At 35.4% G+C, this 144,179-nt stretch overlaps 1 protein-coding gene and 1 non-coding gene across 3 annotated transcripts; one reads left to right on the top strand and one right to left on the bottom strand.

The window, feature by feature from the left end:
* The first annotated feature begins 646 nt into the window (after positions 1-646).
* LOC112427851 (U6 spliceosomal RNA) lies at positions 647-753 on the top strand. The gene has a single exon (XR_003019605.1). It is a non-coding gene; the product is annotated as a U6 spliceosomal RNA (small nuclear RNA).
* Positions 754-19,097: 18,344 nt separating this feature from the next.
* LOC105488622 (glycine receptor beta) lies at positions 19,098-114,808 on the bottom strand. 2 transcript variants are annotated; one of them, XM_011752843.2, is made up of 10 exons: positions 114,660-114,808; positions 112,803-112,953; positions 70,006-70,112; positions 68,269-68,336; positions 53,757-53,986; positions 53,572-53,654; positions 51,178-51,318; positions 46,170-46,322; positions 36,777-37,069; positions 19,098-25,506 (listed from the first exon to the last, which is right to left on the bottom strand). In XM_011752843.2, the coding sequence occupies exons 2-10, from the start codon at positions 112,922-112,924 to the stop codon at positions 25,210-25,212; spliced, it is 1,494 nt and encodes a 497-aa protein (XP_011751145.1). In that variant the 5' UTR covers positions 112,925-112,953; positions 114,660-114,808; the 3' UTR covers positions 19,098-25,209. The 2 variants fall into 2 exon arrangements, with proteins under 2 accessions (XP_011751145.1, XP_011751146.1); XM_011752844.2 differs by lacking the exon at positions 114,660-114,808 and adding an exon at positions 114,211-114,429.
* Positions 114,809-144,179: the final 29,371 nt, after the last annotated feature.

The following is a 144,179-nucleotide window of genomic DNA, read 5'->3' on the forward strand; positions in this document are numbered from 1 at the left end:
TGCTGCAAAGAGAGAAATTAATGTTAATATGATAGTTTGCCTTCCCAGAGTTCATGTTCTAGTGAGAGAGACAGACAATTGCATTGAAGGGCTAAAGTTGTGTATAAAGTTACTTCTGTTCTAAAGAGAAGAGGCATGATTCAAATAACACAGAAAACGAATCCCACTTTCCACTGAGACTTATGGAAGAGCAAAATAAGGAAGATGTCAATTGCAGAGCCTTCACCAGGTTTGCGCTACTGAAGGACAGCACTCACCTTGGCTAATCTGTTGTTTAATAGCGCATTTTAAGGAGTCCTTAGAAGTACAAAGGTGGATCTATAGCTAAAAAGAGGCAGAAAGAGCTAAGTTATACTTACTGTTTTTTTAATAAAAGGAGGAGACTGGAATTTGGAGAAGACACCCAGTACAAGCGACCTAGAAAACAGAAGCAAAGAAACACCGCATAGTAGGAAGCTAGATCTCACAGAGGTGGTTGTCAGAAATTCACAGGAAGGAGGGCGTAAACTACTTATTTTAAAAATGGAGGTCTGATATTCAAAGTTGTATTGCTAGGACATAGCCCCCATCCTTGTCTAAACCTTCAGTGCAACTTTGCTTTGTAGGTTGAATTCCACTTCTGCAAGAGTCGAAAGCAGTTACTACCCTGCTCGCTCTGACAGCACACATACTAAAATTGGAACGACACAGAGAAGATTAGCATGGACCCTGTGCAAGGATGACACGCAAATTCATGAACCATTCCATATTTTTGTGAGAATTTAACAATGAGATCACTTGGTCACAAGGCGGGGAATATCACACACCGGGGCCTGTTGTAGGGTGGGGGGCTGGGGGAGGGATAGCATTAGGAGAAATACCTAATGTAAATGATGAGTTGATGGGTGCAGCAAACCAACATGGCACATGTATACCTATGTATCAAACCTGCAGGTTGTGCACATGTACCCTAGAACTTAAAGTATAATTAAAAAGAAAGAAAGAAAGAAAGCACTTACTACCTACATTTTGGATACTCAGGGCAATGCCTACAACCTGTCACATATTTTAGTAAATCTGTTTTCAAAGGGGAAAATAAATAATGGTATAACTATTGCAGAGTGAAGCCTGAGGGAAAATTTAGTCATTTTTATTATGGCAGTACAGAAGTCTTTATACTTGGATAAGGCAGGAAGGAATAAATGTTTCCTTTTCTAAAAAGGATAATTTGGTTGCTAAGTCTGTGAAGTTTTATGCAAATAACAAGAGAAATTGCAGCTCCAATTGCCTTAACAATAACGTAAATGTGTTAACTGATATAACTAGAATTCCAGAGTTATGGCAGAATTTTACTGATCCAATTCACCCCAATCACTCTGACTTTTTAAAATAAGTTTTAATCTAAGGTTAACATTAATTCCTCTTACGGTTGTAGCAACTGGTGTTTACACCAGTTGGAGAGAAAGCACTCTGGCTACAGTATTCCAACTACACGTCCTAAAGTGTATCTAGCTGGCTTGCATAGTTTACGTGGCTAGTCCTAACCCAATACTTACAACAGGGCAAAAAAAGTGCAGTGATTATATGTGGAACCTACCACTACAGCTAGGAGTTAGTGAAATGTGTCAGTATTGTTTCAAAATTAGGAGGAAGAAGAAAGAGATGCTAAACAGAAAAACAAGTATGTCCATTAGAGTAGATAAAAAAGGGGGGTGAGGATAAGGCTAAATGTAATAAAGAAGAAATTCTATGACTTCATACAGCAACACCTTTTCTCTAGACTGAGAAGACTTTAAATGGATTTGATCACTTATTATCGTTTGCTATGAATATAGCATTCATAAACTATTTACTTTTAAAATGGAGGTCTGATATTCAAGGTTGTATTACTAGGACATAAACCTCTCCCTTGTCCAAACCTTCAGTGTAACTTTGCTATGTAGATTGAATATAGCATTCATAGCAAATTATATTGAGTAATCCAATACATTGAAAGGTTTCTCAGTCACATTTCAAAGGTGTTGCACATTGTATAAACTCTGTGAACTCACATGGGATAGCATCCTTTGCTACCACACAGACAACCTGGGAGAATTTCAAGGTCATAAAAGTAGTTTGAGGTCCAAATAAACCCTGAACTATACAGAATGTCTTCTTTTTCCAGCAGTTTTATAACATCATAAATATTTTTGTGTCTGATACTGCTAATGAGTTCCATAAAAGAATTTCATCCCACAAACATCATTGTTCAGCATTCTCCTTTTGGCAACAGTAATTAGGTTTTTTTGTGCAACTATGCTAAAATATATCATGGTTAGATAGCTACTTTTTAAAAAATCAGAATGAGCAAAATTTTATTATATTATCACAAAATGACCACAAAGTTTGTTTTTCTTGTCCTGCTGTTTTTCGTTTGCCTACTTTTTTCAGAACTTAAATAGCAGTGTACTGACTGGTATGCTACCAATAAAATATTGTTGCACTTTATATCATGTATGAGGAATGTGTTAAAGTTGCAACCAAAAGATATTTTTCAGATGGTAATATGAAAGCAAAAATTCTAGTTAGAGTACATTGTACTGCATGCAAGGATCAAAGCTACTTACAGAAATAAAAAAAAGAAACCTGAAATAAGTCTCACCAACTACCCAAGGTTTTGAAAAATTAATTATAAATGTATACAATCTTACAACTCATTATTAATTTTAGAACAATACCCCTGTCTGACTATACACACAAGTCTAAATCGGGTGCACTATAAACACTGCTTTCCACTGGAATGCATTACAGAGCATATTTTTAGTGGCGAGAAGTCCTGGTACCATTAGTGGTTAGAAAATTTATAGATTCAAATAATATGTTTTGATCCTGCTCTTATAAATAATTTTAAAGAATGAGAACTATTTTCCTTCTTACGTTGAGCCCTTTTGAAATGTTTTGCTGGGCTTTGAGTCCTAGAGGCAGAAGGATTCTCTTTTTCTAGGGTCAGATATAAGAGGCTTTAAATTAAATGGTCGTAAATGAAAGGGTGTGGTTCTGAAGTTAACAGAATGTTAAAACTAAAGGAGCTTCAACTTCTGGAAAATTTCTTTGAGGTGAAGAATAGAGATGGGTGTTTTGTTTACTTTGGTTTTGATTTGTTCTTTTTCCTTCAGAGTAGTGGGGGATGTGGTTCTTCATAAGACATGGAGAAATATGGACTTGAGAGCCACTGGGACCTAAGATGGGGCGGCACGTGGATGCTTGGAGAGATGGAGAATGCCAACAACCATGGTATGGTTAGGATTCTGCTCATGTTTCTCATGGAAGGACTGAGCTGTTCACATCTGGATAATCACATGGCTCAGAAAATGAGCATCTTGTCAAGAACTTGATGCCCTGCAGAATGTAGTTCTTCTTCCTGTATTCTAGGCATTACAAAGTTCTCTAGTTTGTCATGTGACCCTAAGAAGGGGAATAATCCCTCAAAATATGACCAAATTGAATTTCTCTCCACCCTGAGAAAGTGAGGGCATAGAGTCAGATTGAATTTCACTTAGCAAAATAAGGGTACCGTGACCTTCCTTACAATTGAGGGTGGAAATCATATTCTCTATTTGTTATTATACCTTCAATCAATATTACAATCCAGCTGACACCAATAATTAAAATTCCCCCGCAGTTGGCATATTTCAAAACACTAAAATAATATCCTTCTTTCAATTCCAAATAGTAAAGACAGAGAACAAAACCTTACTTAGTCAAAATGCTCTGTAAAAACACTAAAGCCTTCTTTAATGTAGAAACAAATAAGAGGAAAAAAATAAATGTTGTTATATGAGGATGAAAACAATCCTGGACTCAAGCAAAGGCAATCTTTAAGAACACCTGGCTTTTGTCCAGGTGCAGTGGTTCACACCTATAATCCAAGCACTTTGAGAGGCCCAGGTGGGTGGATCACCTGAGGCCGGGAGTTTGAGACCAGCCTGGCCAACATGGTGAAAACCCGTTTCTACTAAAACTGCAAAAATTAGCCGGGCTGGAACCTGGGAGGCAGAGGTTGCAGTGGGCCGAGATCGTGCCACTGCACTCCAGCCTGAGTGACAGAGCCAGGCTCTGTCTCAAAAACAAAAAACAAACAAACAAAAAACAAAACAAACAATCAAAAAGAAAACACCTGGCTTTTAAGCAATCTTTAGAGTTAATGAAAAAGCAAATAGATAGGGAATTAATGAAAGGCCAAATAGGTAAGGGTAATACTAAAAAGTCCAAACTTCTCAAACAGCATTTTCTGCAATGCAGACATAGTTTAAAAAACAGTTATACTACCTATTTTCCAATCATGATCCAGGCAAGACATGAAGAGAAGGCCAAGATTAGCTGGAATAACATGTATAGAGCTCAGTTTCTCCATAGATTAGCAAAAGAATTTGAGTTTGAAGGAGTTACTCACATCACAGGGCATCCCACCTCTGACGTTCTTTAAATGGTATTTTCCATTTATCATCTATTTACGTTTGACCATTAAAATTTTAAAGCAGCTTTTCAAATTCAGTATGTTTTAAAATTATTGTACAGGAAAGGAGTCTAAGGAATATGAACAGCAAGTCTTGATCATCAGTCTTGAAATTGTCTAGGAGAATGATGGACAAGAAGCTATCCAATTTTAATGTCTCATATTAGAGCCAAAATTTCATTCTTCATATAAGCTATGTGTTCCCATAAGTGAGTATAATTGTGTTATATATGTGAGTAATAATACTTTCCTCCATTTGTCCTTATAATATATAAAGGAAAACATATTGCATTTTGAAAGTTCTGGAATACTGTCTCTGCTGAATACCTACTATGTTCCAGACGCTGGAGGTTTTAAAAATTCACCTCCTTTTATCTTCATGGCAACTCTCTTAGGCATAACATTGTTTTAGACATTAACAAACTTGAGTCCTGATATTTTAAGCAACTCTGAACTAGTAGGTGATAGACGAGGATATAAAAGTAAATTGCATCTAACTCCTAAAACCATATGTGATCCACTGTTCTAGAATATAAATGCATAATAAAATCATAGTAATGAGAAAGAAGATGTGATCCTCAATTTCTGACTCACATGTACCATCTACCTCGCAGATCATCCCTCATACAGGCCTCTTTCTATTCTTTGATTCATTGTTAAATTGTTCATCACATGTTTATTGAATTCTTCCTCTTAGCAAGGCAAGGGACTGTTGGAGATACAGTGTTAAACAAGTCAGACTGTGGTCCTTGTTTTTATGAAACTATTATTTAATATATTTTACATTATAACTAGAGACACTGATAATAAGTTAATTTATAACCTAACAAAATAGTTACAAACTGTGATAAGAAACAAGAACAATTAAACAGAGACATGACGACAAAAAGGGAAAGAGAACTGTCCTTTAAAGAATTGTTGTCAGAGAAACCAATTTGAAGCTGTTATTGTTTCTGGGAACAGAAGGAAAAAAATCCACATCTTTTAATACACTCACTTTCAGACTCGAGCGATAGACACACTTCAAGTAAACCCACGACTATTCCAAGATAACTCCAATATGATCCATACAACAAAATATTATGCTCTTAGTCTCTGACTACATGGCTGGAGCATTCCTTTAAAACTCATTACTGGGGAATAAAATGTCGGTGTATACTCACTTTTAAGTAAGAATATAACATAGATTTAATCTGATTTATACATGAAATTCTGTAGATCACTAAGAGTGGGAGATTGAGTGATTAAAAGTGCTATTACTATTTGTTGTTATTGTTTTTACATTGAGGTTTAGAAGTTAAAACATTTAAGGATGATCTGTAACTTTTTGGAGAACATTGTAGAGAACTCTGAAGCCATGTGTGAGCTCAGCAGGAACAGTGCCAGCATATGTGCAATGCACCTAACAAGGGGCAGCAGTGGGAGTGGGGGAAGCCTGATAGCGAAATGTCACCTATTTGCCATTTCTCTTCTAAGACATAAACTTTACTCAGAAAGATGACAGCAGTTGGAGATTACTAACCAGGTATCCTAAGCCAGACTTTCCTACAAGCAGAACTTGAGCCAAAGATTCAAATGCAAATGATTTATAAAGTACCCCTGGCAGAAACCAGTTAAGGAGTGACAGAAGCTGGCTACAGAAGGGGAGTGATCCCAGGAAGGGTGTTACTTCAGGGGAAGTCCCAGATTCAACCTGATCCCTGTGGAGCACAAGCTGAAGCTTCCCTGCTCAAAACAGTTAGACTTACTGGGGACCAGGATGGTCCTCTGTAAGTCCCAAGGTTGAAAATGGGAGTATACGGAGACTCTTAGTGAAGGAAAACAAGGTATGGATGAAACTACAAACTAGAAATTGAGGCTGGACAGATTCTTCTTTGGCCTTCTTGTCTTTAACTACATGCATAACTGGAAGAGATATTATGTGTGAATGAGAAAAAGGTATGTTTTTCACAAGGAGTATAAACTAAGCCTACCGTCGGCCCAATTTAAATTGGCCACAGTAAATGTGAACTTTGGAATTGCCTGAGCTCTCCCCAGTAAAAAACATTAAGCAATATAAAAATCCAGAAGGGTGATGAGATATCAGTGTTCTGATTAAGGAAATGAGAGAAGTGATTCCCACTAACTCATCTTTTATTGATCCTGTCTAGATAGTATATTAGGCAGATAGTTCCTGAAGGTTAACAGTAGACAATTTAGAATTACATATAGTGAACCTTTTGATTCATTCAGTATACCTGATATGCCAAGGCTATGCAGGAAGTACAACAGGAAAAGGGAGGCTCATATGCTCCCATGTACCTGGCCAGAACCTAATTTTCCAATCTCAATTTTGAAGTCCAGCCAGAATAGTTTGCATTCTCCTGGAACAGAGTATACACTTTCAGTTTTGCTATAGGAATATTTTAATTTACCAGCACAATACAATAGTGTAAAGAAGGATCTGAAAACCTTCACAAATAAGTTAAACTACTAAACTAAACTCCTAAACTATAATTGTTTCCTCAGATGAGAAATCTCAGGAGAAACTAAGGGCTAAACCAATAGAGGCTGGCTGATGAATTCAGATTTAGCCTGGTCTGTGGAATTTTGGGGGATTTCTAAAACCACAAGAAATCTGTTTTCTAAGAAATTATTTCTCACAGATCCTGCCAATAAACAAGAAGCTCAGTGATTAGCAGGACTATTTGAGTTTTAGCAAAATCAACCTCATCTAATAATCCTGTGGGCTCCTAGTCACAAAATCACCAGGAAGAAATCTAAATGGGAATTGACCTCTGAGCAGAAACAATGATGAAAAGAGTTGCAGAGAGTGGTGTGACAAGCAGCCCTACTGAGCTCTGAAGACCTAACTGCTCAAATTACATTAGAAATGTCTGTAACCAGAATACACACAGACTGAACAAGTTAGAAAATTTGAATACATCTACCCAACAAAAGTTTCTTAGGTTCTGGATCTGAGAGCAGCCTAAGACAGCTGTTAATTCTAGTCTACTTGAAAGACAATTGTTGGCTTGTTATTGGATGTTAATCAAAATGTCACTCACCACAAAAGGGGTCAGATAACGCTAAGGCCAGAAATACCGATTAGGACTCAGGTGATGTCACAGAAGTATTCTAACAGAGAAAGAGCTGTACAGCAAAGATTACTCCTAAAATGGAAGTGATATATTTAAGAACAGCAAGAAGACAAGGAGTGGGTGAGAGAGTTCAATGGGGTATATCACATGTACCTGAATAGATAGCTTCACTGCACATAGACCTTGTGACCTCAGAGGAACTCTTTGCTTCCAATGCTATGTAGGCAGAACCTCATACTCTCCCAGCTGAGGAAAAGCGGGCTTTCTGGTCACTTGGTGGGAGTTCCCAATCTTAGAGCCATGTTGCTATTTGGAAAGCAGCCACAATATGCCCAGTGGGTGGTAAAACTTTGATGAAAGAAAGGAAGGGCAAGTTCACAAGGGAAAATTGCTGAGAGCAGTTAATTAAAAGTGGAAGAGGAATTAGGCTGAGACCCTCTAAAGGGTGTTTGCATATTTATACACTTGAGCTGTAGCCAAAGGGCTTGCTATACAATCAGGCAAATGGGCTATAGATGACTGCATGATAAAAAAAAAATAATAAATACTACGTACACAGCATTCGGATATGGAATTCTCTACAGGAATTTAGAGGAAGAATTAAACTGGTTCATATAGATGCCCACCAATAAAATGCTGTTGTCAGATAAGAGAGGGATTGGAAAATAAAAGTAGATGCCTAGTTAGCTCATGAGTTCATAAATAAGTGGACATGCGTGTGTTCAGGACATGTACTCACAGCCTGAGAGAGGTCATGTGCCTCTCTTCTAGGACCTGATGAAATGGCTATTGAGATAAAAACTGCCTACTGTCGATAGGAATGGAATCAATACCTCCAAAGCTGATTACACTAGACTTCAACCAATGGCCCCAAGAGCATAAACAGGTTTAACTGGGATTGACACAGATTTCATTCTAGGCTTTTCTTATTCTACATGAAAAACAACCTTAGAGAAAACAACTAAAATTTGGGAACAACAAATTTTCTACCATTTCAGGCCACCAGGATATATTTCTTTTGAAAAAAAATTATGTACTTTCCTGCTGCCGATAACCAAGAAATGGGAAAGAAACATAATAGTATATGGACCTACAACATCTCAAAATTTTCTTGGAAATAGGCAATATGAATATTTATTATTCAATATAGGCAATGGGGACATCTTGAACAAATGGCTTGGATGTGTAAATGATTTGGTCCTCACATTGTCTGTGAAAAGAAGTAAGGCAAGAACCCTACTGGAGAGACTTCTCAGATCAAGAGATGGGAGTGTGTGAGGTGGTGAAGAATTAGGGCTAGCTATGAATGTACTATCATTACCACATGGCAGCAACAATGCCATCATCCTTTATCTGTCATTTTCTGCAAGATCTGCTTACAGATAGGGTAAATGGGGAAATTAGCAAGGCTGCTACTATGTCCAGCCCTATAGGTGAATAGCACATTCGGGTCAGAAAGTCCACCAGGAGGCACAATAAATGAAAACAAGGAGAAATGATAGTAAGTGGAATAGGAACTCGTAAGTGATTCACAATCCCAGAAAGGAGCGCAATCATAGTATTTCCACAAGAGTAACTAAAAACAAGAGAATAATATCTTACCAAATGCTCTCATATCTGGCACTGACAAATGGCTGATTTTGTGGACAATGGGGGAGACCCTGAACTTACTTTCCCTAGAGAAGTAGAATTGAATGCTTGTTGATACATGAGCTCTGCTTGACAACTCCACCAGTGCGATATGGGAAAAGGAGCATCCTGACTACTCAAAATACCTGTAGGTTGCTCCAACTATTATTCAGTTTATTGTGTTTAGATTATAATAGCATGAATAATTGAATAATTACTCTAATGAAACTCCGTACCTCTCAACAGTGATGACAAAGAACTGATACCATCACCCAGGAAAGACTTTTAATTACAATGGAATTTGATGTATTTAAAGTTTAGTTCTAGAAGAAGTGATTGAGGGCTAGGGTAAGTTATGCTGAAATGTTACAGGACTGTTGGCCCTTATTGTTCTCTAATGGTCCAGTTCTGTGAATTAAAAGAGACATTGGCATTGCTATGATGCAGTTAGTTAGGATTGAAGAGATAAATAAACAGTACAATACACTATGACCCTTGGCATCAGGCTCTGTGAAAATCTGTACTGTAACATGTGAACATGGTTATGTCCACAGACCAGAGAGAATCCACAATTTACTGAATAAAGGCCTCTAAATACTACCCCAGTTGCTCTGAGTGTATGCGCTATATAAAACATGGTTTCTGTTAGGAATGGATGGAGACTGATACCATCATTTTACTGATGGCTAGTGTGCGATATATCCCTTTTATTTATCTGCAACAGCACTACAGGTAAGACAGTATGTGTAGGTCTATAGGTAGAATTAAGTACATAATGATGATCTCCAGGATGAGAGAAACATTTGAGAGGCAAATTCAAAAGGCCACGTGATATAAAAACTTTTATAACAGGTTTTCTAGAAAAATAATTGTAAGTTTACCCCTAAAACATTTGAAATGCCTTCACCAACACGTGCTTTTAAAAATGTTTAAATAACTCCTGATGCTGGAGTTAAAAGGGTGAGTTAGAAAAAAAAATCAAAGAACCGTGAAAGGATATGGTTACAGTTAGCATGCTTTATAGAGCAAATTCCTTCTACACACTAAATTGTTCAAATTCTGGTTGTTAAGGGGCTTAGGAGCTTTATTATTTAATATAAAATAGTCCATAAAATTAAAAAAGAAAAATTATAAAGAGTTCCTGATAAGTATGCATCAAAGAGATGTCAAATGAGGGCAGAAGGTGGACTGGTAAGGAAAAGGTTAGTAGCAAGCCTACAGTAGATTACATCCCTTTATGGTGAATGTGCAGGAAAAAAAAAGGAGATAAAATCTTCTGGTAAACATGCTAGTGGAAGATTTGCTGGCAAACACTTTAGCAGCAAGTGTCCTTATCTTTAGAATGTTGTTAGGAGGATACACCTAGTCTGTCTAGAATTCATCATCATAAACAAACATGAAGTATATGAATTTCATGACTCCCTGGAAAATGTAATGCAAGCCATGCAACTGTTATAATATAAAAAGAAAATGTTTCATGACCAAGTAAGCTTCTGTCTGGTAAATTATAAGATCATGTACTTCATTTAGAGGTCTGATACGTAAAAGTGAGTCCACTATACACCCTAATGCATCAAGAAAGGAATACTGCTGGCAGTTCTGAACCTCTGCTTCTGTGTGCTTTGTCATTATTGGTATCATGGAAATTATTACTAAAGATTGATACTGGATAATTTTTAAAAGTGAAGAGATTAAGAGGATTGTAGGAGTTTCAGAAAGAGAGGATAGATAAAATGATGGTGAGGTTATAATTTAAAAGACAATAACTAAAAATATTCCCCGATCTAAGAAAGACAAAATCCTTCAGGTTTAAAAATCTAAAGAGTGTTGACATGGGCTGACTAAAATAAATCTATCTAATCAAAGTTTAGCCTATCATGTAAAAAGATTTTCCTAAAAGCTACTGAGAGAAAAGGCAGATTGCCTACACAAAAATAAGACCTAGACTGATATCATACATTTCATCTGAAACAAGAAGGAGAATAACTTTAAATTTAAAATACTATGCTCAGTTAAACAGTCATTTAAGAGAGAAACAGACATTTCCAGATGTGCATGAACTCATAAAATTTACCCGAGTACATAGTGCCCTACTGAACAAAACAACTTCTAAGCTGGAGAAATAAGTCAAGAGAAAGAAGTAAAAGGCATCCAAATTGGAAAGGAAGAAGTTAAATTGTCCCTGTTTGTAGATGACATCTGTAATATAGAAAACCCTAAAGACTCCACCAAAAAGTGTTAAAACTAACAACTTTACTGAATTTGCAGTATACACAATTGACATACAAGTATCAATAGTATTTCTATACACTAACAAGCAGTGATCTAAAAAAGAAATCAATAAAACATCTCATTAATTCTAGCTATCAAAATATAAAAATAAAATAAAATATGTAGAAATATATTCAGTTAAGGAGGTGAAAGACTTGTATATTGAAAATGATAAAACATTGATGAAAGAAATTGAAGAAGACACAAATAAATGGAAAAAATATTCTGTGTTCATGAATTAGATGAATTAATATTGTTAAAATGTCCATACCAGCCAAAACTATTTACAAGTTCAATACAATCCTTATCAAAATTCCAATGACATTTTTCACAGAAATAGAAAAGAGAATTCTAAATGAAACTACAAAAAACCCTGAATAACCAAAGCAATCTTGAGCAAAATACACCACAAAACTATCAATCAAAACATCATGGTACTACATAAAAACAGACACAGACACCAAAGGGAAACAACAGAGATCCCAGAAATAAACCCACACGTTATGGCAAATTGACTTCTTACAGCAATGTCAAGGTCACACACGATAAAGGACAGTCTCTTCAATAAGTGGTGTTGGGAAAACTGGGTATCTACATGCAGAAGAATAAAATTAAACCCTTATTTCATATCATATTTAAAAAACAGAAAATTCATTCAAAACTTAAATGTAAGAACTGAAACTGTAAAACTACTAGAAGAAAACATAGAAGAAAAACTCTACTACAGTGAATTGGGAAATAATTTTGTGGATATTACCTTCAAAACACAAGGAACAAAAGCAAAAATAGACAAATGGGAGTATATCAAACGAAAAATCTCTGCACAGCAAAAGAAAACATCAACAGGGCTAGGAAAAGGTTAGTAGCAAGTCTACCGTAGATTATTTCCCTTTATGGTGAATGTGCAGGAAAAAAAGGAGATCAAATAAGATCAAAGGAGACATCTGCAGAAATAGAAAACATATTTACAATGTATCTGATAAGTGATTAAGATCCAAAATATAAGAAACTCAATAGAAAGAAAAAAAAAAGCCCAATTTACAAATGGGTCCGAATAGACATTTCTCAAAAAAATATATACAAATGGCCAAAGGTATGCAATAAGTGCTCAACATCACTAATCAGAGAAATACAAACTAAAACCTCAATCAGATATAATCTCATGTCTGTTAGAATGGTTATTATCACAAAGATTAAATATAACAAGTGCTGGTGAAGATGTGGAAGAAAGAGAACCTTTGTTCACTGTTGGTGGGAATATAAATTAGTACAGTCATTGTGTATAGCAGTCTCATTACAATGTGTCATGGCAAAGTTCTTTTTGTTTTGTGTTTTCTTCAGGATCTCCTAGGCTCCTGTATCTGAATGTCTATATCTCTTGCTTGACTTGAAAAGGTTTCAGCCAAGCATGGTGGCTCACACCAGTAATCCCAGCACTTTGGGAGGCTGAGGAGGGCAGATTACCTGAGGTCAGGAGTTTGAGACCAGATGGCCAACATGGTGAAACCCCATCTCTACTAAAAATACAAAAATTAGCCAGATGTGGTGGTAAACGCCTGTAGTCCCAGTTACTAGGGAGGCTGAGGCAGGAGAATCACTTGAATCAGGGAGACGGAGGTTGCAGTGAGCCAATACTGCACCACTGAACTCCAGACTGGGTGACAGAGCAAGACTCTGTCTCAAAAAAAGACGGTGGGTGGGGGGCTTCATCTATTATTTCATCAAATACATTTTCTAAACCTTTTGTTCTCACTTCACCTTCTGGGACATCGGTAATTTGAACATTTGGTTGCATTTTTGTGTCCTCTATATCAAAGAGGCTTTGCTTATTCTCTTTTTATTATTTTTTCTTTATTTTTGTCTGTCTGTGTTACTTCAAAAGATCTGTCTTCAAGATCTGATTTTCTGTCTTCTCCTTGATCTAGTCTATTGTTGAAACATTCAAATATATTTTATATTTCATTCCATAAATTCTTTAGTTCCAGAATTTCTCTTTGATAAATTGTTCATTTCTATCCTGAATTGTTTTCCTCACTGGTTTTTGTTTTTGTTTTCAAAATTCTCTTATATCTCACTGAGCTTCTTTAGTATCAACATTTTGAATTTTTTTTTTTTTTAGGATTTCATGAATTTCTTTTTAATTGGGATCTGTTGCCAAGAAATTGTTGTGTTTCTTTTTCGTGTTCCTTGTATCTTTACACTGATATTTACGCATCTCGTGTAAATGTTGCTTCTTCCAATTTTTTGAATTTGCTTTTGGAAGGAGGGACATTTTCCTGAAGATGTTCCTATGGTGTTGGTTGAGCAGGGCACTTTGGATAGTGTCATCTTTGACTATAAACAGCGTCAGTTGTGTCTGTGGTTTTTTTTTTTTTTTTTTTTTTTTTTTTTTTTTTTTTTTTTTTGGTGGCTTAGGGTGCAGTTGTTAGTGGAGACTGTGGTGAAGTTTTATTGGGGACTGAGAGGCTGGATGGGCCTGTCTTCAGTCCTCGGTGATGGTAGTAGTGGACTGAAGGTGCCTGTTCTTGTGCCCTGGGGTGGTATATGCTGGCACCAGTATTAGCATGTCCGAGCAGGCTAAGTCTTGAACCTTCTGATGGCTTGCTCAGGTACTGGGAACATTAGCAGTGGCCACATCAAAGGAAACCACCAACAGAGTGAAGAGACAAACTACAGAATGGGAAAAAATATTACAAACACTGTATCTGATAAGTGGTAAATATCCAAAATATATAAGAAACTTCATAACAAGAAAACAAACAACCCAATTTAAAATATGGGCACAGGACCTGAATAGATATTTTTCAAAACAAGGCATAGAAATAGCCAAATATATGCAAATACCACTAGCTGTGGTATGCAGGGGCCAAGCTGCTGGTGGAAGGCTCAGGTGCAGATGGCAGCAGCTGCAATGTAACAATGTTACTGGGAAGGGTGGGTTTGCTTTCTTTAGGATCAACCTTAGGTAGGCAGTGGGGTAGGATGCGACATGGGCTTCACTTGCACCTTAGCCCACAGTATTCTGCAGCTCTGGCAGTTGCAGGCAGTGAAATTGGTCCTCAGGATGCATGAAAATTCAAGGTCACCTCTCTTCATGGAGGACTGGGTTTGCTGCCTGTGGCTGTCCCCTCAGCCTTGGTTGCAGAGTCGGATGCAGTCCACTGTGGTCTGGGCTTTTAAAATAGTGTCATGCTACTGCTGTTTAGGATTTGGGGTTTGTGAAATCCAATGTGAGCTCTAGCTCTGGAGCAATGCCTTCAGGCAGTTTCTGGGAAGCTCTCTATGTTAGACTCAAGGCCCCATGATTGTCCAAGGTCAAGGAGCTCTCCTGTGGCTAGGATTGTAGAAGTCCAAGGCAAGGCGAGAATGTAGACCTCTGGGAGTCTCTCACTCACCCTTTCCCTGTACTGGGAAGCCTCTCCTGGCTGCCAGCCAGTCTTGGCCTATGAGGCTGCCTGGCTTCCCTCTTCTTCCTTGCTTTGGAGTTTCCTCACACCTCTCTGTTGAATTCCAGTGTTCTTTCTTGGATGATCTATTTGAAGTGTGACTATTGACTCACTATTTTGGTTTTTCTTAGTGGAGGAGGCAAGTAGAAAATACTTCTACACAGCCATCTCGAAGCCCTTTCCAGGTCCTTTTTTCTTAAACTTTTTAAAAATTGCTGATGTGTGTGTCTTTTGATAGAGGGATTCTAATTGTAGTTACTACATAAAATCACTCAGACATAAATACTAGGAGATAGACACAAAGCTGTTTATTGAAGCTTTGTTTAAAATAATGAAAAATGTTTGAACAAGGTAAAGATTCTTAATTAAATAAAATGATACATGCATATGAGAGAATAGAGTACATATATACACGACTAGTTGTAAGAACACTGTGAGTACTACATATAGTTTATCATTTATGTAAATTTAAAAATGCTAATATTTATATATTTTTTTTCTTTCAAATATTTTAATTTTTTTAAAATACAAGCAAACTAATCATGGATGACTCTAGGTGTGATTGAAGAGGACCAAGATAAATGATTGCAGGTGATCACAGCCTCAGATATACCTGAGACAACATATATATTTTCAATTGCTTATTGAAAAAAATAAGCAAAGTTTAAATTAAATATAACAAAAATTTAAAGTGATTTGATTCTCATTGTTTAAATATGGGTAATTCTTATCTTTACAATTTTTCTTATTTCACTCTCACCTCTTCCTAGCTCTCTTTATTTCTCTTTCATACACACCGGTACTTACACAGAATGTTTACAAGTGTAATAAAAAGGTAGATCAATCATCAAAAGAAAGGAGTTTGCATAAGTAGAGAAATAACCTGGGAACATTATTAAGTAGCAGGAAAAATGTGAATTTAAGACCCATATCCCACATATGGTGAGAGAAAATAAACAGGGACTGCTTGAAATAGACACAGTTTAATATCTATTTCACAGTTTGATATCTAACTTGAACAGTTCTTTGGAGAGTTCTGATTAAGTACAGGCCAGGCAAAGGAAAGAATGGAATACATAAAGCTTAGGGATGTGAAGATTTATACTGACATAGGCATTCCAGAGGAAAACATACAGATACACAGGAACTAGAGAAGAAGTGGGCCACAAACGTGAAAAAAGAGTTGTGATTTGGACTGTAATCAAAGGTGGCAACTCATGAATATTTGCCAGGATAGGACATCCTAACAAGACAGGATATTCTGCATGTCCCCAAGCCTCCTGGAGAACAGGAGTAATGTGGTCTATGCGGAAGGAGTTAGGCTTTAGCCTGAATTTTGTATAAATCTAAAAGAACTAGACTAGGTGAGTAGGGAGGTAACAGGGTACGCTTCCTTCCAGAACCATTTGGCACATAGCAAACAGGAATTGTTCTCGATGTATGAAATGAAGGGGAATGTGGGGGAGGGTGTAGGTCATTTTATGAGGTGGAGAAGAATGAGCCTGGGATATATACAAGAATGAGAGTGTTTTTAAATGCATAAACACACAAATAAATAAATGGAACAATCTGTTGAGACTAAGATTTTTTCTGCATGGGCCATCTGGTTCATATCAATTAGCACACTCTTATTTTATTTGATCTTTAACTAGGCATTCTCTCAAAGAGCTCCTAATGTAACCTTAATGTGAAACTGTTCCATATATACATTAAATAGATACCCTGCAAGACTTCAAAAAGGGCAAAAACATAGTATGCCTTAGTTGCAAATAGAATACCAATCAATGATGTTGTGCTATGTGTATATATACATCTATATAACATATAAATATATACACACATGAACATATATGTTCACCTACATCACTCTAATCTAACTTGTTATTTTGTAGGTAGAATACACACCAAAGCAGGAAAATAAATGTATTCTAATTATATGTTAAAAAAATACTCACTGACTTCTCCCTAAAATTTAAGAGGTTAACATACTTTAGGTCAAATTTCAATGACATTTTCTATAGCACAGGTCAAATGATCTGTCTTGGTTAATTTTTGATGCTCTTTACATAAAGTAATTAAATTACACCTAACAAATGTGTGTGTGTGTGTGTGTGTGTGTGTGTTTCTGTGACAGGGTCTTGCTCCACCTCCCAGCCTCAAATGATCCTCTTGCCTCAGCCTCCTGAGTGACTGGGACCACAGGTGTGCACCACCACACCCAGCTAACTTTTGCAATTTTTTGTAGAGATGGGGGTCTCCCTATGTTGCCCAGGATGATCTCAAACTCCTAGGCTCAAGCCCTCCTCCAGCCTCCCAAAGTGTAGCAAATATGTTTTTAATGAAATCCTTCATTAACAATTCTTCCATATCTTTTGGGGCTTGTCTCAGTTTTGATTAATTGTCTTATACAGGACATACAAACCTTCCCTTTCCCTTTGATTAGAAAATGAAGTTTCCCTTTAATTAAAAAAAAAAAAATCAGTGGCTTCAGAAGGCCTTGTAAAGACCCTAAATATTCTAGTAATGGGACAAAGTTTTGCAGTATTTTCAAGCTACTCATTCCTCTTCTCTTTTAGAAGTTATGATACCCTCTTTCCATGTCTCCTCTATCAAAATGTATCTGTAGTTGAAACTTCCTAATTTAGTAGTTTAATTTTACTTTAGTGTCTATTCAGCATTATACTTGTAAAGTGTTTAACAACTGTTTCTTCAATAAATAGATAAATATTGTGGCTATAATATAAAATATATTGCTTTAAGGAGAATTAAACATGATTCTATCAGTTAGAATTTAACCTCATCATTTTAAGTATGAGTTCAGAATGTAACACATTATCGTTTATACTAAATGGTGTTAATTGGATAGTTTGATTAATTGGGAATGCCATTAAGTTTAGTAGTTAGATTATCAAACTTCAAAGAATTAGAATACAATAAAGTATATTAACACCTCAATTCTGTTTAATATAACAAAATATTCCCACTATGTTTTAGAAAAAAATCAGAATCATGGAGTTTTTAGGCTAATTATTATGGGCATTAATTATTTTTATTAGTGTCATACATGCATTAATTAATGAGATTAAGCTCCATTTTTACTGCATGGTTAACATATCCAGGAAATTTTTCTTATTTTTATTCTTTCTTTCAAAAGTTCAGAAATGTTCTCATTTATTTTTATTTTTCTAACATGTAAAATATGACCCTTGAATATGTGGAGTCTGAATTTCTATGTTATTATATTGCATTACCCACATTGCATTACTAACATTTAATTGTAGACTCTAAGTAAATATTTCAATGGCTCCTTTACTCAACCAAGAATATCTTCACATGTATTTTCTAGTTCCTTCTACTGTACCCATCCTTAAGTTATTTTATATTCTAAATTGATATCAATGATTATGCATGCTAAAATGCCTTATGAGTAGAGGTAATATGCATCTGTTGTCAAAATGTCAGCATGTTTTATAGCCTAACACTCATTATTTTAATAAATAAATTTTAGAATAAAAAAGAAGTATCATTAGTAGCAGATTTGGTGCTAGAAATGACAGTAGCAGTAAGAGGTAAAACTAGGTAATAAACATACTGGGAACTCTGTTGTACACTTTACATATGATAATATATTAAATTCTCACAATCATGTGATCAGGTAGTCATCATTACATATATTTCATAAGTGAGGAAACTGAGGCTCACAGATCTTAAATAATTTGCCAAGGTTTATAAAAGTAGTGAAGACTTTAGCCTAGGCTGTTTCTAAGTCCTTGCTTTAATCACTATAAAAGACTCACACATTATAATCCATTATTTTTATATTACATTAATAATATATTATTATCAATAATTGTTTATATTATTCCCTTTTTAAAAATAGGGTAACTGAAGATAAGAAATATTCTTTGACAAAGTTTGCAAGGAGGTTTAAATGGCAAACCCCAAACTGTAGCTCGGGTACTATCACTTCCAATCCAAGAGTCTTTCTACTGCCTTCTCCTGCCTCCTTACATGTTTACGTGTAATATTGGCTTTGGGCTTAGCTTAGATCCGTAGTTTATTTTGCAATGGTGCATGTTTCACAAATATTTCTTAGAAAAATTTACATAAATATTTGGATATTTAAATTAATTCATCTAAAAATTTGAAAGCTTCTAAGATGCCAGTGGACAGAGTGGAGCCTAGTTATTTTTGAAAGAAAGAGCTTTTGAGCCTACAAATGAATGAACCAGAAAACTGCAGCTGTGTTTAGAAAGAGGTTTTATAATGGTCCAAGGCAGAATTTATTAGGTATTCCCTCTTAATGAGTTCCATATAATATTCTCTCAGTTAATAAATTAAAGAGCATCTTTGTAGCTGACGAGCCTGCAGATTCTAACTTAGACTTACAAAAAATGCTGGAGATTGTTACTAAAGCAATCAGATATGATGTTGCCATTGTATGCCAAATTCATGTTCCTTAGAACATTAATTTCCAGGAGTTGTACAATGGGAGGTTGTAGTCTTCAAATAGAAACAGATAAGTATTTACTATTGTTAAATGCCATTTTCCTTCTGCCACATTTCCATCTCTAACACCTAAAACTACATCCCATGGGAATATCCAATAAACTGAGTTGAGCTTTTCAAGGACTAAAATCTTTTGCTTCTTTATCTTGTTTACCATTTCACAAAAAGGGGTTTCTGTTATGTGTCATCAATGGGATAGGGTGAGGCAATGCTAATTGACTAATAAAATCTCTATTCAGTGAGGTAATTGTTAAAGGACCTGTAGTTTGACTGCAATTCTTGCTAACCCATTGTGGTTCTACCCTCCTTTTGGCCACATCACTGTCAATGATATTAATTGAACTGCAATTGCTGCAGGCTGCAAATTGGGATTTACTGAAAATTGTTTCAAGTTATAGGATTAAGATCAGATGTGGGTTTTAGTTAAGAAGCAAACATTAGCTAAAGTGCATTACCTCATCAGCTAAGGAAAACTTGCTTTGCTGCTCATTATTTTCTCAACAATGTTAACTAGGAAATAAAATTCAAATAACACTTTAAGATTTTTCATTTGCAATGTTTCTGCATTTTACAATCCATATTTTTATTTACTTTTAGTAAATTTCTAGCTTCAAAATCCTGTGATGGATTGTAAAATTGCCTTTAGACATATTACAATATTTTTGTTCTTTTTTAAAACAGGTTTTGTTCTTTTAGACAAACAGCTTTGTTTCTTCTTATGTTTTTAAAATAATATGTATTATATTCTGATTTACATTACAGCGATTTGTATATTTAGTGTATCTTTCTTCTCACATGATTGACTATATATTATTTAAAAGCAGAAGCTAAGTTCTATTCATCTTTTCAGTTTTTAGCTAACACAAACCTTTAACATATGAAGTAGCCAATAAATATTAACTAATTTACAATTTTCTTGTTTTGTATTCTCTCAGACGATTTAGAAATAACTGCTTTGGTTATGAGTTGAGACATTTGGAATGACATTTTTAGAATACAGAAAATCCAACTGGAATAGAATTCATAAACTTTCTCATTGTTCTTGTTAATTAAGGATGTATTAAAATGATGTAAATGTATATATAATATATATCTGTATACATACGTAGAAAGAATGCAAAGTGTATCAATATATAAAAGATCAAGTTTATGCATATAAGGTACATACACAGAGTATAACCCATTTTAATTATGGCATCCATATTTTCCATTAATGTTAATCACATGAAAGTCTTCAAGCATTACTCCAGTGATGTGGCTGATGCTTTGAAAGAACTTGACCCTAATCTCTTAAATGGCTAAGATTAGCTTCACTAAAAATTGGGAGTGAATGCTAAATTATTAATATATTGCACAAACATATGGAATTATTTAAAAAATAATTTGAATAATCTGCTATTCTAAAGCAAGGTAATAATAGTCTATCAAGTAAGTACTGAGTAAAGGCTGTAAAATATTTCAAACTATTTCTCATTTTAGGCTTTATATTTTAAAATTTTATACCTATTTATAGAAATGGAAATTTTCAGTAGTATAAATAATAACTGAGGTGCTTTTAAAGAAGCTTTATTTGAAGACTGCATATGTAATGGAAAATATTTTCACTTCATTTTTCACTAGAGATGAAACCATAAGATTAAAAAAATCACATATTTTCACTCATATGTTGGAGCCAAAATGGTGGATGTCATGAAGATAGAGAGTAGATTGCTAGTTACCAGAAGCCAGGAAGGGTAGCAGGGAGGAGTGGGTGCAGAGAGGTTAATTAATGGGAACAAACATACAGTTAGAAATAAGACCTGGTATTCAATAGATCAATAGGGTGTCTAGAGTTAACATTAATCTATTTTACATTTCTAAATAGCTGAAAGAGAACAATTCTAATGTTCTTAGCATAAAGAAAAGATAAATATTTAAGGTGATGAATATCCTAATTACCCTGAATTGATTTTATGAAAATGTATCAAATTATCACGTGTCCTTAAAATATGCACATCTATTATGTGTCAATAAAAAAGTAAAAGTACCTAATGTTGAATAAATACATATTAGTTAAAATAAATATCTGAAGACTCTTAACAGCCAAGCCTGGTCCACTTGAAAGAAATCGTGAAATGTAAAATTAACCACTTACTTCAAAGATAAGGAACTGGCTCAACTTAGTACTCCAATCACTACTAAATGTGATATAAAACAGTCAAAATCAGTTTGAGTAGAGTTTAGGATATGAGAAGAGTAGTAGTGTGAGAAACATCTGCAAAGGTAAGCTAAACATTTAATAGGGATAATTTCATACGAGAGAGGATTTTTTTACTTAGTTCGTGTGACAAAAGACACTAAAGACGTTTGAGCAGAATGCCACGATCACAACTCTATTTTACAGAAATTAACATCAGATAATTAAACATGATCCTGTAATGAATCCTGAACAGCAGCCAAAAACAGTGGAACAATTGGGAAATTCAGATTAATTCTCTAGATTCTAGCATTTTACCAATGTTAACTTTCTGATATTGATATCTTGTTCTACAATGGTTATGAAAGAAAATGCTCTTGTATTTTGGGGAACACTAATATGTGTAGAGGTAAAGAAACATTATATCTGCAATTTTAAATATTTCAGAATAAAATATCTCATGCACACAGAGTAGAGGGAGAAACATAAAGCAAGTATGAGAAAGTATTTACATTTGGGAAATTTAGATGAAGAGTACACAGAAATTCTTCACAAGATTTTTTTCCAATATTTTTGAAAGTCCGAGACAATGTCAAAAAAGATTTTTTTAAAAAGAAAAGTAATGCATCCACAACTTTAGACTAAGAGATTACTACTCTGAGAATTTGGGCATATCATGGTGAAAAGCTACATTAGCAGCTTTTTAGAGAGAAAATGACAGAGTCTATCAGAATTTAATAACTATTTATCTTTCAATTTAGCAACTCCACTTTCGGCATCAGCCTCATGGAAATATATGTATTTGTGCACAAAGATATTTATTGCGACTCTGTTTTGTGTTTGGAGGAAAACGAACCAAGTTTTTACTTAAAAAGAAATTAAATTAAGACACATTAATCCTATAGAATAATAGCAGAAGCTCGATGTCCCAGGTGAGGACCTGGAAAAAACTCTAGGACATGTTAAATTAAAAAAATCACAAAACCCTACATAAAGTAAAATCCTATTTAGGTAATATCTTATTATGTTACATTATCTTTTATATTTAAAAATTAGATAGATGTTGAAAATGCGTAGAATGAGTTCTGAATAGATACAAAACAATGATGACCTCTGGGTGAGAGACAGAATAGTTTGAAGGAAAAAGGCAATGGAGAGCAACTTTATGTACTGACTCTAAATACATGTTTGTTTTATAATACTCAACATATTCAGGTATTATCTATGCACTAAAAAGTAAAAATTACAAAGTTAGTTCAAAAATAGAGTTATACTAGAGTGAGACTGTAGACTGCTGAAAGAGCCTGATTACATAGAATGAGAAACTGAATTAGGATGGTGTCAGCTGGAATGGAGAGGAGGTGATAGGTATAAGAGGGAGAATTTATAGGACTTGATACTTAAAGGGACAGACTGTGTGAGAAAGGAAGATGAATTTAACATGGGCAACTGGAATAGCAATGGTTTTAACAGAAATAAAAAATGAAAGAAGCTACTGATTTTTGAAAAGATGATTATTTTTACTTTAAAGACATTGAATCTGAGGTATCAGCAGATGCTCCGGGTAGATATTCTGCAAATCTCCCAGAAATATATAATACTGAAAGTACACAGATCAGAACTACTCTGGAGTTCCGTGACTAAATCTTTCAGAAGAATTATAAAACAACTGTCAGCAGACACTCATTGTACTTCTTTGTTATGATCTTTTTCTAGTGTTTCATTTGTAGTTACACATACACACTTAATCCTGGGATAGCTATTCATATATACTTGGGTATTAAAATTGGTCTTAAGAGGCTACAATATTATATTACAGAAAAGGAATTCACTTATACCATTTTCCACAAATAAATTTTTATATAATTAGATCTGTCTTCAATATGGTACATCTTCCACTTAAAACTCTATATCTACTTCACATTCCCTAATATGAATGAAACTTGCCAAAATAAAGGAAACAGATTAAAAGCAAATATAATTACAGGTAAACATTTTAAGTGATTTAAATCATATTCATATTTTTTTTCTTACCACAGTTCCATTAAAATGCTCTTGTCCTGGGTCTTAGAAGATATTATTAAGTCCATCAACAGGGTTACCTGTAGCACTGTAAAATTATTCGGATGTCACCTTTACAACTAGAGGGTGCTGAAGGACTACAAAGGATTCGATTATATCCCATTAAAAATAATGTCATCAGTGAGAATCTTTTAAAAATTCAAGCCTTCAATAAATTGAATAGCACTGAATCACATATGGCAATTTGTATAAATAATACTTTATTATCGAATTTGCCACACAAACTCATAGCTGCAACAAAACTCTTCAGATAATGTAAATATACTTCTTTAGTCTTATGTTTATCTATGTGAATTAACAGTAGTTCTATTTCAGATATGGCAGAAAGACAAAGGTGCACTGGATGTGATATTAAGAAATGGTGGTCTCATAAAATGAGACTTAGTGCTTACTTTTGGGTTGGAACAAGTTCAAAGTAAGTAAATCTCAGTTGTCTAGACTTTTAACAAGAAAGAAAATACAAGTAGAAGTGAAGTCTAATACAAACAAGGCTATTATTTACTTAATCTCTAAATATTTTGTGACTAATCCCAAAATATTCAAATAAAAAAATAAATTCAGAAAACATTTTTAATTTTACTTAAAATATGCAAACATTTTAATAAAATAAAAAAGTTAAAATCTTATAATAATTATGAATTTCTTTTTCAACTTATTATTTCCATGGCTTCTCAAAAATGATGTAAAATCATATATCTATTACTGCATTCCAACTTAAAATATGTACGACTCATTTTAAGGCACAATGTTTTATGTAATATGTACCAACAAATGAAATCCATGAAAATACATTTATGTTTTAAGGTGGATTAAATAGAATTTTGTTTATGCTAAATATTTCGTCAATAAGGTATCTTTAATTTTTTATTTTGTCAGAATTCATTATACAGTTACATAAATATAGGTTTCCCTTTGTTTAAAAATGCTTACTGTGTATTACTATCTGATATTTTGACAACACAAGCACACTTTAAAATGAGCTGATTTTATAAATTAATATTTTGTGAACTTTATTTCTCCACAGAGTCTGCATAATTATAATTGATACATTCCTACTTACAAAGTTTAAACAATATGTAATACGACTTTTTAAAATCTGTGATAATACCATCTAAAATTTTACAAGAATAAGATGGCTTTCTTTGAAAGTTACAAGGAAGGAAATTTGAAAGACTACATAGGGTAGAATGGTAACCATAGCAGGATTCAGCGTGCATATCATTTTATTATCAGAATTATCTGTAGTATTTGCAGTTTACACTAACTGAAGAGAATTGTTTGGGTTATATTATGTAGTATGCTTGTCCTTCATTTATTACTAAGCAATATGTTCACTATACATATATACATCGTTATTTGAGCACAGACATTACATGATCATGCTGCCATTCAAAATTAAGGTGCCACATTTTTATTACAATCAAATGGCATCCAAAATGCAATGTTGCTATGAAAATTCAAAAGTTCTCACAGATTGGCATTTGTGAATAGAGTAGGTCACAATGAAATTGAATTTTATTTTGTACAAATGGAAAAGATTTATCATAAATATATAGACCAATATATAACATTGAAGAACAAGAAGCAGAAGGGAAACAATGCTCTTGCATAAAGATCAATTCGCTTTGCTGCTGTTGGAATAACAGGTTTTGCAGGGGGAGGCTTCTTGTTGTTCTTAGCCTGAGATTTCCCAAGTCCATTGTTAACTTCAATGGGTTTTCCATAGCAGTCATAATTGGATAATTCAAAATCTCTTGGTAAGCTTCCAACAATGCTGAAGTCATTAGATCTCAGATCAGACTTAGAAGTACAAACTTTTTTGCATCTGGTCTCACCAACCTAAGAATAAATATTGAAGACAATGTATTTAGAATCTTTCTACTTATGAAACACATCTCTTCAAAGGATATTTTTAAAATTGCTAGTTTCCACAAGAGGTATTTGCTTATGTCACAAAGAACTAACAGAGAGAATGGTTATCTGATTAAACAATCAGATAGCCTGAGCATTTAGGGCTCTAAAATGTTGCCTAAATAATGAGGCTTATGTCATGGAATGAACTTTTGATTGGTTACTTTATGCTAAGGAATCAAAGCTCAGATTGATTTTAGGTGCTACCAGGCTTGTGAAAGTTATCAGTTGTAAGACTAATAAATAAAAATCCATCCTTGCTCCAATATTTAACCAGGACAGAGACAATATTCTACAACATATGGATTATAAAAATGCTCTGGTATTACTAGCTTTTGACTTCCCTATAGATCTTGTTTCCAAGTAGAGTGGCTTATAAATGCTAAGGAATTTATCCCTCCAATGAGATAGACTCCAAGTCACATTCACAAACAAGAACTAAAAAATGGTCACAATTACCATGAACCAAATATTTACTAGTGATAGACATTCCCAAATTGTTGGCTGAACTTAACCAAACATGCTCAGACAATACAGAGGAATGATGTGTTCTTCAGATAGACCACATGCTACAGAGATTATTATTTAGTCACTAATTTCTGAATTATGAAATTTGAATAAATTCCCTATAATATACAAAATAATTACAGTTACAACACAGGTTTGGTCCACTTATACATGCGCTTTTTTTTTTTAAAATAAATACAGTTGCCCCTTCGTATCTGCAGGTTCTGAATCTACATCCAAATGCAGATCAAAAATATAGTGTTCACAAAATCTGTGGATATAGAGGGTCAACTTTTTGTATCCACAGGTTCCACAGGGCAGACTGCGGGGACTTGAGTATGCATAGATTTTGATATCTGCAGGGATACTGGAACCAATCCCCTGCAGATACAAAAGGACAATTATATTTTATGCTGAACTCTCTCTAGTAATCAAAATGCTCTTAGATTAGAGAAATAGGCTAACACCAATGTTTGAGAATAGCACTGACATATCACAAAAGTCCACAAAAAGGTAAGTTCTTGGCTAGATTGCTTCATTTTCTCACTGTTCTTACCACTGAGTTTTGCTATTCACCCTTAGAATCTTCACTCTTGACATTTACTCAATTTTTATTGAACATGGAAATCATTTAATTGTATATTATTAGTATATCACAGTTACTCTAGTTATTGCTTTTTAAATACAATTAATACTTTGACTAGTTCTATAGACTAGTTACATTTACTAAATTATAGCTGGGTTAAAAACACTATACCTCATATAATAAGTAAAACAAATATTTCCTCAACAGTACTTTAGGTACCAGGAGACTATCCTTTACCCGAATAAACATATATTTATATATATATTTCCTAGACAAGAGCCAGATGGCAGTGTTCAAAGGTGGATAGCAAAAATGCCGAAGATAAACTGACTGACAAAGCAAGTTAAGTGTATTTATACATCCTTCTGTGATTATACATTTAAGTTATTTCCACTTCTCCTCCAATTATGAGCATATATTGATGTTATATTTTTTAAGCTAGCATACAAATGTTGGCTTTGTTATTATATACTTTATGCCATATGTATATTTGTAAAATGCCAGTGGGTAAGAAACTTTAAAAAAATTTATGTAAATATGTTTGCAGAAAAATACACAAAAAATGTTGATATGGAGGAATAGGGATTGAGGAACTAGAAGTTCACCTTTCTGTACATTTGATATTTGAAAAAAAAGATGTAAACCACCAATATATTGACTTATTTAGAAATTGTTCATTATAAAATAGCGCAAATGGAAACACAGTCCCATCCTGGTTCAATAGGACTTTAATTGAAGTAGTTTTTAATAGCATCATTTTTTATTCTAGACAGTTTCATTATCACACTACCTCATTTTTGTCACCAGTAATTTTTAGAAATGAGAGAAGTTTATATGACGAAAGCAAATAAGACACATATTCACAAGGAACAATTGAGAAATTATTAATTGTAGGTTAATATAGCCAAATTCGCTTTTAAGAATACGTGTCAAGAAGTAGGCCACTGTGAGAAAAGAGGATTCTTGTCCCCACCCCCACTCTACTTGTTTAATGTGCAGTTACAATTTACCAATTGTGAGAGCTCAACTGTGCATGAAAGAGCAGTGCCTACATCTGCATGGCATCAAGAAGTATGGACAGGCTTTAGTCCCTATCAATTTAGACTCTGTGTCTAGCAAAATGTCTGACAAAAAAAAAAAAAAAAAAGATGAAATGTGACTCCCAGTGTTAGCCGTGTGGCCTAGCGGGAGGTGTTTGGGTCACGGGGCCGGATCCCTCATGACTGGCTTGGTGTCCTCCCTGTGGTAATGAATGAGTTGTCTCTCTATTAGTTCAAGTGAAATCTGGCTGTTAAAAAGAGCCTAGCACCTGCCTTCCCTCTCACTCCCCCTCTTGCCATCTGACATGCCGGCTCCCCTGCATCTTCCACCATAATTGTAAGCTTCCTGAGGCCCTCACTGGAAGTAGATTCTGATGCCATGCTTCTAGTACAGCTTGCAGAACCATGAGCCAAATAAACCTATTTTCTTATAAATTATACAGCCTCAGGTATTTCCTTTATAGCAGCACAAAATGGACTATACACTAGTCGAAAGAGTGCAAGAGAGAAAAAGCAGCAACTAAAATCTAAACTCTTTAAATATGACTTCAGGAAATGCACACACACACATAAACACATACAAATACACATCTACTTTTTGCCCCATTTATCTAAATTGAATTTTTAAAAGACTAATTTCATCAATTTGTCCACTGCCTAACCTCCAACAGTATGTGTACAGGCAGGCATGCGTGTGCACACACACATGGACTTGCACACTCACATCTGACCTATTATTGTTCCAGACAGAACATCAGACAGAAGACCACATTTAATCTTCAGTTTTCCAATGCAGTTTGAGGAATGTGTGAGTCTCTGCATGTATCAGTGAACTTTTGTAAAGAGTAACTCACTATCTTGATCGGAATAGAAGTGGAGAACAGACTCTACATATCGAATCTTTGCATTACTCTAAGACTTTCGAGCAATTTTTAAAATCAAGGACTCTGTGGGTATTACAGTTGCTCTTTCTCCCTTTAGAATTCCCCATTCCAAAGGCTTTCGGTGTACTCATTAGGCTTTTGAAGCTACTTATCATAACAAAAGAGTACTCCAGACTCTGCCTATAGACTTAATGGCTTAACACCAAGTATATTTAGAACATACTATAGAAATGCATTTGCTATAAATCATATTTTATATCATTTTAGGTGTGACTGTAGTATCTGTAAATAACTAAACAAATTGCCAAATTTATATAATATTATAACCTAGGCCACAAATAAGTATTTCCAATTTTCTAATCTATTTTATTTATATAACCATATAAATTCTGCCAGCAATTTAAATAATATTAGGATTTGATCCATAGAGTTTATTCAAACTATAGATATAGAATATTATGCTTATTCACAGAGATTACTTAAATATAGTAAACATGTCAGTAAGAGAATTTTTTCAGTGTTGAAGCCATAACATTATAAAGCATTCCAAAAAAGCTGCAAATTGGTTATATTAAGTTTCTAGCCATTTAATTCCTTAAAAAGTCTCTCAGAGATATATTTGAAGATTCTTGTATTCAAGAATAAGTAGAGGTGCACGTGTGGGGTGGACAGAACCTTACTACAGAAGTAATTTTTAATGATAATGACATAACTGAATAAAGAACAAGATTAGGTTCTCTAATAAGAAGTACTCAGAGCTTCTTAAATAGGTCATGATTCATAAAGTAGTTGGCTAGTCTCCTTGCCCCATTCATCACAGATTTTACACGAAGAAAATTTTTTTTTCAGTTAATACTCCCTACACCTTATTATCATATCAAATATATACATGAAAGTACAAAAGAATTTACACTGTAAATACTATTTTAAACAGTTATAACATCACATGAAAAGAGATGAAATAAACTGCTAATAAATAAGGCTTTAGTCCTACTTAACACACATTCTTAAAAGCGAATTTGGCTTTATTAACCTACAATTAATAATTTCTCAATTGCTCCTTATTATGAATATGTGTCTCATCTACTTTCATCATATAAACTTCTGTCACTTCTGAAAATTACTGGTAACAAAAATGAGGTAGTGTGATAATGAAACTGTCAAGAATAAAAAACGATGCTATTAAAAACTTTCTAATGCTTCCAACTTTAGCCTCTAAGATTTTATTTGTGGTTCTTTTAAGTTTCATTCCACACAAATTTAAAAGCAAACAACTTTATGCAGTATTTCTTGACCAGAACACTTAGGCATGATTTCATGTTAATAATGGTATCCTCTACAGACAATAAAATATGTTCAGAGGGAATAATTTGTATATATTTTGCTAAATTTAAGTCCATTAAATCATTATCATTAAAAATCTCCTTTAAATATAAACAGCAGCTTTTATTTTTTAATTTATATAAACTTATAGGCATAGGTACTATTTTCTTTGTCTTTTATTCATAAAACCTTTGTGTATGGCACATACTATGCATTAGAAATAGGGTGACATTAACAACAGTAGGTTCTTAACTGTTTTGTTGAATAAAAATAGTAATACGTGAATGAACAAACAAAAGGAACCAAGACATTGGAATGACTGAAAAAGCACCATTTTTACTGGGAAAAAAAATGCTCCAGATAATTATATAAGCATGGTAACAAATTTTTGCATATAGGACACAAATTATAAAAAATCTTACAGTAAAAACTACAAATTATCATTTTTTTCTACCTTTTAAATCTTTCATTTCCTTAGGAAGCACAATATTATCTTATACATCAGCTTCAAACATTTCCTACAATCCAAATTATATTATGCTTCCATTAATTATTATTGTTATTTTGTTGAATAACAATATTGAAATTATTTGGCAAAAGTTTGCATTTAGAAAAGCAAAGTACATTAGAACAAATGCATTTTGAAACTAAAAGTTTAATTACATTTTTCACTGCAAAACCATTGAATTAAAAGGATAACAATTTATACATTTCTACTTTTATATCTTCTTTCATATGCCAATATGCAACAATCTTACGACTCATCAAGTTACACACTTCATATAAGTTATTTTTAGACTCATGTTATCATTTTGAAGCCTGTCTCAGGAAACAAATATTCCATGGGTACAAAGTCTAGTCTAGAAAGTGCATTTTTGTCCTGTAAAGAATAAGAGTAATTTATATTTATTTCTAAACATTAAAATTTCTGGTCAATTCTTAACTCTCTATGCATCTCTCCTTGTCTTTTGAAGTAAAATGTCATAGTTTCAGAATTCAAACAAGTGTGTTTCTATGAGCAGCTAAAAACATAGAGAATTAAAATATAAAAGTTCTTAAATGTGTTGAATTTTTATTTATTGGGTAATTATTTTAATTACTATTTTTAATTTTACTGCTTTAAAGATAAACTTAAAATAACATAATTGGGTTTACTACTTCATGGATCCTCTCATCCTTGCTATCCATGTTCATAAATAATCTGAATATATTCTACAATGCTCTAGAAAGCTGGCTCTAGTTAGCCTCCTTCCATCAGTGCCCCTACCTGATGGAATATATTAAGGTATCAGGATCATTGCATATTAGTATTCTGTTACTACATTTAATTTAATCTAGTAGCATAATTTAATTGAATCACACATTAGTACTCTGTTACTACCTTTAATTTCTGTGCTTATTGAGGACCTATAATAAGCCAGCCAATGGAGCAGATCATAGGGATTACTAGGAATCAAGCACTTGTTCTATAGAGCATCCTTGCTTTCTGTATCCAAGTCTCTTAACCAAAGGTCAAGTTAGAGGTGATTGGTGGGCTGGAAATGGGAGGAAGTGGTAAAAGGGAGGTATAAATCGAGGAGTACATAGCAAGTGTCAAAAAATCAGGTAGAGAACACTTCCACATAACATAAGGCTCTCAGGTATTCTTCCTTCCATTTTTGACTTGGAGAAATAAGTGTATGCGTTAGAAGGGGAAGCTCAGTTTCTCACAAACAGTATGCTTCCAATACCATTTCTCTGTCATGCCAAAGCATGCCCTTAAGCAATCCCGTAGTTTTTCTAGATATTATGTTACTTCTTACATGGGTGGTAACAGAGAAAAAAATAAAATATTGGTAAAGGGAATAAAAATTACTCCAAATGTTTGTTTTCCTGGTGTAGGACTGCAGTAAGTCTGAAACGACCCAGTAGACAGAACAGCAACAACAATGAAAGTGTTAAGAGTAGCCCACTGACAAATCTATTGAATTATTAGAGTGTGGTAAGCAGGGTGCAGGTATGATGAGGATGCTGAGGGCCTTGAAAAGCATAGAGGACTTCTACATCCAGAAAGATAGAGTAGACATACCTTTCCTATTCCTCCTGCTAAGTTCAACAAAAAATCCTGGACATTACATTAAAACACACACATACACACACCCACAGAGGGAGAGAGAGAGAGACTGTGAAAGGGAGAGAAGAGGAAGCAGATCAACGCGGGGACTTGGGACCCAAGGAACCATGCAATGGTGAGTTCCTGCATTCCCTTTCGGTCTCATATAATCCCGGATTTGGGGCTAAAGAAGCCAGCAAGTGGAAATGCCAACAGGTGCAGACAAGAAAAGCCCCAACGGCCTGGTCTGTTTAGCCAAAGAACAAAGAAAGGGGCAGCCCAGCAACACAGAACACTTTTAGATATTAACCTCTCTATTCTTGGCAAATAGTACAGAAAAAAATGTGCTCCCACCCCACCCCAAAAGACATGCCAGCAACATCCAAGAGGTGAGGGGGCCAAGGCTTGGACTTTAAAAAGGCTGTGATGAGGCAGTCTGATCTCCACTGAAGTAGTGTCAAGTGGTGATCCAGGGCTTCCATCACCGTAGACCAGGAGCAAGGCCCTGATCCCTGCCACAGTGTCTATGGAAACTATGTAGGGAGTATGGACTTACACCTACACCCAGCAGTAACAAGATGCTCCTCCTCTTCAACACTGAGATGATGTCACAGGAGGCCATGGAGGGTCAGGACTTCCACATGAAGGCAAACCCTGCTGCTGTGTTGGTAGAGACAGCATGGGGAACTGGTGACCCCCAATCCCACCCAGCAGTAACAAGGAGCTCTACCCTGACCAAGTGGGACACCTGGACTTGTACCTCTGCTTGGAAGTAATGAGGCAGCACCCATCCTTCCCCTGACAGAACAGAGTCAGAGAAAGCCAGTTAAAACAGAAGGCTTAAACACGATTCAGAGTCTCATAATATAATATCAAAATGTCCAAGTTTCAATACAAAATCACTCATCATACAAAAAACCGGGAAAGATCTCAAACTGTACAACAAAAGACAAAAAAAAAAATTCTGAGAAATCTGAGAAAGATATTACAACATTCATGATAAAAATAATTCAGTGACCAATTATGAACATAGTTGGAACAAATGAAAAAAATACATACATACCAAATGGAAACTATAAAGCTCATAGATTAGATCAACAGGAAAATGTAAAGGGCAGAGGAAAAAAAAATCAGTGTACTGGGAGATTACAGAAGACATTGTCAAAGAAGTTCCAGCCAGGCCAAGCAGGTAAGAGAAAGAAATAAAGGGCGTCCAAATTAGAAAAGATAAAGTCAGACTACTGCTGTTCAACAATTATGTGACTGTGCACTTAGAAAACCCTAGAGACTCCTCCAAAAGACTCCTTGATTTGATAAACAAAATCAGTAAAGTCTCTGGTTACAAAATCAATGTACACAAATCAATAGTATTGCTATACACCAACAACGACCAAGCTGAGAATCAAATTAAGAACTCAATTTCTCTTACAATGCAGCAAAAAACAAACAAACAAAAAAAAAGAAAATAACCTTACACAAACAAATGGAAACACATCCCATACTCATGGATTGGAATAATCAATATCGTGAAAATGACCACACTACCCAAAGCAATCCATAGATTCAATGTAATTCTTATCAAAATACCAATATCATTTTTCACAGAATTAGAGAAAACAATCCTAAAACTTATATGGAGCTAAAAAAGAGCCTGAGTAGCCAAAGCAATCCTAAGCAAAAATAATAAATGTCCAAGTTTCACATTTTATACAAGGGACTTGAGCATTTGCAAACCTTGGTATCTGACAAGAGTCCTAAAACCAGTTCCCTACAGTACCCAGGGACAATTGTATCACAAATCTAGCATTTGTGTTATTGGAGTCTTGAAAAGAGAAGAGAGAGGGCAAGTCAGAAAAAGTACACAAAGAAATAATAGCTGAAAACTTTCCAAATTTGGCAAGAAACATACACCTACATTTTCAACAAGCTAAAAAAATCTCAAACAAGATCAACTCAAAGAAATCCACACAGAGACATGTCATAATTAAACTTCTGATCACTACTCGACCAAAAGACCAAACAATTTTTTTGAAAGCATCCAGAGATAAGTGACACTTTACCTACAGGGGAAAAACAATCAGAACAACTAGTTTTCATCAGAAGCCATGGAGGCCAGAAGAATACTTTTTAGGTGCTAAAAGAAATGCATATAGAATTGTAGCCTCACAATCCTACACCTAGAGAAAATATCCTTCAACAATGAAGGAGAAATCAAGACATTCTCAGATAAAGGGAAAGTAAAAAAATGTGTCACCCACAGACCTATCCAAAAATGGGTAACGGAAATTCCTGAAAAGGCGCGGTGGCTCATGCCTATAATCCCAGCATTTTTGGGAGCCTGAGGCAGGCGGATCACTTGAGGCCAGGAATTTGAGACTAGTCTGGCCAACATGAGGAAACCCTGTCTCTACCAAAATATAAAACTTAGCCAGGTGTGGTGTGGCACATACCTCTGGTCCCAACTACTTGGGAGGCTTAGGTAGGAGGATTGCTTGAACCCAGGAGGCGGAGATTGCATTAGCTGAGATCACGCCACTGCACCCCCCAGCCTGGGCAACAGAGTAAAACTCTGTCTCAAAAAAACAAAACAAAACAAAAACAAAAACAAAAACAAAACAGGAAATTCTCTAAACAGAAAATAATAAAAGAGATATAACCTTGGAATATATGAAGATGAAAGAAAAACACAGTGAGCAAAAATATACAATAAGATTTTCTTCTCCTCGAGTTTTCTAAATTATATTTGATGGTGATGCAAAAACTATAATGTGATTATAAATGTATGCAGAAGTATTTAAGACAATTGTAAACATCAGCTTAAGGGAGAAAAGAGGTAACGTTTTCAAACATCACAAAAACTAGCAAAATAATGACACCAATAGATTGTGATGTTATGCACGCATATCTCATCCAGACCAACCACTAAAGAAGTTAAACAAAGAGATACACTTAAAAACAACACAGAAAGCTCAAAATGAAATTCAAAAAAAATGTTCAAGTAACCTACATTAAAAAAGGTAAAAGAGGGCCAGGCGTGGGGGCTCATGCCTGTAATCCCAGCACTTTGGGAGGCTGAGGTGGGTGGATCAGCTGAGGTCAGGAGTTTAAGACCAGCCTGACCAACATGGAGAAACACTGTATCTACTGAAAACACAAAATTAGCCAGATGTGGTGGTGGATGCCTGTAATCCCAGCTACTCAGGAGGCTGAGGCAAGAGAATCACTTGAACCTAGGAGGCAGAGGTTGTGGTGAGCCGAGATTGCACCATTGCACTCCAGCCTGGGCAACAAGAGTGAAACTCCACCTCAAAAAATAAATAAAAAAAAAAAAAAAAATAAGAAGAGGAAGAAAAAAAAATGAAAAAGAAAATAGAGAAACAAAAACCAAAATAAACAAAACAAAGAAAAATAAAACACAGAGTAAAGCCTTGTTGTATCAATAATTACATTATGGAAATGATCTAAATATACCAATTCAAACATAAGAGAATGGCAGAGCAGTTTAAATACCAAACACCAACTATATGTTCTCTGGAAGAAACTCATTTCAAATATAATGAAATAGAAATATTGGAGGTAGAAGTATGAAAAAGATACATTAAGGACATCTTTAAGGCCAAGATAGCACTAGACTAATGTGAATTTTCTCCTTATTCTTCATGAAAGGCATAAAGGAGTTATAAGGCCTCAAGAAGCCTCCCTGAAGGTTTCAGCTAAGTATTTGCAGAGGGTCTTGGCTTTAGGCTCAGAAAATGAGTATAAATGACTTAAACAGTTGTTTAAAGGCCATAGGCAGCACCATATAAGCATGGTTCCTTTGCTTCTGCACCTAAAACCCACATGTGGTATACTCGTCTAGCATTCTAGGTAGGGTGAGTAGTGGTGATTAACAAACTGATAGAGTAATTGTCTGACCAGAGGAAAAGCATGGAAGGTAAGATTTTCAAGCCTGTAGGATGGAATGGACCTACTGGTCTTCTGTGGAATTTACTGCTCTTAGCTCAATGGAAATGGTCTTCTGGTTGACTGGTCCACCCATCCAGAGGGCATCTATGAAGGGCACATTGGGGTAAATGGACAGCTAACCTCAATCCTTTAGACAGCCTAGTTCTTTGAGATTTATCATCGTCCACTATTCTTAGACCCATAATCAATTGACAAGACAGCGTTATGGGGTAAAATCTTAAATATTCCTTCTCCTGCCACTCACTGCTGGGCAGGATAGATTCCTAACTGAGGGCATCGTTTCCCTGAGACAGACATCCAATAAACAAGTAGCCTTCCTGACATGCTCCAAGTGAAGTTCTCTAACTTAATGGGGAATGGTGGGTAATTTAATCATGAGCATAGGCTTCTCCAAGCCTTTTTATGTAAGGCAGATGATCAGTGATGCCCCACGGTCCTCTGGCCTTTCATTAAGATATATTGAATGAGAAACAATAGGAAGCTCTGTGCTCCAGCAAGGTCTCCATATTCAATGGTGACCATCAAAGCAGAGTTGAATCCTTAAACTCAGTGCAAAGTTCTCAACAAATTTAATAAGGCATTACTTTTTTTCTTAAGTGGTATTTGACCTAAATGTTCTGAATGTTTTCTAAAAAGCACGTTTCCCAAAAAGTGTGTTGTGCTCAGTTTCTTTTCAGCTGTGAGAGAAAAACAAGCAAATGCCAATTTCATCAAAACTTGTCACATACACAAAAGGATCTCTCTCTTGACACTATGAAGAGGTTGGGGGAAATGATTTCATGGGATAATTTTATCCTTACCTGCAAAGTGCTAATATGAACAGGAGTCCCTGTTCCATTCACAGTATTCTTTTTAGCCGCATTTCCACCTTTTCCATCTGCTTGCTCAGCCTTAGCAATTCTGGCTTTTTCTGCTTCAACCCTTTTGGGGTTGTTCAGCATCACCTGGACCACCGCATACTCCACCAGAGAAGCAAACCCAAAGAGAAGGCAAGCAATGAGCCAAACATCAAGAGCCTTCACATAGGAAACTTTGGGAAGCTCAGCAGCAAGGGTTGTACACTCAGAGGCCAAGCTGAGGACTGAGAAGATACCTACAGAAACAGAAAGAGGAATGAAAGTTGCTTTTTATCCCTATGAGACGTTCTGCGGTCATTACTCTTTGACGAAATCCACCTCCAGTACCTTCCAATGAACCATGAACAATTCGTCAGGTCCCCTTAAAGCTCAAAGAGCAGGAGAAATAATAGGTACATGCCTTTTATGTAAGGATTATTGACTATGGTTGAGGATTTTGTAAATACTTAGGATTTTAAAAAATAAATAGAAATTTAAATCAGGGTATAAAAATATAATTTGGACCTGTTTTCCATATTAAAGATGTCTAAAACTACCGTATAGTATGTCTGAGGAAGACACAGAGATCTCTTATTAGACAGATTATGTATGTTATTTTTCAGCTTTGTTTGAGAAAGATTTCAGTTATGGAGCTGAGTTTTGTCCCCATGAGCAACTAAATCAGAGCAAGAATAGAACATACAAAGTAATTTTTTGATAAGGTTCATAATAAGAAAAATTAATAGAAAAGACACAATAGGAAATATTCCTGTTTAGGGAGAACATATGATTCCAGATTTCCAAAGAAAGGAATAAAGGTCTGCTCCATGTAATGGTAACCTTTCAATGAAAGCTAACACATTATATACAAATTTAAGTAAAGTAATTGTCAGACTCCAAAGAAGAATTGCAATAATTTATTGCTCTTTCTCTTCCCAAATGCCACCCTCTCTCCCATTCCGCTCTCTTTTTCTTTTCCTTCGTATTTTCAAGAGAGGAGATGATGAAATGTATTTTGTAGTTATAACCTGTTGACATGGGCTATCAGGAACATGCTGAGTCAGAAAAGAAAACTCATTCAATGTCAAGGGAGACTCACTTTACTTGAAGGAGAAAACAGATCTGACTTGACTCTGTGAGTCCATCTCACATACTGGGTTGAGTATAATTTTTTCTTCTTAGATTTGGCCACTTATGAGAATTAATGTATGTATCACCATAATAATTAAATGTCTGCTTGACTCTCTTTTCCCTTCCCATGAAATTATAAGTACTATATTAGTATTAATAATCAGTTAAACATTGACAAATATACCAATTGCATCATTTCAGAAGCTTCTAAAAAATGTATTTTGCATTCAAGAACCTAAGATACTCTCTATTAGAAAGAAACATGTTAAGCAAATATAATTTCTGTGGATGAAAACAATATTCAATATACAACAACTTGATAAGCTCCTAGGTTACTTTTACCATAATTATCCTTGGCCCTGAGGAAAACTAAGAACTAATTAATAGAACTGTATTTTAAAAGTTAATGTAGGTCTTAATGTTTTCTAGCCTGGAAGTGGAAAGAAACATAAAAATCCAATACCTTATCAACTACTGCCCTAAACTACAGTTGATTATAGCCATGGGAATTAACTTGGCAAACTGTCATTCTAAGTTAATTTTTCTATTCTTTGTCAAATTTTGTGAGTCAAATTACCATTCAAAAACAAGCCTAACTTATTTCCTTGAGATAAACTATTTTGACACTATCTTCTGTGTTTCCATAGCATTTCATGCTGATCAATAACCTAGAAGATATTAAATTGTAGTAAGCTAAGTTGTATACCTGAATATTTATCCTGATATATTAGAAACTTTATAATGAAATAGAGAATAATTTCAGATTATAGAAGACCTTTAGAGTTCTGTAATGGCTTTTTATACCATGTTTGGTAGAGAATATTCAGAAATTTGAAATTAAGGAAAGAGAAATTGCATTATCAAAAGAATGTTTAAGTAGCATTACTTTGGTGTAGATATACAAACTAGACTGAGAAAGAAAAATAGTAGTTGGGGAAACAAAGTATCAGGAAATAAAGACCTAGATTATGGGACAGATGTGAAAGAATTTTAGAGAAAACATTTGAAAAGAGTTACTGATTCAAGGAAGAAGAAAAAAATTGAGACAAAGTTATGAACAGGATGACTGGAAGAGTTTCCATAAAAAGAGGGGAGAGGCCTATAGAAAAGAAGATGACTTTGTCAGGAAAACATTGAAAGATTAGATAAAGGTCAAGAAACAAGAACCGATGATCATGACACAGCACAGTGCACCTGGGAATCTGAAAGAACTTTTTGAAAAGATTAGCCAATATCATTCAGATAGATGTCTGAAAAGAGAGAGGACTTTGTGAGGTAAAGATGCTTTGGTGTCAGAAAAGGGGGACTGACTGAAGAAACAGATAAAAGGGTTGTCTTTAAAAGGAGTGACAGAATATTTATAGATTTTGGAGGGAAAAGGAGAGTATTCATAATTCCACACATTCAGTTAGAAACAATGGTAGTGAATTCAAGATTTTATCATATCAGATTTAAGAAGGAAAACTGAAGAAGTTAAGAAGAAGGTGAACATAAACTATGTGCCTTATCTTGGGAAAATCATATTATAATAGAAACTACCTATTAGCATTTTCTATCCAAAAATAAGAAATCTGAGCAAATAATGCTACTTTGTAAAAATATTTTAGCATTATCATAATATAGCCTTCAAATGGGATTACTTCATTGTTAAATGGTACATGGTGAAATTATCTAAATTTTAATAAATTATAAACAGAAAGAAATGTAAAGCCATTGCCCATAAATGTGTGGAATTTGGTCAGGTGCGGTGGCTCATGCTTGTAATCCTAGCACTCTGGCAGACCGAGGTGGGTGGATCACCTTAGGTCAGGAGCTCCAGGCCAGCCTAACCAATATGGTGAAATCCAGTCTCTACTAAAAATACAAAAAGCAAATCAGCTGGGTGTGGTGGCACATGCCTATAATCTCAGCTACACTGGAGGCTGAGGCAGGAGACTCACTTGAACCCGGGAGGCGAAGTTTGCAGTGAGTTGAAATTGTGCCACTGCACTGCAGTCTGGGCAATAGAGCGAGACTCCATCTCAAAAAAAAAAAAAAATGATTTTTATAGTGTTAATATTATGTCCTTAATAAATTACTCTGATGCTCCTAAAACATGTTTAAATTATATAGACCTTATTTGTCACACTGTTTCCTCCAAAATCAGACCTAGATTTCAAATCGGGGAAAATGTCATGAAATTGATACAAACTCTTACTAATAGATGTAGAGTCTTCATCTATGAAAAGTTAAAGCCAACAAATGATATAAACTAAATTATTAATAAATAAGCTATATAAGGAGGTTGAATTGAACAAAATCTTCCATAAACAAGTCAGGGTTGAAGTTATTTAGCTCATCAAAATGGAGACAGAATAGCATGTTCACAGATTTATTGTCCAGCCAATCACAGAGGAAGAATCTGAAAAATAATTCCCTAACAGCATATATACTAGGAATGTATTGGTGCATAGAGAAAAATTGAAAACTAGAAAAAGAAAAGAGAAGAAAAAATAAGGAAAGAAAAGAGAGGAAGAAAGAAAGGAAAAGAGAGTTTAAAAAAGGAAAAGAAAAGAAATGGAAAGCAGATACAGTATGGCATTTGCTATTCATAACCAATGCCATGAATCAACAGAGCAGGTCAAGGAGCAATTGCAATTGCACACATGCCAACTCCCATCTAAGCTCCAAATAATTTATCTCATACTGTGATAATCACCAAATTTGTACATTTGAAATTGCTGTTAATAAAATGAAAATGCATTTAAAAGTACTACTATTAATACATTATGTTAGCATATTATCATTTCATAATTTTTAGTTAAAGAATACTAAAAGGAAAGGAAACTTTGACCCAAATTATTAATCTTTTTGTATTTATAATTGAAAGTTATTTGTTAAAAAAATGTATTCCCTTTAGCAGCAACTAAAGTATTTTATGTAACAGGAAAAGATATAGTATAGTTTACTTAGTTAAGAGTATTACAAAACATTACTTCAACAGTTCCGTGCATAGTTAGTTCCATACTTGGAGAAATAGCTTAAGACAAAAGTCATTACCTAAAATTCACCAGGGAATCTTTGATGTTTGTTAACAATGGGGAAAGCTAATCACAAAAAGGCTGGGTGAAAAATAAAAGTAGAATACAAAACTAATTTTTTAAAAAAGGAAAATGAATCTAGGGCATTTTAAGTATTACTTTATTCTCTATGTTGTCTGCTAACTTCCAGAAAATAAAAACTACACGCCATAACAAAAGAGACTGGTAAATTTATTTATTTAATCCTTTGGGAGAATGTAGGGGGAAAATAGTAGAGTAAGGAAAGATATGCAGAATCAAAACAGCTATATTAACTGGATATCCTGAAATTTAGTCTGAGTCAGTATTACTTCCTTTTCTTTTTAGATAAAATTATAATTTGGGGTCTAATAACAGACCTTCCAAATACCTGCAGCATAATTCCAAAATTATAATTGGAGATCTTAACATCTCTCACCAATAACAATAACTACGCAAAAGAGATAAAAGATTTCAACAGAGTTACTAACCAACTTGACTGTAATGATACTTCCAGAACACAACAGCAAACAATGACTAATACACACTGCACGTGCACATAGTGTTTATCAGGAGGCATAGGCTAGAATGGGCTGCTTAAAAAAAGTCTCAATACACATAAAAGAATTGATGTCAGTGAGTATATTCTCTGACAAAAATGGAATTAAGTTAGAAAGCAATCATATTCAGGTACCCAGAGAAACTCTAAATACCTTTCTAAAGAATCCATGGGCCAAAGAAGAAATCACAAGATAAGTTATGAAATATTTCAACTGAAAGATGAAAATATAATATATCAAAATTTGTGCACCGAAGTTAAAGCAATGCTTACAGGGAAATTTACAACTGTAAATGTTCATGTTAGAAAAGAAGAAAGTTCTAAAACCAATTATCTGAGTCCTACTTTCAGCAATTACAAAGAGATCAAATCAAATGCAAAGTAAGTAGAAAGGAAATAATAAACACAGCTAAAAATCAATAAAAAGGAAAATAAACATACAGAGAAAATTAATGAGATAAAAGCTGGTGCTTTGAAAATATCAATAAAGTAGAAAAGCCTTTAGCTTGAGTGATCAAGAAAATAAACAGAAAATTCACGATGTAATAATAACAGGAATGAAAGATGGAACATTACTACTACAGCCTGACATTAAAAGGAAAAGGGAGTACTACGAATACTTATTGTTCTAGTAATTCACAACTCATCTAACATCTAGAAATCAATTGGTATATTTCACCAAATAAGAGGTGGTAGCCCACACAACTGTTTAAATATCTACCCATCTACCTCCCTTTGTGTCCATATACTCTGCCTTCTCTTCTGATACTAAGAACAAGGGATCAGCAAACTATGACCTGTAGGCCAATCTGACCCACCTATTTTACAAATAAAGTTTTGTTAGAACACATCCATACTTGTTCAGTTATATATTGTCTGTGGCTGCTTCACATAGAACATATAAGTGCAGAGTTGAATGGAGTGACGGAAACTATCTGGCCCACAAACCTCAAATGTCTACTCTCTGGCCTCTTATAGGAGCTTGCTTACCTTTGGGACAAACACATTTTGCTCCAGCAAAGGGCAATAGCTCCATTTCCTGGATCTAATCCCCTCTTCCTTTCTCAAGGTCACTGCTCCTGCACTTTGTCCATCTCTCAATGTTTCCTTCACTACTGGTTGTCCTTCATCAAAAATAAACTCAACATACTATGAATTCATCTACCTTTAAAAAATGAAAAACACTCTCTTGACTTTTATTCTTACCCTAGCTATTTTCTTATTCTTTTTCTTTTTACAGCTAACAACCTCCAATGAGTTATTTATACTAAATATCTCCAATCCCCCCCTCATCTTCTTTCCTGAAGCCAGTCCAATCAGGCTTTCTTCTCACTTCAAAGAAACTGTCCACGGATGCCAGTGACCTCCCCAGCTTCTTTAACCTAATGGTAACCTTTAGCTCTAAACGTCATTGATCCATGAACAGTTGGTTGATCACTTTCTTGACCTAGAAATACTTTCTCCACTTGACTTTTAGGAACCGTCATACTGGTTGTTCTTCATTTTCTCAGTCCCTCTTAGAAGTAGATATCTACACTCACTCCCCTGTGGTTCCAACCAGAGATTGAAAACCATCTATATTTTGACAAAGTTTACATTCCTACTCCAGTTCTGAAATGTCCAATTAAACCGAGACTTGCATATCCAACTGCCTATCTGATATCTCCACCTAACTGACGCTGGAACCTTAACATGTCTAAAGCAAAGCTCCTGGCCTGCCCATCTTCTCAAACCCACTGTATTTACTTGCACCTTTGCCCATCTCGGCTAATGTCAATTTCATCTTTCTAGTTTTTCATCCAAAATAATCTTGAAGTCAACCCTGATTCTACTTTCTTTAATCTCACATTCAACATACCTACAAATACCTCTTATCTCAACCTTCACTACCATTCATCATCTAATTTTTTTTGGGCGGGGGCGGGGGATAGAGTCTCACTCTGTTGCCCAGGCTGGAGTGCAGTGGTGCAATCTCAGCTCACTGCAACTTCTGCGTCCCAGGTTCAAGCAATTCTCAGTCCTCAGACTCCCGAGTAGCTGGGGTTATAGGCGTCCGCTACCACGTCAGGCTGATTTTTTTGTATTTTTGGTAGAGGCGGGGTTTCGCCATGTTGACCAGGCTGGTCTCCAACTCCTGACCTCAGGTGATTTGCCCACCTCTGCCTCCCAAAGTGCTGGGATTACAGGGGTGAGCCACTGCTCTCGGCCCCATCATCAAATATTTATCAGTACCTGCACTACTACTCACTAGCCCAAACCATGATTATTTACCTGAATTATTCCAATTGTCTCCTAACTGCTTTCCTTGCTTCTGCCCTTGCCCCAGGTCATTCTGTTCTCAACAAAGTAGGCAAAGAGATCTGGTTAAAATTTAAGTCAGATCATGTGTAAAAGCTTTTAGCAACTTTGTATTTCACGCTGAATAAAAACTAGAATCGGTGTGATGGCTCATGCCACCGGTGCAGAGTGAGCCGAGATTGCACCATTGCACTCCAGCCTGGGAAACAGAGCGAGACTCCATCAAAAAACAAAAACAGAAACAAAAAACAAAAAGCTCAAAATCATCAGGATGTCTTAGCAGATGCTACGTAGTCCACCCCTCATCGCTGTTATCTTTCTGACCTCCTTTCACACTACTCTCCCTTTGACTTGCTCTGCTCCAGCCACACTGGCCTCCTTGTCTCCGCAATGCCCAAGCATGCTCCTGCCTCAGGAATGTGGCCCAGATGATCACTGTCTGGCCCACTCTGTCCTAGAAATGACTCATTTCTTCACCTCCTTCATGTCTCTATCCGGTATCACCCTCTCACCGAGGCCTTTCTAACAAGCAGTTTGCTACCTCCAAACTTGCTATCTTACATCACTATCTTACATATGATATATTATATTTATTTGGTGTCTGTTTCTTCCCAATAACATATATACTCATTGAAGCTAAGACGTGTTTTAATGCATTTTATTAACTATTTATTAGCCACCTATTTTGTTAACAACATCCCCATCTTCTTGAATAGTACCTAGCACATAGCACAAAACAAGTATTTGCTGAAGGAATCAAAATATGTAGAAGTGCTTTGCAAACTGTAAAGCAATATAAAAATGTAGCTCATTATTAACTTCTGAATGTTAATATAGGCTTTCACTCATTTTCTTAATACTCTCTGGAGCTTCTTGGGTATTTTTATCATCCCCGCTGATATTTCAGCAGAGTTATTTTTAAAGAAGTTAAATCTGTTGTCCAACCTGTCACAGCTAGTAAATTCAGAACTGGCTTTCAAACCCAGGTTAACTCTAGAGACAGACTTTCAGTCTCTGAACACTTCTCCAAATAACATGTCTCCTGGATATTAAGTCACAGCTCAGGGACCTGGTATCAGAAGTCCTGCAATGAATGCAGATGAAAAATTCTTACAGGATATGTCAGAAATTGGGATGTCTCCAAAGTGCTCTTGGAAGCCTGACATTTATATCACTGCATGAACATAAGAAACTTCTAATAACAACAACAAAAATTATTTGAGAGAAATATATATTTTTGACAAGTCTAAGAATTTAAATTCAGGTTTTTTGGTTATTTTCCCAGTAAATGTAATATATATAATACATAGTTTTTATCCATGATGAAATTTCCTACATTTTTGGTTATAGATTTGGTCTGTGTGATCTCTGTTAGGTGTAAAAATACAAATTCTTCTTCAGATTACATTGCCATTTTCATGGTTTCTTTCCTAGTTTCCCACTCTTTAAAATCTGTATTTCATTTAATTCCTCCAATAAGTCAGGAGAGAGATTTGCACAAGGCCTTTTCATTGGAAGAAAATTTAAATGAAGCAACTACGGACTCACTGAGGAGGTCAGACATATCACAGTCTTACCTGTGTGAGTTCCAGGTGATATTCAGAAAAACACACAGATACACAGTAATAAAGAATTTTGAAACACTCCAATCAATCAAAATTTGTTGACACAATGCACATATTTTGAAGTTTATTCAGTTTATCCATAGGAAGGGCTCTTGCTTATTTCCTTAAGCAAAGGCTCTCTAGCCATTATGCAGACACGATTTTCAAAAGACTGGCTGGTGGCATTTCTATGTCACAAAGCATTAAAAATAAACTGGAGAGCAATGGCCCTCAAGGGAGAGCCAACCAGCCCTGATATAGCACAAAATAACCAATGGTTGGGAAAATGATGGCTATATAATGTTTCATAATTTTTTTAAAAAACAAATTATATTACTATTTCCTGACTAAGAGTAGGTGATAATACATACTATTTTTCAGGAAGGCTTCCTTCAAAATAGTTATTCATTTTTAAGTTTGGCACTACTGAAGGTTTTAGACATAGTTATCTGTGAAAATCACTTCTAAATAATTATTTCATGACAGAAAAATAGATTAACTGCTTATGATACTCCAAGGACATGAAAAGAGAAACTTAGCTTAATTATAGAGTGCATAAACATTGAGAAAATCTAGTTCAATATCAAGTTTTCAAGAAAGTCTTTAAACAGTGAAATTGGTTGCTAACAATTCTAAAACTCATTATTTCAAAGTATTTGATTATATGGTAAGTTAGATAAAGATATAATCTGTTCCTGATGTGACAAAAAAGCATGGAACACCTTACCCAGGGGCACTCTGGCAGCACTTGCATCCGGGTTGATCCAGAAGGAAAGCCAGGAGAGAACCACGATGAGCAGGGTTGGGGCGTAGACCCCCATCATGTAAAAGCCGACCTGCCTCCTCAGAGTGAAGATGACTTCCACACATGTGTAGTAGCCTTTCAGAAGCAAACACATTCAAGGCATGAGGTTTTCACCCACACAGAATCGCAAACATCAATGACAGACCTGGAAATGGTAAGCCACTTCTATTTGAGGCAATTTCATAGAGTAAACCCCTCAAAAAAAAGTTTTTCTTTGCAGATATATAATTTATGTGATCTAAAAGGGTGACATTATGTAACTAGTTTCAGCTGACCTTTTGCAACTTCATTATGACATTGAGAAATAGATCCCACATGCTGCTCCACTGTGTCAGTGTCTAGCCTTTTAGGTCATTGTTCAGAGAACTGGCAATAGAGTTGAACTTTTCCTTACCCGTGGGTCCTCTCAGGGCAATGATCTAAAGGAGTCATACAGGCAGTAGTAAATCAAAGTAGAGCAAGTCTTAAAAAAAAAAAAAAAGAAAAACCACTCCAGGACTACACCTTATTGGTATAATTTTTCAGCCACATGTACCACTTCTTATGTAGGATGGATGGCAGTCTACACTGACTCTCATGTATAGATAAACTTTAAAAATTAAGGAAGTATTGGAAGTGAACATTAACAAGTATAAGAAATCAGTGTTTTCAATCCATATACATGAAAGATATATATACTGCAAACATTGGATATGCCTCTCAAAACTTTACCCACCTCTACTTCGGGCTCACAAAGGTACTCCAATTGAAGGAAAGAATTTTCATTTTCAAATGCCAAGACAGAAATTGTTTTACAACCTAATTCTAGAGTGGCCATGACATCGACTAGTCCCCCAAATTAATCACCAATTATAGGCAGCCTCACAATAGCCTTTGCTGCCTTGAGAAAGAAAATAGTAACACGAATATGCTCACAGTACTGCATTCAAATGGAAAAGGTATTTCCAGATGTTCGAGATTATTTCTTAAATGTTTGGTCTTTTCAGTTAGCTATTTAAATATAATATGTAATGCTGAAAGTGCTTAATTTAGATAAGAATGTCATTTGCCATTTTACAAATGTAAGATTATGCATAAATAGCAAAATAAAATATCTATAATCGTTTTCTGTTTAAACTATATAATTTTTTTAAATGGTGAAACAAATTAATGAACAATAAATAAATGAAACAATTATGGGGGAAAGAATAATGTTACTTTTTCCTATTTTATAGTTTAAAAATAATATTTACCTGGCCTTCCTAATTGGGAAGAATATACATATATCTGACACAAGAATAATCTACATATTTATTCATTAATAGCACCTACAGCAGTACTTGCACAGAATAGGACCTTAATAAACGTGGAATAAAAGAATGGTTATTTATATCCTCAACAAATAGATTAGAAATCTTTTCTTTTCCCAGTGTATAGAATCATTGCCACCTCTGAGAGGTTACATAGACAGTACAGCTAATATGTAACAAAAATTGTTGCTTTTGACTGAAGTAAATTCTATTTATGCCAAATGCTTCCATATTATATTAAAGACAAGAAATGCAAGTGTTTCTTTTTTACAGTTGAATTTCATTAAAATTAGGCAATATATCAAGTCATTCACAGGTTTTAAAAGGATGTAAAACACGTAACAATGAAAAATCTCTCTTCCTTTGCTTTTCCCACCATTCACCTCAACTCCCTGCCTGGACAAATAAGAACATATGTTTCTAACGAACAATCATGTGCAATATTTCAAAAATAGAACCTTTCATAAGTACAATTGCTACAATTAAGAAGGCTCAAAGTATTTCCTAAAACTGATTCTAAAATACATCACTTTGTAATAGCATCACGAAGTCAAATTAGTTTTCTGTTCACCTAGTGCATATGAAATGTTTCTCAACAAATTATATATTTTTAGGTAGTCTCAGTTGTCACAAATATTATAACAATTTACTACAAAGTAGCACAGCTTAAAATAAAATTTTCCATTCCATCCCAGTATGTTTAAATGATAGCCCATTAACATGAGTCCTGCGATTTGAAGCAAGTTTCCATCATGTCCCTTTTATGAAGGTACCCACTAGGGGAGCTTCACAAGACTTGGATGCATTTAGCAGTAAAATACATGCTTGGATATTATAGTGATTTGCTCATAAAATTTTATGAGAAACGTTTCTTCATCTTTTTTTGATCTTTTCCCAGTATTGTTACATTTATGAGAGGCAGGTGGGCAGCTAATTGATATAAATGTTCACTGGGCAAATTCAATTTACTTTCTATTTCCTGTGAAGTTTTATTCTATTATTCACTCAGGCTTCCAATTTGAGTATTTTTGTATACTTGCTTTCCCACATATTTCTCCACTTTTGTTATTTTTATAATCATAAAAAGCATAATTTTAATAAAGTTGAAACTGCATTATTATTTCCATATAAATTAAATACTGGCCATCATTTTTATGTAATGCTCATATATATATTTATACTTTCCCATTTTTCTACACTGTTAACTATTGCATGTATTTTCAATGTCTATTTTTCTAAACAGATTTCTAATTATCCAAACATTAACAAATATTTTACTTACATTCATATGATAATTCATAAAAGTACTGATCAAGTCCCTGAAACATACTAAGTGCCAAAAAATATTGTTAGGCATAAGTTGTTTTGTTGTTATTTTCTGTGGCTAATTAGATTTCAGTGAATTATTTATGACTCAAAAAATTCCACAAAAAAACTTATAACTCTTGAGTAAGCTTCCAAATTCTGTCTATCACAGCAAACCTTCTAATTTTATTCTAAGAACTAAAATGAACTATATTTTACTTTTTTACTTGTTTACCACATTGAAATATGGCTCACTAAAGGTCAGGGACCTTTCTTTTATTCACTACTGAGTCCCCAAATGGAGACTTTTTTTTAAAGTACAGCTTAAAAATGAAAAAAATGAACACTCCTAGGACTTTCAACGCTATTATATAATCATATGCTATTACACAAAATTACAAATAAAATCACTAGTGTCATTTTCATCTCTAAGAAATTTAAAACTCTGATACGGTCTCCTTCAAATTTCTCACAACAATTTAGACACTGCTCTTTTTGAAATGTCAAGCATATAATCTGGATGTGGGTAACAATTTTCAAAGTATAATAGGACTCCACAGGAATTAATCGTGTAACCGTATCAGACTCCCTCTCCCACACAATCACTGTAACTGTATGACCTTGGGCAAGTGTCTGTTTCATTAGCCTAATGTGTACAATGAGGATAATAAAAGTACTTAATTCATAGAATTGTTGGGATGATTAAGTTAAATAATTACTGCAACGAACTAAAAACAATGCCTAGGATATAGCAAGAGATCAAAAACCTATCTACTAAACACGCGTTTTTATACGACAGTCTCAAAAATCTCTAACAACTATAGTCTTCTTAATTTGAAGTACAAATGGGAGATGGAATACTACTCTTGGTCCCATGGCTGACAGTAATTTGCCTGGTGACATTTGATAAGTAATAAGTCACCAGTAATAACTAATTTAATAAGTAGTTTATTCACTCTGCTCTTCAGTTATTTTATGTGCTAAATAAAGGAGCTGGCTCAGAATTATCAATTAGATCACTTTCATATCTAACTATCTATGACTTCTTCATTGAATACTTTGATGGTCAAATTTTTAATAGCTCTCCATTTTTTAATTTTAAAAACCTCAATAATTATTTAGCAATATATTTGACTATTATCTCTGTTTTCCTGATGTACTATAAGCTTTAAGAAGAAAGAATGCTTACATATTAAAGTTATATCATTTGCTAACATATCTTGAAGTCAACAACAGATGTTTAACTGTATCCTCAAGCGGCCTAGTATTGTCTTTATCACAACACTGTAAATATGTAAATGTTCTCTCCACCTGTTAATGTCAACAGGAATGTTTTAAATTATATGTTGCCTTGATGATGTCGTGAGGACAGCATTCTAGCTCATTCTATCAGCACTCTAGAAACATCTAATCTCTCTCAGTTTTACACAATTATACTATATACATTTTATTATTTCAAGTCAACATGCATTTTACAATAAAGCTTTAATTATATCTATTTCTGAATGTTTTTGTTATGATTTACTTCCAAAAGCAGAATTAGAATTGTGCAATAATTTACATGTTGAAATGATTATTATTACTAATGTAATAATCAAAATTGAATAATCTTCTTTATATTGCTAAGTGAAATAACACTATATTCAATATCTAAAACCTTCACTAACTTAGAACTACCAGCAGATAATAAAAGGTTGAACACTAATCATATTATGACAGTATTGAGTAGTGAGTACTATACTTTCTGCAAAAACTCATGTAATTTAAAGAATGAGATTAATTTGTTTTCCTTTTCATAATTGGCTGTTCTATGACCTAGGTCAAGAAGACTGTACAGGGAATATTTACTGATGTCCAATTATTTCACACTCTTATTGCTTCCTGCATAGCATAAGGATAAATGGTTTTTAAAATAAGAATATGGGTCAACCACCATCTAAAAACTACCCAAAAACAATGGGTGAACATATATAGATTATATTGTTTATATCTAAAATGTTCAGCCCCAAATGGAATCCTGCCAGAAGTAGAATTTCTTGACAACATCTGAAAACTACTACCTGAAATAGTTTTCATTACTAACATAAACAATTAAAAACCTCTCGCTACGAAAATTACATAAAGAGAAATCAAGCATGTCTATCTAATAATTAAAAGTTCAAAAAACTTTAGTGAACACAATTCTGTGAAAGACTTAAACATAAATGTAAAGATAAACTACTTGCTAATTTAATTTTAAGTTTTGGCCAATTCTTTTCCACTCTCCCCTTGGCTATGTATTAATTAAAATGTATCTTTGAAATAGAACTTAGTTTTATTTAAAGAATATTACTTACCAGTGCCTTTATAGTATTTTGTACAGTTACCATATTCAATATCTTCCTTTTTGATATCAAATTGAGGCAAGGCAATTTTTTCCAATTGCACAGGATCTCCTGACTGCCAGATAAATCTTAAATCATCAGTTGTGTAACCAACTATAAGCAAAAGTAAATAAATATGTTAGTTTAAAATATAATTAATAACGTTTTTAAAATATTTTAGTAATCCAAATTTTAAACATAGCAAAGGAAAGAAAATAAGACCTTCTTATATGAAATTGTAGTTTAAAATGTAAAGAGGTAAAATCCATGGCACTAATGGAAATACTAGTACAAGAGTTAAAGATATTCATCTTAAAGAAAGAACAAGTTTAAATAATAAGCATATTGCACAGAGTTAAAATCCTAGGACATCATATACAATAACTTATTTCTCTATGTCAGAATTATTTTTTAATGGTCTTCAATAAAAAGGTAATAAATAAGTGATGCAAGCTTTCTGAATGTATACATTTACGGTCATGTAATACGCTCCCTGGAACTTTTTTTTTTTTTTTTTTTTTGAGACGGAGTCTTGCTCTGTCACCCAAGCTGGAGTGCAGTGGCGTGATCTCGTCTCACTGCAAGCTCCGCCTCCCGGGTTCACGCCATTCTCCTGCCTCAGCCTCCCGAGTAGCTGGGACTACAGGCGCCCGCCACCACGCCCGGCTAGTTTTTTGTATTTTTAGTAGAGACGGGGTTTCACCGTGTTAGCCAGGATGGTCTCGATCTCCTGACCTCGTGATCTGCCCACCTCGGCCTCCCAAAGTGCTGGGATTACCGGCGTGAGCCACCGCGCCCAGCCCCGCTCCCTGGAATTTTTAAAAGAAATGTAATCATGGAAACATCTAAATTTTTTTAAAAAATCGTCCGGGCGCGGCGGCTCACACCTGTAATCCCGGCACTTTGGGAGGCCAAGGCGGGTGGATCATGAGGTCAGGAGTTTGAGGCTAGCCTGACCAAGATGGTGAAACCCCATCTCTACTAAAAATACACACACACACACACACACACACACACACACACACACACGAAATTAACCAGGTGCGGTGGTGGGTGCATGTAATCCCAGCTACTCGGGAGGCTGAGGCAGGAGAATCAGTTGAACCCACAACGTGGGTGTTGCAGTGAGCCGAACCACTGCACTCTAACCTGGGTGACAGAGCAAGACTCTGTCTGAAAAAATAGTAATAATGATAATAATAATAATAATCACTGCAAAATTCCCTAAAGGAGTTGCATCACCATAGAAGGCTAATACAATAATCCCTCAAAGGGACATAATTACAGCATCATTTCAGCATCCTGAAGCACACACATTTTGGGCTTAGGTATGTGGCTACAATTTAAAGAATTTTACAGCATACACTAGTCTACTATCGAACTCTAAAGTGCATGTATTTTTGAAAGTAATACTTCAGTGCATCCAGTAACGGTATCAAAATGTAAATGCACTGTTGGAAGTTTTATACATCTTGACATGCAGGCACTCATATACAATACATACATAAACATAGACATGTGAAAACATATAAACACATACACTTATATGTGCAAAATCTCATTTTACAGTTAGAAAAAGTACTGCTCAAATTTAGGATTCATTTCAGTACATTATTTAAAAAACAACCACAAAGTAACTTTAGACATATAACCTAGAACATATATGCAACATATTTTGCCCGGTAATTATTCTTTACTCTCTGAAGAAATAGACGACCTTATTATAAGATGATTCATGTATTCAGGTTAAACATTCCTTGCATTTGTGTTAATTTTTCGAGGCTTATGTCTTACTTTTATTTTCAAAAGATAAGCATCATGGGAAATTAATTAGTACGTTGTATAAATAATAATTTCAATTAATACACCTAGTGTACCTTTTAATAACTGAAAAAATGTATGATCAAATAAACATAAAAAATACAATTTTGTAAAAAAAATTTTTACATTTTTTTACATTCATAGAAAATGAATGCTTAGTTAGATTTACAGAATATTTTGCAATGTTTTCCAAATTTTCTGCTAAGAAAATCTGGTTTTAACATCAGAAATGCTATTGAAAATAGGATGTGATTTTCTCTTTTACATTGCCTATATTACTAACTCAAATAATAATGGCAATTGGAATGTTAGAAATATACACCTACATCAATGAACTGAAATAAGACTAGAACAAAAATGATTTATCTTAATACAGCTTAATATAGTATTAATAAAAGAGTAACTATAATTTCCCTAAATATTTTAATGACTATTTATAATCAAAGCACTAGTTTTACCACTGTTATCTAAGATGTCAGTAGAATGTATTTCCCAGACATATTAAACACTTTATTTTCATAATCAATTATGTTCTCATTTACATACAGCTCTCCAGTTGCATCTTGCAACGTTGTGTATCCATGGGAAACAAGGTCAAGTCCAAAGGGCATGAAAGAGTAATAGATAACCTGAAAGCAGAAATGGGTCTTAGAAATAATTTAATATACTCTGTCATCCATTGATTTTAGAAGGAAAATATAAATGCACAAATATTAAATATGAAAGAGTACCTCATGCTGACAAGGACATCTCCGTCACGAAAAATAAAGAGGAGGATATTTTCCTGGGTCACATCATGAAAATTGGCACTTTTTTCATTTGCAAAAAATAAATCAGGTTTCCATAAACACTTGTACATCGTTGGATCCACTGTCAGTGCATCTGAACCCCTAAAATCACTGGGGAGCTTCAGCCTGGGGTCATTCCATTTTTGTCTCAGGAAGATGTTAACTCTATAGTCCTGAAGAAAAAGTACATGTGTGCACATGCGTATGTTTGTTGCTTTTTTAAAGAACTTATTCAGTCCCAATACAAAAGGAGTTACAATGATTAGTGGCACAAATATTTTTGTTCTTCCACCATCAACCAGGATCACAACTGCATCACTAAAGGAGAGCTCCATTAGCAGTATAAAGACACTTGTCTCTATGTAATTCCTCTCTGCAGACATTCTGTAGCACTTGCTAGCTCAAACATCAGAATGTAATCTTATCGATAATTCCTTTACCTCTATACAAACACAAATTATTACACCTGATTAGATGGTAGTACCATAAAAGCATGAGAATCACTAAATATTACTATCATTCTTCCCCAAAATTTTTTGTCCAAGTATACACATATCTTAAAATTAAAATTCATAATGAAATTTAGATTATTACTTAATATCTGATGATCATTGTGACACCTACAAAAATTAATTCAATAATGTCCAAGACTAAAACCTTCACTCATGGAGTGAAGGCTTTCAACAGATACAATGTGGCAAAAGTTTTTATCCATTGCAGGAAGACATGCATGGCCCTCTCCTTTAGAGGGAACACACATTAGTTTCAAACATTTTCTAATAAAATGTGAATTATACTACCTTAGCCAAAGCATGTGGCTGATAGCCACTTAAGATCATTTTGAACACCCAATAGAATTCATTTCAAATTATCTGCTAAAACACTTCCTTAAAATATACACATTGCAAATTATTCTATTACATTCTGTATTAGTCTGTTCTTATGCTACCAATAAAGACATACCTAAGACTGGGTAATTTATAAAGGAAAGGGGCTTAATTGACTCACAGTTCACATGGCATGTGAGGCCTCACAATCATGGCGGAAGGTGAAGGAGGAGCAAAGGCATGATTTACATGGTGGCAGGCAAGACAGCATGTACAGGGGACCTCTCCTTTGTAAAACCATGAGATCTCAGTAGGCTTATTCATTATCACAAGAACGAAAGGGAAAAGACCTGCCCTCATGATTCAGTTATCTCCCACCAGGTCCCTCCCACAACATGTGAGAATTGTGGGAGCTACAGTTCAAGATGCCATTTGGGTGGGGACACAGCCTAAACATATCACCGCCTTTAGGTGCTGTGTTTTATCAAGGTAAATCACCAAAACCCTATAACTTTGAATTGCTATATTTAAAATATGCATTCATAATATGATAAAATATTATGTCCTTAATGTGATATTAAGGTTCAGTATAAGAAATAACCAGATGAAGCTGTGTATATATATTTTACATACTTGTTGTTAAAGCTGTGACCCTTTATTGTGATCAATAACCCTGATATGAAAGTACACAGGATGAATTCCTTATTTAATTTTAAGTTGTTAGAAATATATCACTATCATACCATTATATAGGTATTTACCATGTGCTAAGTATATTTAATGTTAAGTGCTTTACAAAAATCACATTTAATCCTCAGAGTTTACACTATCAAAATGCTCTCCTGATGCTTTTATATGCTTCATATGACTGGAAAATAAGACTTAATTGTGTTTTTCTTTTAGTCTTGTAGCTGGGAAGCTAAACATTAACTCTATTACCAATTGCATTAACAATTTCTCTCTCATATCCTGGTGCAATTATCATTGTATGTCTCTTACACGTTTAGTTCTTTCTCAATTACTTCATTGTATTTTTTGTTATCATATACCTCAACTATTTCTGAAATAGGGATGGATAGAAAATAAAAAAAATAACAGTTGAGATATTGCCTTATTCTTGACAAGAGTATTTCAGTATTATTGGGATATAGCTGCCAAGAAACACTGCCAATGTGGCTTCCAGAGTTAGAATGCTTTATTTCAGTCTAATATTAGTTTATCTCCTTTTAATAGAATATGACATATATGTATAGGGATATAAGAGTATTAAAACTTTATAGGTATTCTTTATTTATTTACCTTAGTTTTTTATTTTTATTTTTTAAGACAGGGTCTTGCTGTGTTGCCCAGGTTGAAGTGCATTGAAACTATCACAGCTCACTGCAGTCTCAACCTCCAGGGCTCATTAGATCCTCCTCCCTCAGCCTTGGGTAATTTTTTAAAAAAATTATATAGAGATGATATCACATTATGTTGGCCAGGCTGGTCTCGAAAACCTGGGCTCAAGCAAACTTCCCTCCTTGGTCTCACAAAGTACTAGGATTATAGACATGAGCCACCATACTTGGCCACTCATTGGTATTCTTTATCCAGACCAAAACAAATATCTTTTGGAATGTATGCTGGTTGGCCTCTCAGTAATTAATTTCTAAAGATTTTATAGCAGTATTTTATAATAATATTCATGATACTATCTGACAGAAATTAAAGAAATGCTAGTATTGAACTTCAGCATATTTTGTATAACTAAAAAAGAAGTCATTCTATATTTTTGGGGTGAAAGTTCATAAATTAAGCCTATATTATACAATATTCCCCTTAAAATGTCCATGCATGCACACAAGTTTTGGAAGCATAATTCCATGTTCTACGTATTTTCAAATGGTTAACTAATTTAAAATTACATACCAAATAAGCTTTGTTTTTAAATTTCTATAGGAATTTTAATAGTGTTTCTCCATGTGAAGTTTACTATTCTAAATCCTTCTTGAAATCTTATGAATGTTTCTACACAACTCAATAATATATTTGTATTTTTTATCAGTATATTAAGTCCAAGCATTTTAATCATCGGAAAGCTGTGCAGGATAGAGAAAAGCCCTACATAGCCTTGCCAAAATAAAAACCATCTATGGGAAAATTAGAAATGATGTAAGAACACTTTATTTATAGTCAACCCCCATGTTTAGTGTTTATATGATCATAAATAACTTTTTTAAAAATTATAATAAACTAATTTATAAAGGCTTGTATAATGGAGACAGCATGGGCTTGGAAATATAAAAGGCCTGATTAAGAGCTCACCTCTAAGTCTTAAAAGCTTTGGCCCTGAGCAAGTTTCTTATCCATTCTGAACTAAGTTTCTTAATATAATATATACCTACATATATATATCCTAATGTGAGGATTAAATAAAATACTCAGTGTAAAGGATTAACATAGAACTTGCTATATAACTAAGCAGGTTTCCTTCATTTTCTTCCCATTTTGCATCCTTGGGAATCCAGCTACAGATTAGATCATAGACTTTCAGAAAACATTTATTTAAATTCCATCTAAATCCCTAGGCAATTGACTGGTTGGTTCATTCATTCAAAATTACTTATTAATGATATATTCATTTTCATGATCTGGTTAGCAAGGATACAGCTGTAAGCTCTCCTTGCTTTTGAAAAAACAACTATTTAAGGGATATTGAACATCAGTCAAACATAACTTGAAAAAGCCTATGTAAAAATAAAACAAAAATCAGTTCACAACGGGACATCTAATTTTGACTCTGAAGATGAGTTTAAGCTAACTGATGAATTGACACCTATACTGAGACCTGTAGTTAGAGAAATCTAGGTCTAAATTCTGTGCTAAATAATTTGCTGTATGGGTTTAAGTCAAGTTATTTCACTTCTCTGAGCCTCAAATTCTTTGTCAGTAAAATTAGTCCACAGTTACTCCTAAGAATTAAAGGAGATACTCTACCTAAAGCATGAAACCTGGCCCCAAGTGAGTACTCTCAAAAGTTAATTAATTTTATTATATGTATTATTAACATTATTATCATTATGTCTATTATCACCATTTTGAATATGCAGGCATTACTATTGACGGCATTCCTTTTCTATTGTTGTAAAGATGATACCTAGAAGTTTTAGTTGGCTGCTAAACATTATTAAAGCTAACATTTTACTAACTCTTCAAAAGCTTTTAGAAGGCATTTTTTGTATGTACTAAAACTCAAGCACTACATTTCGGTGCTAGCCATATGGAGATCAACACAAAATGGTACTAGAAAACAAATCTGAGATTTTCAGACTATTATTCAGATTTCACTGACTAGAGATACATGAAGTAACATGGCAAACTTCTTGTGTGGACTACTTGTTTTTATGTTCCAGAATAAATTCAGTGATTAAAGAGGCTCATTTAAAAACTGGTTTTGCCGGACTATGTTAAATAATCATTCCTTCCTTCGTTTGTTCATGAATTCAACAGTTATTTACTAATAAGAACTTCCCAGGTTCAAAGGTCTGAGCTATCAGTCTGAGAGGGATAAGAACATAGGGTCCATAGCCTCAGGAAGTGATGATTCAACAAGTCATGAGACAATTGGTAAGGACCCTAAGGGATGTAAGAACAAAGCAATACTTGTTGAGAGAATAAATGATCACGTCAGACACCAGGGATCAGGAAAGGCTGTAGAACATACATCTGGTGAGGTTCTCAAAGAGTAAAACTTTGATAGGTATTGGGTGACATGTGGGAAAAGCAGAATAAAGACAGAGGCAAAAAGATAACACTTCTTAATCAGTTTCATCAACAATACAAAAGAATGATTAAATATCAAGATAGAGAAAATGGCCCAAACAATTCAAGATCATCACTAAACAGGACCAAGCAAGAGACAGTGGAAAGGTAGAAGTTAAAACCAAGGCCAAGAAATATACAAAGAACTCTTGAAACTCAACCATCAGAAAACAAAGAACTCAATTTAAAAATGCACAAAAGACCTGAACAGATACTACCCAAAGAATATATACAGATGGCAAATAAGCATATGAAAAGATGTTCAACATCCTATGACATCAGGGAAATGCAAATTAAAAGAACATTAAATTAATTGAATGGCCAAAATCCAGAACGGTGACAATAACAAACGCTGGCAAGGATGTGGAGAAAGTGGAAAAAACTCATTCACTGTTGATAAAAATGAAAAACTGTTCAGCCACTTTGGAGACAGTTAGTGGTTTCTTTTTTTTTTTTTTTTTTTTTTTTTTTTTGAGAAGGAGTCTCGCTCTGTCGCCCAGGCTGGAGTGCAGTGAGATGAGGCCGCCACCACGCCCGGCTAGGCTTTTGTATTTGTTTTTTAGTAGAGACGTAGTTTCACCGTGTTAGCCAGGATGGTCTCGATCTCCTGACCTCGTGATCCGCCCGTCTCGGCCTCCAAAAGTGCTGGGATTACAGGCTTGAGCCACCGCGCCCGGCCAGTTAGTGGTTTCTTACAAAACGAAACATACTTTTACCATATGATCCAGCAATCACACACTTGGTATTCACCCAAAGGAGCTGAATACACATCAGCACAAAACCCTTCACTTGGATGTTTACTGTAGCTTTATTCATAATTGATGAAAATGTCATTCGGTAGATAAATGGGTAAGTAAACTGTGGTACATTCAGACAATGGAATATTATTCAGTGCTAAAAAGAACTGAACTATCAAGCCATGAAAAGATACGGTGAAACATTAAATGCATATCACTGAGTGAAAGATGCCAATCTGAAAAGGGTACATAATGTACGATTCCAATTATCTGACATTCTGGAAAAGGCAAAACTATGGAGACAGTAAAAAAGATTAGTGATGCCAGAATTTAGAGAGGAGAAAGGGATCAACAGGCAAAGCACAGATGATTTTTAGGGCAGTGAAACTCTTCTGTATGATACTATAATGGTGAATCTTTATCATTATACATTTGGCAAAACCCACAGAATGTTCTAAACTAGGGATGAAACCTAATATCAAAGATAAACTTTGGAGGATAATGTCTACTTATGTTTGATAACAAATGTAGCAATTTGGTGTGTTTATCCATTCATTTACTAAATGACATTTTTGTCAATTACCAATAAAGCTACAATAAAGTCTACATTGAGTCTACTTTTAAAAAGTGAATGAAAAAAATACCATAAACAAAATCAAAATCAAGAAATACAAGGTTAAGAAAAAAAATCCAAAATTTTAAGATAAGGCAAAAATATTGTTTGTTCTTTCAATATCACACTAAAACAATGTCTAACAAGCCCACCTTAATGCATGTGATTCTCTAGGACAATGTAACTTTGAATTGCTATTTTCTATTGATTAGGGCTATGACTATAAAATTAGATAACTTTTTAAAAATTGATGTTACTAATGATTTCTGTCTTGTAGAAAAAAATTCCCCAAGACTATGCCTATACATCTCTTTCAGCATTATTTCTTTCACAGTAGTCTCTTGAATTCTTCCTTGAATCAGCTTCACATGCTGTTGGTTCCTTTATTAGTGTATCAAATAAATCATTGATATGTCTTCACTATAAGTCTGTCTTAAACTTTTAAAAATTAAATACTTTCCTCAAAGAGCTAAACACAGAATTTCTATGATTCAGCAATTCCAATCCTAGGTATATACCCCCAAAAATTGAAAGCAGACACTCCAAAGAATACATTTGTACACTCATGTTCATAGCAACATTATTTACAATAGCCAAAAGGTGAAAATAACCCATTTCCATTAACAGATATGTACATGCACACACAATGGAATATTATTTGGCCATAAAAAAGGAATGAAATTCTGATACATGTTACAACATGCATGAACCTTCAAAACATTACCAAAAAAATATCAAGACTAAGAATAGGTTTGTTCAAAATTATTAGTTAGAGCAGGAATACAGAACAAAAGCAAAAACAAGAAACACAAAAATACCTGGGAGGGTAAGCACTTAAAGGACTGGCTAGAAGACCAAAAAAGAAAAAAATCCTAAGAATGTGATTTCACAAAACCAAAAGAAAAAAAGCTTTGTGATGGTCAACAGCAGTAAGTACCACTGAAGGTCAAGTACAAAAACAAACAAACAAACAAACAAATAAACACTGACTACTTTCAGCAAATGAGGAAGCCACTGAAGATTGTAGCAAAAACATTTTTGGTACAGTGGTATATCAAAAACAAAATTACAGGGGATTAAGGAGTGAATGGAAGACAAAGTTCTCTTCTATATAAGATGGGGATAAAAATCATACACTCACAACATAGAATTTTAGGAAGAATTCAGTGAGATGCTATATGCAAAGTACGTGAACTGCACCTGGAGATACTAGGTGCTAAAAAACTTTTTCATTTTATTAGGAAATATCCTTTATGTTGTTGTTATTCCTTTGTAATGCTTGTAGAGTGCTTAATATGCTTTTTTTGCTTCAAAAAATTCTGCATATAGTGTAACATATTTGGGTTTCTCTGTACTGAGATGATCTACCTACAATTACTTTGAACAGTCATTCACCTCTAGATCTCAAATCTCAACACAGTGCTAACATACATTTTTTAGCATCTCCTATACTCTTCTTCTTGCTTTAAGCTGCACCATTGTAACCTCAATACACCACAAAAAAAAGCTCAAATGGGTCTCTACTTACTCCAATTATTATTTTTTTAAATAGAATTGCATCAGAGTCGTATTCCAATGAGCATCACCGAAACTGGAAATTGCCTACTTCACTGGTTCATTCAATGTATCGTCCTGATTATTATGTCTTATTTCATTTTGAAGCTACTTCAAAGATGCTTTTCTATTAGTTATGAGGTCATATAATATTATGATTCAACACAAGTTCCAGCAAGCTTATGTATCTTTAAGAATATTTCAAATCTTTACAATTTAATAGTTTGGGTTGAACATTCATTAAAGGATAAAAGCTCATTAGTTATATGCTTTGGTTAGTGTTTTATGAGTATTTTCAAATAATTACTAGTTATTGGCATTTCAAATGCTTTATATTAAGATAACCATCTTTGAAAACTATTTTCATTTTCAATTATTCAATCACAGTAATTATAGCTCTATCATTTATTTTGCAAGAAACAAATTCCCATCAGAAACAGACTTCTTTTATGAGTGGGAAATTACTTAATTGCTTTTAAAGTACTTGGTGACAAATACTACTCATTGTTCATTCCAAATAGCACACTATTAATCACTATCTGGAAAAATGGATGGTCTCCAAAAACTTTTAGAACCAATTAACACCCAAATTAAACTATTTCTTCAAGTCAATACAACATTTCACAACAAGACACTATATTCAGTTAAGTTTCTTAAATGATATTTTAATATTAAGAACTGTTTATATTTTGTAATGTTGTTAGAATAGTTCACATATGTAATCTTTAATTCATTTGTTTTATTTTCATTATGGCAAAAATTAGCATTCAAATAAATAAAAGAGATCAGCTCTTATAGCATCTGGCAGCATTATAATTAAAGTTCTGTCAATAGGGCTATTAAAAGGCTGGTTTGAAAAGGATTTAAAATTTAGCCTCTAGTCAGGTTAAAATTTCATATAAGAACTGCAGGTTAACAGAATGCCTGTAAAAGCTCTTAGGTTATATATTAGTGATTTTTCTCAATATATCATTTTCCAAAGTTTTTAGTTAAAGATTCTTCAGTAACACCTTATGGATAATTAATTTTTCTAGATCTATACCCACGGTTCATTTCTATTAGGAGTGCCTGCTAGGTGGTGGCATGGTGCCACACTACACAGGAAACCCCATAAAGAATAGCAATCTGCTGAGTCTGGGTATAAGAAGCATCCAATACACTTCTATTAAATACAGGAATGACGAAATGCCTTCTGTATCATGTTGACAGTTCAGTTCAGCAAGTTTTCTAGCATTCTTCATACCATTAGTTTAATTTTTTTCATATCCATTAATAAAAATAACCGAATTACTGGGAAGAGAAAACAAAACTTGGACATTTTTCATCTTTTCTCAATGCCTAATACAGTACTCTTACTTGTGAAATTTAATCACCAATGCTTCCAAATAATACAGCTTGAAGAAAAAAGGTAATGTGGAAAGTATTCATAATAAATTGTTCGGTTTCATGTACATACACTAAAAAGGGGTAACTTTGACATAGAGAAAGGAATAAAGTGTATTTTAACTACTAAAAACATATATATATATATATATATATATATTTAAAAATTACATCCTTAATAGAATTAACCTTAATGAGTGAGAGGTTTAAACAATTACTCAAGAAAATACAACTGATTAGTCTGGCATTTTCATATATGGAAAAAGTTATGTTATAATCAGATAATCCTTCAGCTGGACTTGGGAGGAAGTTATATGCAATCAGATAAACCTCTAGAAGAATTCAGAAGAAAAAAAATACTAATAAATGCTCATCAGCATATGCACTAGTTTCCAATTGCCACTGTCACGAAATTAACAAAAACAGTGGCTTAAAGCACCACAAATTTAGTATCTTACAGTTCCGTAGCTTAGAAGACCAAAATCATGTTCACTGAGCTAAAGTCAAGTGTTCTGTCTGAAGGGCTGGTTCCTTTGAAGCGTCTGAGGAAAGAACCAGTTTCCTTGGCTTCTTCAGCTTCTGGAGGTCACCTGCATTCCTTGAGTCATGGCCCCTTCCTTGCATGACTACCGCTTCATGCTTCCTGCATCACCGCTACTACCACTGACCCTCATCTTGCTGTCTCTGTCTTACAAGAATGCTAGCAATTACACTGGCTCAACTTGAAGAAACTGGGATAGTCACCCCCAATCTCCAAATATTTAATTTAATCACATCTGAAATGTCCCTTTTATCATATAAAACAGCATATCCACAGGTTTGAAAAGGATATAAAATTTAGCCTCTAGTGAGATTAGAAATTTCATATAAGGATTGTGATTACCGGTGATTAGGACATGAACATCTTTAGCGGGTTATTATTCAGCCAACAACATTCAGCTATTATTCATCCTGAAGATGAATAACATGAGAAAAATAAATATGAAATCAGTTTAATGTTTATGATTTTACATCTAAGATGTAAAATCTACTAAGATGTGAAACAAAAAATGGGATAAATATGTCTAATATTATTCTACAACAAATTCTATTATTCTATAATACATGCTTTAAAACAACAAAAGCAAAATATAAAGAATAGTAAACTAAGGCAAGTTTTAAGGAAAGCATTTTAAATCTAAATATAAAAATAGATAAAATAAAATTGTTTTAAAACAACAAAGATGAGCAATTATCAAAAACTAGAATCAAGCATTTTTAGTGGATCCCAAACATGATTTTTTTTCTTGACAGTCACAGCTGTGTTTCCCAAAAGGAGTTGCAATCTATTATTAAAATAAACAAAAAGTCATGGAACAAAAAGGCATAGAAAGTCTGACAGGATCATGAATTATAGTGCAATAATAATTCAATATAATTACAAAGCATGCCTAAACTAAAGAAAGAAAATGGATTGTATAAACAGGCTTTTATTTCCATGAAAGAGCTCTTATGTATTTCTGATAAGGCAAAGTGTCAGTGTATAGATTATGACAATACACCATCCCAGTTTTCCCCACGTAAGTTCAATAGTTCACATTTATATTATGAAAATCCTGCTGATTAAAGCCAAAGTTAGGAACTGAATGGAAACTCAACAAATATTGTAAGGATAACTGTAGAACAGATGTCACCTAGCCCCTGACAAATCATTCTTCTCACTGTTTTGAATGCTCTTATTTCAGCTGTCACAAGCAGTAGTACGTAAACTGATGGAACCAGAACTGACTGTTTCAGGAACTTCAAATTGGGATGATAACATTCATTCGACGATTTTGGTGACACTAGTGTTTATGTTGGTAAATACCACTTATAGTATTGATAAGTATACCTTACAAAAATGTAAGGTAGCAAAATACAAATGAGCACACAGACATGAGAAATAGGAACTATAAAGCTTCACAATGAGGCCATAAAACAGGCTGAAGAAGCATACAACCACAGAGATATGGAAGAGCTTAAGGTTTATTAATATGGCTGTAATTTTTCCTCCACTACACAATTATAGTTTATGAATAATGTGAGATGACTTCTAGTTTAGCCAGCAACATTCAGCATCTAAATTTAGAGAAAACAAAAAGCAGAAAGAATTTTTTTTCAAATAGAATTGGTTAAACTTTCCTGACAGTAAAATTAATGCCAGTAACATTAATGCCAGTAACCTTGCTTGCTTCTTTCTTTGATAATCAACATTATCCACTGATGAAATGGGTTGCCTCTCTTCCTTTAAAAGTTGCCCTCCATCTTTCTGACACCTGACTTGTGGCTATTCATGTTATATCTACTCCCAGGCTCTGTGTTCTGCATTGTGCTTTCTTTAATAAGCACTACTGGCTGAAGCAGAATGGTTTGAACTTCAGAGGAAAGTACAGGGCAATACTGAAGCTTTTTAAATGTTAAGACTTCCTTTGGCACGATCTCAGCTCACTGCAACCTCCACCTCCTGGATTCAAGTGATTCTCCAGCCTCAGCCTCCCAAGTAGCTGGGATTACTGGTGCGCATCACCATGCCCGGCTAATTTTTTTTTGCTGTTGTATTTTTAGTACAGACGGGGTTCACAGTGTTGGCTAGGCTGGTCCTGTACTCCTGACCTCAAGTGATCCACCTGCCTTGGCTTCCCAAGTTGCTGGGATTGCAGGCATGAGCCACTGTGCCTGGCCAGGACTTCCTTTATTTTTGTTAGTTTTGAAGAAGTATCCTCTCATAATATAACTCCTGTCCAGACATGAATACCCTTTTGGGTTACACTTTTGAGTCATCACTATTATTTTCTGACCATTGTTTATAACAAATTATGAAGAATAAGTGTTGCCTATTTTTTTTTCCTTTGGAAGATATTTTAATGTTACTCATATAATAACTCATGCTTTCCTAACTAGTAAGAAACAAGGTAATAGAGCATTTGCCTTGAGAAGACTGAGCAAATATATAAAATATGACCGTAAAATGATATATGTGTACAATTCTACTTTATAAGGGTATATAAAATAAATATTGCTGGAAGCAAAAGAGAATAATTATGATAAAATGGAATATTTACATCTATTTAATGAGTATAGTTCTGATCTTAAACATTTAGGCTATGTCTGGTCAATACAAAGTGAAGGGCAGATTAGTTTTCATCCAGGCTATATGATCAAATAAATAACAAATATAAATAATTTGACTCTTTTAGACAAAGGTTTCCAAAGCTTTCAAAATTACACTCTGTGGTAATGACATTATTCAGTCTGTTATTAAGACATCTAAATGCTCAACATTAGTCTACTGTTTAAATTTGTTCCACCAACCATTTTACTTAACTAAGCAAATAGCAAATTTATTTGTTCATTTATTCATTCACTACTAGCTAAGATAAAAAATATTTACTTACGTGTTCATTATTTATTGAGTGACTGTCTTCTGTATTTTATGGAAAATGAAGAAGTAGAATACATTATTGCTAATTTTATGAGTTTCATAGTCGATTAGAGAATAAAAGGAATACATACAAAAATAATTTAATTACAGTATAGAAGCTATTAAACAGCAAATAATAGAGATGCAAAACCTACATTGAAAAGAGTGCACAAAGTGAGTAAGAACAGCCATAAAAATTTCTGTTTAGAAGATAAGAGAAGATCAAGAACAAAAAGCAAGGGTAAAGACTCCACAGTGAGAATTTATTGAATATGGTGCCAAGGGTAAGTTCTTCTTGGCTAACTACTGGGATGGGTCTGTGCACAAGAGTGAGAGGATATAATATTAGAAATGATGAAATATTTTATCATAATCATCAAAACTCTGTAAAAAATTATTTAAATATTGCATGTTCCCTGGTATTCTCAACTCAATATAATCATGTAACTACTAATGAGACCTACCAGAATTCCTTCCTGATATTTGGAAGGAATTCAGTATTTATTACAAAATAGATACATTAATGATACCTACTGAGCTATGACACATGCAAAAGAGAAAAAAGATCCTTGCAATAGCTGACCTAACACTCTCTTGGATCTGATCAGAGAGGCATGCAAGATAAAGAATGGGGCTGTTTCCTATAGGACGCAATATCTTGATAGCTGTGTTTCAGTATTAGTGTAGTGGTGTCATGCTAGATAACCAGGGTGCATAACGGGGTGTGGAGTCAAATAGATTCCTGCAAAGTTTTACCTTGAGAAAATGATATACCTTACTCTTGGAAAATGAAGTACATAGATAGATTAACCACATTTTCAGTTAATGAGTGCTATACTGTCTCGAGTCATATATAGTAGTTTATATTTTATTTCAGAAAGATTTCCTAGTGATTTATAATGCATGTCTATGTTATTTAAATAATGTAAAAAAAAATCCACTGGAAGTGATTTTTGGACATAATCCCCAAATCTTTTAAATAATTATCTAAAATATCTACACGTTGTCCATTATCCAGCTTAACTATATACTTCTACAAATAAATAACACTCGCATCAAAATTAAAATATAAAATAGGTGTCATTAATTAAATGTAATATACAATTGCTTTTATACTACGCTATGCTGCTGCTACTAGGAATAATGGAGTAAACATTTGAAGTAATTCTTTTACTAGTCTGAGATGGTCTCAGGAAAACTAGACTGTACTCTTGCCATTCTTACTAGGCTTGCAATCAAAGTCTTATATTATTATTTAATAAAATATAAGTATCTCCCAAAAATACAGGAAAAAATCCTTAGGTCTTCTTTCTTCAACCTGAAGTATTATTTCACTGTGTGGTTTGTCAAAAATAACACAAATTTAATATTCTAAAACCTTAACAAGCAAACTGACTTTATCGAACGGCTTTTAAGAGGCTTAAGAAATCTACTATTACTTTATCAAAAACTTTGTCCCAAAAGTCCAACTTATCATGGACAACAGTCAAACCTCTCTCAAACCTCTTTGCTATTCCTTTCAAGACACAAGTCTGCTTGTCACTCCTTCCCAGTCTTCTCCTGCCTTTCCCCACCCTTTTCATCTTGCTGAGCCATCCTTTCAAGATGTTCACATTGCTCTATCTTATGAAAATCAATTTTCTTATTTGCTTCTTACAATTCTCTGCTCTACATATCACAAAATGAACATAACAGATAAAACAAGGATTCTCCTCAGGAAACTGGAAGAAAAAAACTTGAATACTTAAAACATTTTTTAATGTTCCAACATACAAGCATATTGGAAAACAAAAACTGCTGCCCAAGAGTCTTCATGGCATAAATCCTTTCTCCAGGTTGTATCCAATCACAGCTTTTCAGAGGGAATACATCAATGCTTTTAAGTCCATAAGTTTTAATGTAACATTAAAACTAAATTTGAATTGCAAAATTATGTGGGTGACTGAAATCACTGATTTAACGAAATCTAGAAACATGGACATTTTATACTAGGAAATGGCAGGCATGTTTTGAGTTGCTCCTTATTTTTCAGTTTTTATGTTACTTCACTATCTCCTCTATTGAAATATTTGACAAAATATTAAATTAATTACAATCTTACCATTGTTGTTTCTTGAATGGATCCAAAACTGTTAATAAAAATGTTGACTACTACATCAACAGGAATGCCTATGAATAAAAATTAAGAATATATTTACTAGCTGTAAAAAGCTTGGTCAGAGTTATCACAGTTTTTTGGTTTACACATTTAATTATCATATTTTTTCCAATTCATATGGAATGCAAAATCTATGGTCTCAGTATAACATGTTCATAATTACTATTAACTCATTTTTCAAAACAGGAATCATAATACAAATAAAAAATGAGTTCAATTGTATTTTATAATGTTCTTTTTTTTCAGGAAGAATTATGTCTCAAATTGTAGGGACTCTGCAAAATACATTTACCTTTAAATCTTTTTTTAAATTCCCCTAATACATTTACTTTAAGGAACTACAAATTATTCTTAAAAAATCATTTTGAAAACAGGGTTTAATTTTTTTTGCATTTTTCTAATTAGTTCAAATTCTTACTTTAATAGGTAAAACAGTATTCAATAAATTTTACTTATAATTATTACATTTTAATTTTTAATTCATGAAAATATAAAGCTAATTGGACACACAGCAGAGTCATTATAAAGATTTTTACCTGACCTTTTGAAAAATAATTAGAAAGTTCACGGAGTGGGAACTAAGGTATAACGTTGCAAATTTCTTTCTATTTTTTTTTCAACTCATTGTGGCTGCTGGTTGGGCTAACAAAGGGAAAATGTGAATTTAGCCTTTTAGCCACATAACCACTAACTGATGAAAAACAGGTGGTGAATCAATATATGGTAGACATGTGACAACCCAGACCATGGCTGTCGTTGAAAGTAACTGAATAGGTCCCGGTAATGAACAAAAACCCATTTTTACAACATAGTTGTATAACTTCAGTTGACTAGAAGCAGCTGCAGACTTGTTTTTTTCTAAAGGCAAAAAAAAAAAAAAAAAATCAAACCTTATAATGTTAATCTGATCTACATTAATACCTGTCCTTAACCAGCAGCAAGGATTATAGTTTTCCAGAGGAGATTTTGTTCATACAGCTTTTTTCTAATTCATCAAAAGTACAAAAAAGGTCTATACAACTGCACAATCTGCTCTTGGCTTATTTTATTGTAAGCATAGTCTTGGTTTTTAAAAGGTGTGATAAATGGTAATATCTAATTGGAATAAAAATAATCTATGTTGTAGAATACATAGTCACTTTTATTCACAAAGCCAACATGCTTTTAAAAATCACACAGCCATCATTTTTTCAGCAAAAGAAAAGAAAGAATTTTCTATTAATGTGAAATACTAACAGAATGTAAGAAAGATTCTAAATATACATCAGAACTGTTCTCTTTCCCTAAATAAGAAAATCATCATTCTGCAAATTATAACTCTGGTGTCTGTGAATGAAAGCCAGGTCTATTTCCAGAATCTAAATTTTAAAGCACTAAGGTTAAGAATAGTACTTAGCAAACTCATTACAGAGGTTAGCCTATTAATTCACAGTATATCCTTTTCTGAATGTTTAAAAACAGGTAACCTATAAAGCAATGATAATTCATATTTTACTTATCTTTGAATATTTTAGGCATTGAATTGCTTAAGAACTTAAGGACATTTTTGTTACATGTCACTTTAAAATCTTACTGTTTTGAATATCACAACACATATACATATAAAATATCACAAAGTTCTATACATATAAAATTAATTTTTAAACAATAAAAATGAAAATTTATATGGGGGAGACAAACCTTTGAAGTTTGGTCTTATCCTGGGATCATAACTGACCAGTAACCTGTTCAAGATATTGCTAGTGGAGTTGGCAGGTACTCGGGCAAGGTCCTCTGCTGACTGCTGACTATAAGAGAGAGAAAAATCCTGATAAGTAGTTATAAATAGCAAACAACAGAAATGGGTAATTCTCATTGGGAGGAAAGACTGCCTTTTTGAGACAAATCCACAACTATAGTATGGCTTTTTCAAATAGAAATAGAGACTAGTAAACATTGTTAAAAACCCAAGAGGCATTGTTATTTATTTATTTTTTTATATATATACAATTAACTTTACTAAATGTATGAAACATTGCTCTAAATACTCCATGTTACTTTCTATAAAGTAAAATTAAGGAGACAGCTTACTTGTTCTGAAGCAACCTGCCATCGAAATCTAGGTAAGTAAAAAGGAAGTGCACACAATGAGAAAAAAAAAAAACAGCAAAGAACATTTTTTGAAAAATGTGTAATATTAACCTGCCAACACAAAAAAGATCTGACCAGAGAGATGGTCTAAGAATTCATAAGACAATCATGCTGACGTTTATAAAATGATATTCCCCAAGAAATACAGTGAACATTTTCCTCACTCAGTAAAATATGGCAGTCTGGGAGGCAGAAGGGAATTGGTAAAAGACTTTTCACTATTATCAGATAAATGAAACAAGTAAAATACTCTATATTATACAGAGCTGTAAGAGATAACTACCTATTGCTTTTCTGTATATATTTGTCATCAACTCTTTATCAAAAAGAGGAAAATCTGCATTGTTTTGCTATTTTAATTAACTTTGAATAATGATAAGTGACAAAATTGGTGGTTGCTTAAGAGCCCTTTTTTAGAAAGGCACTTTCTTGGAAGCCAAGGAAAACATTTTGTTGTTTTCGTTTTGGTTTGGTTTATTTTACCCCTCATAAAGTCTTAATGCATAATAATTTTTCTCATTACCTACACACACACAAAATCCATGACAATCACAAGGAAGAGTAAAACTCTACTTGGAGCACCTAGCACAGCATTTTCTGTATTGATATGGTAAAAAGTCTCAATTTCATAAATTACATTAATTTATATGAAGGAAACTTAGATGCAACAGGCTTGGCTTTGTATTGAAATCAAAACTCTATTAGGCATTTCTGAGTTAATTTTCATACAATCTGCCAATAAGAGACAACTATTGTAGGTGAGATATAACAGAAAAAAATGTATGAAATAATCTAATAATACTATGAATTGACACAGACAACTCTTTCAAACAGAAATTCAATCAGAGTGCAAAGCATTTTAAAAAATGAAAATCAATCAGTTAAACCTCCCAAAAGTGCAGAGATCATACGGATTTTTAAAAACTGCTTCTCGTGGCTTTATTTGCTCCAGTGTCACAGTTTCATAAACTTGAGGGCTGGTAATTAGATTTTCCATTTCATTGCAGGTAAAACTATAACTTCCTTACAGCCAGTTGTCATCCTTTATCAAAAGATGGAAAACTCTAAAGAGAATGAGGGTATGTGGGAAAATTGGATATTAGGATGCAAATTTGTATTCAAATCTATCTACAAATTTTCTCATTCAAAGGAAGAAAAAGAATTGATTGATTACAAAATACACTTGTATTGGATCAATTCAGAACTGCTATTATTGTGTCTCTTCATATAAAATCCTTTACAAGTATATTCCTTCTAAACAATGAAAAGACAACATGAAGACAATTAACACTAAATTTTGTAGTTTAGAACTTTCTAGCCGATTTTTCTGCTTCTAGCTGTAGGCTGTGTCAGTCAAACTCATTTTTTAGCCCTTTATCTCACTACCAAATTTTGTCCTTCTTCCACAGAATCAGTGTCTCTTTACGGAATATTGCAACTTCCATTCTTTATTGTACTAATCTAAACCAAACCTGTCCTTTTAAACTTCATCTTCTTTGTAAAATCTTGCCTCAACCTTCAACCTTACGCTGATGAACATGAACTAATAAATATATTGCTTGGCAATGATTTTGTAGCTTTTCTTTTCTTATCTATGGAGATATTACCAACTAGACAAAATGAAAACAGTATGATTATTGAGGGACTCATGGTTTCTATATATTTGTAGTTCCCTAGTCTGTTTTTATAGTATTAAATACACATTGGTTCAAGTACTTCCAATCTGCCATCTCTTCTAGATATATTTCAGCCTCATGTTGCCTGTGCTGTAAGAGGTAAGCAGTTCCACTCATCATTTCCGGAGGAAGAAGAGCATTGTCCTGGGGCACTCTCTTAGGAGAAATGACTTCCCCCACCCTCATAATCTTCCCAGTATTGACCATTGCTGAACCAATTACTGGCAAGGAGGAAGAAACATTCATGATTGGCTCAGATTAATATTCTGGTGCGGAATGAATATTGGAGAATCAACCATTATGTCCACTACATTCTTTCATTTGATAGTCATGTTCATGCTATTAAACAGAAGAGATATTAACCACACAGAACGCTGTTATTTCGAGGGAGAGAATGGTAGAAAAGAATTGGTACAAGAGTAAGAGGTAAGTAAATGGACCTGTAGAGTACATGGTATATAAAGAAACTAAGACACAGCAGGGTTAAGAGATTTTTCTAAGGTGGTAGAGCCAAGAATGAAACCTGCTCCATAGTAAGCCTGCCATAGTGTAAGTGAAATATTATCTGTCTTCTTATTACCATCCATACACATATTGCTTTAGGGCATATCTATTTTACCTTGGGTTCTATTCATCTTACTAGGCATTGTTAAAAATCATTAGTACTGAAAATATAAATTGGCCCTTTCTATCAGTTCACTTTTCTACCATCTCCAAATGTTTTTGCAACTCTCCACAGTTAAAAGCAAATTCTTGTTTGTTAGCAACAAAAACTCAACATTGCTTGACAAAAATCTTCTGAAAATCAAACAAGCAAACCAAAAAAAAAAAAAAAAAAACCAAACCAAAAACAAAAACCCAGGGAATATACCAAATATCGTATGGCCCCTTTTCTTCTATTCTTATTTGTGTCGATATATATTTCCATGTTTCAGCTGCAGATAACTTGGCATGAATGTTTAATCAACAGTTTACATTTATTTGTATTAGAAATGAAGAGATGTTTTAAAAATTAAATAAAATCCCATGTAGTTTATATTCACATGCATGAACTCAGTGTTTTCCCACCTAAAAAAAGTAAAAATCATATTTTTAGCTTATCAATAATAAAATAACATTAAAATTATCTCTACAGACTAAAATATATCTAAGAGATTAAATGGATATAGTCACTTCCTTCTAAAGAGTTAAAACAGGCGAGGCGCGGTGGCTCAAGCCTGTAATCCCAGCACTTTGGGAGGCCGAGGCGGGCGGATCACAAGGTCAGGAGATCGAGACCACAGTGAAACCCCGTCTCTACTAAAAATACAAAAAATTAGCCGGGCGCGGTGGCGGGCGCCTGTAGTCCCAGCTACTCAGGAGGCTGAGGCAGGAGAATGGCGGGAACCCGGGAGGCGGAGCTTGCAGTGAGCCGAGATCGCGCCACTGCACTCCAGCCTGGGCAACAGCGTGAGACTCCATCTCAAAAAATAAATAAATAAATAAATAAAGAGTTAAAACAATTTGCATGCAACATATTTTCTTTTGTCTGTATGTTACCATATATATCGTTATAATTTAGAAAGTAAGTTAGTATCACTTACACAAAATAAACAGGAAAAAGGAGAGTTAAGTGATTTTAATTAGGTCACACACTTAATGCCTGCTTTGTTATTAAAGTCTTCATATTCTGAATCTCAGCCCAATGTTTTATGCATGTGACTATGCTATTTTGTTTTATTTCAAGAAATCTATCAACAATTCCAATATATTAAAAAGCAGAATTTATTTCTTGGAAATATGACATTAATTTAAGAAAATAATGTATTCTACTTGGGCAAAGTGATCAAATGACTAGAGAAAATAGAGTTAAATATCAAAAGCCTTTTACAACCAGTTCTCTTTTGTTCACTTGCCTAAACTTGAACCAATGTCATTACTAATACGTAAAGTTATGCAAGGAATGTGTCAGACTGTATAGCTGTATGATGTAATATTTTCCAGCACTAAAGGAAAAATCCAGAAAATTATTTCCAAAGGAGGAAACTCAATTTTCTATTAACTGTAGAACATTCTTCTTTTTTTACATGACCCTCCAGTGACCACAGTGCACAGTTTCATTTCAAAACAGGTGTGGATGAGTATATTGTCTTAATCTTCTTGCTAAAACCAGAAATCTGAGTCTAAAGGAATTGTTTTATTTCTCCATAGAGCTATAAATGCAGTGACAATTGTCAGAGGCCTTCTCAGACCTGAATGTAGTGTGGGGCTGCACGGTTTTCAGCTGGACATGAACTTAAACAAACACAAAGCCACAGACACAAGGGTAGAACGAGGCATGTAATATATGTTGGTTGTATCATTTCTCATGCTCTAAGGCAGTGATTCTTTGCCTTTGTTAGATAACAAATGTCTCCGAAAATCCGATAAACACTCTATACTTCCCTAAAAAGTGTACACGAAGTTTGCGTTTCTGAGGGTCCTGGACCAGCAGACCACAGGTTAAGAAATTTTTCATGGAAACAGATCAATCATCCTCCCTTCTACAGCAAGCAATTCTGACTCTATGGGATGTTTTGATTACTGTTAATTCTGCTTTTCAGACACAGCAAGATACAAGAAAACACAAGGTATTATTGTTGGAGGAGGTTTTAGACGGAAGGTTCCCTTTCTGAATACTTCACTAAAAGGACTCAGAAAGGAATTATATCAAAGTAAACAATACAACCGTAAATAGTGGCAACCGTGATGTTATTAGTCATTATTTTAAAGCTGGTAACACCATACAAAGTGAAAGGAGACGACAATATTTTTTTAAAGAGCAGATATCTTACAGTAACAGAAATTAAACAAGTGTTCAGACAAAAAAAAAAAAAAAAAAAAGCACCGTAATGGAAATATGTCAACAGAGGGACATTGGAACCAACTGAGAGGGTTCCCAGTGGCCAAAGCTGTCATGATTTGAGCAACAAAATAAAGTAGTATTGTATTATAGTACAAAATAGAAATCTCAGAGTCCATACAGATAAAAATAAGAATTGAATAAATGAGGAAATATTAACAAATCACTCATGAAGAATTCCAAATAATTGGTGTAGATCTTCTGCTTTTTAATTGTTGGAAAATAACTCACCACTGCTTAGTGTGGGCTGTGCATAGTGACTCCCTTCCAAAGAGTTCAGTCTGCAAAGTGCGGGGGGAAAGAGTAACTTCACGGCAGAGAAACTCCACAGGCACTCTCCTCAGCAGGTAATCAAGTTAACCTTAATCGTGATAAGCCATGTTGATAATATGGACCCTTGATAGGATGTGATGAGAATCACATTTTAACCCTGTGGTCTTCCTCTCAAAACCACATAACCCAGTCTAGTCATGAGAAAAACATCAGATAAATCCCATTTGAAGGACGGTCCACAAAATATTTGACAGGTACTCAGGTACTTTATAAAACTCTCACAGTCATCAAAAGTAAGTTACCGTCTGAGTGACTGTCACAGCCAAGAGGAGCCCAAGAAGGCATGACGAATGTGTAACATACTATCCTGGGAGGGATCCTGTGACAAAAAAAAGGACTTAAGATAAAGACCAAAGAGGTGTGAGTAAAGAATGGATTTTACTTATTAATATTCTATTAGTGTTAGTTCTTTAATTGTAAATAAATAAATAAATAAAATAAAAATTACAAAAATAAACAAAGTACCATACTAAAGAAAAAGAAAAATAGAGAAAATTAGGTGCAGGGTATTTGGGAACTCTCTGTACTACCTTGGAAATTTTTCTATAAATCTAAAGCTATCCTAAAATAAAATGCTTATTTGAAAAAAGAAAAAAAGAGAGAGAGAGAGACCAGGAAAGGCACTGAAAGAGTCAGGAGAGTCAGTTGTGAGCTCTCCTTTCAAAATCCACAGCCTTAACTGGAAGCAAACTATGTATATAATAATCATATAGAAGTGAAACCTCAATCATGTGTTAAGACTGGGGCTTATGAAAAAACACTGCTACTGGTCTGTAAATGGAAATGTATTAAAAGTTCAGCATTACACTTCCATCTGTACACAACTATTTTTAGATAATCAGATAGATAAATAGATATACAAAGACAAATACTTTATGTATCCAGCTAATAAGTTAAATTGGTAGTTATTCATGAATACACATAACTGTGTAATTATTGTGGAGTGTTTTTTATTTTTGTGTTTTCCTACTTATCCTATAGTTTACTATCACCTCTCTTGACAGTTTCTGGATTTATTTTCCATTCTGTTTTCGCAGATTAAACTGTGAACAGTTTTATGAATGCAGACAGTGAGTGATACCTTTTACAAGATTAGTCTAAACTTATTTGAAAAGAATGTGTTTATGAGTAGATGTGTATGTGTGTGGCAAAGTCTGTCATGTTATTATGGGCCAAGAGTCATAATTAAGAAGAGTGTTCCGCAACATTCATGTTATTTATCCCTCAACTGGGTTTCAGGAACTGTTGTAGCCTGTGGAAACATTTTCAAATCTTCTCTAGCTCCAATTATACAATTACATCACCCATGGCTCAAAGAAAAAATATTCTGCATAAAGTAGAAGCATGTATTTGGAGAGATGCTGGATTTTGAATACCAGCAATTTGCAAATCTCATTGAAGGCTATCTGTTGGTCACTTTTAACTTCATATCACATGTGAGATTACTTATTCTATGAAAACCATGATAGAAGTATTTTCTGCTTCTATCATATGTTGCTCAACTGTAAAACATTATACCTTCTCACCACTTCTAATGGGTTTGCTATGCGCTCCAAAGCTCATGACATAAAGAATTAAACATCAATCCAAACACAATGTTTACTGTGCCATTACTTTCAATACTAAACAGAATAAAATTACATCCTGGCCCAGCAAGTACAAATCCATAGTTAAGACTTCTAACTCTGCAACCAACTGCAATGATACTTAGCTTTTCTCAATTTTCCATATATAGCAAAAACTTAAAAATATTGCCCTCCTGGCCCAATGAAAATATCTATACAAAAAATTACACACACACATACACATACACACTAAAGTTGAGTAAAATGTGGGTATAATTGAAAAACACATCTCTTAGAGTCAAGAGATTAGTGTTCTAACTCCAGATGAACTGCAAGATTGCCACATGATACTGGGCAAAGCACTCCCCCTCTGTGAGCTTCAGTACACTCACCTTTAAACCAAAGGTTAAATCAGGTGAGGTCTCAGAGCTCATTCCATTGACAATCTGATTCCACCTGTAGTGCATGCTGCCGTGCCCCACCATCAAGGTCACACCTCCGGAAATGAGCTTGCTACTGGGAATGTTGGGTGCCTACAGTTCAGAGCTGAGTGTCTTCTGGAATAGCCTCCAGCTGAAGTAAGGCGTCATGTCCTAGAGGCAGCCCATACCTAGTGACTTTGATAGGGGTATATAAAAGTGGCTGGGTCCCTTCTACTAATTGAGACACTCTGAAGGGCCATCCCATCTTCAGAGTTCCCAGTGGCATGGACTGATCACTCAGTTGCAACCCCACTGTTCCTGTGTTTAAGCCTGCTTTACTCCCTCTTAAGACATGTTCTCAAAAGTAATCCCTTTTTTCATGCAAATTTTCATCTCAATGTCTCTGTTTCTAAGATAATTTAACCTACAAACATCAACTAAATACCAGGTTTCCTTAAGGAGCTTTACCAGTTATGCAACCACCAATATGCTAAGTTTCTCTCACTTTAGTCATTCCTTAATTCATTTAACAGTTTCTGAGAATTTCCTATGTGTCATGCACTTGCCATGTACTGGTTATGTGCTTGAGAATCAAACACGCATGATCCTTATTCTGATACAAAAAATGATATTTAAAGCTGTGAGTTTAGATAAATTTGGTTGTGGATTCTCAGGCTTGAAAATAGATTGGATTCAGCTGAGGAGTTCTAGAAACTACTGATACCTCATCCCATCACCCATATCTAGATTTAATTAGTTTTAGATGTGGCCCAGGCATCAGGGTTTTTAAAAAGTTCTTCAGATGATTTTAATGATCAGAAGAATCACTTGTTTGAAAAGAGAGTTTATAGTTAAAAAAAAAAAAAGACATGGAATTGAAATGTGAGGAATTGCAACATTTAATGAGCAGATAGGAAAAGATAAGCCAATAATTCAAAGAGAAAAGAGCCAGGAAGAAGGGGTAAATCCAGCAGTGTGTGGTATCAACAGAACCCAAGGGAAATAAAAAAAGAATATTTCATGGAAGAGTTGGCTAACAGGGCCAAAAGTTGCTGAGAGGTTGAGATGAGGACTGACAGCTTTCCATGGGATTCAGCAAAAGAAAGAACTGTTTTTCAGTTGAGAAAGAGGCGGAAGCTAGATTGGAGTTGATAGAATAGTAATAGGTGAAGAAATGAATGAGAGAGTGCATATGACTCTATTGAAAAGTCTGTTTCACTAAGAGTGATGTCCCCAAGACAGTGAAAAAGGAAGCCCTGGATTCTTCCTCCCCTCAAGGACATAACAATGCAACAACAAATGGATCAATCTTCTTTGTGAGAAATTCTAAAACTAGTTGAGAGTCTTCTGTACCTCAGTTGAGTATGAAATCAGCCACATTGAACTCGTAGGAAAATAAGACATCCTCCAGCCCTAATCCCCACCCCTAAAACCCCAACACAGCATAATATAATCATGAAGGAGTCCTCAGCTTACAGTTTCTTCCTCTGGAGTGAAGCAGTTGGACCATACACCTAGCATCTCAGCTTTTGCATGTACCACCAGAAAGACTGTTTTCTTTTTTTTCTTTTTTTTTGAGACGGAGTCTTGCTCTGTCACCCAGGCTGGAGTGCAGTGGCACAATCTCGGCTCACTGCAAGCTCTGCCTCCCGGGTTCACGCCATTCTCCTGCCTCAGCCTCCCGAGTAGCTGGGACTACAGGCACCCGCCACTGCGCCCGGCTAATTTTTTCTATTTTTAGTAGAGACGGGGTTTCACCATGGTCTCGATCTCCTGTCCTTGTGATCCGCCCGCCTCGGCCTCCCAAAGTGCTGGGATTACAGGCGTGAGCCACCGTGCCCGGCCTCAGAGAGACTGTTTGCTATCTCTCCAGTCTTGGAAAGCTGATAAAGCACAGCATACACTAGTACACTAAGCCCTTGAGGACTACAGGGAAAAAAGTAACAGTTTGCACTAGCATGAAGACATGCCACAGCTCCTCCCCAAAGCTCAGTGTACAACAAGCAAGGGAAGTAAACCCTAGCTCCCAGCTTCTCCCTGAGAACACTTGAACCACATGTCTACCAGCCCAACTTTTTCTGGTGCTACTCAAGGGACTGGCTTTTCTCTCATCTCTCTCACAGCACTGATAGGGCCCAGTATACACTAGACCACTGAAGGCTACAAAGAACAAAGTGGTACTTTGAACAGGTGTGCAGAACTCATCACAGATGCTACCCCAGCTCAACACAGAGTGAGCACGTAAAAAACACCAGAGCTCAGATTATTCTTGGGGAAGGAAAAGAGCTGGATCACAGTTCTGGCATTCCAACTCCTCCAAGAGCTACCAGAGGAATTTACTTTTACCCACCTTTCTTGGAGGATAGACAGGGCCTAACATACTCTGGACACCTGGAAGCCACTAAAAAAAAAAAAAAAAAGACAATGATTTAGACTACCAAGAAGGTTTGAGAGACCCAGAAACTGGCCAGGTTGAATGGTGAGGGTCTTCTCTAGCACAGGATCAATCTGTGGAGATTGGGAGATGTAGAGGTTTTTCTGCTGCATAGATAACAGCACAAAGACTCAAGAAAAATAAAGAAACAGGCAAACATGATCCAAACAAAGGAGTAAAACATAACTCCAAAAACCAACCCCAACAAAATGGAAATATATGAATTATTTGACAGAAAATTTAAAATAAACAGTCATATCTTTATAAATAATAGAATGTTCAACATGCTCAGGAGAACAATGCACAAAGTACGAATTTCAACAAAGAGAGAAAATTTTAAAATGAAGCAGGCAGAAACCTTGAAGCTGAATAATATAATAAACTAAAAAATTCAATAGAGAAATTCAGTGGCACATTAGAACAAGCAGAAGAAAGAATGAGCAAACATAAAGACAGGTCATTTAAAATTATCCAGAGCAATAAAAGAAAAAAAAAAAGAGTGAAGAAAACCTGAGGGTCTCATAAAACACTGTGATATTGTAATTTATAATAAGATATATATATTTGATCTTCATTCTTGTTTCCTAGAATAGAGCTCCTAAAACCTGTAAACACTCTGGAGCGTTGAGTGTCTTCCCTATGCTAATAAGATGACTGGCAGTTCAAGGCCCCTAGAATAGCCCCAGGATGGGGACTGGTCGCCAGAAAGACGAAAACATGATTAGAGAGTTGAGATTTTCAGCCTTACTCCCACCCTCTGACCTTCAGGGAGGGGAGAAAGGTTGAAGGTTGAGTTGATCACCAATGGCCAAAGATTTCATCAATCATGGCCGTATAACGATGCCTCCATAAAAAACCCAAAAGACTGGGTTTAGAGAGCTTCCAGAAAGCTGGAGACATAGAGGACTGTAAAAGATGGTGTACCCAGAGAGGGCATGGAAGCTTTATGCACCTTCTCACATGCCTTGTTCTATGTATATTCTCCATTTGCCTGTTCATCTGTATCCTTTGTATAATTCCTTCACAATAAATGGGTAAAAATAAGTGAAGTGAAGTGTTTTCCTGAGCTCTGTAAGCTGCTCTAGCATATTAATCAAATGCAAGGACATGATCAGGGGAATCCAGATTTATGGTCAGTTAGTCAGAAGTACAGGACACAACCTGGGACTTGTAATTGGCATCTGAAGTGCAAGTCAGTCTTCTTGGACTGAGCCTTCAAGCTGGGTGATCCAACACTATCTCCAGGAAAATAGAATTTAAAAATAAATTATAGGGCAAACAATTGGTATTCACTGGAGAACTGACTGGTTGTCATCTGAAGCGAAATGCCACACACACATCTGGTGTCAGAAGTATTCTACTGGAAAGTATAGTGTAAAAAAGACACTTAGGCTTTTACTACAGATTCCATCAAGCAGACCACGATAGGCATTATGGGAATTACAGAAGAAGAAAAAAGGGAGAAATAATGAGGAAATTCTAAGAAATAATGGCTAAAATCTTCCCAAATCTGAGGAACGAAATGAACATCCAGATTCAGAAATCCCAGAAAGCCCCCAAAAAGATAAAGCTAAAGTCATACACACAAATTGTATTAGTCCAGTTTCTCCAGAAAGACAGAACCAATAGGAAATACAGCCATACCTCAGACATATTTAGGGATCAGTTCCAAACCACCACAATAAAGTGAATATTGCCATAAAGTTAGTCACACAAATGTTTTGGTTTCTCAGTGCATATAAGAAACTAAACTGTAGTCTGCTAAATGTATACAATAATAAACATACCTTAATTTTAAAATATCACTAAAAATTGCTGACAATCATGTTAGTTTTAAACAAGGTTTCTTCTTTTTTGCTGATAAGAGGGTCTTGCCTTGATGTTGATGACTGCTGACTGATCAAACTGGTGCTTGCTGAAGGTTGCGGTGGCTGTGGCAATTTCTTAAAGTAAGACAAAAGTGAAGTTTGCTGGATCAATGGACCCTTCCTTATATGGCAGATGTGTCTCTAACATGCAGGGCTGTTTAATAGCCTTTTATCTACAGAACATCTTTCAAAATTGGAGTCAATCCTCTCAAACTTCTGCTGCTTTATAAACTAAGTCCATGTAATAATCAAAATCCTGTGTTGTCATTTTGACATTCTTCTCAGTATCTTCACCAGAAGATCTGAGTAGAATCCATTTTAGGAAACCACTTCTTTGCTCATCCATAGGAATCAACGCCTCTTCTGTTCAAACTTTATCGTGAAATTGCAACAATTCAGTCACGTCTTCAGGTTCCAGTTTTAATTTAAGTTTTCTTGCTATTTCCACCATCTCTGCAGTTAATTCCTCCACTGAAGTCTTGAACTACTCAAAGTCATCCAAAAAAGTTATAATCCTGTTAATGTTGATATTTTGACTTCCTTTCATAAATCACAAACGTTCTTAATGGTATCCAGAATGGTGAATCCTTTCCAGAAGGTTTTCAATGTATTTGGCCCAGATCCATCAGGGGAATTACTATCTATGACAGCTATAGCCTTACTAAATGTATTTATTAGATAATAAAACTTGAAAGTCAAAATGACTCCTTGATTCATGGTCTGAAGAATGGATGTTGTGTAGCAGGCATGAAAACAACTCCTTGTACCATACATCTCTGTCAAAGCTCTTGGGTGACCAGGTGCATTGTCAATGAGCAGTAATGTTTGAAAATGAGTCTTTTTTTCATGAGTAGTAGGTCTTAATAGTGTATTTAAAATCTTCAGTAAACCATGTTTTAAACAGATGTGCTGTTATCCAGGCTTTGTTGTTCCATTTCCGGAGCACAGACAGAGTAGATCTTGCATAATTCTTAAGGGCCCTGGGATTTTAGGAATGATCAACAGATATTGACTTCAACTTCAAGTCACCAGTTGCATTAGCCCTTAACAAGAGAGTTAGCCTGTTCTTTAACTAGGCATTGACTTCTCTCTAGCTATGAAAGATGGCATCTTCTTCCAGTATAAGGCTGTTTCATCTACATTGAACATCTGTTGTTTGGTATACTAACCTTCATCAATGATCTTAGCTAGATCTTCTCAATACCTTGCTGTGGCTTCAACATCAATACTTGCTGTGCCACTTCACATTTCTGTGTTATGCAAATGGCTTATCTCCTTCAACCTCATGAACCAACGTCTGCGAGCTTCCAAATTTTCTTCTGCAGCTTCCTCACTTCTCCTAGCCTTCACAGAATTAAAAAGAGTTAGGGCCTTGCTTAGGATTAGGCTTTGGCTTAAGGGAATGTCATGGGACATTTGGTTTTCTATCTAGACCACTCAAACTTTCTCCAAATCAGCAATAAGACTGTTTCACTTCCTTATCATTAATGTGATATGAGAATGGCACTTTTAATTTCCTTCTAGAACCTTTTCTTAGCATTCACAACCTGGCCGTTTGACAAAGAGGCCTAGCTTTCAGCCTGTTTTGGCTTTTGACATACCTTCCTCACTAAGCTTAATCATTTCTAACTTCTGATTTAAAGTGAGAGACATGCAGCCCTTCTTTTCACCTGAAAACTTAGAGACAATTGTAGAGATATTAATTGGCCTAATTTCAATGTTGTTGTATCTCAGAGAATAAGAAGGCTTGACGAGAGGGAGGGAGATGAAAAGACAGACTCCCAGTTGTTCATACACCACATTTAGTAAGTTTGCATTCTTATATGGGCATGACTTGTGGCACCCCAAAACAATTACAACAGTAACACCAAAGTTCATTGATCACAAATCACTCTAACAGATATAATACTAATCAAAAGATTGAAATATTGTGAGAATTACCAAAACATGACACAGAGACACAATGGGAACACAGGCTGTTGGAAAAATGATGCCAACAGACTAGCTCAATGCAGTGTTGCCACAAACCTCTAATTTGTATTTTTTAAAAAGGCAGTATATAGAAGATGAGATTTAATAGTGGTATTGGCTCATTCAATTAAAGAGGTTGAGAAGTCTTAGGACAGGCTATCTACAAGCTGGACACCCTGCAATGCCAGTAGCATGGTTCAGTTCAAGTCCAAAAATCTCAGAACCAGGGAAGGTGATGGTGTAATTCTCAGTCTGATATTGAAAGCCTGAGAACATAGATGGTACTGGTAGAAGTCCCAGGATCCAAAGACCAGGGATCCTCAAGTTCTGATGTCCAAGGGAAAGAGAAAAGGTTGTCCTAGCTCCAGGAAAAAAAGAGAAAGAGAGAAAGAATTAACCTATCTTCTGCTGTTTTATTATATTCAGGCCCCCATCCAATTGAGTAGTGTTCACCCACATAGAAGGCAGATCTTCCCTACTCAGTCCACCAACTCGCATGCCTATCTACTCTGAAAACACCCTTACAGACACACCCAAAGGTAACGCTTTACCAGCTCTCAAGGTATTCCTTGTTGTAGTCCAGTTGATATCTAATTAATATGCACATTCTAATGACATTGTTGAAAGCAAAGACAGAGAGAATTAGTTAAGCATCAGGCTAAAAGCCACTTGTCAAATACATGTGAACCTCCATAAGACTATCAGTGGATTTTTCTGCAAAAAATCATACATTCTCAAAAGGCAGTGGGATGATACATTCAAAGAGCTGAAAGAAAGAAAAAAGAAAAGAAACTCAACCAAGAGTACTCTACATGGCAAATTTGCCCATCAAAAATGAAGGAATAACTTTCCCAAGACAAACAATAGCTGAGGGAATTCATCACCACTAGATATGCCTTATAAGAAATGCTAAAGGGAGTTCTTCAACTTAAAACAAAAGGATGCTAAAATGTAAAACTTGTTGGTAAAGTTATATACAGTCTAATAAAGAGTATCATATTACTATAATGGGTGATGGTTAAATTATTTTAATTTTGATACAATTTTTTTTAAAAAAAAGAGATCTACTTTTGATTTAAGGGCACACATAGGCTGAAAGTAAAGAGATGAAGAAAGATGCAAATGTTAACCAAACTAGAGCACGGGTGGCTATACCTAGACAAAATAGACTTTAAGTCAATTGTTATCATAGAAGACAAAGAAAACATTACATAATGATAAAAGGATAAATCCACCAGGAAGATGGAACAATAATAAGTATGCATGCATCCAGCATAGGGACACAGAAATTTATAAGGAAACATTGATAGAACTGATGAGAGTAATAGATTGCAATACAGTAATAGCAGGAGACTTCAATACCCTACTTTCAGTAATAGACGGAACAACCAGACAGAAAATCAACAAAGAAACAATGAACTTTAACAATATTACAGACCAAATATAAAAAAACAAATGCAGAACGTTTCATCCAACAGCAGAAGAATTACATGTTTCTCAAGAACACATGGAACATCCTACCAAATAGATCACATCTTAGGTTCCAAAACAAGTCTTAAATAGTTTAAGAAGATTGAAATTACATAAAGTATCTTTTTCAAACACAACGGAATGAAACTGGAAATCAACATCAAAAGGAAAGCTGAAAAATTCACACACGTTGAAATTAACACATTTTGAACAAACAGGAGGCTAATGAAAAATATTAAAATTAGAAAATACTTTGAGACCAAAAAAAACACAACATACTAAAACATGGGATGCAAAAAAAAAGAAGTACTAAGAGGGAAGTTTATAATATAAATATCTATATTAGACAAAAGAAGATATAACTCAAATATACAACCTACCTTTATATTAATACCTCAAATAACTAGAAAAAGAAAAAAAAATAAGCCCAAAGTTAGTAGAAGGTAGAATATAATAAAGACTATAACAGGAAAAGAAATAATAGTTAATTTAAAATTTTTTAAATAAAAAGCTGGCTTTTCATAAATATTAATAAAATTTACAGCTACAATAACAAAGAAGAAAGAAGATGCAAATAAATAAAATCAAAAGTGAAAGAAGAGGCATTACAACTGATGCCACAGACACACAAATGATTGTAAGAGACTACTCCGAACAATTGTATACCAACAAACTGGATAACCTAGAAGAAATGAATAAAATCCTTGGCACAATTCACTAAGACTGAATCATAAAGAAATAGAAAAGCTGAACAGACTTATAACTAGTAAAGGGATTGAATCAGTAATCAAAACCTCCCAATAAAGAAAAGCCCAGGACCAGATGGTTTCACTGGCAAATTCAACCAAACATTTAAAGAATAAAAGCCAGTCCTTCTCAAAATCTTCCAAAAAATTAAAGAGGAAGGAACATTTCCAACATCTTTATGAGGCCAGCATTTCCTTGATACAAAACCAGAGGGAAAAAAAGAACACATCAAAAGAAAACTACAGGCCAATATTCCTGATGAACAAAGATGCAAAGCTCCTAAACAAAATACTGACAAACTAATTGAATAGCACATTCAAAGGATCATACACCATGACCAAGTAGGATATAAAACCAGGATACAAGGATAGTTCAACATACAGAAATCAATTAATGTCATAAACCACCCAAATCAACAGAATGAAGGATAAAAATCACATAATCATAATGGATGTATAAAAGGCATTTGATAACATTTAACATCCTCTCACGATTAAAAAATGCTCAATCAACTAGGAATAGAAGGAAATTACTTCACATTATAAAGGTACTATATGAAAAGCTCACAGCTAAAATCATTCCCAATAGTGAAAACTGAAAGCTTTTATACTAAGATCAAGAATAAGACAAGGATGCCCATTCTTGCCACTTCTGTTCATCATTGTACCTAGTACATGGAGTAATTAGATAAGAAAAAGAAAAGGAAGACATTCAAGTCAGAAATGAAGAAGCAAATTGTCTCTGTATGCCAATAGCATAATCTCTATAAAGGAACCTGTAAAGACTACACACACACACACAGTTAAAACTGATAAACAAATTCAGTAAAGTTGCAGGACACAACATAAAAACATCAATTGCTTTTCTATACACCAATAATGAACTATCTGAAAAGGAAGTTAGGAAAATATTCCATTTGTAATACAATCAAAAATAATAAAATATTTAGGAATAACCTTAACTAAGGTAATCAAAGACTTGTCCACTGAAAACTATAAAACACCGATGAAAGAAATTAAAGACACAAACAAATGGAAAGACAGCCCATGTTCATGGGTTGGAAGGCTTAATATTATTAAAAGGCCCATAGTACCCAAAAGGATCATTAGATTCAATTTGTTCCCTATCAAAACACGATTGGAAATTCACATAGAAAAGTTTTACAAAACAATTCTAGAATTCATGTGAAACCACAGAGTATTCCAAACAGTCAAACAATCTTGAGAAAGAACAATGCAAGAGTTAAGTAATGTAGAACTACGCTTAAAGTATAAACTATGTTCTAACTGCCACAAGATTTTAATTTTTCTTTAGCAGCTAAACAAGCACTGGCCTCTCGGTAAGCACTATTAAAGCAACTGTAGCTCACCACCAGACACTGACTAACTGACCTCCTGTTCCACAAGCCATAACTACAGCTGTGATTGGATGAGAGACTGATTTCAGCAACTTTCTCCTGATAAGAAGACAACTGGCCATGGACTGGTTCTGGGCAGTTTCACAGAGGCTGCACATTTGAGTGCCTTCATGTCCCTATTGTCCCTACTTCATTTTTTTCTTTCTTTTTTCTTTTTTTTTTTTTTTGAGACGGAGTCTCTCTTTTTTGCCCAGGCTGGAGTGCAGTGGCACGATCTCAGCTCACCACAACCTTGTCTCCCGGGTTCAAGGGATTCTCCTGTCTCAGCCTCCTGAGTAGCTGGGACTACAGGCATGCGCCCCCATGCCCGAGTAATTTTTGTATTTTCAGTAGAGACGGGTTTTCACTGTGTTAGCCAGGCTGGTCTCGAACTCCTGACCTTGTGATCCGCCCGCCTCGGCCTCCCAAAGTGCTGGGAATACAGGCATGAGCCACCGCCCCCAGCCCCTACTCCACTTTTTGACACAGAAAGCCTAACTGTAATACATTTAAATGCCAAGTCTCCACCCCATGGTGAACATGGGATGCATGTAACATGTTTGCTTGCATACAACCTCCTTTCATGAATATGCAGAGTTCCTCCCACAACCTGCTAAATATATATACTTGGCCAACCTGTTCAGCATAAATTCCTGTCTCGATTTTCTCTTCATCAAAAGTACTTGCTTTTGTTTTTTTCAGCTGGAGGCTGTGCTTCCTGCCTTCTTAAAATAAAGGTCTCCTTTCTAAATTTATAAATTGTGTGATTTTTAAGTTTGTAATAGAAGAAAATAATATTTAGCCTTTAAAAAGAAGGAAATCTTACTGTATGCAACAAGACAGATAAACCTTGAGGACATAATGTTAAGTGAAATAAGCCAATCACAGAACGACAAATACCATATGATTCTAATTACATGAGGTACCTAAAAGTCAAACCCATAGAAGCAGAGAGCAGAATGGTGGTTTCAAAAGGCTGGAGGTAGGGGAAAATGGGGAGTTGCCATTGAAGAGGTATAATGTTTTAATTATACAAGATGAATAAATTCTAGATATATGCCTATAGTTAACAATACTGTATTGTACACTTTAAAAATCTGTTAAGAAAGCAGATCTCATATTAAGTGTTATTGTCATAATAAAACTTAAAACAACCTCTAGTGATAATCCTCCCAAAACAATCCACACTCTATGTATACATACAACATGATGACTTTTTGAGCTATTGCTCAAGTTAGCACAGAAAAAAATCCATCAAAAATTAGTTGGCATCTTTTTACTGAACCAATTAGGTTATTATTATTTGAACTGTTTGCTTAGCTCTTACTTGAAAACACAATTTAAATTCTTGGCTTTCTGTTAAGGAGAATCTGGCGCATGACAAGATAAAAAGTGAATAGTACCAGGATGAAATGTCAATGAATGTAGTTCCCAAATATTTCAACTTCAAAAATTAATAAAATAAATCTCGTTTTTTAACAACACCCCCTCCCTCCGCCATGTCCAAACCTGAACCAAAAAAAAAAAAAAGTTTGACTCCATGGACTCTAGAAAAGGAGAAAGACAGAGTGAAAACTAGAGATGGGTGTAGGGTTAAGAAATGTGTTGGCATTTCTCTTTTGATTAGACTGTAATGGAAAACCTAAGTATATTACAGAGGATGCAGTTGACGGAAAAACTTGAAAAAGTTAAACCCAATTTCAGATCCCCTCACCACAAAACAGTACGCAATGCGATCTAAATCTCATCCGAATTAGCCTTAGATGAAACAAAGGAGAACTTTCTCATTGTAAGGAGGGGAGAGGTGGAGTGAAATGGCAATATAGGGGAAATTGTGTGTCTGTTAGTGGAAGATTGAGTCAGATAGATTAAGGTTCCTCCTTACAAGTTTTCAAGTTAAAAATTGAGAACAATGTTCTCATATATCTGCCAGAAAATAAGAGGTCTTGCATGAACACCTAGAAGATAAAATATGGAATATACTACATTGTATTTTAGAACAATTCAGAACATTATAGGTCACCAAAAATATATTATTTATATTTTATGTTATATAATAATGTGGCTGCTTTTAACATTTATTTTAAATATAGTATGATATAGTATTCAGTACCGTTAGTAAATGATTAATACCATGAATGATTAGTATCATCTATCACCTGTAATTTTCTGCATTTTTCTAACACTGCTTTTGGGGGAACACGTTCTTTGAATGCAAATTTTCAAGTGTTGTAATTATTTGTCCCTTGTAGAATTCATACTTAGATAGAACTACACAGTCTGAAGATTGCCACATGTAGATCCCTTAATTCATTCAATAAATATTTAGTAAGTGTCTACTACCACCAGGCATTTCTCTCAGTCGTGGAAAAATACTAGTAAACAAAACACACAAAAACAGTTGACAAAAACACACAAAAACAATTCATGGAATTCAATGCCAAATTCATAACAGTAATTGGCCACAGCATAGACACCAACATTTTCTGAGTTCTCATTTTCCAAAGTGTACTATTCAGTGTCATAGTTTGTAATTGCTAAGGTTCACATAACCGTTATCCCAGGTCTAGCCACATTTATGAAAAGGTGATTATTCCAATCTGAAGGTAAACGTCTTCATTCCCAATTGATTTCAGTTTGCTTTGCCTTCATTTTTTTTTTAATTTAATGATTGAATACAAATTAGAAACAATTGAGTCCATACTATGTCAGTGAAAATTCCAGCATTTTATCTCTGTGTGTATTAAAATGGAAACGCTAACTCTAAAATATACATCAAAATACAAACGACTTAAAACAGCCAAGATAACACTGGAGAAGAACAAGACTAGAACAGGATATACCCTACTAGACATTCAACCTTAGTAATAGTGGTGTATGTTACTGGCACAAGACTAAACTAATATACCAGTGAGACAGAAAAGAGAAGCAAATAATTGATTTACAATAAAGGTACAACTGCAATTTACTAATATTGTATAAGGATTTTTCAATAAATGTGTTGTATTAATTGGATTTATGCCTATTTTAAAAATGAGTCTTAACACTGTCCCATATCATACAGAAAAGTAAGTTGAAATGGATTACAGATCTAAATGTGAAATATAAAGTAATAAAGCTTATTTCCAAAATAATCAAAATAAACTGATGTTCATTACCTTAAAGTAGAGAAAGATTTCTTAAGAGACGAAAGAATTAAAAATGAGTAACAACTCAGATTTTATTAAAAATAAGTTCTTCGATTCATCAAAACATACTGTTAAGAAAGTGAAAATGCATAAAAAAGAATGGAGATTTGTAGTACCTATATGTGACAAATGATTTGTTCTAGAATATATAAAAAATGACTACATATTAATAAGAAAATCAACATTTTTTAAAGTAGGCAAACACTTGAAAAGTCCTTTTGAAAAATAAATTTACAGGTGAAAAGGTCCTCAATAACATCAGTCAACAAGGAAATGCACATTAAAACTACACCAAAATATAATTATACCCACAGAAGATGGCTAAAATTAAAATAATTACCAATTATGTCAAGTTTTTATGAGGAAGTGGAGCAACTGAGACTCGATGATGGGACTATATTTGGAAAACTGTCCATATCTTCTAAAGTTCAATAAACATATATCCTATGCTACAAAAAATTTTACTCTTGGATATGTTCATATCTGTTTTACTCAACAGATATGAATGTTTATGTTCAACAAAACATGTATAAAAATGTTCATAACAGGCTGGGCAAAGTGGCTCATGTCTGTAATCCCAACACTTTGGGAGGCCGAGGCGGGCAGATCACTTGAAGTCAGGAGTTCGAGACAGCCTGGCCAACATGGTGAAACCCTGTCTCTATTAAAAATACAAAAATTAGCCAGGTGTGCTGGCTCACGCCTGTGATCCCAGCTACTCGTCAGGTTGAGGCAGGAGAATCGCCTGAACCCAGGAAGCAGAAGTTGCAGTGAGCTGAGATTGTTTCACTGTATTCCAGCCTGGGTGACACAGTGAGACTCTGTCTCAAAAAAAAAAAAAAAGAAAAAAAGAAAAAGTTAATAACACCTTCAATCATAATGACCCCAGACTGAAAACATTATGAACATTCAATAGTAACAGTTGAACTTCACCTGAACTCCTAGAATACTGAATGGTTAAAAAATAACCCCAGTCTTCATGTTACAGGAAGCACCTTACTGCAAATAACTACCCTGCTCCATATGACCTAGACAAGACCCGCAGATGACCCCTTGTTTGCCTATGATAAGACCAGATACAGACCTTCCAAACTTCCCTTCTTTGTCTCATAAACAAGTAGCTGAGCTGTTTGCCCTCACTGACCAATCTGAACTAAATGTTCACTAACTCAACTTGACCAAACTTTAGTTAGATTTTTCCCTTCCCTATATGTCCCTCAATTTTCTCCTGCCCCTGAGGTTAAGCAGTCACTGGAAGGCATTCTCCTTTTATGAAAAAAGTGATTTTCAACTGGACGCGGTGGCTCATGCCTGTAATCCCAGCACTTTGGGAGACCGAGGCATGTGGATCGCCTGAGGTCAGGAGTTCAAGACCAGTCTGGCTAACATGGTGAAACCCCGTCTCTATTAAAACTACAAAAAATTAGCCGGGCATGGTGGTCCACACCTGTAATCCCAGCTGCTTGGGAGGCTGAGGCAGGGGAACTGCTTGAACCAGGGAGGTGGAGATTGCAGTGAGCCGAGATCACACTACTGCCCTCTAGCCTGGGTGACAGAGTGAGACTCCATCTCACAAAAAAAAAAAAAAAAAAAAAAAAGAAAAGAAAGAAAAAAAGAAAGAGAAAAAAATGATTTTTTTCTAGGATTATCATCCTTATTTGCAAAGGGTTAACTCTCCTTAATGACCCCTCCTAAGAATCAGCTTACAGCAAAGAAAAACTGTCTCGTCATGGCACCTGCTCATCCCACTCCCCAGCAGCTGGTTCTTTCCAGCCCCGTTTATTGCTATAAAAGAGAAGCCCTTTCTGACCTTGGAGAGGCTAATAGATCTTACAATCAGAGCATTCTCCCTATTGCAAAAGTCCTTTTAAATAATGTCTCCTTACCAAATCCAAAGTTTGGATTTGTCTTTTCATTTGACAGTAAAATAGATTAATATAATATATTTGTAACAATTAAATACTACACAGCAATGAAAAGAGAGGACCTATTCCTATACCAACAAACATGGATGAAATCTCATAGATATGATACTGAAGAAAGGAATCTAGATACAAGAGTATAAATTGTTATCACTCCATTCATATTATGGTCAAGAGGCAAGAATCTAAGGTGATAAAAATGAGAACAGTAATTAATACTTGGAAGGAGGATTGACTAGGATAGGGCATATGGGATATTTCTTGACTACTAGTAATGCTCTATTTGTTTGTCTGAGTGGTAGATTCATGAGCTGTATATAAAAAGTCATTAACCATACCATTAAGATTTATATACGTTGCTGAATGTTGGAACTCAATTTTTTTAAAACATGGAAAAAAATTAGGTGGACAAATTTGGGTGCCCTAGTACACAGCCCATCAAAGTCTTCTATTAAATAAAGCAATAGAAACAAATTTTGTAATTTATAAGCAAACATTTGTTCTATATTTGTATCTCTCATAGTTAAAATTGCAAGAATAATCATAGTTCAATTCTCAGGCTGGGGAGTGGATACATAGGTGTTTATTATCATTCTTTGAACTGTACATTATCATTCTATATATTTTTTCTATATGGTTTTATAATTTTTTAATTGTCAGCATACCATTTTGAGACTTCCTAAAGCACATACCAAAGATTCCTTACCATTAAATAGAAAAAAAACAGTAACCCCCAGACATGTGAGGCACTGTGAGTGATTAAGCACACCAATTCTGGAGACAAGCTACCCGAATTTAAATCCTGGTTACCACTAACTAGCAGTGTGGCTTTGGATGCTTAATCTCTTTACCTCAGTTAGCTCATTTGTAAATAGGGATAATAATTCTAGAAAATCACTTCTTCAAAAAACATCTGTTTTCAGATTTAAATTAGGTGATAAAAGTAACAAACATAAAGCAGCATCTAACACTTTGTGTGATAACCAATTCACAGTAACCTATTTTATGTCACATGTAGAGCAAGAGAAATCAATGTTACAAAAGTATTAATAAGAAAACTAGTCAGAAAAAATCTAATTGAGTTCAAACCAGTTGAAAGTTATCAATATGTGGTTTGGCTAAGCAAATACACACAGTATCTTGAGTTATTATATATATATTCACACACTGTAAATTCATCTATCTTATTTTCCAAATCATTACTTTAACTTTAATGTTCTAGAAATTTATGGCACCAAGTTAATGAAAGCAGGGGAGTTTCTTGCTCAAATCAAGGAATTAAGCAAAGAAAAGTCAGAGCAGAAATGGAGAACTAAAACAAACAATTTAAGCATCATAGCTCTTTGAGTAAATTACTTCGAAGGACACTACAATGCCTTGGGATAAAAGAGCTTTTGCTATTGTCAGGAAACCAAATAAACTAAGTGAAAAGTCCTCAAAGGCCACCCCTACTATGTAACCTGTTTCTGCTTTAACTACTTTTTGCAGCTTCTCTTTATATAATATCTTATGTGTAAAATGATTTGTAATACAGAGATAAGACTATCCATCTCTTTTGAATTTGAATGATATCTTCATTGAAATATTCACAGGCCAATATATCTGAACAATGGTACGTGTCCTGGACGCAAATCCCACTCAGGATATAGGAGGCAACAAACATGAATGTTATTCTGAGGGATAAATGACCTCCTTGCAATATAAACGTGGTGGCATCTGGACATGAAAAGATAAACCCTTCTTGTTTCTCTTGACCATTGTTTAGAAACCAATGTAATTTTTTATTGAATAAGCTAGAATCTGCAGGCCTTGATTATAAAGAAATTCTATGTTTTCCTCCCACAACACTCATCCAAACTGGCTCTGTGAGGTAAGACTTCCCAATATACCTGGATGAAATCTCCAGCAAATCTCGTAACAATTTCTGTCACTCTCAGATAATAAAAAGTACCCCTGGCACCTTCAGTCTCACTAAAATTGGCACTTCCTTATGTAAGATGTTCAATAATCAAAACCTGAGCTTGATTTAAAAACAATATCCCCTCCTTTCCCAGGCAGGCCTTCCCCAGACAGGGAAGCCTGCCGAGGGATGGGGGCGTGATTGGCTTTTGCACTGTTCCCCTGACTGCCTAGCTTATCATATCCTTGTGGCTTTCTCAAAATCCCCTCTTTGAGCTCCTCTAATTTGAATTCCCAGGAAAGGACTGTGGCTTTTCTCCAACTGGCCACTCCCAATTCCAGCCATCAGCCCCAGGTATTCTGCAGTCCATACTGTGGGCTTCCATTACCCTCTTAGGCCCCTTTAGGCAAAGTTCTTATGTTGTGAGCTCCAAGCCAGTGCTTCCACTTGTCCTTGCCCTCATGCTCTCTGGTTGTCTCTTGTGTGACCACATCTGAGGCACAGTAAATATTCGAGCATGACTTTTCCTCCTCAGATAGAAACCACTCCCATTCCACGGCAGCCGTCTCCTCTCTGATCTGTTTGCTCCATCGTACAGCCACAGCCGGCTTTGACTTCTCCAGTGTGAGTTTATATAAGTCCACAGAGAGCCTTCAATATGCAAGAGACAGACACGATCCTAGCTTTATGACGTTTTTAAAAAAATTTTGTAGACATAGGGTCTCATCATGTCCTCATTCTCCTTCACCTGTTCTTCCATTTCTTCAACCTCATTCTCAGTCATTTCTCAGATATCTTTACTTTTCTAGCTAAGTCACTTTTTAAGTGACCTCATCTAGTTTCATAATTTACAACTCTTTAAATGTATACCTCCAGCCTAGACCATTCCCTGGAATTTCTGACTCTATATTCAACAACTTATTGGACATTTTCTCTTGATGTCTAATGGATACCTCAAACTTAACACATCTAGAACTAAACTCTTGTTTTCCCCTCATTTCCTATCTACTCTTCCTGTAATCTTTAACAGATAACTCAGTAAATAAAAAACCATTCTTTTTTTTTTTTTTTTTTTTTTTTTTTTTGCTCAGGCCCAAAACGTGGGAATCACTCTTATGATGACCTACCAAGCCACATATGATTCAGCCATTACAACCTTTCTGATCTCATATCTACCACTCTTTCCATCGTTCACCCTCTTCCTAATCTACATGCTGTGGTTTGAACACCTAAAGCCTGCCACAGAAATTTTGTATTTGATGCCTGTTTCCCTGAAATACCACTCCTCTATAAATCTCCATGGCCTTCCTGTAGCCAACTCAATGTAGATCAGCACTACCAAAGTTCTAGTTCTCCCACCTATGTGGTGCTGAATATTATTTTAGTGTGAAAATTTTTGACTCTTTTGAATCAATAAAGCACTTCCAAGTGCTGACAAAATAAATATTTTTTCATAATTACAGATAGTACTTCTGTAAACATTCTTGTACATATTTTTGGTAAACGTGTACACATTTCTGCTGAGTACTGTATACATAGAATGGCTGGTTCATAGAGTATATGGATTTTCAGTTTTGGCGAATGCTTACAAATGGTTTACCAAATGCTTATGCCATTTTGAACTTTCACCAGCAGGATTTGAGCATTGTGATTCTTCACATTCTCTTCTTCTTTCATTTTGCCATTCTGATGGATGTGTATTGGTATACAATTATGATTTTAACCTGCACTCCCTTGATGACAAGTGAAGTTGACCACCTTTATATATTTTTGTTGGCCTTTAGGCTACCCTCTTTTGGTCTTTAGGCTACTCTCTTTTCAATTAAGTTGTCTGCTTTATTCTTAATAACTTCTAAAAGTTATGTGTATATTCTCAACAAGTTTTTATTGGTATGTGTCTATGGATGTATTTGGAAACAACCCAAATGTTTATGAAGGGCAGAACAGAAAAATAAACTGTGGTGATTCATATAATGGAATACTAGGCAGCAAGACAATGAATGAACTGATGTTACATCTAACACTGTGAATGAATCTCACAGAGTTAGTGAGCAAAAGAAGCCAGTTATAAAAGACATAGACTGAATTATTCTATTTACATACAGTTTGAAACTAGGCAAAATTAATCTACTGAATGGTAGTCACTGTAGTTGGCAATGAGTAATTTGGAAAGAAAGTGACTTCTAAGGTTTTGGACATGTTCTGTTTCTAGATCTGTGTGCTGGTTACTAATGTGAACATTTATTAAAGCTTATGATTGGTGCACTTTTCTATATGCATATTATACACACTTTAAAAAGGTTTAAAAATAAATGCCCAAAAACAACTTGTGTTTAATTATTTGTGTGTCACATATACAGAGAACAAACACATACATAGACAGATTGAGGCAGAAAGACACAGATTGCAGAAAGCAATTAAAAATATGTATTATAATCTTTGATCAGTTAAAATTAAGTCTCTATGTAATATCCTATATGAGAAAGTAAATGCCTGTATCTAAAGTTTTCATGGTGGTTTAAAAGATAACTCACTTTTCTCTCCCTGAAGAATTAGTCTATTGCTTTTTATACCTTGAAAGCAGAGCCAAGGGGAACCATGTATTTTTTTAATTTAAATTTTTTATTTATTAATTTTTTTGAGACAGAGTCTCGCTCTGTCACCAGGCTGGAGGACAGTGTTGCGATCTCGGCTCACTGCAACCTCTGCCTCCTAGGTTCAAGCGATTCTCCTGCCTCAGCCTCCCAAGTAGCTGCGACTAAAGCCATGTGCCACCACGCCCAGCTAATTTTTGTATTTTTGTACAGACAGGGTTTCGCCATCTTGGCCAGAATGGTCTCGATCTCTTGACCTCATGATCAGCCCACCTCAGCCTCCCAAAGCTCTGGGATTACAGGCGTGAGTCACTGCGCCCGGCCAGAACCATGTATTTTATACTTTGCTTATTTTTAAGTATGTTTTTGTGATCTTATTATATGCATATATATGCATACAGGCAGCATGGAAAGGAAATAAATCATATATTGTTTCCTGAGCACAGTAGCTTACGAATGGTTTCTTATTTACAAAATTTCCATTGATAGCTAACATCAAAATTATATACTATTAATCAAACTAATGACTAGTTTTTAGGTGGTGGAACACACATCTATAAAAAGGAAGACTGTCAGATTCTGTGCTCAGAAAGTAGCATTCTATTATTTAGAAAGAACTTCAATAAACTTTAAATGTATGTAAAAGACCATAAGTAAACCCAATATGTTGCTTGAAAATGGCAAAGATATGCAAAGGCTAAGTGACAATCAAGAAGAAAAATGTGTTCCCATTGGTGAGGGTAATAACTAAACATAAATATAATGGCAAGAAAAAAACTTGGAATGGGAATCAGAAGACCTAAGTTTAACTGCCATATCTGCCACTAGCTAGCAGTAGGCCATTAGGAAAACCATTTTACTACCTTTTGTGACTACAGATTTCCAATCTTCCAAATAAACAAGAAGGACTCTGATAGGTACAGTATGACTAAAGAGTTAGCTTTAACCACCTGACTACTACTGACTGATTTTATGACCTTAAGAAAGCTATACAAACATTCTCCACATCCTATATTTTTTTTTTTTTTTTTTTTTTTTTTTTTTTTTTGAGATGGAGTCTTGCTCTGTAGCCCTGGCTGGAGTGCAGTGGCCGGATCTCAGCTCACTGCAAGCTCCGCCTCCCGGGTTTGCGCCATTCTCCTGCCTCAGCCTCCTGAGTAGCTGGGACTACAGGCGCCCGCCACCTCGCCCGGCTAGTTTTTTGTATTTTTAGTAGAGATGGGGTTTCACCGTGTTAGCCAGGATGGTCTCGATCTCCTGACCTCATGATCCGCCCGTCTCGGCCTCCCAAAGTGCTGGGATTACAGGCTTGAGCCACCGCGCCCGGCCTCCTACATTCTTTATATATGAAGGCTGAATGATGCTGCTTGCAGTACAGATTCATTGTGAAAAGTCGATGGCTCCCATGTGACAAGCGTAACTCTCACATAAAGAAGTCATGCCACAGATGTTGTATCTATCCCAGCCCTAACACTCTGAGTTTGTGAGGAAAGCTATGTGTAATAACGTGACCCAGATATTTTCCCCATGATTAGGTTTTCTGTCTTTAACTATTAACTTAAGTAATGGTAAAAATAAATAAATAAATAAATAAATAAATAAACAAACATTAAAAAAAAAAAACCAAGGGTAATAGCAAACATGCAAAACCACTTTGAACTCTTTAAAAGAAGCTCTACTATCACAAACATAGGTAATCCAACTTGTAGAATATTACAGTTAGAAAGAGCTTTTACATATAATTCCAAATTATACTATCAGAGAAACTCTGTGAAATAGGTAGAGATTCTTATTTCCATTTTACAGATAAGAAAAAATCTTGGAAAAGCAAAGTGATCACTTATTCTACGTCACAAATGTATTAAATGATCTATTCTAAAGTAGAACCTATGTCTTTTTACCCAAAAAATACCACTTCCACCTACTAAAACTCCAGAATAAACTTTTATCTCAATTACCCTAAGAAATCATATTGTTAATGAGTTTATCTTAAAGATCAGGACACTTATCCCAAACAGAATCATCTGAGGATGCACAATTGGTCAGTAACAGAACCAACTAGAACCCAAGTCTCCTAAATTTTCAATCCTATACTTTCTGCTCCATATTAATTCAACCAATTTCACCTTAAATGTATTCATTATTGAATTTTTATAGTATTTGATTTTGTATAATGTTAATGGCAGGGAGTTCATAGAGTAGCTGACTTAGCTGGGACTAGAAGGATAAGGAGGGATGTAACAGATTAAGGAGGAAAATGATAGGACAAACTCTAGGAAGAAGTTAAAGAATAGACAACAGAATAGTGTCATGAAGAGATCAGGCTGCCCAGGAGCACCAAGAAGTGCAGCACGGCAAGAGAAGATACTGGAAGTGCACAGCAGAACTGAAAAGAGAAAAGGTGGGCCACAAGCAATGAAGTAAGTGATTGGATATACAATGAGCATCACTCATGTTGACACTATAGAGTAACAGTCCTCAAAGTGTGGTCCACAACCACAGGCTCCTGAAGGTACCCAAAACACTTGCAGGCAGTCTGTGGACAACACTTTGAGGAGTGTTACCCAGTGTTACACACTCTGTTACTGTCCACAGAGTCAAAACTATTTTTACTACAGTAATAAAAAAATGTTACTTTTTTCCACTATGTTGACATGTGCACTGATGGTACAAAAAGCAATGGTGGGAAACACTGTTGGTATTTTAGCAGAAATCAAGAAAGTAATACTTAAAGGTACTAATAGCCATTGCATTGTTCAACGTCATATACTAGCAGAAAAAAAATGAGAATTTTAAGACAGTTTCCAAAGCAACGTTCCTTAAGATTTAAAAAAAAATTAATTTTATTAAATGGTGAAACTTAACATCTTTTTAATGTTGTGTGACAAAATGGAGAGTACCTATAAATCATTGTGCTGTACGCCAAACTATTATAATTGTTTCAAAAACATTACTTGAAAATTACAAGTGTAGTTACATGTAGAGATAGAGTGATTGTCTGACTTACTAGATAGACTGAGCTTAATAGATTTAATAGATAGATTGACTAGATAGACATTTTCCATGAAAAGCCATTTTCATGCAACACCATAGAAAAACTGTGGTAACTCAGATTTGAATATTTGGGAAAATATTTTTCAAAAGTGAATGAAGAGAACCTGTAACTTTGAGAAACACTACTCTATTTGTTGCCAGTGATAAAATGTGAACTTCCAAACAAAAATTGGAATCTTAAAATGAACATTAGCCACCATGAGTTTGACAGCTTTCCAACACTCATAGACATTCCAATGAGATCATAAGTGATATTAGATGTGATTTTTTGATGTTGTATAATAAAATATGTCAACATTTGGAAAATCTGCAAAACCCAGAGAATCAATATTTTCCAAATGATGTTATAAAATCACGACTGGACAAAAGAACCATTCAAAGTGCAAGACAGACTAGTTGATTTTAATGCAACAGAGGACAAAATGTTCACTGATCTGATTTCAGATTTCACATTGCAACTCTCTTGTAAGAAACTAGCACTGGTTACATTTTGGCATGACATTAAAGAATAATATTCACAGTTACAAGGCCATTAAAATACTCTTCCCTTTTTCAATTTCGTGTCTGCATGAAGTCATAATGTCTTCACGTACTTCAACCAAAACAATACATCACAACAAACTGAATGCCGAAGCAGATATGAGAATCCTGCTGTCTTCCATTAAACCAGCCATTAAACTGATTTGCTACAGTAAAACAATGCCCCACTTCTCATTAATTTTTTTCTTTTTGAAAATGTAGTTAATTTTCATAAAAATAAGTTATTCATGTTAATATCAGTACAGTTATTTTAAGTGGTTTAATCTTTTAAATTTCTGTTTCCATTTGCAATAATGTAATGTCAATAGTATAAGCCACATAAACTAAAGGTCTCTGTGTCCCTAAACATGCTCCAGGTTGTAGAGGTGACCTTAGACCAACAATTTGAGATCCACTGTTGTAGAGGATGAGCCAAGTAGAGAGGACAGGATCAGGTTCAGGAATCTAGAAAAGTACTGCAATAACAGATTCAAGGTGACATGATTATGACCTGACAGAGACCATAAAAGGAGAGATGAGGAGAAGTAGCTAGATGCAAGAATCATTTCTGAACCATAAACAGAATAATTGATGAGATGATGAAAGTGAAAGGGCATGAAGGATTTGAAGATGCTTTTGCCATTTCTCATAAAAGGCTGGGTGTAGAGATGGGGAATACAGCTGGGAAAGTCAGTTTAGTATGTTCGGTATGTTAATTTTGAGGTCCAGTAAGAAGCTGAAAATAATTACTTGGAAATCAAGAGTGAAGTTACATATAGAGGTAAAGATATAGAAGCAATCACAGATACCAATAGATATTACCCAGGGGAAAATTGATAAGCAAGAAGCTAAAAGAACTAAGGATGAATATCTGGAAAACCCAATGTGTCAGGAAGGACAGAAAGAAATAGCCAGTGAAGGTGGTTAATCAGCTGTAATCAGAGAGGTGGCTAAAAGGAGCCAAGAGTGAGTAGTTCAGGAAGCCAAATGTGGGATGGGTGAAATCGGAGATTGTTTCTGTTTACAGAAGAGAGTTAGCCCTTAGTGAGTAGTAACAAGGACTTAAAAGAAAGTCACTATATTTGTTTTAAAATAATAAAATTCATATCTTCATTTACTTATTTCTTTGAAACAAGGTCTTGTTCTGCTGCCCAGGCTGGAGTGCAGTAGCATGATCACAATAATGGCTCACTGCAACCTTGTCTTCCTGGACTCAGGTGATTCTCCCACCTCAGCCTCCCAAGCAGCTGGGATTACAGGTGTGCCCACTCCCCATGCTTGGCTAATTTTTTTTATATTTTGTAGAGATGAGGTCTCACTATGTTGCCCATGCTTGTCCCGAACTCCTGGGCTCAAGTGATCCTCCCACTTTGGCCTCCAGAAGTACTGAGATTACAAGTGTGAGCCACTGGCGCCCAGCCCAAATCTTTAGTAAAAGTAGAATTGTGTCAGGAGTCAGTCTTAATAGAATGATTAAGTGGTACATATTGTTTCATTTGTTGCAATAATGTTGCATGCCTTTGGTAATTTAAGGAAATTCAAGGTAAGTGAAGAAAAGAACTAGTGAATTAGAGCTCAAAAAGTATAGGCCATTTTATCCTACTAGTTGAAGAAACATGGTAATTAACAAAGGGGAAAACCAAGGTTAATAAAATAGGAATATAAAAACTATATATATTTTCTCCAGGTGGGTGACTCTTTAATAAGTTTGTAAGCACTTAGGAAAAATGAGCCAAAAAAAAGAAGAAGCTTTAAAACATAGGAGAGCAGAGTAAGCTAAGAGGTACATCTCAGAAGACAGTGGATGAGATGGTATTAAAAAAAAAAATTCATTTTTTTGCAAAATCAAGAGAAAAGGAGAAAAGGAAGGATGATGCCTCAGGTAGCTTTAGAATGAAAATCTAGAAAGACTGAGGGGGTTCCCATCCAAGGACTTGTACTGTTTTCCTTTAAAATAAAAGTTAAAATTTTATGCTAACACTGAAAGGAACAAGATAAAAGACAGAAACAATGTAGAGAGAGAAATTTAGAGCCTCTGAGGGGTAAGGAAAAGAATGTGGAACCAAAATGAAGACTTAGCCAAGATTAGATCAAAATAAATCAACCAAGATTCTAGATCACTGAAAACATCTACATTTGTACCATTAAGTCAAAAATATTATAGAGATTCCAGACACATAAAAATAGAATGGATAGAGAATATTAAACAATGTTGCAATAAGACCTTTAGATTATTCTGTTAGCCATGCCCATAGTGTCACTGAGAGTTAAACATTGATACAAAGAACACCACACATCCACTCATTAATAGGTAAGCCTTTTCTATTAGGTTATTCTCAGATTTCAGCCCAGGAGCAGTAAACTCCTACTATTGTTTTCTTACATGAGGACTAATAAATGTCAAATGTCTCAAAGTATCCAACATATTTTATTACCAATTTAATAAGTGTTTCACTGTTATTCCAATCAGAGCTCTAGAAATATTATTTCATATTTACATCATTTCTCAGAGGAGCCATTTGTGTGTACATAAATTTGAATAATTGGCTTCATGAATTCTAAGTGTAAATTTCCATAAAATACCCATGGTAAAGGAATTCATTTATAAAGGGACCTCAGCTCTCTTTAGCAGAGCAATGATATGTCTATTTCAGGTAGCAGCATAAGGAAAATATGGGAGACTTTTGCAAATACACTTTTTTTTACTGTATTACAGAAATTATTTGCCTTATTTCAGTAAGTCAAATTCCTTAATCTGTGAAAATTTGGTAGGCTAAGAATGCAGACAATTCACCTTCCTCACACCTTACTCTTCTACTTTGGAGTTCAGTTAAATACCTACGTTTTGATAAATCAACTCTGAAATTAGGTTCCCTTTGGAGTTAACTTCTTTAAAAAATGGAATTTTGTGTATTATTTTTCCACTGGTCAGGCTTGACTGGTTAAAAATTGGGAAACAGAAAGCACCAACAAAACACTAAAGTAGTTAACCCTGAATATAAAGTTACAAAAGCAATTGTAAACAAAACCGTATTGTATCATAAAAGATATGGCTGCCATAAATTAATGAATGAATAAAATTAGGAGATACTGAGATCAAACTTTTCACTATACAAATGAGAAAACTGAGACTCAGATTAAGTGACTTATTGAAAGTTATACAATCAATTAGCAAAAGTGCTAAAGGAGACACAGTGGTGTTCTTTCTGCTATCTTCTTATAAATGCCTTTGCCATCATGATTTAGTAGACATTTTAAAAGTAAATTTTAAATTTAAAAGTAAATTTTAAACAACACACGTTTTACCTCTAAACATCTAAACACAGTCCCAGTGAACCACTAACCCATCAAAAGATTAATTTAGGATTTGTCTATATCATCAACTACCCATTTAATTTCCTTTGAAATAGCAAGCATAAATGGAGCTCTTATGCAAACAATTTTGAAGTAGGGCAGGATATAAAAGTATATATAACCATTTCATCTCAGGTACTTACAATTTAGTTAAAGAGTTAAAACTACACAATAGAGTTCAACCAGAAAATAAAAGACATCATTGTATAAAGAACTAATTCTAACCAGGTGTCAAAACATCCAGTATGTACAGAAAGGATTCCGAGATATCAAGAACAGGGAGTTTAATTTCAGTTTTAATCATAGGCCCATGAGATTTGGGGCATAAAAAGAATTTTTAAATATTCGTAACTTCCCATTGATGTTATTTGGGTCGTGTCCCTACCCAAGCTATGTTCAGTCACTCCAGCAACAAAGAAGCTCCTAAAGAAACCCATTTTCTCTTTGGACAGTTCTATATCTTCCTTTAATTGAATTTATCTTCCTCTGTTTCTCTCTTTGGTCTTAATTCTGTAACTCGGAGTCAGACAATGAAAGTCTAGTTCATTTTATACGACAACATCTCAAATAGAAGGTAATTACTCTTCTATTCTTTAGAGAAAATAATGCACATTACAATTAATCGAACAGCACAACAGACTTTCACATTCGTGCAAATACCGATTGTGATTCTCCAAACAAGCTCACATGTAATTCTAACTCTCATAAATTATGGCAACCAGAACTCAACATAATGCTTCAGGTAATATACTCACCATGAGATTAATACTTTTCTCTTTCTAAACATTGTCTTTCTATCAATATCCAAGACATCAAAGCATTAATAAGTCACAACACTATTAATTCAGATTAATCTTATTCTCAGCTAAAACCTTTTTTTAATGTTTTATAAAGCAAAGTAATATCTAAGATGAGCTCTGAGGGACTAGTAAATCCTAGATATATTAAGCAAGAAGTTGTCATTCCAAACATAAACATGTCCAAGCATACCTAATAGCAAGGGAAGATTAGGAACAAGGGCAGATAAGTCTTCCCAAAATAAGAGAGTAGGCTTGGGTATGGCTGACAACTGTAACCCCAAGACTTTGGGAGGCCAAGGTGGGAGGACCACTTGACGCCAGGAGTTTGAGGTTGCAATGAGCTATGATTACACCACTGAACTCCAGTCTGGGCAACAGAGTAAGACCCTGTCTCTAAAAACATACATGCATATATACATACCTACATACAAAATATAAGAGAATTGTTTCACATACATTTAGAAATATAAGTTAGGGAGGCCCTTGAAAATCGAGGTAAGAAGTATGTACTGGAGTTCAAAAACCATCCAGTAATAAGATATTGTAAGTTCTTAAACATAAGAATAACAAGATGAAAATACAGGCTGGGCACAGTGGCTCACGCCTCTAATCCCAGCACTTTGAGAGGCCAAGGTGGGTGGATCACAAGGTCAGGAGATCAAGACCATCCTGGCTAACACAGTGAAACCCCATCTCTACTAAAATTATGAAAAATTAGCCAGGTGGGGTGGCACATGCCTGTAGTCCCAGCTACTCAGGAGGCTGAGGCAGGAGAATCACTTGAACCAAGGAGGCGGAGGTTGCAGTGAGCCGAGATCGTGCCATTATACTCCAACCTGGGTAACAGAGCAAGACTCCATCTCAAAAAAAAAAAAAAAAGATGAAAATACAGACGGCATGTTAAGATGGATAGTAATGATAGAAAAGCTAGGGTGAATAACTAGGAAGATATAGTAACATATATGTTAAAAATAAAGTTGGCTGGGCATGGTGGCTCATGCCTGGAATCTCTGTACTTCAGGAGGCCAAGGCAGGAGCATTGCTGGAGCCCAAGAGTTGGAGGCTGCAATGAGCTATGATCACAACACCGCACTCCAGCCTGGGTGACAGAATTAGATCCTGTCTCCAAAGAGGAAAATAAAATAATGGTAAGAGCAGATGCAGTGAAAAAATAATTGAACATGGCAGATACAGGAGATTGTTTTAAGAGAATGTTAGATTCCATTTAAGCTTCATGCCTGGGTAACTGGAATAATAAGGATGCTGATTTCCTTTTGGAAAAAGAAGATCAATTCAATTGATTGCAAAATAACAGCATGCCATTAAAATTGAATTGTTCAATAGGTAATAAGAAAATACATAACTAAACATCAGTGAAAAATTCAATCTAGCTATGTAACAGTAATAACAGGCAATTTTCCATAGTATCCATTTTATAGATTACGCATATCCTTTTCCAATCAGCCTTTCATCTTTTGGCCAATGTCTTTGTCTTGAATATTTCCACTAGGAAGTAAGAAACTGGAATTATACTAAAATCTATTTTGTCTATTAACAAATAGAAGATAAAGGAGACAAAAGAGTCAGAATAGGAAGATGGCTAATATAACAGTCAGTATATGGTGGCATTGAATTATCAATGAATAATCAACAGTAATCTACCCTTCTTAGTACATGCAGACTGAAGTACAAGAATGCTATCATTCAATGGTACAATCTCTCTCTGAAGGAGACAAAAAAATCTCATAACAGCATCAAACCATTTACATATGCACACACAATTTTTAGTTTATGAAAAAACTAACAGAAAGAAATCACATTTTCTCAATATACACACAGAACGAGAATAAAAACTAAAAGTTATTTATGCAATTATTTTAAAGCTAGAGTGCCAACAGCTTGAAGGAAAGATAATTTAGAAGGTAGGATAATACATACTAACACTACTATAAATAATAGCAGCCCTCAACACTTAAGGGCTTGTTATTAAGCTTTCCAGACCTAAGATATAAGTATGGACCAAAATGGGAGAAAAGAGGTGATATTTCAAATGCAACTTTCAAACATATTAGTTTCACTTATTGTAAGCTATCAAATGTTTGAAATTCAAACAGTCTTCAACAAAAGATAGAAGTTTCCCTAACAGTGGTGGCAAAAATAAATGTAGTATGTGACAAGGAGTTGTATAGCTTGGCCAAGTTAATTGTTAAAAAGTGCTTATTATGTCTGCTATGAGCAAAAATAGAAATGGCAAATAATATTCAGTTTCATTTTTAGTTGAGGGAGTTCTGGTTTTTAATCACTGTTATTCAATCAAAAAATCTGAAAGTTTATTTTAATATGTTCTAGTTCCATATATGATGTATCTACAAATATAAAACCATAAAACTAAGCCTTATAAATTATGGCAGGCATTTATTAGATCATTATATTTGTTATCCTGTGATCATAATTTCTTGAAAATTATAGTAGTTTGATATATTTCTTACTATTACAGCTAAGGTCAGAAAAGAGAAAAGTTTTTCTGGGTTTGAAAGAAATATTTTAAAAAATATTATTCATGAAATACCAAAACTTAATCATAAGGTTTTTAAATCCTTATTATTAACACACACCAACATATATTTATCTTATGTACTAGAGCCTTCTAAGTGAATTCCCCTAAAATAAAGATATACGTATACAGATAGATCAAGATAAAATTTTTAAAACATAATTCTCTATGGGTCACTTTGCTATTAGAAAATGATAAAGCTGTATTCAAATATGATATATTAGAATCACTGAATCTTAAAAACTGCACAAGTTGAAATCAGATTATATCAGCCTCTGGTCTAACCGCCTGTCTAATGCTCAAACTTTCTCTAAAATACGCCCACCAAGTAATTATCCCACGTGCCTGCGTACCTCCACTTATCATGAACTTCACTACATCCCTTCCCAATCAATTACATCTAGGCAGAACTCTTAGAAAGTTCTTAACTTGGAGTCAAAAATATCCCTCCCTGTAGCTTCTATTCATTAGTACTGGTTTTAATTATTGGTGCCAAGCAACAAAGTCTACTTTCTCATCACCATCACAGTTTTTTAAAACTTTGGAGACAATTTTCAAGTATCTCAGTTCCTTCAGCTCTTCTTAATATGACATGATTTTAATTACTTCTACTATTATTATTTCTCTCTCCTGAAAATATTTCTGCACTAGCACAGAGTAGAAATCTCTGTAAACCTTGCTTTAAATACTTCCATTATGTAACATACTTACCATAAAATTAGTAAAATAGTTTTACTACTAAAATAAATAGTATTTATTTTACTAATTTTATGTTAAGAATATGTTAATTTTAAGAATGTCTTTCTTAAAATACTAAATTGTATGTATGTGTGTGTATGTGTATATATATATTAAACACTATTCATTTGCCTGATAATTCTTATGTAATATTTTTCCCAAATGTGCTCTGCCAAGCTATGTTTTTCCTCATCCTCTACTTACCCAAGTGGCTTCTAGACCAAAGTGCAATTTATTCTTCGACAGTGTTAGACCAATCTCATTTAGCCCTTCAAGATCATATTGGATCCTAATTCTGTCTCACATATTCACTACATGTCTGAGTATCACATAACCTCAGTTTGGATTTTTTCTCTGTATAGTTTTATTTCAGTCACTGACAAATAATTGATTATGATGAGGCCAAAACTGAACCAAGTAACATAATCCAGGATGAAGATGTTCCACTAATTACCTAGCTGCTAACTCACCTAGTTATCCTTATATTGAGACCATATTTCTAAATTTTCCATAGGGATCATATCAGTCAATTTCAGGTAACTTAACAAAATCCAGATATAATGACTTAATAAGAGATAGTCAAAGATCTTTAGGTTTTTATTCACTTCATTAAATAAATTTGTATTATATGTATATTTTGCACCAAGAACTATGTCACTCTCTGGTGATGAAGTTAATCAAGACACTGCTCTCAAGGAGCTTACAATCTAGTGGGGAAAGCCAACAATTACAATAATTATCATACTATATTATAAACATGAGTGGCAATTGGGGAACTGTGGGGGCACAGAATGTGATTATCTAAATCTCATTGTCAGGATTAGGAAAGATTTCCCAAAGAAGATTTCCCAAAGAAGGGTTTGAGTCTGAGTTAAGTTTGAGGTCATTATGGAACAATCAGATTAAAATGTTGGATGTATAAGTGTGGTGCTCTTCAGAGAGGTAAGGGCTGTATATACAGACATAGAAATCAACAATAAGTGGCAGTTATAGCCATGAATTTGGATGAGACCCACTGACACAGGTTAACTAAAAAGAAGAAAAGCATTGGCATTTCAGGGAAAGGGAAGAACACTTGCAGAGATGTGAAAGAGCACGGGTGTATGAGAGTTGATGTGTGTGAGGCTTAGGCAGGGGCAGGGGTCGGGATAGGGAAGATACTGCTGGAGGTATCAGAGGCCAGTTCATCAGGAACCTTGTGCGTGGAGCCAAAAAATTTCCACCTTATCTAGAACACTGTGGTGTCCCTTAAAGTGCTCTCAATATTGACACGACCTGACTAGACGAAGGACACTATTGGGAAAATACACAGTAAGGTCAGTGTGGCACATGAATTGATGGAGGAAGGTAAGAAGCAGGAAGGTTGAAAAGGAGTCAATGAAGAGGGTGGGAAAGAGTAGCTAAAGCAATGTCCCACATGGGAATGAAAATGTAAGACGTATTCCAGAGATAGTAATTGATGAATTCTGGTGACTACTGAATTTGAGAAGCTAAGGTAGAAAGAGATGGTCTAAGGTGATCCCTAGGATTGTAGTATGAATGAAAAGGTGGAAATGGTGTCATCTGGTGAGAAGAGGAGTTAACCACTCTTTATACAGTGATTATTCATTGTATTATTCACATGATTCTGAGTACAGGTTTTATCATTCCAAGCTAAATTTGAGTTTCATAATGGGACGGTCAAGTTGAAATGGTGGATGTATGGGTGTGGCACTCTTTAGAGAGATCTGAGCTGTACATAAAGACTCAGGAGGATGGTAACTACAACCATAGATTTCTACAAAATCACTCAGGTAGAATGAAAAGTCAGAGGAAAGACCAAAAGATTAAAGGCAATGTCAAATGTAAGCTGTAAAATAAGAAGGTAACTGTCCAAGGACTTATCTAAAATATTTTTATTAATTTAAAGTTTATTTCTTATTTGTTAATACATATTAAATTTCTAAAGTTTTTGGAAGCAAATTTATCAGACACTTTGTCAATCTGGTACTAGTGCTTCACTTACATATCAAAAAAACAACAGGTTAGAGAAAAGAAACAGCAAAGAGTCCAAGAAAAGTTTATGATCTGACTCAAGCTCAGCATCGATATTAAATCCTAGAATATCAAGGAACTCAAGTCTTTATTTCTCCTACATTTTAAAACATGTTTCCTCTTTTTACACTCTTGGGGGGAAATGTTGTAATAACAGTAAAACTGGAAGATTTCACTCTGGATTGCTGCACATGAACGGCTTATGTCTGTGCACCCACATTGCTTCATCCACCCTACTCAAAAAAAAAAAAAAAAAAAGTGTAAACAAATGAAAACATCACTGGGCAAGAATTTCACCATCCTGAGGAATATTAGGGTAATCTGTACTTGATTTCTGGGTTTTGTAGTTTTAAATATTCCTCTTAGTCAAGATGTTAAATAAATAAGCAACTTACACGGGCTAACCAAACTGGATCATTCTCTAAGATACACACAATTTGCATATTGTTTCACGGCTCATTATTATAGCTCAAATTCTTAATCAAGACTTCTGAAAGAAATTTGATATGATAGATCCAATCATAGTCAGGGACAACCCTAGTCTTCTGAAGTTCTTAATTCAGTGATAATCAAATCAGAATTCTTAACAAAATGTGCAAATGAAAAATACACAACTCTAGCTCTCCAAGGTACATCCACCTTTTAACAAGCCAGACTTCTGGCAGCATCACATCACAACTGTTCATAAAGCTTGATCTAGTCTCATAATTTTTAAAAATAAAACCTATAATATAAAAATTCAAAGATAAAATTTCTCAATTTTATCGCAACATATCTAAATTACTCAACATATCTAAAATGCTGAGATATGGGCTTAACAGGTATATGTTGGGTCTTCCACTTGAAGATGTCATATTCATAAGAAGAGAACTCTTACTGTTGTACTCTTTACTACATTTCACTTTGAAAATCTGTCTTAAATAACTATACACACCATAAGCATATACAGTCTACACATAAAGCTATTTAATAATGTAGTTGTGAAAAGAGAATGTCCTCTAAAATACTCTCATAATATATATGGTAGTTATAAGATTTGCTGTTGCCATCTTCAGAATAATTTGATTATGACATTTGATGTAGGACGGGGGGTGGGTGTACTGGGAGAACAAGAGCCTTATCAGCTTCCTCATACAGAGAAACCCAAGATGGCTTGATTCCATACATAGAATTACGGTGACTATACGACACAGACAACAGTTTGTGTTAATGTGCCAACATTCATCAAAGAAAAAGTAATAGAAAGAATATCTAAAACACGAAGAAGTGTCCTTTCGCTTGGGAAGACTAAGGCCTGACAATGTCCGGTTCCCTAAAATACTAATCTCCAGCTTGTGGCACAAAAACCGTAACAGTGAAGAGTTGAGATGATTGTAGATTGTGGTTATTCCTGAACCTGCCTCCATTGTTCCCAGTTGATACCCAGCTAGGCAGATGGCCAAGGAGGGAAACACAAACATAATTCAGGGCCACTGTGTCATATATACCCAGAAATTTGGCCCTGACATCAGATTGTGCTGCAGCACTAGAATAAGCAGGACTATTAAGGGTGAACATCAGGAACTATCCCTTCAAATGGAGCTTAATTTAGTGCTAGACATTATGTGAATCATGATACTGTCTCCAGAATTTTACTCTCACAAATTCATACAAACACCTATTACAAAATACAAATTCTAGTGTCCTGTCTTTACAAAATATACTTCCCAAAATGTACCTTATCTCTTATGGAACATCTGTAAAACCATAATAATCTCTTTTTAAATAATAATGATGCTGGAATAAAATGTTATCTATGATCAACATTACATGTGATAAATATTAATTGAAGATGACCTGTAATAGAAAGTTAACTTTTGTTCCAAATCACTGCATATATTGCATTATTACCTAAAAGCACATTATATTTTGAGAAAGTTGTTTACTTATATACTATACAATTGCTCTATTTTACTTTCATTGACCAGTCACGTTAATCTTTCCTATTAAAAAAAAAATACTTGGCCAGGTGTGCTGACCCATGCCTGTAATCCCAGCACTTTAGGAGGCCAAGGCGTGCAGATCACCTGGGGTCAGGAGTTCGAGACCAGCCAGGTCAACATGGCAAAAGCCCGTCTCTACTAAAAAATACAAAAATTTGCTGGGCATGGTGGTAGGAGTCTGTAATCCCAGCTACTTGGCAGGCTGAGGCAGGAGAATTGCTTGAACCCGGGAGGTGGAGGTTGCAGTGAGCAGATATTGTGCCACTGCACTCCAGCCTGGGTGACAGAACAAGACTTCATCTATAAAAAAAAAAAGACTCCACACCACAAAACTGTCTTTTGTGGTGGATGTGTTGGATTTAGAATTTGTGTTTTCAAGCAATTTCAAATTTAATGACCTGCTTTCTACAAAATATCCTAATTTCCTAATATAACTTATTTACAATTACTAAAATAGAAAATTGATCTATCATATGAATTTCCTTTTGCCTTGCATACATATAAATTGACCTTAAGTTCACAGTTACCTATCTGACTTTTAAATAAAATATTGTTAAATATTTTAGGGTTTTTTTTTTAATAAAAACTTTTTGAACTGGTATTTGCCCAAAACACACTATATCAGTATCCAATTAAAGTTGCACAGCACATTTAGCATAAGAAAAAAAGTGACTTTTTTTGCTTTTGAAAACAATGTATAAAAATTATATAAACCTATGGCATGATAAAAAAAAAAAAGAAAACTATAAAACCACCTTGAACACTGGGAATTAATTCTCACATTCTAAACCTCTCTTCACCCTATCATTTTCTGTCTCTGCAACAGATGGATATATATTGTGATACGAAAAGTTTTGTTGATGTGTGTCTTCATAAACCACCTTACTTTTACAAAACACGCAATAACATTTCTCCATATAAGAATATAAGACATGAAGAACATACGATGGGCATAGATACTGCTTCTTTTTCCCCTTTCCTTTCTTTGAAGACTTTTCCTTAGAATAGGCTTCTTCCGCCCACAAGGAAATTAAAATTAAAAAGGCAGTTGTCAATAAAAACTTCATCTTGAAAACTTAAATTTCGGAAGATCGATCTACAAGAGAGAACAAGAAAATGTTTACACATATGAAGCAAACGATAACTATATGACTGTTTCTTTAAGGAATATAATCATTACTACCCAAAAGGCAAGTACATTTGTACATCAAATCCTCATTGCTCAGTCCTACGTGGTAATATTTCACAACATATTTAGTATTTTTCATGTAGTATTGTAAAGTCTCTTTTATATAGCAATAAAAGTCAATTTAAATAATGGCACATAGAAAACAAGACCGCCAATGAGATATTATAGGTTACTGTATAAAATTTCTGATTCTACAGCTACACAAAATTATAAATTGATATTGAATTGCACAGTATATCAAAAATATGTTTAGAAAGATACTTGGAAGCATGCTTTAACATAGCGTTAAAATTATTATCTTGGGCTAGTACACTGGAAGTATCTTTTTCTTTTTAAATTTTTATTTTGTTTGAAGTTCTTACGTATAGTTTTTCAAAAACAATGTATTTTCAAGAAAAAGACAATTCTAAGTATTAAAAACCTGACAAAAAAAAGAAAAAATTAATATCAAAGAGTTTCACATTCAAAATTCATTGCTTTTTTATTTAAACACATTAAATTGGCAAGCTACCTCTTTGACCCAAAAAGGTGCCTCTTAAGTTAGCTTTAAAGCTTTCCTACTTATTTGCTACTAACATTTACCATCAGAAAGATTACTTCAGAAATTCTAGGTAACATTATATGAAATAAAACAAGTGTTGTTACATTTTTTTCAAATTATCGTCCTAGCTATATGTTGATAATTTTTTCACGCTCAAATTAGAATTATATTCTTGCCAGAGTCTGATGAATAAAAAATAATTAAGCCTCTACTGACACTAGAGAAGTTCAACCTCTTCTGCATCCTTCATTTCCAAACTATAAATTGTTTCTCTTTCATTGTTTTCTGCAGAGTAAAAGACCTGTCATATTCTTCAACGCTAACTTAATACCCATCTCACCCTCATCAATTTGCTTCTCCTTACGGCATGTTTTTCATCTTTTTTTCCCTCAGGATTCTTCCCCCCATATTTATCTTTAACACATACTCGAGGCAAGCCAGAGGGGCTTCTCCCTGGGTACTTTAAATTGAAGACAACAGGGGGGCTCATCAGACCAACAGCAACAACACAAGGTTCTCCTCTGGCAACTTTACAGAATTGGACGCTCCCTTCCCCCATCTGACAGCGGCACCTGCTTCCAGACACCTTTGCCCCCAGCAGCAGGTACTTCTCCCACTTTTACCTCCTTGCCTCCCAAAAACGGAGGGCCGGGGCCTCCTAACGGTTCGAAGGGGGCGACAGAGAAATTCAACACTCTGCTCTGTCCTCACCCCCAATCTTTTCAAGGGGCACAGCTGCATAGACAGGAGGATCCTCATAAACAAAACAACGCAAGGAGCACTCCTGGCCAACCTTGCGTTCCCTAATTACCCCGGCCCTCTGCATCCCTCCACCACCAGCGTCTCCGCGGGCGCCACCGCAGCGGGGACCCGGCTGCAGCGGCCAGGCGCCCAGCTCCCCTCTCCCGCGCAGGGCAGCGCGCCTCCTCCCCTGCACGCCGCAGTGCTCCTCGCGCTCCGCCGCCCCGGGCTTGACCCGCTCTTTCTGCAGAGGCGTCTATTCCCATCCCCAGACCACCGTCGCCGCCCCACCCTGCGTCTCCTCCTCCTAAGTGGAGCTCCTGGCACTTACCCGGAGGCGCCCCTGCCCACAACCGCCGGGCGAGATCGTGGAGGCTCCCGGCAGAGGTGGCAGTGGCTGCTGGGGGTGCAGCGGGCGCCGAGCGGAGGCAGCTGCGTCCCAGCCGCCCGCGCCACCGCCGAGCTCGGCTGACGCGCCTGCTCGGGCCACTGAGCCTGCGCCGTGGCGCGCCGCGGTCGGGGCCGCTGCGGGGACAGCGCGGGCCGCGCGGGAACCTGGCGACCGCCGGCGTGGGAGGGAAGAGGTGTCCCGACAGAGCAACGTCACGGCATCGTCCCCTTCAGGCATTGGAGGGGTTACGGAGCAGAAACGTGCCCCCCCCCCCCCCACTCCTTAGGGGACTGAAGGAGTTGGGGACGAAGGGCGGGAATGATAGTGTTGGTACAAAAAGAAAAAAACCTTTCAAGGAGCTGGGATTGCTTAGGGTCAGCTTTTGACCACTAGCAACAAACAACAACAGAACAACAAATGACCTTCTTGGGTCAAAGCGAACAAAACACATTTTCTGTCATTTCATCATTTGCCTGGAATCCAGACATCCAACTTCATCTCCGGGTCTTCCAATTTCTAAAAGCCTTACCTTTCTGAGCAAGCTTAAATTGGTCAAAATTACTGACAGTATAGTCATACAGGTAATACTATTTTTAACATCGGTTACATAATTAACATGTGTATAGAACTTGACAGTTTCAAAAAAGCTTTCACTGGCCTTATTTCCTGTGGACCTCACCACATTCCTGGGCAAGTTTTGTCATCCTTCCACTTCTGTAGATGAAGAATCTGAAACTCAGTTATATTAAGAGATTTACTTAGAGTTATAAATCTTGAAAGAAATTTACCAGAGATTCAAAGTTAGTGATGTTTACATATCTGAGCCAGATATGGTCTCTGCCTTAGGAGAGCAAAATGCTGTTGCCCTCATCCTTGTGAAGAAGTAGCCATTACTTGGATATGCAGCCCTTAGATAACAGATAAGGTTATCCTATTATCTCTTGAATGTATGCCTGATTGATTTTTTAATTTTTACTTTTTAAGCAACAGGATCTCACTTTGTTGCCCAGGCTGAAGTGCAGTGGCACAATCATAGCTCACCGCAACCTTGAACTTCTGGGCAATCAAGAGATCCTCTTGTCTCAGTCTTCCTGGTAGAGTAGCTGGAACAACAGCCACAAGCCATTGCGCTCCACTAATTTTTTTTTTTTTTTTTTTTTTTTTTAAGAGACAGCCTCTCTGGCTTTGTTGTCCAGGATGGTCTCCAACTCTGTCTTCAAGTCATCCGCCTGCCTCAGCCTCCCAAATTGGTGGGATTACAGGTTTGAGCCACCCCACCTCACTGCACCAGGCCCTGATGGATTTTTTTTTTATTAGAAAAGCATTGTCTCAAGTGAGCATCACTTAGCATTGTATTGTGGACCTACAGATGTATCCACTAACAAATTTTTCCACCCACAGCATATGGAGGAAAGGAACATTTCCTGCATATAATCGTGTTCCATAAGCTTCATGAGATATTCTGCTGCCTAAGAGTAGTGATCATTAATAAGTGATCGCTACCTTATTGATATTACAAAATGATCATTATTCAAAGAGCCATACTGTTTGGAGCACCCCACCCCCAAAGTGGATCAGGATATAACTTTGGATTTTAATGCTTTATTTAAAAGAACTATATTGGTAATATACGTTTCATAAGATATAATTTTAGGTGAATAGGTCATATGAAGAATGATAAAGGAATTAGTTTTCATGCAACCAGGGGAGTTTAGAAGTTGAAGAAAACCTTACACTTAGTTTTCAAGTAATCAAGAAATTATTAAGAGTTCAGAATAATAGGATATTCAGATTCCTGTAATAAAATGAACATATTTTATGTACAAACTCTAATGTCAACATTTGGAAGAACTATGCTGAAAATACCTACAATTGACTTGCTCACCTTCCCTAGTATTGTTTCTATGCCATCCATGGGTGTTATATTGGAGAATTAGGTTATTTAGAAGAAAAGCATGTCCAGCAGTTTGGATGGGTTTGTGGGATTTTTGCCCAAAGGTTAAGAAATACAGTTGATGTCCTAAAAGCACTTCTTCTAGGCCTGTAAAATGGTCAGGTTCAGAATTTTGAAAATTTTTTCTATGAAGGTGATCTGCTTACCTATATTTCTATAACTTTTATATCATAGTGTGAAAAGGGATGCTTCTAAATAATGTCATGAAATAACCTATTTTCCCCAGTTCTGTCAAGTGTTCTACTTTTCTCTGTTTATTTCTATCAACATTCACTCCTTTAGTAATTTCGTCTGGTCACATGGTTTTAAACACAGTGTTGATAGCTCCCAAATGTACTTCTCCTCACTAGACGTCTCTCCAGACTCATCTATCTAACTGCCTTTTCGACATCTCAACTTGCGTATTTAATAAACATGTCAAACTCAGTGTGTCCCAAACTGAACTATTGTTCTCCCTAAAATCTGCCCCACATTCAGCCTTCTCCTTCTCAGTTGATGGCAACCTCATCCTTAGGGTTGCTCAGGCCAAAAATCATGAAGTTGTTCTTGATTCCTCTCTTTTTCTCACAAGCAAAATCTCTGAGGAAATCCTGTTTACTCTCAAATGACAACAGGAATTCAGCTACTTCTTATGATTTTTTACTGCAGCCACCCTAGACTGAGTGACCTTCATGTTTACATTAGATTACTGTATTAGCATTTTAGCTACTCACCCTGCCTCTATCATTGTTCTCTCCCTTCCCTGAGTAATCTCAAATCAGCAGCCAGAGTGATCCCTTTAAAACATGTCATATGTCAGTTTATGTCATTCCTCAGCTCAACACCAGCCATTAGTCCCCATTTTACTCTCATTATAAACCAAAGTGTTTACAATGGTCTACAAACCTTCAATTGTTATGCATCTCCTCCCCCTAACTCTGATTTCTTCTCTCCTAATGGCTGTCTCTCTTTCAGCCCCACTGATCTTGCTGCTTCTCCAACATGCCAATGCCAGGTATGGTCCCATCTTAGGTTACTGGCTCCTCTGCCTAAAATGCTTTCCCCCCAGACCACCACACACGTAACTCCCTCATATCTTCAACATCAGGAACCAGATGACCCAGATGTCATCATCTCACAGAGATTTATCCAATGTTATTTAAAAGTGCAAACCCTCTCCCATCCAAAGATTTCCAATCCCCCTTTGCCTGCTTTTCTTTTTGTTTTCATAGTACTTATTACCTCCCAATTCATCATACAGTATACTTATCGTTTGTGACCTGTTTTCTTGCTAAAACGTAAGCTTCGTGAAGGTAGAGATTTGTATCTATTTTTGTCCATTGATGTTGCCCACACACCTACAATAGTGTTGAATGAATGTATAAATCTTGGCCTCATTTCTTAACTTCTTCAAATTTCATGTTTCCTTATTAGCAAAATGAAAATGACAATGCATAATTTGCAGGATTGTTCTAAGAAATAAACAGGTTAATTGACGTTAAAAATCTGCTGCAGAGAAGAAAAGTCAGCAATAATTGCCCACCCCTATTTTCACTTGTTTTTATTTGTTTAATGGAATGATAGAATTTTGTTGTGACTGGTTTTTTTTAATTATTTTTAATTGTTGTGGGTACATGGATTTTTCACTTACTGGGACCCTGTTTTCCATTTCTTTCTGTACATCTACACTGAAAATATTTTGTAGGTCTACATCTAAACACTAAAACCCTTCTAACCTTCTCTTCTTCTTTTTTTTTTTTTTTTTTTTTTTGACACAGGGTCTGGCTCTGTCACCCAGGCTGGAGCACAGTGGCATGATCTTGGCTCACTGCAACCTCCTCCTCTCGTGCTCAAGCAAACTTTCTACCTCAGCTTCCTGAGTAGCTAAGGACCCTATTTTCCATGCATCCATCTTCACCTGGCCTATAATATATTTATTTGATTTGATTTGATCATAAAACCTAAATACAGCCCTAAAAATCTTGTGTTATACTAAGAAATCAAACTTTGGATACAGAGAGAGTATTCTCACCAAATCATTTTTTGTGTGTGACGTAAATACTCATCGCTGTTGCCACTGCCTAAATAGCCTTACAACATGCTTTAAAGATATAAATTATTTTTTTCTGTATTCTCTCTACATGAGTCATACTTCCTCTTTAATGACAGCCTGCACTGTAATAGTCATTCATGAGATTTTTTCATCAAACTTTCAGTCTGTTTACCAGTATAATAATCAGATATTTTCAAGAAAAGTATGTCCAGCTGTTTTAGATGTGGTTCTCCTCCAAATCTTTAAACATTTCTCAAAATAGATAATGGGAGAATAAATATAAATAAAGAGAAGATTACAGCAGGAGATGATGAGAATAGTGGGACAGTTATTCAGCATCTTGCAAACACTATTCATAAAACTTAAAAGACAGTAAACTTACGTTAGGAAATGTTGATGTGTAGCCAGTCTTGTTAGAATAATAAAAACATTATTTGATATTTGATAAAATCACTTCCATATGTTTTCTTCAAATAGCATATTATCCTTAAAATGTTCTCCAATCTCTTATTTTTAAACTAACTTTTAAACAATAATAGCCATCTTTCATTGATTACCTATTAATTGCAAAAAAAAAGTTTCTACATTATGGTTTTAAAACTTCAAAATGTACTTGCAAGTTATTTTCATATCCATATTTTTGATGAGAAACCAGAGGAGAGGCTCAGGGAATTTAACTTATTCAGAGTATTAGAGCTGGAAGAAGAAGAGATAGGATTATTTCATCTTGCATGTCCTTTACAACATTAAGACTCTGACTCCAATTGCACATAGGCAAGTGAAAGAAGCTTAGATTTTAGACATAGATGTCTTTGTACAGAATACTGAATGCAAATTAAAAAATTGAAGTCAAAGGGGTTGCTCTTACCTCCAACTCCAGATTGGCCTTAAAGATGAACTAATAAGTGAGTCATGTTTACTTAACATTTGTTTTTGTTCATCATATTAATAATAGCAAAAATAATAATGACCATCATCATTGATTGACAGCAAAGTACTTTGAATTTATTATCTCCTCAATACCTTCATGAGGTTAATACTATTATTGTTGCAATTTACAGATAAAGATCCCCAAGCATCATATAATTTTTCCAAAGTCAGTTTACTAGTAAGTGATTGAGAGAGATATGTATCTAAATATGTCTGATTCTGGAAACTGGCCCTTAAAATATTTTTGTGTGACTATAAATTGTATATTCAATAACATCTCATGATACACAGAATAACAATAATCTTCAACCAAAATACCACACTAATTGTGATAATATGAGAAGACAGAAGAAGCATGAATAAGATATTTCTATTTATAAATTTGAGCATCACACTATATTTCATCTAGTTGAGGAAACAGTCCAGAACAATTAAATGGCCCACATTAGTATCTACCAATCTGCCATCAGTGCTTACCCCCATGGGGAAGAATCATGTGTGCCTTGATGTGTGTGGACTTAAAACAGATATCAAAATTGTAATGCATTGTCAAAGTATTCACTATTCTGACACAGCTCTTTAGATAAATTAGACATATATCCTAAGTCCTTAGCAAAAAAAAAAAAAAAAAAAAAAAATCACCTTCCTCTATGAAAATGACATGTTATTATTAGTGTGTTTCAGGAATATGTCTTAAAAACAAATAAATCTATTGATTATTCAGAGTTCTATTATTAAGGCAAGGCCAATATTCATAATACAGAATCATGAATTTTAGGCAAAATTCTTTACATCCAAGTAGGTATTACCAAGCAACTGTCAACCACAGATCAGTTTGTGTGAGTTATTTATTCTTCTTATTTTGTGGTCAACATGTGACAGGCAGTTCATTCGGGGCTGCTCCAAGCCAAACATTGCTTTGAAGCAATGATGACAGTTATTGTGGCAGGAACAGATGACTAGTAACTCAGCCCACAAATTTCCCAAACAGAATCTCTTCCAAAAGCAGTTTTTACCAAGTCTGAGCAAAGTTATTGTTGACTCTTCTGAATCTGCCCATCAGCATTCCTGCAGATCTGAGAAGAGGTCATGCTATCCTCCACAAGCCAGAATTTCAAGTCTTAAATATTCATGGCAACATGTCCTCTTCCCTTGGAATCTAAAATAGACGTGTAATCTCAGTTTAATAAGCAATCCAAAAATCTGTGTTTTAGAAACTTGTCAATAATGTCAATCTTGATTTGTTTTTGTTTTCTCCTTCCTTTAAGACCTAGGTAAACAGTTAATATTGCAGAAGCATTACATGAGGATCATGTAAAGAATTTATTCTTCCAGATTTTCTAATACCAAGACAGTTCCACTGAAAACTCCAAACATGCAGATTATGAATTCTAAATCTGGTCTTGTGGGAAATGTTTTATATTAACTGTACCAGTAAAATCCATTTATAATTTTTATATATATGGTATGAGATAAGATGAACAAGAACCAGCTCTCTAATAACTTTTTTAGAATAAGCAAGTGGATAGGCAACAGTCATACAAATAGTACAAATTAGCTATAGAAAGAAAACCACTGCATTTATCAAAGTACTAAAGTTTTAAAATAAGACTTTAAAAATAGCCTCCCTGCACCAGACCCAGTGGCTCACACCTGTAATCCTAGCCAAGGTGAGTGGATTGCTTGAGTCCAGGAGTTCAAGACCAGCCTGGGCAGCATGGTGAAACCCCATCTCTACAAAACATACAAAAATTAGCCAGTCATGGTGGTGTGCACATGTGATCCGAGCTACTCGGGAGGCTGATGTAGAAGGATCTCCTGAGCTCGGGAGGTTGAGGTTACAATGAGCTGAAATCACGCCACTGCACTCCAGCCAAGACAACAGAGTGAGATCCTGTATCAAAAGAAAAAAAAAAAAAAAAAGGATGAAAGAAAAATTAGGCTCACCAGGCAAGCTCTCGACATGTCATCATCATTAAGTATGTACTTATTTAAGTTTGTCAGGGATTTTTGAGAGTATATCTTTCTAGCTGAATTTAAAAAATTATCAATAGAATTTATATGTAGTACTGATGCAGAGGTAGAAGAACATTTGTTCTAGGGTAATAGCATCAGCAAAGAGGTAAAAATACAGTTCTGAGTCTGGCTTGGCTGGGAAATGTGCCAAAACGAAAGTTTCTTACCCATTAGGTTGGGTTAGAAAAAAAAAGGGACCAGAATAAAATATTTGGAGAAAATTCTGCAGGTTAGCATATTTTAAAGCATGTTCTATTCAACATTAGCCCTCAGGATGCTTCATGGTGGGGGAAAAAAAAGAAAGAAAGAGAGAAATCAATGAAAAATGTTGTCTTTCTCTTAAGATTTATAAAGTATTTTAGCATATTAATTTTTGTTGTTGCTTTTTAAACATTACTTTTTTTTTTAATAGAGATGATGTCACACTATGTTGTCCAGGCTGGTCTCGAACTCCTGAGCTCAAGTGAACCTCTGGCCTCGGCCTCCCAAAGTGCTAGGTGCTTACTGCCATAGCAACCACACCTGGCCTGTTATATTATAAATTAAAAAAAAAAAATTGTCAATATAGTTTCACCCGGTTCAATGGACTGAATGTTTTTGTACCCTAAAAGCTCCTATGTTGAAGTCCTTTCCCCCAGTGTGATGGTATTAGGAGGCAGAGCCTTTGTGTGGTAATTAGGTCATGAATGTAGACCCTTATGAATTAGTGCTTTTATAAAAGGGACCCCAGAGAGCTCTCTAGCCCCCTTCCACCATATGAAGACACAGCAAGACTGCTATCTGTGAACCAGAAAGTGAACTCCTACCAGACACTGAATTGGCAGACACCTTGATCTTTGAATTCCCGGCTCAAGTGGCAGGGAAGGGAATGTAAATTGTGGTTAGACAATTTCAGGAAAAACTTTCTTATAGATAGCCTGAACTACTTCATTGTCCTTCTGCTACATTCCCTTGACAAAATTCCAATAGTGGGTAAAGCCTACTACCTGCTTTCTCCAAATTGAGTCAACAGATTAATTATGCAGTAGAATACAGATGGTCTTTAATTTAAAGTGGTGGACTTAATAATAGGTTTATCAGGATATAACCCCATCAGAGCACAGGAAGCTTCTTATGAACAACAAGGTTTCTATGAATATGTATCACTTTTGCACCATCATGAAGTTGAAAAATCATTAGTAGAAACACTGTAAGTCAGAGACCATCTGCTCTGTTCCCAGCATTAGATGCATTTTAACTTATACTACTTTTGGACTTAAGATGTGTTTATTGGGACATAACCTGATGTAAGTGGAGATGCATCTGTAGTTTAAAATGACATGTATAATAGAGAAGCCCTTTACATGCTCAGGAATTTTATTAACGTTGCTTTTGTTTTCCATGGTTATTTCATGCATTCTCCACTCTCCTCAAACCTCCAAGCATATTTTTTCCTCCTCAGTCTCAAGAGATGAGAAAATGGAAGCCATCAAAATGGAAATGACTTCAAGTTCATTCAACAAATCTACTTATGCTATGAATTTTTCTTTTCTCCTTCTATTCTGTTAAAATAAAACATTTCTTCTGTGTTTCTTCTGTCCAGGATCAATTCCTCCACCTGTGCTTTGAATTTTATCCTCCTCTCATGAATTCAGGAATTCTGATACATCAGTTCTCCTCTCCTTTCTCTTTACCTTCATCTTCACCCTTTCCACTGACTCCATCATTCAACAGACCAAAGTTTCCAACATTTAAAATAAAAACCTTGTTCTGCCCCAGCCTAAATATGAAGCACATTCAACTTCCACACCTGACCCTCAACAGCCAGACCTTCAAGAGCAAACACTTGCAAACCCTCTGTCTGTCTTCATTTTCTTACACATCTCTCAAATGTATTGTAATCCAGTGTCTTCCACTGCACGTGCCCTGCTCAAACCAGCATCATCAATGATTTGAACATTCTAGAATCTTTACCTTGTTTGACCTCTCTTCATCCCTTGATGTAGCAAATGGTTCTCTCTTACACGGAAATTGCTCTTCCCGTGACTCTCTCTTCTCTGCTTCCTTTGGCTATTTATTGTTCATCTCATTTATAGGTTTTTATTACTCTACCCATTTCTTAAAAACTGATGGTCCTCAAATTTCCTTCTCAGGCCCTCTGGTCTTCTCACTCCACATAGTCTCTCTGTTCATTTCATCTACTTCTATCACTTCAAGTACCATCTCTATTTGTGAATATCTGAGTCAGTTCAAGCTGCTATAATAGACTACCATAGACTGAGCACGTTAAACAATAACCATTCCTTTCTCACAGTTTTGGAGGCTGGGAAGTCCAAGATCAGGCACCAGCAGATATTATGTCTGATGAGAGGCTGCTTTCTGTTTAGCAGACATCTGTCTTTTCTTTGTATTCACACATGGCTGAGAGAGAAATCATCTCTGGTGTCTCTTTTATAAAGGCACCAATCCCATTCAAAAGAATTGCACCCTCATGACCTAATTACTTCCCAAAAGTCTCACTTCCTAATATACCATCACATTGAGGGTATTTTAACATATGAATTTGAGGGGGACACAAACATTCAGTCCATAATAATTAATGACCTAAAAATATCTTTTAGCCCAGAATTATCTGGGAGTTTCAGAACTATATAACAACCGCTTCCTAGACATCTCTATTAGAGGATCTTGCCAGAATTCCAAATTAGAAATATACAATCCTCTGCAGATCTTTCCAAACTTCTCATACTCCAGGGCTTAACATTTCAATAAAAACTACTATTGTGTATCCAGTTTCCCCAGTCAGCTTGTACCATGTACAACTTCACACATTATACTTCAGTCCATTCACCTCTTTCTCTTCTTCCAACAAGCCAAACCTATCTCCACCGGAAGGCCTTTACAATTGTGCATTTTATGAGGAATGCTCTTTTACCAATTCTTCCTACAGCTAGAATGTTCTCCTTTATCATTACCTGAAATGTGTTCTTAGCATTTCCTGTCCCCCTAATTAGCATCACATGTCACTTTGCACCTCATTATGCTATTTGGTCTCCTTACAGCCTTTATCACAGGTGTTTGTTTACTTGTTTGTCTCCTCCACTAAAAGGTCAGGTCTCTTAGAGATTATGCCTATCTGAATCACCACTGTATCATCTGCATTTAGCACTGTCATGGTGACATAATAGAAACTTAATAATATATTTTTAATAAACTTACTAGATATTTCCCTAGGCTGAAATGCAGAAGGCTACACAGGTAACCCAGGAAAGGCTACTCAAAGTTATAAATAGAAACATATCTACAGCTAATAATCCTTGACAGTAAATATACCATTGGACAACATCGTAAGATCTCATGGCTACAAAAAATGAACAAAATTATCTGGATATGGTGGCACGTATCTAGTTCTAGCTACTCAGGAGGTTGAGGTGGGAGGATCACTTGAGCCAGGGAGGTAGATGGTGCAATGAGCTGAGATCATGACACTGTGCTCCAGCCTGAGAAACAGAGAGAGACCCTGTCTCAAAAAAAAAAAAAAAAAAAAAATATATATATATATATGCATACACACACACACACACACACACCCCACTGGAATATTGTATTGTGCAGTGAGATCTTTTACTAATTTATTTAATTAAATCAATTAAATTACCTTTTGCTGAAAGGAAAAATAAGAAAATTGGGTTATTTAATTTTATTTTTCATACACATGGGGATAATCCCGAAAGTCAAGAAGAGGAAATAAAATGGATACTTCTACACCTCACTTCATTTTATAAACTTGATGTTTCACTTGAATTTTGTTGAGTGCTGTAGGGATAAACTGACAGACTAAGTAACCTACATTTAATTTTATAATTAAAAATAAAGGAGTGGGTTAAAAAGTGTTCTAATTCTGAAACTCTATATCTACATTTATGCTCCCCTTTTGGTAGCACTTTCTTTTTTCATGCTTACATAATCAACTGTCTTTATTATGTTTAGGAGGAACAAGATTAAGATTATCAAGTTATATTATAAATTAAAAAAAAAACTCTTTACATAGCATTTGCATTATATTAGTTATCATAAATAATCTATTTTTAAATTTGTATTTAAAAAAATTTAGGTTAGTTAAATTTTCTCCAGCAATGGGACTGGAGAAGGAACAAAGAAAACTGTAACTGGTTGTGATCAATTAGTTGCAAATGCTACTGCACTTGGACCAGCCTATTATAAGTAATCTAGAGATAATTTAAAGGATACAGGAGGATGTGCATAGGTTGTATGAAAATACCTCATCTTTTATATCAGGGACTTGAGATTTTGATACAATCCCCCACAGATGTTAGAGGAAAAACTGTACCACAGATGGGGAAGCTTAAACAACAGAAATTTATTTTATCACATATCTGGAGGCTAGAAATCGAAGATCAAGGTGCTGGCAAAGTTGGTTGCCTCTGAGGCCTCGCTCTCCTTGGTTTGCAGGAGATGGTCCTCTTGTTGCTTCTTCTCAGGATTATCTTCTGTGTATAGGAGTCGTTAGTGTCTCTTTCTCGTCTTATAAGGACACCAGTCATATTGGATTAGAACTCCACCCTAATGGGATCATTTTAGTTTAACCACCTCTTTAAAGACATTATCTCCAAAATTGGTTGCATTCTGAGGTATTGAGGTGTCAGGACTTCAGCATATCAATTTCGGAGGGACTTGATTCAATCATGATAAATACTATAAGCAAATGTAAAAGGAAGGATAGTGAAGACTCTTACAACTTTATTGGCTACTTAGATATTAGCATATTAATTTATTCCCTATTCTAAAAGTAGAGGCAAAAGTTGCGGACCTATTATAATAATTAGGTTTTGGATATAGCACCTGAAGTAGATACAAGATATGTGAATAGGACTTTGAAGAAGAAGCTGAAACGGAGAAGAAAGTGGTGAAGGAAATTTCAAAAGAAGGATCCTTGCACCTTGGAAACTGATTGTGAATTATGGTAAACACCACTCAAAGACAACTTGTAGTTTTTGAATTCACATAACTAGGTGCTTAATGGGATATTTATAGAATTATGAAATAAGTGAAGAAGTATAGCTGTGGGGAGAAAGATATTCTATTTTAGACAAATTCAGATTGAGGCACCAAATGATGATTTCTAATAGTCTATTAGAAATGAAAGACCTGGCTGGATGCAGTGGCTCACGCCTGTAATCTCAGCACTTTGGGAGGCTGAGCTGGGTGAATCACTTGAGGTCAGAAGTTCGACACCAGCCTGGCCAACATGGTGAAACCCAATCTCTACTAAACATAAAAAAAAATTAGCCAGGCATGGTGGTGCACACCTGTAATCCCAGCTACTTGGGAGGCTGAGACAGGAGAATCACTTGAACTGCGGAGGTGGAGGTTGCAGTGAGCCAGTGCTGTTGTTCTCCAGCCTGGGCGACAGAGTAAGACAGACAGACAGAAAGAAAGAAAGAAAGAAAGAAAGAAAGAAAGAAAGAAAGAAAGAAAGAAAGAAAGAAAGAAAGAAAGAAAGAAAGAGCCTTATACTCAGGAGAGTGTCAGGGATAGAGGTGTAATACAACATACAATACCAACTGATACACCAAGGGAAAATGAAAATACAGGAGAGAAAGTCCAGTTGTATCTTTGGGGATGCCTACACTTAGAGGAAGAAAGATAGAGGAATCATGGAAGTGAAGAAATGACAGAGTTTGCAAAAGTGTAATTACCAGAGCCAAAGGCTACAATTTATCATCTTCAATGAGTATGATGGGGTTCACAGGAAAATGAGGTATGGATGGAGTAAAGGACCAAAGGCAAGCATATATCAGTTACCTTGTACCAGAAGCTTTATGTACAATATCTCTCATTCTGAAGGTAGATATATTTCTTTTTTTCTGTGCATTAGGGTTAGGATTAAATTGTAGCCCTTTTATCTTTTCATATCCTGCTATATGTAAATAATTTATAGCAAATTATCTAGACAGAACTTAAAATTATGGAAGTCAAAACAGTACTGAAGGGAAAATAGAATTGGTAACAAATGACAAATGAATAGGTAGACAATTGGACAGATAGATCAATCTACTGTGAAAACAAAATCTTACATTTGTCAACATCACATATGGGCCATCAGTAGGAGAAGATTTCCATAATCATTCATGGAATTCATGATTACTCAAAATTGATTATCCCAAGTGAAAACTTTTTATTCCAGGACAAAATAGTCAACTGTACTTTTGATAAGGATTTACCTCTTATTCTTGTGTTCTATTTATTTTATTTATTCATTCCAATTAATTCATTTTAGTGCCCTGTACTTTCCTTTGTAATTAATGAAACCTAGGGTCTCCCTATCACAAGTTTGTGAAGGTAGGATAGAGAGCTAGAATGATAAGCAGACAGCAATATTTTTTTCTTCAACTTTTATTTTAAGTTCTGAGTACATGTGCAGGATGTGCAGGTTTGTTACATAGGTAAACGTGTGTCATAGTGGTTTGTTACACAGATCAACCCATCACCTAGGTATTAAGCCCAGCATCCATTAGCTATTCTTTGTGATGCTCTCTCCCCACCCCACCACAGGCCCCAGTGTGTGACAACTGTGTTTAAAAAAAAAAAAAGAGTAAGAAAATTACTCATTAAGAATACCACATAGCACATTTTAATTTGATATTTCTTTTTTATTTTTACTTTTGTCTTTTTTTGAGACAGAGTCTCACTCTGTCATCCAGGCTGGAATGCATTGGCACAATCTTGGCTCACTGCAACCTCCACCTCCCAGGTTCAAGCGATTCTCCTGCCTCAGCCTACCAAGTAGCTGGGATCACAGGGGCCAGTCACCATGCCTAGCGAATTTTTGTATTTTCAGTATAGACAAGGTTTCACCATGTTGGCCTGAGTTCAGTTTCACATGGTGAAACCTTGTTGGCCAGACTGAACACATGGTGAAACTTTGTTGTCCAGACTGAACACCATGTTGGCCAGACTGAACTCCTGACCTCAAGCTATCTGCCTGCCTCAGCCTCCCAAAGTGCTGGGATTACAGGTGTGAGCTGCCGTGTCTGGCCTAATTTTATATTTATTTTAATAAAAACATTTTTTGGCTATTTACTATGCTTTAAACGTTAGGTTGAAGGCTATAACATGAAAATTAGTAAGACATGGAGCCTCCTGTAAAATGGTCTGAAGTGGGAGAAACAGACCGATGGTCATAAACAGTGTGGTATGAGTTGTTCTGCAGGCAAGCACAGAGAAGTCTGGAAGCAGGGAGCCCACTCGGGGGAATCAAAGGTTTCTCGAAGGAGATGACTTGGATGATCCTTGCAAAATAATTAGGAGTTCGCTGGATTACAGTCCTTTTGGTGCAAAGATTTTGATCCCAAACAGTTAGACCACAATGGGTATGGACATTTGAATTAGGCATGAGCCAAATAGGCATTAGTCAGACCATCGGTATTGCTGGAACATTGTAGGAAAGCGGGAAGAGATAAAGCCAGGGAGGTAAAAATGATCAGATAATGAAGAACATCGAACACCATGCTAAAGAGTTTATTTTTACTTTATTCTGAAGATTAGGAGAGCCATTGAAGAATTTTAAGTAAGAGATAAAACATGACCAGATTTATATTTAAGTATGATTAGCAAAAGAACATGTTGATTTTGAATTGTTTCCAAATATTAAAGAATTTCATTAAAATAGATTAAGCAAACTGTGTAATTAATTTGCTCTGAGTAAATCTTTTTAAAGTAACATTGTGATTCTAAAATCACACACCATTGTTATTTCAGTTTTGTGCTATATTAATTCCCTTTTGGTATTTTTATTAAAATAGTTGTACGACTCATTTAAGGAGTTTTTATGAAATTTTAAGAAACTTTAAATCTCTCCATTAATAAATTCTGTAAGAAACTTGCATGCCAATCGATCAATATCCTCAATTGATAACTGGCTCTATTTCAGTGAATTTGTTAAATAATTTTGTATCTAAATAAATTCATACAAATAGCACTGGTAAGAATGGCTGCTGTAACACAAACCAATGTTATCCAAGGAGCTTCCACCGTTACTGCTATAACTGTAACCTGGGGTCCCTGGACCACCAGAAGCTTGATGTCAGATGGGAGGCAGACATGTGCAAAAAAAGAGTTTACTTGCATGCAACAGACAGGCTTATACTGTAAATATTTAAAGAGGAGGAAGACAGACATTTTATCTCAGACTGGGAATTAGAGCATCCCTGGGGAATCTTTTTAACTAGATTAATGAATCAAAGAACATTTCATCTACCAAATTTTAGAAAAAAATCTTTGACAATAAAGACAGAATTCCTATCTATTGAATATAAATCTCTGTTCATGGATTTTGGAAATTTCCAGATGAATCATATGTTTAGATGTTATAAGGACAATATATTTATCTTTGAGACATCATACAGAATATAATGGTCTATATTTAGGAAAACAAATAAATAGAAAGAGAGTTGTGTCTATGCTCCTTTAGAAAGTTACAGTTTTTAATTTTTGCTTTGGCATATTATCAAAAGAAATGTAGGAATTTCCAGAAGTAATTGTTCATTTATCACCATTCCATTTTGGTTAGTATAAGTCCTGGGGAAAATATGTGCAATTGATTGAGTTAATTGTTTCCATTTGAAAACCAAGACAGGATGTCTCAGCCAGATGCCAGTTCAGGTACGGTGTTACTGATGGAATGGCTAAATGTAATAGTGGCTTTATTAGGCTAGTGAAAGAATAAGTTTTAAATTTTACTATAAATGACAGTGCAGTTTCACTGATTTTATTATGAACATTTAAATCTGATTGAACAAATGTGTAGCTCCAATTGGTAATGGGTCTGGAAGAGGATGAGAAAAGCCAGCAAGAAAGAGGGAGTAGGCCAAAATTTAAGAAGGTCCAAAGAAACTGGAATGTTAACATGTGAATAAAGCTCACTAAATTTAATAACATTTCCACTGTTTTTGAAGTAATATATTTCATTATATCCATATTGACAAGTAGACGAAAATACATTTCAAGAAATAGGTCTCTTCATTTCCACAATTTATCAGGATAATATTATCTTGTAAATAAATAGGACAGCATTGGCTTGAGGGCTTTAGCTTAGCCAGATACAAAGTAATAATTGAAGAACTCTTTTTTTTTTTTAGACATAGTCTCCTTCCTTGTCGTGGAATCTGGAGTACAGTGGCGTGATCTCACTGCAGCCTCCACCTCCCAGGTTCAAGCGATTCTTCTGCCTCAGTCTCCCGAGTAGCTGGAATTACAGGTGCCCACCACCACATCTGGCTAATTTTTGTATTTCCTTTAGTAGAGAGAGGGTTTCACCATGTTGGCCAGGCTGGCCCCAAACTCCTGACTGCAAGTGATCTGCTCACCTCAGTCTCCCAAAGTGCTAAGATTACAGGCATGAAGCCATTGTGCCTGGCCTGAAGAGCTCTCCTAATACATAGATAAAGATATATTTCTGTACTTTAGCTAATTCAAATGTGAGGATCGTGTTTACTTATAAAAGCCAAAATATAAAAATTCTTCCATCTTTTTTAGGCATACATTACTGTGTTTAAACAGACTTCAGTATAAAGAAGTTACTTTTAAACACTTTTGTTATTTGAGAAGATGGAAAAAATAATAACCAGCAAGAGAATCTATAAAGATGATTTTTTTTATTTTTATTTATTTTTATTTTTTTTGAGACAGAGTCTCGCTTTGTCACCAGGCTGGAGCGCAGTGGCGTGATCTCGGCTCACTGCAACCTCTGCCTCAAGGCAGAATCATTCAAGTGATTCTCCTGCCTCAGCCTGCTGAGTAGCTAGGACTACAGGCGCTTGCCACCACGCCCAGCTAATTTTTGTATTTTTAGTACAGGCGTGGTTTCACCATGTTGGCCAGGATGGTCTTGATCTCTTGACTTCATGATCCGCCCACCTCGGCCTCCCAAATTGGTAAAGATGACTTTCTATGTTACTAATGAATCCTTCTTTATAAAAATTATCTCTTTGTTAATTACTCTGTATGTATGTTTTGAGGAGCTGTACCTGGGTTAAGAAAATATCGGGGAATCTGGGGCCAAGGGCTACAGTTTAGGGAGAAGTGAAGAATCCCACAGTAATTTAAGTGTCCCCTTTTACAAGGAGGCTCCACAAGAAGTAGCTTTCATGAGATGTGTTTTCCTATCACAGAAGACCAGGCAGTCTGAAAGGAGAACCTGCATGAGAAAATTAGGGTGATGACATCCCATGCCGTAGCTTTCGTGGAATAACTGTTTCTACCCACTTTGTAATCATAGCACAGGGAAAAACAGAATACTCTTAGTTCATATGTCTTCCTAAGAAAAGAACTGTGGCAGGAGAATCAGAAGCCAGGAGAAGAATGCAACTTACTGCTCTACTCCATGAGGAGCTCACAAACCTGGAGACTTCCAAGCACAGCCACTAGATCTGTGGATTATAGCAGACCAGAACATTGTCTCCTAGCCAGCAGGTGATAGAATTCATTTTTAACCTTTCACCACCTGGGTAAAATGTTACCCAGATATGAGTAAGGAAATAAAAATAAATTCTTAGGTGATCCAAGAACACATTTAAAGGAAATTATCAAATAACAAAAAAGAGGTTTTAAAACTTAAAAACAACAACATGATTTTTGAATATTAAAAAAAGGTTAACAGAGGAAGTAAAAAAAATAGATTGCTAAAAACAAGTGATCAATTTGGAAAATCAAACGTCAGATTCCTTAAATGACAAAGAAAAGAGATAGGTGGAAGGTGCAACAACAGTATGGCAGTAGTGGGTTGAATTAGCCTATTAAAATACCAGATTGCATTCAAAAAAGAAACAAAATTTAGCTATGTGCTTTTTACAAAGAGTGAAACAAAAACTAAATTACATAGACAGACGGTTCAACATAATAAAATGACTACACAGGAGACGGCTAAACATGAGATGACTACACATGTTTTAAACAAACGATAATTTAAAAATCAGATAAGTGAGATATAATACCAAAACCATTAAATAAGCCCCCCCACAATGTATATTTATCATGATAAAGACTGGATTCAGGACTTCCAGTTTTACCTCCAAGGTATAAAGAGCTTGGAAGTTGTCACTCCTATCTATTCTTCAACAAGAAAAAGTTGGATAAAATTAAAAATCAGTGACTTTTTAAGCCCTGTCAAAGAACTAAGTTTGCCATGCAAACCTCTACCGTGGAGTCTAGAGAGACGAAAATTCAGTCTGAGCTGAGATCTGCTTACCTAGAGTGGAGCTATTAAAAATATAAACTGCTAAGGACACTTAAATGGTAATTTTGACAATTTACTAGAGACTGACTGCTAAGGACACTTAAATGATAATTTTGACAATTTACTAGAGACTGAGTAGACTAACGTGACAAGGTGATATTGCTGGGGGCTCCATACTTCATGAACTCTACCAGGTTCTCGCAATGAAGACTGGAGAAAGATCCTCCTTGCTCTGGCAAGGGGAGGGGAAAAGTGATCACTGTGGAATATGGGTTTCTCCATAACAAAGACCTACTCTCCAGGGAAAAGACCTTGTTCCTGAGCTGTTGAGAAAGAGCGTTCCTCTTACTCCCGCCTCCTCTAGCTTTTCTGTCTCAGCTAAGAAGGGAAGTTATACAAGAGGAAACCCTTGTGAAGCTCACAAGCCAGAGACACAGGCCCCAATAAAAGACTAAGATTTAATTAGGAGATTATAGAATGCTTTTCTTTACCTACCTTATCACTGCACCCAAAGAGGTCTTGTATCATAGTGAATTACGGCTGAGAAACAGACTCTAAGGAAGGGTACAGTAGTTCCCCTTTATGTACAGGGGATTCCTTCCCAGACCCCCAGTGGATGCTTGAAATCATGCATGATACTGAACCCTATCCATACTGTGTTTTTCCCTATGCGTACACGCGTATGAGAAAATTTAATTTAAAAATTAAGCAAAGTAGAAGGTTAATGACTATTATAATAAAACAGTAATTCAAACAATATAATGTCATAAAAGTTATGTAAATGTGGCCTCTCACTCTCTCAAAATATCTATTCTACTATATTCACCTATAGTTGATGGCAGGTAAATGAAATTGCAGAAAACAAAACTGTGCATTACAAGGGACTGCTATAAGCCCAAAGTCAAGAAGGAAGTCAAAAGTAAAAACACTCAAGCCAAGCTTTGGCACCTATAGCTACAGCAAATATAAATAAAGCCCAGCTCCTAACCAGATTAACATGAAACTTTATTCTAAAGGCCTACTTGTCTCTGTTCCTATAACCAATAAAACGTGTTCAGCATTCGACAAAAAATTACAAGGTACAACCAAAAGCAAGAAAAAATAACAGTCTCAGATATAATACACATGTCACAAACAGGGAATTTAAAATAACTATGATTACTGTAGTAAAGGCTCTAACAGGAAAAGTAGCAACATGCAACATCAAATGGGTAACGTAAGTGAAAGATGACAAGTCTCAGGAAGGATAAAAAGAAAATGTGGAAATTTGACAATATTGCAATAAAATGAAGAATGTCTTTGATAAGCTCATTAGTCGATTGGACAAATAGATTACATAAAATAATTAAATAATTAAAACAATCACAAATGTTTATGCATCACACACTATAACTAAGGTATAATAAAAAGTTCTATAAGGAAAAAAAGAAGTACACAATTCAACAAAAGTAGTGAAAGATTTTACCATGCTTCTTTCAAATTAAGCAGACAATAAAAAGTGAAAGATACAGAATTTTAATGACACAAGTAACATGACATATAATAATTGAGATAATTTTATAATTGGTTAAAAAGAAAATAAATTTAAAAAAATAAAATAATCCATAGATAATCTTATCAAAAGCCCCAATTATTTGCCCCTACCATAGGTGACAGTAGCTATTTATAAAGCCACAATGAATAATTCAACTGCTTCCATGCAAGGGAATCCATATAGCCCTGATTTTTAAGCCAAAATGCAGTAAACTAGAAGTTGACTATAAATAACTGGAAACATAACACAAACACATAAACTCCTCTACTTGCAAAATTAAAACATACTTCCAAATGAAGTATTTGAAACTTGAGTTGAAGAGCTTATTAAAACTAGAAACATAAACTTTAGAAAGTAATCACGAATATTTATATTTCAAAGTATTGGACTTAATCCAAAGCAGTATTGAAAAGAAAATGTATAACTATAAATGCATTTATTATAACACAATAATATTTTAAATAAATGGTTTAAGCATTCAATCAAATATATGATTTTTGAAAGGTTATTTCCTTTTAAATACAAAAGGAAACAAAATCAAAAGCAAAAATTAATTAAAATAAATAACAAATTATGCAAAACAAGTAAAATAACTTCTGGTCAAGTCTAATCAAAACAAAAAGTATTAGAAACATTATTAGTAAAAAGAAAAGAAACATGAAAGTGTAAAGATAAAGAATAAGTTTAAAAGCAATCGGATGACATTCAAGGAGATATGTAAATGATCAAAATGGACTCAAGAAGACATAAAAAAACACAAAATACCAATATTCATAGAATGTATTAATAGATTTTCTATTGCAAAGGTTGAGAAACTTTTTTCTGTAAACGGTAGATAATGAATATTTGAGACTTTGCCAGCAGTGCTATCTCTGTGGCAAATACTCACCTCCCACATTGCAGCGTGAAACCAGTCAGGGGCAATTCATGGGTATGACTGTAATCCAAAAATACAGGTGGCAGGATGGAATCGGCCTGAGGGTGCTAGGTTACCCACCTGTATCTAATGTCAACTCAGATCCTTGCCACTCTTTTCTAAGGTCTCCTCTGCATTTCAGAAGAGAATCCTGAAATAATGTTTTCTGGAATCCATTTACCAGCGTGGTTGTGGGTTAGCGACTACCAATGAGAGAAACTCACATGTGACATAAACAGTGAAGCACAGGCAGAAGTCACAGTTGTTGAGAGTAGACTGCAGGCAGTCTATCAGTGCTTGTGACTGGATGGGTTGTTTGCCCAAGTCTGGAATTCGGTTAGGAAGCCCATTTGGCTCTTACAACAAGCTACATCCTGTAACTTAGATATTTCCAGTAAAAATAGATATCTTGACCTCCACTTCCATTCCTTTGTTTTCTTTATTAATTTGTTTAGAACTCATGAAAAGAAGAATGGTCCAGTTGGGAGAACACCTCAAGATACTAACAGCTTTAAAAAAAAAAAAAAAAACGTTCAAAATTGGCTAGCCATAAGTAGAAAGCTGAAACTGGATCCTTTCCTTACTCCTTATACGAAAATTAATTCAAGATGGATTAGAGACTTAAATGTTAGACCTAAATCCATAAAAACCCTAGAAGAAAACCTAGGTAATACCATTCAGGACATAGGCATGGGCAAGGACTTCATGTCTAAAACACCAAAAGCAATGGCAACAAAAGCCAAATAGACAAATGGGATCTAATTAAACTAAAGAGCTTCTGCACAGCAAAAGAAACTACCATCAGAGTGAACAGGCAACCTACAGAATGGGAGAAAATTTTTGCAATCTACTCATCTGACAAAGGGCTAATATCTAGAACCTACAAAGAACTCAATCAAATTTACAAGAAAAAAACAACCCAACCTCATCAAAAAGTGGGCAAAGGATATGAACAGACATTTCTCAAAAGAAGACATTCATACAGCCAACAGACACATGAAAAAATGCTCATCATCACTGGCCATCAGAGAAATGCAAATCAAAACCACAACGAGATACCATCTCACACCAGTTAGAATGGCAATCATCAAAAAATCAGGAAACAACATGTGCCGGAGAGGATGTGGAGAAATAGGAACACTTTTACACTGTTGGTGGGACTGTAAACTAGTTCAACCATTGTGGAAAACAATGTGGTGATTCCTCAAGGATCTAGAACTAGAAATACCATTTGACCCAGCCATTCCTTTACTGGGGATATACCCAAAGGATTATAAGACATGCTGCTACAAAGACACATGCACATGTATGTTTATTGCGGCACTATTCACAACAACAAAGACTTGGAATCAACCCAAATGTCCATCAATGACAGACTGGATTAAGAAAATGTGGCACATATACACCATGGAACACTATGCAGCCACAAAAAAGGATGAGTTCGTGTCCTTTGTAGGGACATGGATGCAACTGGAAAACATCATTCTCAGCAAACTATGGTAAGAACAGAAAACCAAATACCACATGTTCTCAGTCATAGGTGGGAATTGAACAATGAGATCACTTGGACACAGGAAGGGAAACATCACACACTGGGTCCTATTGTGGGGAGGGGGGAGGGATAGCATTAGGAGATATACCTAATGTAAATGACGAGTTAATGGGTGCAGCACACCAACATGGCACATGTATACATATGTAACAAACTTGCACATTGTGCACATGTACCCTAGAACTTAAAGTATAATAATAATAATAATAATAAATCTCTACAAGGAGAACTACAAAACACTGTGGAAAAAAGTCAGAAATGACACAAATAAATTGAAAAATATTCCATGCTCATAGATTAGAAGAATGAATACAGTTAAATGGCCATACTGCCCAAAGCAGTGTATATTTTCAATGCTAACCCTATCAAAATACCAACATCATTTTTCACAGATTAGGAAAATCTATTCTAAATTTCAGTTGGAACCAAAAAAGAGCCTGAATAGCCAAAGCAATCCTAAGCAAAAAGAACAAAGCCGGAGGCATCACATTACCTGACTTCAAACAATATTATAAGGCTACAGTAACTGGAACAACATGGTACTGGTACAAAAACAGACACATAGACCAGTGGAACAGAGTAGAGAACCCCAAAATAAACCCTGCACACCTAAAACCATCGAATCTTTGACAAAATCAATAAAAATAAGCAATGGGGAAAGAACTGTTTAATAAATGGCACTACAATAACTGGCTAGCCATATGCAGAAGAAAGGCACTATTTCAACTGGGGAAGTAATAGGTGGCTTGAAGTTTTGTGTCTTGAGAATCATCCCTTTATTTCTATAGGCAGTTGAAATCATCAGGGCTGACTCCCTGCAGTTTCTTTATTTTCCATGACTTCCCATGATTTTTAAAATTCTCTAATTCCCTGAATTAAATCCCTTTGTGCAAAAGAAAAGAAAAGAAAAGAAAAAAACCTTCAGTAACTGATAATACTTACAGTGAATATAACATATGAGAATGTTGTATTTACCATAGATATTTTAAAATAGGTACTGTATTTCAAAAGGCAAAGTTTTCAGTGCAGATAAAATGAGAAAATATAACTTTAAAAAATTATGTTTATAAGAGGAACAAGAAAAATAAAAACTTAGGAATAAAACCTAGTATAAATAAGCAAAATCTACATCAGTAAAGCTGTAAAACTCTATTGAAGAATGTAAAGAAAGACCAAAGTAAATAAAGAGTCATATCATAATCCTAAAGGGAAATGATCAATATTATGAAGATGTTAACACTTTCCAAATTAATCTATAAAGCCATGAAATTATCAATATCATAAGATGTTCACACTTTCCAAATTGATCTATAAAGTCAATGACATCCTCAAACACACCCAAACAAGATTTCTCTGTGGAACTCAAATTTATTATTAGAACACCTGGAAGAGAATACCATAAGAATATGCATAAAAATATTACTTAAAATCATATTTTTGAAACCATTATACAAGGATTTCTTGACCTCAGCACAGTGGAAATTTGGGGCCAGATAATTCCTCGTTGTGGAAGGCTGTTCTGTGTATTTTGGATGTTAGCAATATTCCCTACCTCCACCAACTAAATGACAGTGGGATCCCATGCCTCAGTTTTAACAACCAAAAATGGATCCAGACATTGCGAATTCTCCTGGGGCAGTGAATGCTCTGTTCCCCTAGCTGAAGTCACTGCCATATAGATACCAAAGATCGATGAAACAGGAGAAGGGTCCGGAAATGGTTTCATGTATATATGGGAGTTTAATTTATGACAAAGGCGGCATTTCAAATTAGCATGGAAAAGATGAACTCATCGATAAATGAGCTTGAAATAATCAACTCTACATTTGGAAAAAAAATCGTTAGATCATTTATCACAACAGCACCAAAATAAAATCCATGTGGATTAAAATCTGTCAGACAACAACTACAACAAACAACTCTTGGGCCCGCAAATTTGCAGAGGCAGAAAAAGTAAAGTGTGTTGTGAAGGTGATCCCGCCACCAGGGAGAGCGCACTCCTCAATTCTCAATTTAGAAACAGTCATGGAGGGTAACGGACAAGGAATAACTTTCAAGAAAGCCCAGCCAGGAACCACAAAGAACCTGGACAAGAAAGTATGTCCCAGAAAGCAGAATCAGCGATTCATCAAGAAAGTTCTCCCAAAGTCAGAAAAGAGAGATCTGGAAATGCAGCCCGCTAGAATTTCAGCATTGCCAAAAACTGGCATTTACCATGTGTTTTCTCATTTCTCTTTTTCCAAATGGGAGTGTTTATTATGGTATTCTGCTCCAATATATTGTAGGTTTTTGTGTGGGGTAGGGGTGGGATAGGGATGAGCAGATAACTTGTTTTTTAAGTTCATGGGTAACTAGATCACAAGGAGCCACATCTGGATTTCATGGAGAGACAGCACATGACCCAGACATCCTGGCACTTTGAACTTGATGGAATTTTCTTGTCTCCCTTGGGGAGGAGATGTGGTAAATTTGTACTGTGCCAGTCTAGCAAACCACAAAATTCTGAGAATCCCCTTCCCTGCAGTTTCAGGTTAGCTTGTGCCACAAGAGGCATTTTGTATGACATTTGGAAGGGAACAGGAAGCAGCAGCCCGATTCTTTGCATGCTCAGGTCCGCGCTGGAGGTCCAGCACTGCTGCAGCTCACACATGCAGCGATCCATCTGCTCCTCTCATTGGTTTGAGGCGGTAGCCAGCCGGCAGGTTCTTCCCCTCCCAACAGATCTCCTCCCTCAGCTTCTCTGGTTGTGGGGTAGGTATGTGTGTGGCTCCATGACAAAGGACTCCAGCTTCTGACAGAGCTCACACTCAGTGTCATAGCTGGCGTCTTCAAGATGTTGAGAAAACAATGCAGGGTTCATCTTGTCCTGGGAGGGTCCAGTTTTGTCTTATTCATTCCCATTTCGTTTTCTTCTGTCTTCCTCTATTATTTGTCCTGCTGACCTCAGGCCCAGCCTCAGGTACCGAAGTAATCGCTGTCTAGCAGCTGCTTAATATAGAAAGTGAATCGCCTATAATAAATCCTATGGTTTATAATGTTCCCTGTGGCTCTGCTCCTCTGATTAAACTCTAATACAGAAGATTAGTATGGTCTGTGGATGAGAAGAATAAAGGCATCTTTGGTGACCAGAGGGCAGACTGTCAGATTCCAGAAACACACCCACCAGAGCACATAGGGAGGGAGAAGCTTTCGTCAAAGAACATAGTGTAACAAAAAGGAGGCCAGCATGGCTATAAATGGCAGGTTGAACGGAGAGATGAAAATGCTACCTTATCCTTTAGGTAGGAGGCATGATTGTCTGGTAAGGTAGGAGGCTGGGAGAAGGAAAGTGGGGCTTTTCAGCATAGAGGGCATGTATGAAACAGCCTCTGCACATTGGTTACTTGACTAGAGTATCTATAGAATAGTAATACCAAAAGTTTATTGAAGGGGATACTGCAGGCATTGTACAGGCACTTTCTATACAAGAACACATTCAATCCTCACCAAACCTTTATGGGTGTGCTATTGTTATTTTATTTTTATGGATGAAAAAACTGAGGTACAGAGAAAATAAGTACCTAGCCTAAAGTAATATTTTCAAAAAACTAGCCAATATTACAAAAAATATCTTATGCTAGAAACCTATAATTCTTGGCACATAAATTTCCAATGGACTATTAGATATTTTCATTCCCATTTTACAGGTAGGCATAATGAGGCCCAAGGAAGTTTAGTATTGTGCCCAGGTTATATACCAAAAATGCTAAATTATGATCTGTTATAAGTGATAATAGCACTGCCTACCACAACCCTAAGGATTTATAGTTTTAGACTATTAATACTACATGTAATGAATATTTTATTTGTGTATGTGTACAAATACATACATACACATTTATATAACACCTATATTACATTACGTTAATACATTAATGTGTATTACAGATAAAAATCAGAGGCTAAAAGTATATAAAGTGACATGTTAAGTAAACTTGGAAATTGAGGGATGTGATTGTTAATTTTATGTGTCACCTTAAGTACTAAGGGAAATGCGTCTTTTTCTTTTTCTTTTTTTTCTTTTTTCTTTTTTTTTTCTTTTTTAAGATGGAGTCTTGCTCTGTCTCCCAGGCTGGAGTTCAATGGTGTGATCTTGGCTCACCACAATCTCTGCCTCCCGGGTTCAAGTGATTCTCCTGCCTCAGCCTCCCGAGTAGCTGGGACTACAGGCCCATGCCACCATGCCTGGCTAATTTTTTGTATTTTTAGTAGAGGGGGGTTTCACCATGTTAGCCAGGATGGTCTCGATTTCCTGACCTCATGATCCGCCCGCCTCGACCTCCCAGAGTGCTAGGATCACAGGCATAAGCCACACTCCCGACTGGGCCCTGTGTAGTCAACTTTCCACCCAGTGACAGGTAGATGTTTTCAATGAAAGATAATATAGGGGGATGAGTGTTAGTGATATGGTTGAATGTGTGTCCCGCCCAAATCTCATATTGAATTGTAATCCTCAGTGTTGGAGGTGGTGCCTGGTGGGATGTGATTCGATCATGGGGGCAGTGATCCTTTACTCTCCATATTAAAAGTTTAACACTATCCCCTCGGTGCTGTTCTTGTGATAGTCAGAGAGTGAGTGAGTGAGTGAGTTATCTTGAGATCTTGTTGCTTGGAAATTGTGGGCACCTCCCCACTCTCTCTTAGTTCTGCTCCTGCCATGTAAGATGCCTGTTTCTGCTTTGCCTTCTGCCATGAGTAAAAGCGCCTTGAGGCCTCCCCAAAAGCAAATGCTGCCATGCATCCTGTACAGCCTGTGGAATTATGAGCCAATTAAATCTCTTTTCTTTATAAATTACCCAGTCTCAGGTATTTCTTTAGAGCAGTGTGAGAAGGAGCTAATACAGCTGATTTCTGTTCTGGCAGACTGGAGTTTGGTAGTAAGAGTAGATGGTTCAGCCTTGGTAAGTGACAGCCCATGCTCTGGGGCTCACGCATTTTCCCAACCTCTGCCACCATATTCCATCGCATATCCATATGTCAGCATTGGGTTGGCTAGTACAGCAGCTGGACGAAGTCAACAGGCTGAGTGACTTTGTCTAGCTTGATTAGTGACTCTGTCTTAACAGATACTCTTTGGTGGTCATTAACTTGTAATGCAGAGATTTTCACATGTTGTACCCATTCTCACATATCCATCCAAATGCTCCTGCTCAATAATTCCTTATCTCACATCTTTCAATCTTACCTCTCCCAGCTCCCAGCAAGGAGTCAAGCCATTTGCCACTGATCATGAATCCATATATTTCTAATTTAGAGCCACTTATCTTTTAACACAAAGTTTATTACCAGGTACTTGCAAAAAGCTCTTTCCATCAGAAAAATTTTCCCTCACATACTAGGGTCCCACAATGGAATCAAGCTTGCCTTTTTCTCCTTCCATTTGGCCTTAAGTACGAGCTGAGAGAGACACACTGTGCAGCAGTGGGGGACGGCAGGGGATCTGAGCTGCATCCTTGGACAAATAGCTTGTGTCTTTCATTCCTGCTCATGCTTACTCCCCAGATGCACCACTCCCGTCTCACAGATTGGTACTAGGGTCATTTGACATCCTTACATGGTAGAACTGATAGAACTCAGCTTATGAAGGGCAGTTCTGGCCCCATGGTCACCTGAGTAGGTACTCGATTTTTACTAGAGCACAGTGATACACCAAAGGCTACGTTTGAAAAGGCGTGTAATTATTCACTGAAGATGACATGGCCTTGCTACAGAGCCCTAAGGGTCTATGTTATGATTTTGTCATTGGGATTCTCCATAAACTCATCACAGTGTATTTCGCTACTGATACATTAAACATCACAGGTTCTGTCAGGAGGACACGACAGAGTTTTTTTTTTTTAAGAGACGATAGGCTCTGCTACAGAGCCCTTTTCTGCTTGGGTCCTATTCAAAGGTGGAAGACTTTTGTGTTACCTGGTATAAAAGAGCAGTATTCCCAGATGTGCACATGGTGCTTTCTTAACACAAATGGGCCTACCTAGTATTGTCCTTCCTTCTTTGTAGTAGGAAATACAGAATGCAATAATTTATCTTTTAATATGGAGAGTAAAGGATCACAGCGGGCGCAGTGACTCACGCCTGTAATCCCTGCACTTTCAGAGGCCGAGGCAGGCGGATCACGAGGTCAGGAGATCGAGACCATCCTGGCTAACACGGTGAAACCCCGTCTCTGCTAAAAATACAAAAAGTTAGCCAGGCATGGTGGCGGGCGCCTGTAGTCCCAGACACTCAGGAGGCTGAGGCAGGAGAATGGCGTGAACCCGGGAGGCGGAGCTTGCAGTGAGCCGAGATAGCGCCACTGTACTACAGCCTGGGAGACAGAGCGACACTCCGCCTCAACAAAAAAGTAAATTAATTAATTAAAAAAAAAATGGATTGCTTGACTCCTAAAAGTTTTACTGATGTGATGGCTCAGTAAATCACTGTGAGTTTATTTACCACTGTTTGTAACACATAGCTCTTACCAAGGACTCCAATCCACTAGGCCCTTCTTGCTCATCCAGTCCAATCAAAATAATGGCGTCAATACAGTGAATCTGTATGATGTGTGGAATATCCAGAGGATTTAGATCACCTTATACTATAACAGTGCAAAAGAGTCTTCATAATCAAGGGACAAAAGTATACCTGTCTATTCCAAGTAAATGCAAAGTGTCTATGATACTCTTTTCAGATAAGAATAGAGGAGAACACATTCATCAACACAATGGCCACATATCATGCACCTGCTATGCTACTTTAGCAACAATAAGCACATCTGGCCCAGCAGCTGCAACTGGAACTACTACTTGGTTGACTTCGCAGTAGTCCGCTGTCATCCTCCAGCCAGGCAGCACATGATCCAGCTCTGAAATCACATTTTAGCATCTGCTTGTTTGAACACTTCTTGGCACTCACTGCTGCAATTTGGCTTCCATGTGAATCAGACTCTGAGAAGATTAGATTGCCAGACATTTATTAAGAATTGCTCTTAGAATTTCACAACTGTAGAAGAGTTATAAAAGAAACAGAATTTCAGAGAAGGAAAATGCTATCCCAATAAGAGCTTCTGTGGATTTCATGGAGAGATATGGAGCTGGGATGACCTTCTGAAGTTGTCCTGAGTTGAGCAGAGGGGACTAGGTCTTTACATCCCTATGTTGGATGCAGGCTAACCCTGGAAGTAAGTGTAATCTTCAGTGAGCCAATTTTCTTCAGCTTAGAAAATTCCCATAGAGGGTTGACAATTAAGAAACATCTTCCAGGAGCATT

The sequence above is a fragment of the Macaca nemestrina genome, chromosome 3 (assembly GCF_043159975.1).
Source record: "Macaca nemestrina isolate mMacNem1 chromosome 3, mMacNem.hap1, whole genome shotgun sequence".
Taxonomy (NCBI): domain Eukaryota; kingdom Metazoa; phylum Chordata; class Mammalia; order Primates; family Cercopithecidae; genus Macaca; species Macaca nemestrina.

Bases quoted from the DNA above. Each gene is read 5' to 3' on its own strand.
- LOC105488622 (XM_011752843.2), bottom strand. From the start codon at position 112,924: ATGAAGTTTTTATTGACAACTGCCTTTTTAATTTTAATTTCCTTGTGG. The intron at 51,319-53,571 runs GTATGTAAATGA...TTTTGCTTATAG, and splicing joins CAAGATGCAACTGGAGAGCT to TTGGTTACACAACTGATGAT. The intron at 25,507-36,776 runs GTAAGGATAAAA...ATTTATTCTTAG, and splicing joins TTCATATTAGCACTTTGCAG to GTTGGTGAGACCAGATGCAA.